The 144179-nt window shown below is 35.4% G+C and overlaps 2 protein-coding genes and 1 long non-coding RNA gene across 5 annotated transcripts; 2 read left to right on the top strand and 1 right to left on the bottom strand.

Moving 5' to 3' along the window:
* The first annotated feature begins 41244 nt into the window (after window positions 1-41244).
* On the top strand, window positions 41245-42637 carry LOC133522790 (succinate dehydrogenase iron-sulfur subunit-like). The gene has a single exon (XM_061858236.1). It carries the CDS (start codon window positions 41498-41500, stop codon window positions 42425-42427), a length of 930 nt encoding a protein of 309 aa, XP_061714220.1. The 5' UTR covers window positions 41245-41497; the 3' UTR covers window positions 42428-42637.
* Window positions 42638-61827: 19190 nt separating this feature from the next.
* LOC133522787 (uncharacterized) lies at window positions 61828-89382 on the bottom strand. 2 transcript variants are annotated; one of them, XM_061858235.1, is made up of 6 exons: window positions 89119-89382; window positions 70470-70609; window positions 69777-69878; window positions 64725-64877; window positions 63925-64098; window positions 61828-63210 (listed from the first exon to the last, which is right to left on the bottom strand). In XM_061858235.1, the coding sequence occupies exons 1-6, from the start codon at window positions 89156-89158 to the stop codon at window positions 63046-63048; spliced, it is 774 nt and encodes a 257-aa protein (XP_061714219.1). In that variant the 5' UTR covers window positions 89159-89382; the 3' UTR covers window positions 61828-63045. The 2 variants fall into 2 exon arrangements, with proteins under 2 accessions (XP_061714219.1, XP_061714218.1); XM_061858234.1 differs by lacking the exon at window positions 89119-89382 and adding an exon at window positions 76289-76640.
* LOC133522789 (uncharacterized) lies at window positions 64921-104203 on the top strand. Of its 2 annotated transcripts, XR_009800127.1 has the most exons (4): window positions 64921-65507; window positions 67508-67681; window positions 93261-93509; window positions 103690-104203. It is a non-coding gene; the product is annotated as an uncharacterized LOC133522789 (long non-coding RNA). The 2 variants fall into 2 exon arrangements; XR_009800126.1 differs by lacking the exon at window positions 103690-104203 and having other exon boundaries at window positions 93261-95159.
* The last annotated feature ends 39976 nt before the right edge of the window (window positions 104204-144179 follow it).

Below are 144179 nucleotides of genomic sequence, written 5' to 3'. Positions count from 1 at the left end.
TACATCACCAAACTTAATTTATTAACCGTGTATTAACTATGTCTGTACTATAGGCTCATTGGATACATATTAGTTATGTATTCCGTAGCATTAGTTTATGAGACTGCTAGCTTAACAGTCTAGGCGTGATTTATTTAGTATAAATTTCATGTTCACACTTCGAGAGACTTTACACCTCCAAATCTTATAAGTATTAGTACTCTGACATTGTGGACCTTTTATATCTATAAATTTATTGACTCCGAAAAAAAAAATATTTTGAATTTTGAAGTACCGTTTATTGTTCTCTAAACCTTTATTATTGTTAAATTAAAAGTAAATCAGATTAATGCTATAATCATTTTTACATGTAGGTAGGTCTAGGTGTTGGTCCATCCGTGCCTGTAGCAGTGTTGATAAAACATAGACTGTCCATGTTTCGCTTAAACGTAGGATAAAGGTGACTGAATTGTTGGTACCCTGAATATTCTAAATAGTCCGGTAATTTAAGCGGAGCATTTCTGAGCTTAAATTAAGTTACTTTCTCCGAGAAACCAGTATTCTAATTAAGTCGATTTTGAATATTATCAAAGATTTATTTTTATCTGATAAGGCCACGCTCGCTCGTAGGAGCGTGTACACTTGCCTTAGGTCCTGTTTACTGTTTAGTATTTAGTATGAGTTTATACATTTGCCACTTAACTCTATTACTATCTCGGACCATTGATATTCGAAATGTCATTGATATGTCATAGTTTTTCATTGTTTGGTGGGTTTAAATATAGTGACAGTCTTACAACAACTCTATTTATTACTTTACATGGAAAAAATTGAAAAAAAAACTATGCTATTCAGTTTCCTTAAATGCACCATACACCATACCCTTAATTTAACGGAATTAGAAATAACACCGTGTACGTTTACCTACACCGACAATTCACCCTATATAATAGTTACGCCCGGAAATTAAAAATTAATTTGTCATTTTCGAAATTAACCCGCTTTTGAATTTACCCAAATGCACTTTACTGTATTACCTACTTATCAATTATTACTGAGGGATCTCAAGCTAAAAAAATCAGACATATGCATAACGGAACTTAAAATGCACATCGCTTCCGCATTCAAGCCTCGCACAGTCGGCATTCAAACATCTCAATTATTTTCGACATTATCATTTACTCCCATAAATGACAAAAGAATCAACGCTCAATGAGATGGAAATGGCACGTTAAGACACCTACGTTGGTGGAATTAGGGCTGCGTAATTAGGACGATTAAGGATCCGCGCATCCTGTCTGCAGGATGTGCGTGGGAGGTGCTCTTCATGACCGTGCGTTAGTTTTAATTTTACTATACTATTTATACCGAAACATAGACTGCATACTTACACTAAAAACAGGTATTGAAAACCAACAATATTTGTGGCAAATTCAATAAAATTAAACAATAGTTTGGCATGGTTCAAACTACCTATATATTTTGAATGTTTTTTTTATAAGGCAACTAAGCTATAAAAAGCCTAAGCCTCTGTTGTATTAACTTTTCATTTCTCATGCTCTGAAACTATAAATAAAAATGATAAAAAATGGCAGAATGTTTTTATTTCCCTGTCAGTCATTTCTGTTCCACCACTCGTAACAGCCGCACTAATTTTAATTTGGAATTTTTTGCGCCAGAATACGGCCAACAATTAAATGACTTGACCCAATTCCCGAATTCCGATTGAGCTGAAAATTTGCATACATATGTAAATCGGGTGATAATGCAATATGATGGTACCATCGAGCGGATCTGATGATGGAGACAGGAAGGTGGCCATGGGAATTTTGAGATGAATCAACGCAACCTAATTGTGTTTGGGGTTTTTAGAATCGTATTGATGAGTATTAGTTGCCTGTGAGAAGAAAAGTACAGTCAGCTATAAAACCTTGTACAATTTTTTTTTTGCCAAAAACTTATGCTTATTAAAGTTTCTTCATTATATCTGTAGCTTAAGACTTACAATCGTTTGTCATTGGCAGTATTTATTCCTGTTAATACTAAAGCTTAAGCTTTCCAATGTGCACGTTAATGTAGAAATAATTGATTCAAATGATAACTGCGACATCGTTTAAAATGCACTAAAGGCTCGTGTTATTGGCGCGCTTATACTGCATAATGCATGTAATAGGTGTGGGTGAGCTCTGGATATGGAGAAGATCTGATTCTATTATTGTTAAAGACCGTTTCCATAGAAGGAAACGTGTTTCTATGGAGTGATCCAGAACTCACCAAACTTCACTACTGAAAAGTTCACAAATACCTTCGGCTAACTACAATCATAGATAGGGTCGCGGTTCAGGCCACTATGGAGTGAGAATAGGTATCCAAAAATTTAAGGTAGGACGCCAGGATACTATCCTCATCAAGCGCATGACATATCCAAATGAAAATCCCAAATTTATTTAATAAACACCTTTTATTCCTTAAATATATATGACCCGCTATGGTCAACACGAGTTATTTATTAGTAAATGAGTAATATTAAATACTTCTTAGTGACACCACTATTTCTTGAAATTTACACTAAATACATCATAGGCATCTCTGTGTCTACGGACAACAATATCAAAATTTGTCTTCCTAACATAACACTGTCTAAAGTAAAAGTTATGCCCCAACCTCCGGGGATGTTTAGCAGTAAGCAATTGCTCACAGGGATTACAGGTTACCTGTTCAGCATAAAGGGTCCATATTTAACTAAAGGTATCTCATAAAAGTCTTAACTTCACGGACACTGCCAAGAAGAACGCTGCCACCGGATGGCACAGCCTTAGAGTAACCAGGGTCCAGGAAAAACCAGGGTCCAGGAAAAAACCAGGGTCCAGAAAAAACCCTAAGAACAAAGAAAATGTTCTAGGTTAAAAAAAAAATTATGTTTTAACGCGTTTAGTTTTATAGAAAAATTATATTTTAAACTGAGGCACAGCGCGATTTAAATTACGGCAATGAAGCGATTAAATGACTTACCGGGGTTTATGCCGGGTCCATTATTTCCTATACCAACGACGGCGCCTGCAGACCGCGTGGCAAGACGAAGAGGTGGTTGACGTTACATTAGGTTTTGCTGGAAAATCCACATAAAACACTATATTAACCCATTTGCGAAAGGACACACTACCTCCGCCTTTCCTTCTTTATATATTTAAAAAGTGTGGAAACTCACCAAGTTATGTTAAATTGAAGAGAAAAGATTAGCAGCCGCCATTTTAGGTAGGCTCTAAGACTCTAAATTATGCACATTTTGGGACGAGCTGTAACAAAATTACATTAACGATTACTAACTTGAATTTACCACAGTTTTAGGAAATAAAACCTTCGAGTAGGTTACATACCCCTAAGATTGATTGCCGAAAGATTTTCTAATATCCTTCACATCTTGAAGATCGATCGAACAATGATTTATCAAAATTCCAATCCGAGAAACCATAGACAAACTGATGAATGAAAACCTACCCATTCAATGGATACGGCGACTGACCGGTTTGACCCTCGGAATAATTCGAAACATCAACAATAAAAAGAGTTACTCATTTTGGGAAGCAAATAATACGGACTTTATTAATAATTGGAAATTATAAAAAGATAAAAGAACCACAAGTATATGTTTATTGTCGTACAACAAGTGTGACCGACCGTCTGTTACGGAACCATGGACAAAAAAAACCAAATGACATTGACAGCCGTCAGTGTCTACCGCTGAAATAAACAACTGCTCGGTTTTATCGAAATCATACTGTTAATACGTGGTATTTCTATGTTTTAAAATGTGTTTCAATTGTGAAATGTATATACCACAACGAAAACAAAGTGCCTGTGTCCTAGCACAACGCAGGAACACGACATGGATGCGCAAAATGCAACGGAGTGAACGCACAGACTGACCTAACGCTCCGGTAAGTTTTGTCCACTCAATATAGCTAAAAGCGTATCTGTAAAGTTGAAAATATCACTACAGGTCTCAGTCCTTGACTGACCCACTATGACATCCGTGTCGAAGACATTTCAACTACCAAATCTTACCAAAACAAACATACCATTTTCTAACCTATAAAGTACCTATATAATATGCTACTCAGCTGTTTATAACACTGGGTGGATACCCCAAAGTGTTACAGTTCATCTTTAGTTGGGTTAAAAAAATTTTTGAAAAAAAAATTTTTTTTAATGCTATACGCCCAATAGGAAGTGAACACCTTAACCTACGAAACGTAAATAAGAAACCATAGATAATCTATAAAGAAAAACAAGTCTTACAACCAAAGTTATACCTATGACTTGGTGAATGATCAGTTCGACCAAGGAAATCTAATGACTAATTTTGGTTCGAACCTTCTTATTCCTAGTGCGCGCTTTCCTAAACCTAAAAGAAAACGTCAAAGACGGCAACGTTAACAACCTTCCCTTTATTAAAGAAATTGCCTATCACCGACAGTAGTGGAAATATGTAACAAGCTGCCTTCTCTAGCTATTACACAATTCCTAAAATTACAAACAAAAGTTCAGTTACAGTACAGAGTTTAGCGAGAACGTAGTCCCTTTTTCAGTAATTAATAATATTTCATGTAATAGGCCCGTTTAGGGTTTATAAGTAAAGTAAGTTTCTGCAGTTTATTCAGATTATTTAAAGTTTTATGTCTTTATAAGGACACATGAAAGATTAATGTTGGTCCGTGTGCACCCGGTACCAATAAAAAACAAAAACATGGAACAAATACCCAGTCTGATGAAAACCAGCTTGTGCCAGGCTGCATTCAGTTTAGTAGGTACGTTCAATATTTAGTATCACATAGGATATTTACAAGTGTAAGTATCCAATTGGTGTTAAGACGAGTACCGCTAGGAAGACGGCTCGGCTTCACCAGGACGTACAATGTCTTTTATATGGAAGTTACCTAGAAGTTTTCCTTCTAAGGATTTTAAAGAGTATACAAGAGGACTCAATTTTTTATGAATGACACATTTGTCATAACGGGGCGCTAATTTAGCAGAAAAATGTTTTGCTGCATTTGACAATGGGAAACATCTTTTATAAACGATTTGTCCTTCTTCCAGTTCTACGTGACGCTTCCTCATGTTATAATACCTAGCGTTACGTTCATGGGAGGCAATCAACGAGTTACGCACCTTTTGAAATACAGTTTTGAGCTCTTTAAGTCTTTCAGAAAAAGCACCACTGGTATCTAATTCGAGCGCGTTTTGATCTATGGGACCTTCGCTATTATAAAGGGAACCATCTAGAATCATTTGACGACCATGTGTTAAGAAATACGGTGTATTTTTAGTTACTTCGTGACGAGCTGTATTCAATGCACATTGTATTTCCGATACGTTCTTATCCCAGTTACGGTGATCAGAACGCACGTATGAGGCAATGGTTCTTACTAGTTCACGGTTCACTCGTTCCGTTTGATTCGTCTGAGGATGATACCTAGGGTTATAGAAAATATGAGGGACATCATATTTGGACATTAAGTCTCGAAAGTCTTTGGAAGTAAATTGAACACCATTGTCGCAGAATATATATTTAGGAACCCCATGTATAAGAAATATCCCTTTTTCCATACACTTAACAATAGCTTTAGCAGTTATGTTGCGTAGTGGAAACAAAGTCACATACTTACTGAAATAATCAGCACATACGAAGAGATACTGATTTCTCAGATAAGATGGAGGAAAGGGACCAAGAATATCACAAGATATTGCTTCGCCTGGCGACGATATACGTCGTGGATTACCCATCAAACCAGGACGAGCTAAGTTAACAGGTTTATAAGTTTTACAAATTTCACAAGAGTCGACGTATTCCTTCACGTCCTGAAATAAAGTAGGCCAATAATATATGTCTGCTATTTTGGAATGAGTTTTACCCACGCCAAAATGACCTGCTGTAGGATCATCATGACACTTATTTAGGACTTCATTACGATGCTCATAAGGAAGTACCAGCTTCCAGTCAAATTGAGCTGTCAGACGATACTTATTCTTAGAGTAACGGAAGAGTTTATCATTTTCAATTTTAAAGTTGGGAAAGAGAGTAGGTTTTTCAGACACCTTTCTATATAGATCAAGATACCAAGGATCTTGAATAGTAGCAGAATTTAAAGAACTAACGTGAATACGAGAAAGACAGTCAGGTATGACATGTTCTTTGCCCTTCCGGTGAATTATTTCAAAATTAAATTGACTCAATCTACACGCCCATCTATTTAATCGTCCTGTAGGGTTTTTTAAGTTTTGAAACCATTTTAAAGATGCATGATCTGTTACAATATAACATTTTCTCCCTTCTACATATGCACGAAATTGCTCAAGACCATAAATCACCGCTAAGAGTTCACGCTCAGTAGCTGAATAGTTCGTCTCTGGTTGGTTAAGTGTGCGGCTGCAGTAGGCAATAGGATGATCGACTCCATTAAAAGGTTGAATCAGAACAGCGCCTACGGCGTAGGAAGATGCATCCGTATGGATATAGAAGCATTCATTAAAGTCGGGACATTTAAGAATAGGAGAAGACACTAAGGCAGATTTAAGTATGTTAAAAGAATCGTTGACTTCATCTGTCCATTCAAATTTTACTTTCTTACTCGTTAAGCGAGATAAGGGACGAGCTATTTTTGCGAAATTATTAATGAAACGTCGGTACCAACCGCACATTCCCAGAAAACGTTTAATATCCTTAGCATCTTTGGGAGTAGGAAAATTTAAAATTACATCAATTTTAGACGGATCGGTTCGCAGACCGTATCGATCAACTAAATACCCAAGATATTTAAGTTCACTCCTACAGAAGGATGATTTTTTCATATTAATAGTTAAGTTTGCCGATTTTAGTTTTTCAAAAACGGCATTGAGCAACCTTATATGTTCATCAAAATCGGAAGTACAAATAATTATGTCATCAATATAACAGAAAACCTTGTGATCAAAATGAGAAGTAAAGAGATTGTCCATGAGACGTTGCATAGCAGCAGAGGCACCTACTAAACCAAAACACATTCTCTTATAATGGAATAATCCCTTCCCTGGTACAGTAAAACTAGTTTTCTCCTTGGAGTCTTCACTAAGAGGGATCTGATGATATGCCGCACTTAAATCAAGAGATGTAAGGAATTTCGCATCGCGTAAGTTGTCCAGTATATATTGAACGTGTGGTACGGGATACGCATCAGATTTTGAAACTGCATTTACTTTTCTACTATCTAAACAAAGTCTTAAATCTCCGTTAGGTTTTTCCACCATAACGACAGGAGAATTCCATGGAGAATGCGAAGGTTCGACAATTCCTTCCCTCAGCATACGATCAACTTCTTTCGCTAAAGCAGCTTGTTTAAAAGGACTAAGTCGATAATATTTTTGTTTTATCGGAGGAGTATCCCCAGTATTTATAACATGTTCAATTAAGTGAGTCTTTCCCAGACCAACCTTATCCGTATCAATTTGATCATAAAGAGATTTAGTAGACTCAAGTTGAGATTTTTGTTCAGAAGATAAAGAATCATATGTAGTAAGTCCTGTCTCTGACGGTAAAACGTCAAGACTAGCAATATAATGAGAATCAGTCTTTTCTATATCAGTAATGAGGCCAGGAGCTAATCCATAGGCTCTCCAAAAGTTTAAACCAAGTACCATTGGAGTAGCAATCTCCGGTTGAATATTAAAATGTATAAGTTTAACTTGACCTTTATAATTTACTGGTATAATCATATATTCAGTGGCTACGATTCGATGATCGTCAGCTACACTCACCATAACCGGTTTAGTATGTTTTTGAATAGGTATCCCACCGGTGGCGAATACTAAATGGCTGTTGTGGCCCAGGAAACTAACACTGGCTCCACAATCTAATAACGCCTTGAAATTCAAGTTAAGTATATTTAAGAGAGCATATACCCTGTCATCTCCCTTCGGAGGATTAAAGAAGATTGTCTTTTCTGCACGACAGGGAGCAGAAGATCTAGAATTGTTATTAGCAGAAAAGACCCTATTTAGTTTTTTGTCTTGGAGTTACATTTAACACATTCTGGAGTTTTCACCCCTTTTTCTCCGCATTTAAAGCAAACGATATCTCGAGAGCTCTTACACTCTTTAGTGTTATGATTGGACCTACCACATCGAAAACATTTCGTGTGAGAAGAGCTTTGTGCCACAGAAGCAACAAAGTTTCTGGAAGAATTAGGGAAACGAGACTGAAACGACTTATTACGAGGTTCTACATTCTTCGACGGATTGTCAGAGGAAGAATCATTAGTCTTGTTTGAGAGAATCGGTTCGCGAAACTGCTTCGCCTTGACTTGCGCCAATTCAATGCGCTTACACAAAGACTTCAATTGCTCTATCGATTCTATGTCGTGTAAGGCTAAATCCTTGGAATACTCTGGGCGAATATTCCGCATCATAGTATCCAGCTTCTCTTGCTCAGGAACCTCCTTCGTCAGACGCTCATACATCCCTAACACGGTTGATACGAAAAAGACAATTGTTTCGGACTTGGCTTGAGTCCTAGCCCGTATTTCCTGCAACAATTGGTGATCCAAATCAGGTATGTCAAACTCCTCTTGTAGAGCCGCGGTGACCTCCTTATATGTAGTAAGTTTCGTACGTTGCGACCGGAACCACGACAACGCCGGACCCTCAAGAATTTCAGGAAATCCCCTATATATACGACTCTCTGAGATTCCTCTGGCATCTCGCAACTCCTCGAGGCGAGACAGAAACGTACGAACGCAGGTGTCACCTTTGAATTTCAAATTCAAGGAATTTATGTTGAAAGTCTTGTCCGTTTTATAAATAATTTCCCTAACAATACGAGATTCGTTAGGAGATTGAAAATCATCATCTGACCCAGACGACGCAGAAGAGCCTTGCTCATTCAACCGATCTAATAAAGAAGTAATTAATGTTTTCAACAGAAGTACCGCTTCGGTCTCCTGAGGTAACCGTGAAACACGACACAAAAGATATTTGCATCGCGAGGATAGTCTATCAATCGCCGACGCCGTCAAGTCTCCTTTCGCTTCTAAATCTATTTCCTCTACCTTACGTTGGCAGAGCTCCAATTCGGCAACTTCGTTACTTATTAACAAGTCCTGGCACTTCAAACTACCCTTTTTAGCTAAATCTGCAGTCTGTTTTAACGCATGACATAAGCTGGACCGACGCGATACAGGATTAACCGGAAGTCTGCGAATCGCCAGTTCATGTGCCATTTCGTCTTTATGTAAATGTATGATTTTACATCCCGCATTTAGGAAATCCATTTTTTAAGATTGATATTTAAATTCAGAAGTAAGTCAGTGTCAAGTTTTGAATTGCAATATTTTAAAGTTAAGTTAAAACTTTATTAGATTTTAACCCTTTTAAAGTATTTTAAAATAGTGAGAAAATTTCTCTTATGTAAGGCTAATTATTTAGCGTAGTATAGTTTTATTTATAAGTTGGTTAAATTTATAAGTTTAACCTCCAACTCAAGCAACAATTTACAACAATAACTTGCAATCCCTTTTACATAAAATAACCTTAATACTAAAATAATGCAAAAATGTTTCACTTGGACATGTCATACTCCATAGGCCATACGTTGGGCATGCCACTGTAATAGGTGTGGGTGAGCTCTGGATATGGAGAAGATCTGATTCTATTATTGTTAAAGACCGTTTCCATAGAAGGAAACGTGTTTCTATGGAGTGATCCAGAACTCACCAAACTTCACTACTGAAAAGTTCACAAATACCTTCGGCTAACTACAATCATAGATAGGGTCGCGGTTCAGGCCACTATGGAGTGAGAATAGGTATCCAAAAATTTAAGGTAGGACGCCAGGATACTATCCTCATCAAGCGCATGACATATCCAAATGAAAATCCCAAATTTATTTAATAAACACCTTTTATTCCTTAAATATATATGACCCGCTATGGTCAACACGAGTTATTTATTAGTAAATGAGTAATATTAAATACTTCTTAGTGACACCACTATTTCTTGAAATTTACACTAAATACATCATAGGCATCTCTGTGTCTACGGACAACAATATCAAAATTTGTCTTCCTAACATAACACTGTCTAAAGTAAAAGTTATGCCCCAACCTCCGGGGATGTTTAGCAGTAAGCAATTGCTCACAGGGATTACAGGTTACCTGTTCAGCATAAAGGGTCCATATTTAACTAAAGGTATCTCATAAAAGTCTTAACTTCACGGACACTGCCAAGAAGAACGCTGCCACCGGATGGCACAGCCTTAGAGTAACCAGGGTCCAGGAAAAACCAGGGTCCAGGAAAAAACCAGGGTCCAGAAAAAACCCTAAGAACAAAGAAAATGTTCTAGGTTAAAAAAAAAATTATGTTTTAACGCGTTTAGTTTTATAGAAAAATTATATTTTAAACTGAGGCACAGCGCGATTTAAATTACGGCAATGAAGCGATTAAATGACTTACCGGGGTTTATGCCGGGTCCATTATTTCCTATACCAACGACGGCGCCTGCAGACCGCGTGGCAAGACGAAGAGGTGGTTGACGTTACATTAGGTTTTGCTGGAAAATCCACATAAAACACTATATTAACCCATTTGCGAAAGGACACACTACCTCCGCCTTTCCTTCTTTATATATTTAAAAAGTGTGGAAACTCACCAAGTTATGTTAAATTGAAGAGAAAAGATTAGCAGCCGCCATTTTAGGTAGGCTCTAAGACTCTAAATTATGCACATTTTGGGACGAGCTGTAACAAAATTACATTAACGATTACTAACTTGAATTTACCACAGTTTTAGGAAATAAAACCTTCGAGTAGGTTACATACCCCTAAGATTGATTGCCGAAAGATTTTCTAATATCCTTCACATCTTGAAGATCGATCGAACAATGATTTATCAAAATTCCAATCCGAGAAACCATAGACAAACTGATGAATGAAAACCTACCCATTCAATGGATACGGCGACTGACCGGTTTGACCCTCGGAATAATTCGAAACATCAACAATAAAAAGAGTTACTCATTTTGGGAAGCAAATAATACGGACTTTATTAATAATTGGAAATTATAAAAAGATAAAAGAACCACAAGTATATGTTTATTGTCGTACAACAAGTGTGACCGACCGTCTGTTACGGAACCATGGACAAAAAAAAACCAAATGACATTGACAGCCGTCAGTGTCTACCGCTGAAATAAACAACTGCTCGGTTTTATCGAAATCATACTGTTAATACGTGGTATTTCTATGTTTTAAAATGTGTTTCAATTGTGAAATGTATATACCACAACGAAAACAAAGTGCCTGTGTCCTAGCACAACGCAGGAACACGACATGGATGCGCAAAATGCAACGGAGTGAACGCACAGACTGACCTAACGCTCCGGTAAGTTTTGTCCACTCAATATAGCTAAAAGCGTATCTGTAAAGTTGAAAATATCACTACAGGTCTCAGTCCTTGACTGACCCACTATGACATCCGTGTCGAAGACATTTCAACTACCAAATCTTACCAAAACAAACATACCATTTTCTAACCTATAAAGTACCTATATAATATGCTACTCAGCTGTTTATAACACTGGGTGGATACCCCAAAGTGTTACATGCAGATAGTAATGATTCTTTAGGGTTCTGCATTCGTATAGTGCCAACTGGAACCCTTACTAAGCTTTCACTGACGGCTTGTTGCGTATTTTTTTACCTGATAGATAGCAAACGAGCAGACAAACTGCCTGATGGGCCACCGCCACATATATGCGTTGCCGATCCTTGAGAATTCTGAATACCCGCTTCTTGAAGAACCCCATATCGTAGCGAAAAGTAAATAATTAACCCAGGACGTAACTCATTCCACATTCTGCACGTTCTGGGAAGAAATGAGCTAGACGCTCGCTTTTTCTTAGCCGCGTATGTCGTCCTGTCTGTCAGCGGGCTATATTTTATAAACTTTATGACTTTAAGTTACACTACACAATTTTCAAATAGTACTTATTTTTATAGCTGCTTATACTGTGACACAACATGTTTTGTATGGAAATTTCAGTTTAACGGTTTTAAATTTTCTTACATTACATTACATTTCATTGTTTCTTACATTACATTGTTTTTTTTTGTGACAAGGAAGTCTTTGAGGCACCAAAAATACCTAATTACGTACAAACAATTGGCCAATACGAGACAGGGGCAGGTGATGGTGTTGCTACTGCAAATTAAATTAAATTACATGGAATGATAATTATTTAAAATTTAAATTAAATACTTAATTTTATGATTTAAAAATGGTTGAAATATGTTTAGAAAAATAGTAGTAATTGTTGCTGCTCTGGTGTTGCAGTTTTAGAACTAGGCATGGAAGTATTTCCATGTATGCGGTAAACTGAATTGATTGGTCTTCTGCTGGATGGAGGAGAAATCACCTACAACCTACAAGCTTAGGCCTTAGTCCGTCTGCGGTGCTCCGTGCTATTGGGTCAGTCGTCTGCCGCTGTAATTGTTTCTGGCGCAAGCGGAGAATAGCGCAACGGGCTTGAACTGGCGGTAACACCTGTGTCGAGGTTGGCGAACGATTTCCTTTTATCCTAGAGGCATAAATTTAAATCTAAGGTATATAGTACCTAAATTAAATATAAATCACATGTGATATCAATCGATAGTTTAGGGACTTACAAATCATAGTTAGGACTGCTTGTAAATCATTAGGAACCACTTTTGGCACAGCTCTACCCACTGACGCTAGATTAATAATTTACCCGCAGTAAGCTAACCTGTAAAGAAGTTAGTAATAAATTTTGTGTCACAAAACTTATATTTTATTTAATATCCTTTAATAGCCCTGAACAGCTGATTGAAATAACTTGGTAGCACCTGTTTGTAGTTCTAAACGTTGTTGTGCTTTTGTGAGAGTTGAATTCTTCAAGGTAATTTTAGTCAAGTTTAGTAAAATTATTGTCCGCGGTTTTCCTCGAGGATTTTCCCCAAGCCGGGCATGGAAAACTAGCGTGACAATATCAACATAAAATACTCTACAAAAACATGATTATTTGACGTTTTCTGTAATATCATAGACGCTATAACAACAAATAATAAAAATTAAGTTTATTTCACATTAGTAATCCATTAAACGACTTATGCATGAGGCAGCAAATTGAGAAAAACATTTTTTTCTATGTTTATATTCTTCAGTTTTATGTATTAAGGAACCTACGGAAATTTACGGAACCCTCTATTCTGCATTTTTCAACACACCCACACATGCGGCCAGTTTTCACATCTATGAATCATGCTCATAATGTTGATGCTGAAATGTCCTTAAGCGTGTGTTAATGAATTAACGTCCTATCTACAACAGTAGGTAGGTTATAAATGTTTAAAAAAAACAAATATCATTCTTACTTTCCTTACGTAGTGTGTCTTTTTATAGCCAACCTTCGGCATTTCACCTTTGATATATATTTAGAAATAATAATATTGTTAGATTATTGCGAATTCTTTTGATAATTAAGTTTGTCAATAATATATATTATTCCATTATGTCATTTGTTCTTTTGCTGACAAAATAGCCCAAAATAAATATTAAATAATCATGGATAATTCTATCTCGTAGGTATATAAACGAAAGTTACATAATAGTAAACAGGATATATCTTAACTAAGGCTGGGCCCCGAAATCTCTTCGACGAAAAAATAAGAACTCTGTCTAGGTATAATATTCCGCAAATAACAGATTTAACAAATACGAGTATGTCATTAAAAAAATGATCGAAATACTTATTTGGGATAGTCCATAAACATGAGCCTGAGCATAAACCTGTTTGTGCGATGAGCGCGGCTTTTTGTTCCTGAGTTACATTTATCAATTTTTGTATTTTATTTATACTTAATAGTATATTACTCACAACATAAACCTTATTGTTGAGATAACTGTGGGATTAGGAAATTTTGGGTAAGATTGTTCCATAATATTTATGTGTCATTCGCAACTGGCACAATACTAATACTTTATGTTAATTTACATGCTCATATCAAACTTAACCCAAAACACGAACCTATCTTTCCATCAGCGGCACTAACCATTAAGCACTCTTGTATTTCATATAATAATTACAGCATCGTCAAATATAGGCGCCGACACCATTATAACGAGCATTCCGCGTGTCTTCACGTCTCGGGCGCAGCCCACAAAGGATCCAGCAGACAAAATATTGTTCAGTTTTGACAGATTATGGGACTGCCCACAAACGAGACGAATAAAAGGCAAAGATACCATCTGCGGTCAGCGTCGGCTTGAATGGACCCTTTAGATTGGAGATAAATCAACGTTAAATGGTAGGTATTTGTAACAGTTGTTCTACGTGAGAATGTTGTTTGTTTTTGGATGCGGTCGGGTATTAGGTTGCGGTTTATGAGAATTGCTGTTTGAAGATAGCGCTGTGGGAATTTTCGTACCTCAGACAGTTTATTAGATTTTCCTTTGTAATAATATGCTGTGGAATGAGTTTCCTGTCATTCTCAAATCGAGGTTTAGGTACATGTTTCAAGAAGCGACAACGCACATCCCTTAAAATGCAATTCAATGACTACTGTACACTTATTTGTCATTGGAAGTATATAAAAAATATTATGCCAATTATTAGAGCAAAGTAGGAATTTAAAATCAAAAACATTATATGAATAATTCAAGTCTCGTAACGATTTTCTTCTACTCCAAAAAAGTTTTAAGATGTAAAACTAAGTCGGTTAATTTATTAAGTACCGACCTATCTACCAGTCCATAGAACTAATTGTTATAATTTTTTTCATTCAATAGAATATGGGTGTACCTATAAGTAAAGCTCCATGTACATATATGAGTCGCTCAGATAAATCCAACTGTAAAATTTACGATTTTGATATTAATAAAATATAATATATCTTTTCCTAAGAGGGTCGAATACGAGTAGAAATATATATCTGAGTTAAGTGACACAATTGCCAAGTCATGCGTTGCGAGACTTGCATTTTATTAAACGTATGTTTTTGATGGAATCTCATTTATTTTTCTAATCCTCACAAAGTGCATGATCGTCATCTTTGAATCCAAAACGGTCATCATTTTCGAAATCCACACCCTCTAGAATCTAGAAAAATCAAATCCGTGATGACGTTTACGCGCCTTTTTTTAAATCCACGCCCCCTAGAACCTGGAAAACTACTTTTACAAAAATGCACCTTAATATCTTTTTCCAACCATCTTGGATTCCAAAGTGGTCACTATTTTCGAAATCACCACCCGGTTCGTAAGTGACTTACTACCTACATACATTGGCAATATTTGTAACAATAATTGTGACGAACTCAGTTGTAACTTTTTAATTTCGTATTATAATTCGTAAAGTTACGTATTGCGACTGCTATACGATATATGAAGTTCAAGCTCTAAGCTCAGAATAGTGCACAAAGCTTACTGTCAAGCTATTAATTAAAGTGCAGCAATAATTGCGCGTCGCTTTATGTGCAGTCGCAATATTAGGGCCTCACGCCGCAGTCAACGCGTATAAATTAGGTGCGCGCGGCGCGGCGCGAGACAACAAAACTACGCCCAATATCGAGCCAATCTGAAGCCCTTTATACCACACGATAACATCGTTGCGGGTCAATATAACAAGCTGACTTACGATCAATATTGCTTTGAGCATGATTTTAATGTGTCTCTCCAGGACATTTACGGACAAATCTTCCGTGCATGACGGATTTATGGTCTTATTTGTTGAGGTTTTGGAAATGGCATGATTTGTGATATGTAATAGTGATGACAAACCAAGCAAAGAAAAAACATTTTATTCTGTGGATGCTTAAAGGTAGAGGTGCCACGGACTAAAACATAACATACCTCTACCAAATCCATTGAGATGTGTTGTTTATGTTCATATTTTCTTTTAGTAACATAAGAAAACACTATGTTATTAACTTACACAATCTCTGAATATCAGTGTTGTCATCTGTTTTCCCTAACATCTATTGATTTAGTTTTATTTTTATCAACTACCTCACAACATTTACGAAGTGACAGAGGATATTTGTTATTCAGAAAAAATACAATTATTTTTAATAATTTAGTGATAGCGACATTACACAAGATTGCCGACTTTCAATCCATTTTAATTTTCGGCATATTTTTACTTGCCATTTATTTATTCGCCCCTGGCACACTCCACATACTGTTTAAAATATGTAGATATAATAAATACCTCTTCTTATTACAGTAGTAGCATACAATATATCCATAAAATAAGAGAAACTGCTAAAAGTATGAAATTACGCGTACATAATAATATATGATGGGTACTGGAGAGTGAAAATTAGCGTGGGTTGACCTCTGTGCCAATGATCTAATTGAACTGACCTCTTCGTTCTAGCTCTACTTATTTACTTATGTTGTGATCAAAGTGAAACTGAGTCACGATAAAAGAAAGTTTCATATATTACTAATCCACGAACTAAATAAAACGTTCCTATGACATACAAATCGCAGGTGACTGAGTATTCATAAAACAGACGCGTGCCAAGTGCCGGTTAACGTCACCCACATGACTTAAAAAAAAACAATAAATAAAGCTAAATCTCTTGTTGTTTTATATATTGTATATTTGTGCATTTAATCTATGTTATTTGTTAGGTATCATTTTTTTTTATTAATATAAAAAAAATACCTTTTATTATCTTTTTACATATTAAGCAGATGATCTAGGCATTCTATTAATTAGAATTAGAAAATATTTTAACATTGCACTTTGCATAACTTCATCGTCACTACTTTGAAAAAATTGCGTATCTTCTACTTCTACTCAAAGTTGAACGCAGTAACTCTGTATGCATCCCATACATATTACCACATTTTCCTTTTCATCGACTGAACAAGATACGAGTTTTTTTTTTATCAATATAATTGTGTCCTGAGTTTGGTTATGAAAACATACTTAATCAATGAATTTGACCTTTCTTGTGATTAAATATAACCTTATTCGCAAAGAGGTATCCTTAGTCTAAATTGCCTGATCGCATGTTCTAAAAGGACCCAAATTCACAGACGCCAGGTCAGGCGCAACCGCTAGGCGCCGCTCGGTAACCAAATGTAGTCTTTTTACAAACTTTTTTCAGTCTTTTGGGGGTCTACGGACGTCGTTTTTTAATGAATCGGTGTTAACCTTCACATGGAACGAGTAACAGGGTGCCGATTGAAGATAAACGGTTTGATTTCTTTTTTTAAAGGTAAAATGGTAGAAATGACAGGATGTTTGGCGCGCTCTTACGGCCTGAGTCCTTAGATAGTCATCGCCGCGACGTGATTCTTATTAGGCCATTTTTAAATTAAGCTTTTAGAACCTTTGATGTTGGTTTTGTGTCGCTGTTCACAATTAATAAGGTGGTTTTAACAAGGGTATAAAAATAAATTTATTTTTATACCATACCATTAGGTATGTTTGCGAAAACGCTGTTAAGAATTTTTTATTCGGGTAGATATCTACTTATTGCAAAATTTTAATGAATAGTTAAAGATAAATCATATAATACATTCATAAACATGTTTATTTGTTTTCTCTAATCAGTACCCAGGCGAATGGTTAATACCGCCATCTATGATGTAACGCGCAAACTAGGTACATTATATTAGTGTAACATAATCAGTAAATATGTTAAACTTAAAGACATTAATAACAACAGAAATACATGAAAAGTATTGTTACATGTACGTTTTTCTTACGTTTAATTTATGTATAACAGAGGATGTGCATATCGATTTATCTAGAGCTTTTGCTACTCAACGCTAGATGGCGCACTGCGTTCAGATCGAGGGAATAGTCGGATTATGGCCAAATTTGTCGAGTAGTTCAATATAATGTATGTAATTAAACAGATGCTAAACGTAAATTAATGCTTAGTTTTTAAATATCTTAAAACATGTATCGACCTGTATCTCTTGTAAAAATGAAGTGAGAATAAAAAGGTTATATTAAATACTCAGCGCATCTGCAGCGCCAGATCCTTCTAGGCACCCTGCCGACCAGCATCTGGAACAGTATACGCTATCATCAATTCACAGATATCTACACACAGCCTATATTATTATTAAGGAGTTAAATTGCATAGGTAGTCAATTCTTTTTGAGTACTTTTTACTCTTGAGCTACAACTGTAGGTAACTATTCCTGAAAACAGTTCATTGGCTACGCTGTGAGCGCCTAGCAAGAGGAAGGTAAACCAGAGGGCCTACCACGTTCGACGTGTTGCCTCCCTGTCACACTTATGTACGAATTTACAAGTGCGACAGAGAGGCAACGTGGTTCGCTGTAGGCCCATGTTTTTTTTAAGAAAAGAGAACGATCTTTTTACTTTTCTAGACGGCAAAAGAGCGTTTCGTATAGTTTATTGGAATAGATGGAAGCCAACCGCAGCAGTTTTCCATTAGAATTATGAGATAGGAAGAAAATAAATATGTATACGCATTAAGCCCAGAACGTTTGAGTCATCGACTAATCGTCAGTTTGGAATCGCCAAAAAGTTTCATTCACAAAAGTCCCGGAGCAAAACAAATCCAGGATTTATAGATAATCTGGGACCGGCGCCTTTCATGAGGATTTCAAACATCATTACTAAATAGGTTGTATTACACCTTTTTGAAAAAGGGCTTATGTTGTAAGGTTTTCCTCATACGTCAGTAATTTATTGCAAAGTTAATTGATGAGAGACTGACCGGATATGGGCGGATTTTGCGGCAGATTGCTTTAAGTTTAGACGATATTTCTAATTTTCCTTTTTTAGTCGATGTTTCTTATAATGGCGTGAGAGTAATGGTTACAATTGGACCACTTTGGACTCCCAGTGTGTCAAGCTAGTGAAATCATAAAGATTATAGAAAGAGCAATAAAAGAAAAATTGAGTTGACTCCAACACCCATGTGAACATAATTATTAAGTAATTATAATGTATCAGCAGTTGGTTTAGGTGATAAATTATTTTTTAAACCTTGGTTAATGAGGGCGTCCTTTTAACCAGTTCATAGAGCCTGCTGCTTCATATAATATAGTTAGATAATTCGAGAAGTTTTCAATTATAAACTCAAAAATCGTAAGACATTAATTTGTTCAACACAAAACGATATTTTTTCACCTTTATTAAGTCATCTGTTTGAATCAAGGACGATACACTCAACCTGCGTCCGTAATCACAGAACCGATGTCTTCACGCCACTTAATCTGATCAAAGCGCCGCCTCCAAACCCCCATACCCCGATAACACACATTAAGCCTGGCGGCCCAAAACACGATCTCGATAAGCCACCGCAGAATCCGCAGTTTGCAAAACTTAGATTGTTTTAAAGATAAACATCTGTGCTCAATGAAGATGGATGTAACTGTACCTGTCCCTCTGACCATTCAATAAATTCGTAGACACAAAAGCGGTAATCCGTTAAAGTAGCCGACCGAGTAATTTTACAATTGTAATACCAAACACTTTGTTTGCTTGGGTTTCCTATTATGTGGACAACACAAAGGGTTCTTGTATAAGATGGTGGGTTATTGTTGGGAATAAATGACTTACACGGTTTTGCACGTTGACGCTTCTGCATTAGGCATATAATGTGCCCAGTGATGCAAATGCACAAGGATTTGATTTGAGTTTATTTGCGAACAATTATGCTTTATTTATCTAGTCGTAAGTATATTTTAAGCAAAGGCTTTTCCGAATCGACGTTGCTTTACTTTTTGATGGGATTTTTTAGGCAAATTGAGATCGATTAAGTACCTAAGACGTCATACATATAACATATTTGAATTATTAGCTTCAATGAGGTGTTTAATAGTGATGCAACGAATAGTAGGTACTTTAGCACCTGCAAATATTACTATACCATAGTAAAAAAATCGTAAAAACCTAACGAAGGGACATAGCTTTAATTAATATACTAGGTCAGTCCATGAGTTCCGTCACAAAGATTTTTACTGATAAAAATGTTCTAGGTGCAGATCCATTACTATTCGAAGAATTACTTGCTCGTAAAATACATATAATTTAACGTAATTTACTCTCTCTGTTTTGCATAATTGTATATACTATTTAGAAAAGTACCTAATTGAAAACATTAATTTGGATGACATTTGTGAATGATTTACTTATCATTGTGATGTGTTTGAGGTCAAGGTGTTTTTTTAATGTTATCCTTTAAAACTTGCTACGTTATGATTTTTATGAATCATAATTTAGTGAATTTCATGAGTACCTACTTTAAAGTCGGACGAAGCTGACTGAACAGACAAAGTGTTGGAATATCATCATTAATGTAAAATATCTATGAAAATATGGCGTTTATAATTGAGGGCTCAATTTTTATATAAAGAGCTCAATTTTATATGGAGCGTTAAATTTTATATGGATGGCTAAATTTTTATATGTTATGTTCAAATTGGTGCAAAGTTAGCTTAGACGGACTCTAGAAATTTTGAAATGAGCACCGGAATAAAATACGAATACCTACCTTTTTAATATTCGGCGAATTCGATTTTTTTTTAAGATCCGTTATTTCAAAGCAACACGACAATGCTGGTTTGCAAATATTACTAATTTATCTAAGGTTTTCAATTGCAACTTTCAAGAGAAAAATGGACTTTTGCTTTTCCACACAAACATATGCAACTCAAGAATAAGCAGGTTAAACTTTACTACAGTACACCTATCTAATTTTTTTGCATGTATTCTTACTAACAGTATTTTTATCTAAGGCAGTGGCCTTAAATAATAAATGTAGAGTATAAAACTGACTGCCATATATATTTGATAGTCATACGTCTGAGGTAAAAATTGCTTAGCAAATTCTATTAATTTCCCAAATACGTTATGTATTGAATAGGCATACCCATCGTTTTGAATTATGATCGTCACCTTATCCACATTTTGCTTGTCGCATTCGGCTAAAAATGAGACTGCCCTGGCACATTCCGCACGCAAAGTAACACCATATCCTTGGGAAGGGCTCGTCTCCCATCGAAATATTTCAAAAGTCGATCACTATCGCGCCGCTATGCGTTATTGAATAAAACGTGAAAAATGATGACCACGGCGCAAAGGCGACGCCGACGATTGCTTTTTAGGGGTACGCAGGTTTTAGCGCGGTTGTACAGAGTATTCTGAAAAATACTGCCTTTTTCAGGTGTATCATGATTATCAGGAATTCATGACTAGAAACAATATTATAATGAACACGTCAAAGTCAAATGAAGAAAAACAATTATTCACCACACCAGCTGGTAAAAGCTCTCTTGATTGTTCAAAAACTGATGAGAAAGTTGCTTTTTATCCACATGTGGGGCAAATTAACCAGATGCACATTTTGAGTTGTTTCCTTATGTTTGCTGGTAGAATTGACTTTTAAAGGATGATTTTGAATAATAAATATTTTTGATTTATGATTTGATTTGGTTTAATATCTTACCGTTATTATTTTCTTCGGGTTGGTGTGGTGAAAAATTTTGTGTTTCAATCGGGCCAAAATTTTGTTTATTTCTCATGCTTAGAGACATTCGCAACCTTCGAGCAACACAGGGAAGGGAGACGGCATTCATATTATTTCCCCTCTGCCAAAGCATTGGCACAACTGTGCCTATGGCGGTGCATGTTGTGACTCGTCCGTACACAAAAAGAGATCGAGGTGTGCAAGATTTGTCTTGGACGTGTGTCATTTTCTATGTATTTGTGTAGTCATTGCAGATTGGATTTTGTATGTAGTGAGTGAGAAGTGCGACTGTGTGCACGTTTACCCCCGCAAAAAATGGCAGAATGATTTGTTCAGTAAGATATCGCTTGGGCTCCTCTCTTCTGACGTGTCGGAGGCCGGTGTTGCTCGAAGCTCGCAACGCTCAAAATTTCACTTTTCGAATCACTCGCTACGCTCGTGGTTTTTATTTTGGAATCTTTCGCTTGCTCGGGTATCAATATTAGCACGAGCGGTTAAACAACAATTTTGCCCCGTTGTAAAACAAATAACTATTGTAAGTACTTAGTTAACATTTGAATTTATTAACGGTGGTGTTTGATTAATTAAATAAACAAATATTTCAATTTATACAATATCTTAATAAAGCTTTACTGAAATTCAGATGTATTAGGGGTCTGGATAATAAGTATAACCAATTGTATTTTTTGCATTAAATGCATAATTTGGTTCAAAAGCAAAGCTCAGACACAATCACATGTCTCACGAAAAGTCAAATTATGAATAACAAAAATATATACGAATAGTGAAACGTCTTCATTTCAATAAAAAAAAGGTACAAAGCATGATAAAAAGTTCGCTAATAAAGGGCCAATTATACGTTTAGTAAGGCAAAGACATGACAGTAAAAATTACACGTCCCATTACAACCAATGACGTTCCAAAGCATCCGTGTCGAATCTACAGAACCGTAACAACTTAATTCAATTTACACCTGACTGAAGCGAAAAGGACGCATTTGGGCGAACAAAAGAGAACTCGCTAGGCCCCGTGAGGTCGCTGCCAGCGGGGGCCCGCCGGGCCACTGGCGATATCGCCCACCGCGCGAACATCTACACTTCTCACAGTTTTGTTGTCACGTAATTAATTTATTGCAACCGTTAATAAGGATGCCATTGGGACGACTTTTTTGTATAAATCATATTCATGCGACTAGATATAACACGTTCAAACATGTATTTTCTTTGTCAGTAAAATGATTCGCCATCCTGAATTGAAAATGGCAGGGGCATAAAAATCAATTGCTTTCTTATTGATTAATGAATGTTAGTTATATATTATATATATTGAGAAATCTGTAATATGTACCATAGACTTGGGCTATGTACTTTGATTCGTGGGGTTACATTGATCAACGATTTTATACTGTAAGGAAAAGTTTTTGAACTCGGATTTTGTACGTGTTCACGTTAGACGAGATTGATGCTAGTTTAATTTCTGATCAAATTTTAAATTTCATTGTCCCGTCTGGACTGACCTTAATAAACGCGATTGAATAAAAAAATAAAAAAAACTAATAGAGCCTATATCACGATTAGCCCGTAAAAATGTATTCTAACTTAATTTCAGAGTTCTTATTCCAGTTTTGTATAATCAAACCAATTGCTTAATTTAAATTTTACTGAACTAACGTTGTAACTTGAGCACAATAGCTTTAAACGATTTGCCATGAAAAGTGTGGCGGCACGATAGTCATAGAAAATTCAATACCTTCCCGAATTAGGCCTACCGCAGGCGCTTCAGGCTTCCTACTGGGTTGCTGTACTTCAAAGAGCCGAGTGCTCGACCGTCACCTGCCTCACAGTAGGACAGTTCAACAAGGCGGTCTGTTTTGCCTCAGAAGTGTTCCGTTCCCGAAATTAAGACATTAGCTTGTCAATACCATGACTACAAAAAAGCTTATCCGTATGGTTTTATTGAGAGTGTTACGTCGTTTTCAAAATCGGAAGCCAACGTTCCTCACGAGGTACTTGTCGGTGCGTTTGTGAGTCAAACCCGGATAATTTAGTGTTGCCAAACAAAATGGTTTAAAATATCGCATCCTGCCATCTCTTGTCAATGATAGTCATAAATTAGAGGGTGATTATATTGTCATGATTTATTTATGTTTACATTTAAGATAGCAGTTAAATAATAATTATACCGTGACAACATTATTATGTTACCCCGATTAATACAGGGGTAGTTGGAAAAATAACATTATACTGAACACGATTTAACATTATGTCAAAACACGGTAGTTTTAGCAGGTGGTGGGGACACGGTAAATGTTGGACAGGCTCGTTCACTGGGGTTGAGGCTGTCAAAGAGGAAGCATCGTAATGAACTGGTTAGGTCAGAGTACCTGCAAGTATCCCGATTGCTGTAGTAGTAATAGTTTAGGGTAACCATGCAATAAGAAGCACTATAAATCAGAAGTGTTAACGTACCACTAACCCACATTGGGATTTTGAGATTTATTTTGATTCCTAAGTTTTATGAAACGTAAGTTATAGAAATAAAAAGTATTTTATTTCATGAGTTTAGGACGATTTACATGCTTCAGATATATGTTTTTGGCGACTGCTTGTAAGTAACTATTATACGTATTAGCAATTTAAAAAAAAAATGCATGATGAAGTTGCAGGTAGCTTTAAAACTCGTGAGTAAAAATAGTCATTAAGAAGTATATCTTACCACTTCTTTGCAAGCAACTGAAAACAATAAATTGGCTGGTAGTTTATTGTGATAGATAATGAATTTATGATAATTTAGACAGATAATATTAAATGATTGTTGTAAATCATATGATGGCCCAAGAAAGTTAATTAAATATATATTGTGATAATAAAAGTTCCTTTAAGACATCAGTATATGAGGCATCATGACCAGAAATAAATTAGTTTTGTCATTTTTACACATGGAATAGGTTATGCTTTCCTATATATTTTATTCTTTGATAAGAATTTTTAAAAGCATTTATGTATTTCATTGTTGTACACGTCATGATTTATGTTCAATGCAGCAGTTTTAGTTAAATCTATACGAAATCAGTGAATTGGTAGTAGTAAAATAGAATACCTCGTTGGACAGCACTAAAATGCGAAATAATAAGTACCTATTTATAGACATATTTTTGTCGAAATAAATACCTACGTTTAATGGTGGCAGTGACAGTGTTATACAGGTGACAGTGTTACACATGTTATCTGTAAATTTTACTCCAATTTAGCTAAAATTGTATGAGACTCATAGTTTATTTATGCTAATGAAAGCCTTACAGTTGAAAGCGGGCTAGCATAAAAATATACCTAAGTAAATACAGATACTTATTTAAAGTAAGCTAGTGTACAACAACGTAAACAAGCGTTTTGTGTAGTATATACTTATGTAGTTTTAATAACATGAGTAATATTAAGAGGGTAATATTAAGAGTTTGGACGTGAAAGATGAGATAAATAGAATAGCAGATTCATAATGTGAGCGTACATTATGGTAAATTTACATGAGCGAATGTAAATTAGATGATAGTACTTCATAATGTGAGCGTACATTATGGTAAATTTACATGAGCGTATGTAAATTAGATGATAGTACTTCATAATGTGAGCGTACATTATGGTAAATTTACATGAGCGTATGTAAATTAGATGATAGTACTTCATAATGTGAGCGTACATTATGGTAAATTTACATGAGCGTATGTAAATTGGATGATGATAGTTTTTCATAATGTGAGCGTACATTATGGTAAATTTACATGAGCGTATGTAAATTAGATGATGATAGTTTTTCATAATGTGAGCGTACATTATGTAAATTTACTTGAGTGTAAGTAAATTAGATGATGATAGTTCTTCATAATGTGAGCGTACATTATGGTAAATTTACATGAGCGTATGTAAATTAGATGATGATAGTTCTTCATAATGTGAGCGTACATTATGGTAAATTTACATGAGCGTATGTAAATTAGAAGATGATAGTTTGACATAACGTTCTGACGTTGCATTATCTTATACCTTTGAACGAGCAATTCTTGTATATATACATAGTTTTCTGTGGTCTCGGAAACGGCTCTGGCGATTTCGCTGAAATTTGGTATATGGGGGTTTTTGGGGGTGTACAGTCGGTCTAGATTAGTCTTGTGTTTGAGAAGGCGCGTGTTTTCGAGTTTTCATGCGGTTTTCTTTCGACGCAGAATGTGGTCGCTGATTTCGTGTTGCTGGCCACTGTCCGTCTGGTCCGGCGGGTTGGGACGCGGACGGCTAGAAACGAGTGTTACGGGTTCGAATCTCGCCCGGTGACTAACCTTTGTTTTTTTTATATGTTCAAGTTTATATATAATTTTTAATTTTTATTGTTTTGGACAGGTTTGGTTTGGTAAAAAAATGAGCTATGTAATAAGAGAAATTGGCAATAGATGGCGTTACTCTGTGACAAGTGCTGTAAGGTTGAATTCGATTGTAAATAATAATAATTGTCAGTTCACATTTTACTTTTTAAGTTTATGTAGATTATCACCTATTATACGCCACCATATTGCAATGGATAGTTGTAGCCGAGCGGAGCTCGGTCGCCCAGGTACTAGTAATTTTAAATGAGCGTATCTAAGAGATCTTAATGAAACATAAAGAGATTTGTTATGGGCTAGAAGCCTGAAATAGACAATCCTTTTTTTATTTTTTATTAATGAGATAATTTAATTGGGTTAAATGACACTATACTTATGTATAATGTGACAATGGATTTTGACAGTGTGTAAATTTAAATGCATTGATTCTAAATCACTTATTTAGTATTAAACGACAATATAGAACTTGGAAAGAAGTTATGATAATTAAACTCATGCAGAGTCTGTGTAAAATTGCTGGTCAATCATATGGTCTACTAGTATGATTTAAAGTTACGCAGGTACACGATATATAATAACAATGTGAGAGAGCATTATGGTAGCTTAACATAAGCGAAGGTAACTTAAGAGAAGTTAACTCAAGTTTTTGTATGACAATAATAAATAATATATTTATTAGCATGAGAGCGAGTATTGAGAGTTTGTTGTATACAGAACTATTCAGTGTCAGTGCCAGATGATAGTTTTGTTAAAGACAACAAAGAGCGAAAGAAATATAATTTATAACGAATTTGTTTGTTTCACTGATGAAAATATTTTATCACGTCAGCAGCTCGACAAGGGTAATTTGCTGCTTAAAAACAGTGAGCAAAATCACATTTTGCTCACCGAGTGAGACAAAATAACATTCAAGTGACCTTTAGAGTCGAATGTCATTTCAACGAGCGGGGCCTAATACAAGTTCGGAATATTTGAACAAAAAAAAAAGTGCATACGTAATTCAACGGTATATTGACGGTTTATAATAGACCCCCGAAATAAGTCAGACCGCATCGTTCCAAAACACCCTACGAGTCTTCATTCGTAATAATTAATTAATGAAATAAAAGATTAAAATTTAATAAAAACACCATATTTTACGTATTTTATTATACAATCAAAACAAGCACTCGAAGAAATATCAAACTTTGCTTTCTTGTTGTACAAATAACTATTGTTCAATCAAGTTATTTAACTTTTGTTGGACGTGAGAGTGCGTCTAAAATTTGATTATCGATTGACGTGAGCATGCGTCATGGAAGTAGGAAATTTTTTGACGTGAGAGTTCGTCTGAAATATGATTTGTGCTTGACGTGAGTGTGCGTCAAGGAAGTTGAAAATTATTTGACGAGAGAGTGCGTCTTAAATTTTGATGTGAGCGTGCGTTTTAAATTTGATTTTTGTTTATCGTGAGAGCACGTCAAGGAAATTGTTTTTTATTTGACATGAGCATACGTCAAGGTAGTTAGAAGTTATTTGACGTGAGAGTACATCTGAAATTCGATTTTTGTGTGAAGTGAGCGTACGGAAAGTAAACATTAAAGTACGTGAGAGTACATCTTAATATTTTATTTTTGTTTGACGTGAGGGTTCGTCACGGATGTTGAGAATTAGATGAAATTGTTTGTTTTTTGACGGAAGTGTACACATTGAAATTGCGAATTATAAAATGCGAATGTGCGAATGGTGAATTCTGTATGACTAGTTGCTAAAGATTTGACTATGGTGGTCGCGAGAACGAGACGGATGTTTTTTTTTAGTCCAAATAAGATGACTAATCTTTTCTTTGATTGTTCATAAATTATATTCTAACGTGACATTGCAAGTAATATTTACAGTATTTAGTACGATGACGAGAATGCAACTGGTTATTGATGGAATGATAATAAAAAAAAAAAGTAATTTGTAGCTTATATTGATTTTTAATTCCAACAAGCATACGTATGTATTGATTAAACGGAGATACAGAATCACAATAGTGACTTGTGAGAGCTGTAAGTGAAATATGAAAAAAACGGAACGTTTGTAGCGAACGTTCGTTCTCTTGAAATGGTTCATACATTTTTTTATTTTATATATGGTTGAAATTAAAATAACCCTGAGCATACGCCTCAAATTTTGGAGAGATGAATCAAACGAAGGATGAATTAGTGAAATTACACTCTTATGAAGATAAGAATTATAGATTTTTATCGACGCTGGCAGTTTCACGACTGTCGTGTGTGGAGATATACTTACGCGATTTTTTTAGATATAGAATTTACAGTGGCCTTGTGAGAAGAGAATATAAAGTATAAGTGGGTAAAATGTAAGACAGCGTCTTGATTACAAGTTAGATCGAAATTAAGTTTGATCTCCGTTAAATTCTATAATACAGAGTATCAAATATTTTATTTTATGAAATGAAGTAAAAAAAAAAGTATAACAAAACCTAATGGTTTACATCTACCTAATGATAGATGGTAAAATGAAAAGAGAGATAAGTTATACATAGAAAACATATTGTATGTGTGTGAGCATTGTCCGATTGAAATGGTTAATACTATTAATAGATGCTAAAATGAAAAGAGAGACAAGTTGTACACAGAGAACAGATACTGTATGTCTGTGACTATTGTTCGATTGAAATGTGTGTTACAATTAATATTTTTTACAAAAAAAAATTCTTTTTTTCTAGGAAAAAACAGTTGTTTGAATTTCGGGTGTTGAGCCAGATGAAGAACGTAATTGAACATGAATGCGTTTAATGCTTGAGCATTGATTAAGGCTCTTGAGTTTGATATAGTGATCCAAAACTGAACTGCAGAAATTTATACCGTCGTGAGTAATGATACAGTAGCAAGTACGTAAAGTGACTGAGTTCTAACACAGATCGAGGTTTTCTTTCTTTCTTTCGAGTAAAGAGATTTGCCTTTAAGCAGGAAATTGAAAAGTATCGAGGTACTTAGGTAGGTAAGCAGAAGCCGGTATACTAGAGAAAAAGATATCGAAAGTTTATACGAGATTGATAAATATAACAGAAATTAATTGTCATTTGACGGGATAAAGAGACTTATAATGGATAGACCAGAGCAGTGTGAGTAATCTTTTTGAGAGGTGGACAAAATGCATAGTTAAAATAGAATAGAAATATTTTATTGACAAACTGTGTACAGGTGATGTCATTACAGACTAAAGTATCAAGTTACCCAGTTTGAACATGAAATTAACTACAAGCTAGTAGTATTTTCATAAATGAATTCTGGGTTTTCTTAATGCAACCAATAATTAAGACACGAAACAGTATTGCAAAAGTTTGCTGTAGTTTGTTAGCTTACTTATAGTAGAACAATTCGTGATCTCTTGTGAGTCGATAGTGAAATGAGAAACAGAAACGTAAATAATGACCCAAACAGTTAAAAAAAAAGAGAGGCGACAAGATAGAGGTATAATAGAAGATTTGAATATATGATGCCTGAAAAAATTTAACGCATATGTTCGAACAATAGGATAACTAATAAATAAGTGTTGAACGTAGTAAAAGAAAGGAATTATTAAAATTATTGAAAAAAGACAAAAACAATAGAGCAGAGAGATTGGGTATGTTATAACATACAGCTGTTTCTTTATAATTGATATCGAGAGGAATATGGAACAAAATAGGAGTATAGAAAGATGATTGTATCCTATCAAATACTTAAAAGACATGACACGATTGACTGATTCGAGTTAGCTGATGATCAGGAGTTTATCAAATGAAGTGGATGCTAATAAACCTATCCATGTTTAGTTGAGCTTTTGTAAATATTATAGTATACACGTCGCTTTATCGATGTAAAAATAAACTTTTGTTCAATTTAATCAACTCAGAACAACATAGTTGACTAAATGACTACTTATACGCAGTCTTGAGGAAAGATACATGTGTTAGAGTTGTAGCTCCTTTTTAGTATCCAACAAGCTAAATATGATAGTATTAAAAATAGTAAAATGAAATTGTGATAACATTTGACATCTTATATTGGCTATGGATGTTTAGTGTTTTTGACTGAATTTTTGAGTCGCAAACTCTTGTGACAGCGAGTTCGTGAAATTGATTAAACTTTTGGGATAATTAACTCGATGTTGTTGATGATCAGTATTAGCAGAAATATCTTTATATATATATGTGAAATTTTAAATAATTGTTAATTATTTTCATGTTTCGATAGATTAGACGATATTCATATTGCATTTTGAGATATTGTACAGACATTAGACAATAGAGACATTGTTGTATGAGTATATTTTATGCACACGAAGTTCTAACTATCATAATTTTGAAGTAACTTTAATTATTATTCGAATAAAAAGGTGTTAAATGTATAGAAATGCATTAAATAAGAGATCAGAGGTAATTATCATGGATTAAACGAGATATTCCGTTAAATAAAACTAATTATTATTAATAAAACTAATGAATGCAGATGGACGCATAATGTTGAAGTGATAAGTGCTAACAAATAAACAGTAACAGGATAGTGCCTATATAAGCATATGTATACCTACCTATGGAGATTACCAAAATACCAAATGTTATAGTATAATAAATATGTTTTACTGTACGACTTAAATATAGAACAAATATAGTATAGAGTAGACTTCAGACAGTACAAGAGTATCTCAGGTAAACAGATTTTGAGTAGTCGAGATTGTAAAGTAAACAACAGATCGGACATATTGCAAACGATTTGTTGTATCCATGGGATTTGTGACAAAGGCTAACAAGTGAAAAAAAGTAGGCACTTGAGTGTAGATGATGATAATTGCCCTAAATATAGATTACGTAGGGAAACAGGGAAGATAAAGGAACAATTATTCAGAAAGATCAATAGAGAGACGAATCTTTTGTTTGCAGATTGAATGGTGATTATCTAGAATTGGTTGGAAGTTATATTTACATAACTAACGTTTGAAACTTAGCAAACGCGGTGTTCAGTTCGAACGATTCAATATAATTTGTACTTGTAGTACCTATGGGAGTATGCGTGGTAACAGCATCAGTTAGTAGCGATGTTAAAGTTAGATAATTACGACGGGACAGATAAGATAATTGAGTTGAACGCAAATGTACATGGTCATATTTCGCAAGTTGAAAGTATAAAAATATGATACAGATATCCAGAAAACGTTTTAAACTGCTACGTAGTTCCTGAAATTCAAAAGTGGAAGTAGTAAAAAACGATGTATAATTTATAAAAAAAAAACGAATGAAAAAGAGATGTGTGAGAAAAGAGTGCATAGACGATAGAGATTTGACGTATCTGTAGAGTTATTAGTAGCGTTACAAGGTAAATACGCTATAAATTGTATGTAATAAGCTTAATGAGGATAGTTAGTTAATATAGTATTTACCTGACGATAATAACAAGTAACGCCCAAATAAGCTATAGATATAGGTTTGACAGAACAGTTATTTATTTAATCTTTATTGCACAAAAGAAAACCTTATTTATTAAAAGGCGGACTTAATGCCATGAGGCACATTTGGGGTTATTGTCCTTTTAGTAAAGATATATCTGTTATGGTTTGCTAATTATCATAATTTATATTGTTTACAAAAGTAATACAAGATATTGGAAGAAAAAAAAAGCTCGTAGAGGTTTAAGGCAAGATAATATTAATAAAAATGTGAACTTCGATCAATGACATGAACAATATATTATGGCATAGATGTAGTCCTAGAAAAAAAAAATATATATAAAGAAAAAAATGGATTTTATTGGATATGACAATAATTTGATTTGGTAGTTTCAATCATTGTTTAAATTAAATGAACTTGAGTTTTTAGTATTGACACTTGTCATTTTACATTGATGTCAAAGGCGTATCTAGCAGTGCTTTAGTCACCTTAAAAGCAGTATACGGGAATCTTATGTTAATGTATAAATACAACCAATTATTGAAACTGAAACTTTTGCAAAATGTTTGGCATCCTTTGAAATTTCAAGACACAAAATTTAATTACCTCAAGGACACTTTAGTATCACCCCTAGCAGAGTTGTATAATAGCCTCTGAAAGCGATGTTATTCAAGGTGGCATTTGAATAAAGAAATTGTCGTGTGTTATTGTCATACGAACACCCATTATGAAATGAGTAGTATTATTAACAATCAGAGCAACCTTTTAAATAAAAAAGTACAAAAACTTGAACATTGTTATAGGTATTGTTCCCTATAACAATCCAATTATACGTTTATATAAGTTTGACACTTCACGTGCAGATATGGATCCAGAGACATAATATTGTAAATGTGTAAAATTTCAACTGAACTTAATAGTTTTGAGCTGAACACAGGACTAATGACTATAAAGATTGTCACGTCGACTTCAGAGTTAAAGCCATTTAGGGGTTAAATATTATCTCTAACCTATTGCTACGTTACGTAACGATTAATACATGAATGGAGTAAGATGAAGTCTACATTAACGCAATGTAGTATAATACAATATTGGGTCAAGAAAGGTTTGATTGTTAAATGTAGAACTGAAACAGATGGTGCTGAAGTCGAACCACTTTTGCCTGTAAAACAACGGGTATTGAATTAAATCAAAGACAAGTTTTAACGGACAGAAGTAATGTTTGGTTTTTTGAGAAAACAAAACAAACTTTATACATAATAAAAACTGAGCTTTGTCTGTTTTTTTTTTAGTTATACGAAATTAACAACAGGTATTAAGATTTTTCATTAACGTAGCAAAATGCTTATGTCACGGCATAGTAGTAAGTTATATGAACAAGGGGAAACAGAAGACCGAATGTCATGATATTATTTTCATGTATCTCATTATAATTTTATTTAACACATTTCCTGATTATGTAAATGTATGAATTGTGATAAGTTAAGTTTCAATTTACTTCATTAGAAACTGTTTTGACGCTTTAAATAATTTTTCACGGTTGGTGTAAGATTTAAATCGATCTAGCTTTTAGTGAGAAGGTTCGTGCGCCGGAGTCATGCACGAAGTTGGATGGCCGAATGTCATGATTTATTTATGTTTACATTTAAGATAGCAGTTAAATAATAATTATACCGTGACAACATTATTATGTTACCCCGATTAATACAGGGGTAGTTGGAAAAATAACATTATACTGAACACGATTTAACATTATGTCAAAACACGGTAGTTTTAGCAGGTGGTGGGGACACGGTAAATGTTGGACAGGCTCGTTCACTGGGGTTGAGGCTGTCAAAGAGGAAGCATCGTAATGAACTGGTTAGGTCAGAGTACCTGCAAGTATCCCGATTGCTGTAGTAGTAATAGTTTAGGGTAACCATGCAATAAGAAGCACTATAAAATATTATAGGTCTGTTGCGATGCTAGAGGTTTTGTTAGCTTAGCTTTGAGGGCTGGTGGGCGATTTAATTAAGGGACATCGGTTTTATGAAATTCTATTTTTAAAGATTAGGTAAAAGTAGTTGTTTAAAAGGAAACCGGTGTAAATAACATTCGTAAGGTATTATAGATTAAAAGAGTGGGTTGCGGTTTATTTTTTATTAATGGTGTTTTTGTAAGGTGGCCGGGGCGGACGCAGATCAAAAAGAAAATGGCGGGACGTTCGTTCTGGATACATACATACCTATAGAAAAGTGCAGGATAGTGCAGGACCAAATTTCGGGAAAGGTACTTAACGAAAATCGTTTACGAGATATCATTTTACAATTATTCGCAATGCTTTGGTAAAACGATATCATATTTTGTTAGATTACCTACATTATGAATCATCTGTTAAATATACGCTCTAAATTACATTTAGCATCCGGCTAGTCATAAAACGCGGTTGAAGCAAAAAACTTCCAATTTTTAGCAGTCCTTGCGCATAGGCCGTCATAAAACCCAAAACAATCCAAAAATATCATGTTACCCAATAAAACCCTTGTCCAAATATTTGGTATCATAAAACCTATTAAGTTATAATATATAGCGCAATCAGCCGCTCGCTTTGTATTCATTCAGTAACTATGTCCGCCACTTAAACGTTTTCAAACATTTTTTGTTCATTGGTGCCATCATAATCATCTTTAGAGCGCGATTGAATCGACCCTCTTAATCGGACCATTATAAAAGTTCTCTTAGATTAAGTTTAGCTGCTATGGATCTCGAGGTCATCTCACAATGGTTAGTCCGTGAACTATACTCGCCTACGCTTGCGCGACAAATGTGAATCCACGGTCTGAATTTAACTCGCGCGCATTAACGCGCGACTCACGTCCCAACACGTTATAAACTATGCATCCAATAAATTAAAAACTATATTTTGCCTTTATGGCCTAAAATTATAGTAATGTTGAGTTTTATGAAATGATGAGTGTGATCTGATTGAAGTTTGGTAAAACTTAAAATGTTTTTTATTTGTCTCAAAACAATTGTTAACAGTGTCAGAAGTTTTAACAATATTTGTATCAAATGACATTTGACAAGTAACCAGCGTCAAATAAAAGCGATCTGTATTATTATTTAAAAAAAAATGAAACATTTTAAATAAATATAATTACCTATAATAAACAGTTTTCCAAAGAGGTATGTAAATAAATTTGTTAGAACGGCCTAAAATGACGCAAAATTATAATTATAACAGTGCTAATATGATTAACATGTAAACAAGTAATGGTTAAAGTTAAAATAACCCACATTTCATTAAAAATTAAGCAAAGCTATAATTAATTTTTTGCGCCTGCATTTATCTTACGTAATAAAACACATAATTCAAAACATTAACATATGAATACCCATCGATATTACCTCCGCATCAAACCTCGATTCAGATACATCATAAAAAAGACATCAAAATCAATTTATGACACAGAGTAATAGTCGATATAACGCGGGTAGAGAAATGCATCATAATCGGGTTGTCAAACGAGCTCCTTATGATACGATAAAAAAGTGCCCATTGAGACAATAGTGGAGTTAGAGACACAATAAATCCTGACGCGGTCCATTTATCACAGAAGATTATCATCGCGGCCCGGATTCCTATTCGTGCTCTAAATTGTCGCATCGTTATGTTATCTAATTATAGGGAACAGTAGGCATTAAAATATCTGATAGTCTACAAAAGCTAGACTTCTTTTTTGAAAATAGAGGATGCTTCATTAAGCAGTGAGGAGAGGAGCAATATGAGGGTTTTAACAAATGAGGGACAATATTCCGCTGTTTTATTAACCAATCAGCGGCTCGGATTCGACTAGGAGCGAGGCGCGCGGCCCCTTTCACACGGGGCGAGCCCTCGCATCCATTTGCGTTTTCCACATTCTTATTTATGGAGCACATATCCTTACCGCGCCCGCTTTTATAGGCAGTAAAGTATGAAATTACGCATTAGTAAACCTTTCACATCTGAGTTTCATATCAGCGTAAACCCGAGATATGTTTTAGCGGCGTTTTGTAAGGCATCTTTGACGCGATGTTTTTATGGTAATATATTGTTGTCTTGATTTCTTCGGTTTTATAGCTTTTTGTCACTTTGTGAGGCGGGCTTATAATATATGCATTGTAAAGGGAGAGTGGTTCATGTTTCTAAATAAAAGGATCTGATTTTTGTTTTGTAAATGCTACAAGTTATTATAAATATGGCTTGATTGATTTTTATAACAAAGATGACCTTTTCTGTATAGTTACATATTTATAAAAGTCAATTATGTACATAAATATTAACTAATAAATAAATCAACTAAATATTTCAGGGACAAACTAATACAAATCTATCTAGCCCTAACTAAAGAAAGCTTGTATTTTGCTTGTACATTCACTATCAGATATATCGGAGCTGCCGAGGTAATCAAAAATATCTGAACACGCACTCTAACGCCTTGACAGTAGAGGCGTGTTCAAATATTTGTGAGCACCTTGGCCGCTCCGATATATCTGATGGCTGCTGTATTAGGCTTTGATATTGGTAGGTACCTATAGGTATCCTTTTACATACGGAGTATTTTTGGACCTTCTCAAAACGAGTATCGGTCGGATTCGAACTTAAAAGTATCACGGTTCATGAGATACAGCTTGGTGACAGACGGACGGACGGACGAACGGACGGACAGCGGAGTCTTAGTAATAGGGTCCCGTTTTACCCTTTGGGTACGGAACCCTAAAAAGAAAATAGGGTTATGAAATTTCACACATGCGTAGATAGTTTTATGTAATTTTGATTTTTCAGACACTTTTTTAAGTATGTATAGGTATATTAGTAATTAATATCAAATTTCGTGTAATTAGTGTTTATCTTTTTGGATTTTATACCTAAATGTGTGCTTCCCACGGTCCAAAATTACGCTAGAAGTGAGTGTTCTTATTAAAAAACTTTGGGAAACCAACAAATATTATTATATTAGAAATAATTAAATTATGTTATGAAAACTTCATTTTTTGGCAGGGCTGAGGGACGAAACCCGGAGTGGGTGTAGTGGGTAGGGATGACGAAGTTTGTTATTGCTGTTGAGCTCGTCTCGTACTTTGACTTTCCGTTTATGGATGTATTTTCAGAGTGCTATTTTTAAGCGTCACATGCTTTTTATTACTAAACGGGTAACATAATACTTCAAACTATGTTTTTATTCTTGTAACAAATATTGTAGGTAGTACAGCGAGGTATAGTAAAATTAACTCTATGATTATTATCATATGCTAGAAAAAAATATTCAAAGTTACGGTTACTGCGTGCTGTAAGACGTGTCATACTCGCAATTTTCTCCAAACAAGTAAAACTTCTTATCTGTTTGCCTTAAATTAAAGATCTAGGAATACGTAATTGTAAAGATAATTAAATTTCGCATTACATAATGCATTACTTAGTGCAAATAATACTTTATTTAAACCCTGGTTGGCCATTATGTCTTTGTGACACGTATAGTCTGAATACGTCTTCTCTCAATATTAATATTTTTAAAATATACAAATATTTGATTAGGCAAAGATACTAACATTATTTTTGAGACATTAAGAATAATTACATGAGTTGTGCTTAATCAGTAGATCTACAAAGTTTTAAGTTGTTTATGAGGCGTGCCATTCACGCGTTATATTTTCGGTCTCTTTCGCCTTCGCTCGAAAAGATGCCGCCATACCTTTGGAGTATTCTCTGGTAGATGGCACCACTAGGAATAAGGAACAAAGTCAAATAGCGTTCTAAAAGCTTTTCCAAACAACAACACATACTTTATAACTTCATCACTTCACCGAAAGCAGCGAGAGCTTTAACTTTCAGCAGTCAAAACGAGTGGATATGATAAAAATATGCTCGAGTTCGGAATTTACCGCAAGCGGATTTAGCAGTATTGACATCACGTAATAATATATTAGTTGACCCACATCACATGACATACATACTACAACTTACCAAATATGCTATGTAGAAAATATATTTCAGTGTTGGTTATGGCGGGAAGCCAAAAATGTCTAAAATCACTCACTAAACACGTATTATACACAAACAATATACAATAAAACTACACCATACAAAAATAAACCACAGAAATTTTAAAAATGTCTTTGTTATGAAAAAATTAACGCTGTTTTAAGTGTTCCAGAAACTTTACAAGAAAATCAAAATCTAATTAAACTTTATAAAACAATCGCAATGTGTGGCTCAAATTATACAATTTTGAAATTCAATTCAATTCAAGCCCTGATACAATGAAACCTTGACACAGCTACTCTATGACATGAAACGTGACAGTACAAAGGTACCTATGTACATAAAAAGTAGTTTAATAGCTACCAAAAAGGATATAGAGTTTATATTTTATGCTGCCCTTACATTTTCTAGATAGCAGACTTTTCTTTACTTCGTTTTTTAGCATTAGAAAAGGGTAACCAATCTAGTTGTGACATATTATTGAAAAACGCCAAATATAGTACTTTACGTATGAAACCAAAATAATGTAAATGATCATATATGCTATATAATTGTTTTACATATTAGCTGCTTCCATAAAAATACACATCAAGATCGCTTTCCTTCTTTCTAATGATAAAACGAAATATAGTGATAAAAATGGTTGGCCAGACTGAAACGGATCGCAGCTATTAGACTCCTAATGGAAGAAATAATATCCGGCTTTACTACCACCAATAGTTCGCAATATTTTACTTATTCCCTCAGGAATCAGAAAGAAAATAATTTTCAGGCAGCCGTATGCTGTATTGCTGTTTGCCTTTCGCCTAGGTTTGCACACGTGCTCTTAGAAATGGTATGCAAGCTGTCATCAAGCTCCGGAGCGTGGAGGTCAAATGCAGCTCCTGTCCGATTGCTAGGTCGTCATCGGGATCATAAGGCCAGAGCACACCGGTTTGAGCCGTATACGCACACGTCACGCACGCGGTGTGTTGTCTCTTGTAAGGATCTGTATATTAGCTTCATTCTCGATAGATCCAGTCCATAGATCCAAAATGGATCTAGTGAGAAATGTTTTTCTTGTTAGATCCAAATATTTATGTTGACAGTTAAAACTGGATCTATAGGGAAAATTCTTTATATCATTAGATTCATTAAATTATACTATTATCAAAATGGATCTAAAGAGAATTTTTTCATCTCAATAGATCCAACATGCAACACACAATATGTTTTTTGATTTACTTAATAGATATGTTTCTAGTATTTTATTTATGTAGTTGGTATTTATGTATATTATTTACTCGTGGACAATATGTTGGTTTATTTTTAAACTGTTAGGTATTGTAGGTACATTCGTTTAGCTTGTGTGTAAGAGAATATTTATTACAATAAATAAATTCAAATATATATATTTGAATTTTTATTTATTGTAAAAGTAACAGATATGCGGTCTGTCAGAGTGCTTAAGGATTTACGTAACCTTTATTTTAACTGTTAGTATTGTCAGCAGATCTATAACTTAGGTAAGCTTTGAGTTGTATAATTTTTTTTTTGTATTTTTTAAACTGTATAAGTCGTGATAGCATCGTGTGAACTTGCGCGCAAAGTTAGTTATATTGTTATTCCATTTCTATCTGTGAGTACCTGTAATTGGCTTGTACCTAAATCTGCATAATGTTTTTATAGCTGTTGGTCCTCCTATAAATGAATAAATAAATAACGCAAATACGGTTGGACCGATAATGTTGAATATAGTTTTCATGGAAAGTATTGATTAAGCTTTTGATTCACGATTTTTTAATTTATGGACCCATGGTTCAAAAGTTGGAGGGTGGAGGCCCATGTTTTTTTCTTTTGGGGCGATTATTTCCGAAAATATTAACTTTATCAAAAATGGTTATTGGAGACCCTTATTCGTTTCGAAAGACCTGTCCAACGATACCACACACCATTGGGTTAAAGCGAAAAATTACGGAGAAAAGCCGAGGATATACCAACGCGCACGTGCAAGTCTACGCACACGCATCCGGTGTGCACAGGCCTTTAATGTGACAGGAGCTTGCCACAGAGCATCGCATACTATATCTATGACCGCATATGAATAGCAGGCCATTTCAGACGTACACTGATATCAGAATGACATATAACTGATGTCATTCAGTTATCGTGCATTTCGCGCGTTCTTGTCCATATATGTATTGGTGCGGGCGAGACGCACGATGATTCAAATATCTTTTTTTTTTTTTATTACGAAAAGGTAAGCATTTTACCATAATCTCACCTGATGGAAAGTGCCGATGCAGTCTAGGATGGAACATGCTTACCTAAAAGATGTCTATTCACTCTCGATTTAAAAATATCCAAATTATAGTGGACTGGGAATAGATTTGCAGGAAGTGAATTCCACTCCTTAGCCGCTCCACTCCTTATCATTTTAATGTTAGTGTACGTTCGAATTGGCTTATTGATGCATCATTGACATTGTTATAACATAAACTAAAACGTGGCAAATGCCCTATGGCACCGGTAATCAGATTGAATATCAGAATTCAATAGGACTTGAATTTACTTTCTTTGAGCCGCCCTAGCTCAAAAAGGATCACATAATTTTTTTCATCAATACAATAATAAAATGACATGTGATCGCCGCACACGCGTGGTCAGCTCAGACGCACAATGATCGCGGAAGATCTAAGGGCGTGCGCACACACCTGTCTACGCAGCTGCGTTTGCGATTTGTTCTTGTACACCAGGCGTTGTACATCTTGCGGATTTCGGTGACCCGTATTACTGATTCGTTCATTATTTTGGGAGATAAAATCAAAAGTGTGGATATAGATCCCCAAAGTCTTCATTTATTCGCGAATGCTTGAAAAACTAAATTCGAAATTTATGAAGCAATCTTTGCTTTCTTCAACTAGTAAAGAACCTAAATTAACAATACAATTTCTTGAGAATATACACCGCTGATCTCGATGAAGTAAAAATGAGATGCGAATCATCGCGATACCAAACATGGCATATGGAATTGCTTGTTGATTATAAGCCTGCAAAAAGTAATATTGACATTGACTAAATTAAATTTGCCGCCGTATTCATACGACGTTAAACTTTCATGAGGGTCGAACACACTCGTTGAAGTCTTTTCTATGCCGCACATAGGATGGATACCTACATTAGGACAACTTTTCAGTTTCATCAGTCACCGACATCCGGTGAGGTGCTCCGCACCATACCGTCATACTCGAAGTGTTTCTTGCACAAAAAATATAATAATAACCGAGATGCCACCAACGAGCTGCCGTCACAGCCGGTGTCAGCATTGTGAGTTCTGCCACGCCATAAATATCCCTGAAACCTTCGCCACGTCACCCTAACAAAAACCAACTATTTGACATCTAAATTATTGTAAGAAGCCAGTTTCAGAAGACGAGTCAACAAATCGCCCCCGAAGCAGATGAACATCCCTGCGAATTTAACAAAAAGAACGGCAAATAATACATCAGATAAAAGAATTTTCAAAACAAACTCAAAATACTAAAGCGTTTGACACGAGCATCCGCTCTGCCACAAAAACGCGGAGCGGGCGTGACGAATCACACTCCAAAATGAATCATATGTCAATATTGTGAGAGGCGAGTTCGTCATGGCAGCGCATTGCTTTGATCCCGCGATAGATCTCAATAGAGGTGATTAAAGGCGCCTCTGATTTTAGTTGAATGCTTTTTTTTCTACCTTCATCGGCCGTACAAAATAAACGGCACACTACTGTAAAAGAATATACAATTATTGGGCTTTGAATGGTTACAGCGGGGGTGAAGTGCTCATAAATTGTTATTTTTTTCGTTTAGGAATCTTTTAAAAATCATAAACGACTTTTGTTGCGCCGGATTTATTGTGTGTCAGGAGGCGTTAGGTGTCGTTTGTGACCGGCCCGCCTATTTATTAATTACACGCTTTGCAGGCGACGGGTTTTTGTGGCAAAAGTGAAACTTACACCCCGGCTATGTCTACAAAACTAACGTGTGAATGAAATCGGAAAAAGGTAAAAAAAAAATCATTGTGGTTTTAGCTTTTGTTTTATTGCAGCATGTAAAAAGTTTATTCAGCCTAGATTTATTTTGACTTTGTTCATTTCAAAATTTTAAATCAATGTGACATTTCTAATGTCATCTTGAAATATAAGCATTTTATGGATTTTATTAAAATTATTTTATTTATTTCATTATTAAATGGCAGCAAAATTCTTACATCGTTGGCGAAGTTCGATTGTGACTGTTTGGTTGCAAATATGTCATTATAGTAAAGGGGCTAAACCTGCGCAAAAACAAGCTGTTGATCCTGCAAACCGACCCCAGGATCGTCGCATTTTCAAAGTGTACCGTTTTGCTGGGATAGCCTCAGGCCAAAAACCTAAGGTACAATCATTCGAATTCGATATCTCAAAAATTGGTGGTATGGTTCTCGATGCCCTCATCAAAATAAAGGAAATGGATCCGACGGTTACTTTCAGAAGATCATGTCGTGAAGGCATTTGCGGCTCTTGCGGCGTCAACCTCCAGGGTGCAAACTGCCTGGCGTGTATAACGCCGATACCAAAAGACAAAGTGATAACTATTATGCCGCTACCACACATGTACGTCCAGAAAGACTTGGTGGTCGATATGACACACTTTTTTCGACAATACAATAGTGTCAGGCCCTATCTTGTGCGTCCAGACCCCCTGCCCATGGGCAGAACGCAGTATGCACAAAGTATCAAGGACAATAGTAAATTAGTTGGTTTGTACGAATGCATTCTATGTGCTTGCTGCTCGACATCGTGCCCCAGCTACTGGTGGAACGGCCGCAGGTTTCTAGGGCCTGCTTCTCTGTTGCATACTTACCGATGGGTGATAGACTCGAGGGACGCAGATACCGATCGGAGGCTGTGGGACGTCAGAGATGACTTTAAAGCATTCAGGTGTCACACGATAATGGTCTGCATGTTGGTTTGTCCGAAAGGTTTGCATCCAGCTCGGCAGATTTCACGTTTGAAGCGGTTAATATCGAAGGTGGAGAAAAAACCGGAACCTGAATTAGATCCTTTGGCATTTGCCAATGTCGGTATAAAATCGGCGTCTTCTTGTGGTCCGTCTGCTGGCGGATCTGGGTGTAAATGAAAGTGAATCTATGTATATTTTTTAGTTAAGCGCTTGCTTATATTCAAATGCTTTTGTAGTTGTAAAAAATGTAATTTATACTATGATACTAAAAGATCCACCAACATTACAAAATGTAGGTAGGTCCATACCTGTTTTTTGGATGTATATAAGTATAATTACATAATTATAAATTTATTTAGTTTATAAAAATAAACTTCATGAGTCTTACTAGAATTTTAATTTATTGCACTAGTACCCCATTAATAGTTTACTTACTTTACGAAGAAAAAAAACATTTTTATGACGTGGATGAATAATTCTGATTCTTCTTTTTGGCACCCTCTGTACCACTTCGTAAACGTTTTATTAATACAATTAAAATCGCTAGATCCCTTTCAGGCAGCTTTGTACAAGCAAGTTTGCAAATTTATGATTGTTTTTAAAAATGAAGGCGACGAAAGCTTGTAACAAAAATAAAGAGAGATTAATGCCTTACATATTGCTTATTAAAACAAAACATTCGTGTTGTCAAGATTTCAGTGACATCTTCATTCAGTCCCTAAGGTGTTAACAGTGGGTCTGACGCTGATTATGTCTAGGTGCGATCGTAAATTTGGTACCAAGGACGAGCAACAAAGCCGAGAGAGCCGAGTCGTTACAAGAGGTCTGCGCGTGTGGGCTAGAGACAGGTTGGAAATCTATGGATACGACTTAATATAGATTCATGATTAAGTCCCATGTTAAGTTTTCATTTTGTTTCCCAAGGCCCTTTAATTCTAAAAACCCCGCCACCTAATACGAACAAGCCTAATACTCTTTATTAAACAGCGCACTCAAAGCATTTATGGAGGTGAAGTGGCTTCTGACGTGATATTTTTTTCCTACACCCGCAATAGTTATGTTCATCAGTTAACTATTTTTTCCTTTTTTATTCGTTATCATGCATAGGGGGACATAGTCACTGCTATTTGATAATCTTTGGAATATCCAATCCATGATAGATACATCTTCATCACTGTGTACCCTCACGGCAATATGGCCAAAATACCCCGACTTGACCTGGCCATTTCTCCTTTTCATCCAAGAGAGAAGACCACGCCTAAAATCAAAGCAAAATGAGACTCGAGCTTAATTCTTATTTACGTTAGAACAAAACTACAACCGTATAATTTGCACTGAAAGCAAATAACACCATATGAATAAGTAAGACACTATTAGTATCACCACCCTGTAAAATAAGAACTCTCTAAAAAATATATTCAGTAGTCAAAACAATCTTCAAGGATTTCACGTATTTCTACAGTTTTTTTTTTCACAAAACTTTGGTCACATCACTCACATCCTTGCTCCTAAGCATGACGCAAACCGTACTAGATAAGAACTAGCGTCATCTAGCCATCAGAACTATGAAATATTTCGATGGACCATCTCGCCCTTATGGTCATCTACCCCGGAATTACCTATGCTTCTCTTTTCCTCGATCTTCCAGTAGTCCAAGTATGATTTCCTCCACTAAATAACAAAATACACACATAATGTGCAAATAGTAACGCATATAATTGTATTATTTACTAGTAATTTGATTATCAACGAATGGTTCAGTATTTTAAGACCTTTTCACGCCTATTATATCCAAAAGAAAGCTTATCCACACTAATCAAAAATATCTCAATAGGTCACCACTGTCCTTATGAATGGGTGGTATAGTCGGATGCTCTTTACAACAGGCGTTTTGTTAGGAATGTCAAAAAAACCCTTAGATACACAACAAGGCAATACAACCACCGATACCCATGCGCTTGCCATTCGAAAATGGACTGTATTATTCAAACATTAAAATTGCAGATCAGACAGGTGGAGTTTAAATTGGTTGCGGTTATAACAAATAAGCTAACACACAAGATCGGTCAGGAGCTGGGTGGAGTTGTAGTGTCCTGCAAGAAGGGAGTAAGTGCCGCAGTATTCTTATGAATAAGTGTTCTTTAGAGTTGAAAGAGTAGTTTTAGTCGCGATATTAATTATGTCCGATTAATTTGGGACGGTTCGTCGGTGTGGTTTTGGCGTTAGCGTTACGGTGGCCTTTGTTCGTTAACGAATTTATTAATGAAATGGAATTCAATATTTTATGATAAATTGGTTTAAGTGTTGCTTTGACATTTTGGAAGCACCCGCGTTTATGTGCTGTAGTTAAAGCGATTTTGAACAAGAATAGGTATAATAAAATTTAAGTAGTATTGCCGGAAATGACCTCATTGATTAAAGATATGTAATGTATATGTAGCATCCATGCGGTTAAATTGTAAAAAAAAAACAATAAATTTTGGGGTTTCCCCATACTTAGAACGGAAACTCAAAAAATCTTTTTTCATCAAACCCATACGTGTGGGGTATCTACATCTATATGGATAGGTCTTCAAAAATGATATTTAGGTTTCTAATATCATTTTTTTCTTAACTGACTAGTTTGCGCGAGAGACACTTCCAAAGTGGAAAAATGTGTGTCCCCCCCCCCCCCCCATCTGTAACTTCTAAAATAACAGAATGAAAAATCTAAAAAAAATATATGATATACATTACCATGCAAACTTCCACCGAAAATTAGTTTGAACGAGATCTAGTAAGTAGTTTTTTTTAATACGTCACAAATGGTACGGAACCCTTCATGGGCGAGTCCGACTCGCAATTGGCCGCTTTTTCTTTACTGAATTTGATAAACGATAATTAATTCCTATTGGCATGTAGTTAGTGTCTTCTTTTCTCTATAGCGTTGGAAGTATGGAGCTGGTCTTGGTGAAGAAGGTTTTGATCGATGTGTCTGTATGGTCTGGGTGGTATAAGCTATAGTTCTCAACAACTTGCAAATACGGCACATCAGTCATCACGCAAAACTCAGAAACATCAGTTTTATGACACATCTACCTATATACGAAAAATTTCCAAAATTAGATACATCAGTTTTACTCAAAATCGATAAAATATAGGTATCCCTAAGCGTAGCATAGCAGATTTTAATTTATAGATGTCACTTACTTTTGGAAAAAACTAGTGCCTGCGCCACATTAGGTTGCCAAAAGCAGACTCCAAACTCCTTTTGAGCGTCTATAAAAGAGCGTAAATATGAATATAAACTTATATTAATGCCACGTTATCTATTCAGTATTTATAGGTACACAATTAAAGCTATCAAACGCATTATCTATACAAAACACCTTTTCATGAATACAAAATACTCGAACTTTTTTTTACTTAACTCAAGCGCAACGGCTCGAACATCGATTTGTTTGTTCTCCCAGTGTCATCCCGATTTCACACATTCATAGATATCTGCTTTATAATATTTCTCCGCGTGACACTCAACTCTTAAAACAGCTTAAGGCACAACCGAGTACAAAGTTCTTAGAAACAAATGCGGGCGTTTTAGACCTTATATCACATTCATGAAAGTCCAAAATCAAGTAGCCGGGGCTGATTTTGGGAATAGAGGTATTATTTTTCGTCTTTTTGGTATAACACGTCGTGTGCTAAGCGGTCGCCTGGTCGGCGCCGGCGCATTGGAATTATGTTATTGTTAAAGGACCCGAATTCTTTTATTTGACCTACACGACGATTTTAAAGAATTCCTGTTTTGCGGCGATCGATTTTTCAAAGTTTATTTGTGTAGTTACACGGATGTTGAGCCTGGAGTATTTGATTTGGGGTGTGAAATAATGGGTCGATTCTATTTTATTTGGGTAATCAAGAACTTTTTTTTCATAACCAAATTGTGCACGAACTGCAACAGTTATTTGATTTGGTGACTCGTGTAATAAACTAATATTTTATGATTTTTCAAATAATTGTTTCTCTACAATATTATGTTGTAAATAATTATCAGGAATAAACTTTGCAGCCTTGAGTTTAAAAATAAATAGGTAAATAATTACAATATTTATTGGGAAACATTTATAGGTAAATAATTGCATTACAGTCTTATATTTTTGTAGCACAAGCACAAGCTCTGTGCATCTGAGGAAGCAGGATGGTGTGTCCTGCGAAAGAGAGACTCCTCTACAATTCCGTAGAGCTCGTGTGCGTACTTTAAGAAGGTAACTTACAATAAGCTTAAATTTTAAAAGAATGTTCATTTGTTTATAATATTTCACTGGTTAAATATACTATCCTACTGCCACTTCCTGTGTTAACTACTTCCACTATATGAATGAATCTATCGGCCCCATTAGGTAAAGAACTAGATTTCTACACATCTAGGGAACAATTTTGATTCGTGTTTGTAAGTAATCACACTTATATATATAAATTATAAACTCAAATAGATGACTTCAAATTATAATTTATATATAGTTTTAATTCATGTCATCTACGATGACGCGCAGATTTGTTACGTCTAGTCTAAAAGTGAATGACATGATCTATAGTAGTTTCTAGATTAACATACGAGGAGGTATAGCCTAATCAGCCGAAAAACACTTCGAAGTTACGGTACAATTTTCTAAACTATCAGTTGAGAAAGTAAACAAAACACAATAGCTCCCTTTTACTAATCTACCTTTTTTCATCGCGGTATCCACATGTCACCATGTGACACAAAGCCTGGACATTCCTGCCGTCAGAACGTTCCCATGTCCCGAGTTTGTTCTGTCCGCGTTAATTGCTACATAATCGGTGCTCGTGTGAATGTCACGGGTTTCAACCGCTTTTGTTTTCTTAGGCTGCCGTTCGCTGTTTTGATTAGGGATTTTTTTTGGCAAACAAATGCAGGCCGCTTAACACTTCGACTCAGTAGGCGTCGAGTTGTTTCAATATGAATAGAAATGTGGTTTAAAATCTATCGGAATCGGATTTGCATCTTTTTTCACCAAATACAAACCTTTATTCATATCACCAGCCAAAAAAAAAAAAAAGTACAATATTTAAAACAAGAATCCCACTTTGTGTGTGAAGAGTGATAATTGTTAAAATAATAGTAGGATCCATTAGTGAATCTCTAATGCTACATAATCAAGGTTCGTGTTAATGTTACAGGATTCGACAATTAAGTGTTGTTAGGCTGCCGTTTGCTGACTGTTAGATTACGGTACAATAATCAGAAACGTTTTAGAAAGATGACCATTGATGATAAATTTATCTTAACATGAAAATTTAAAAACAGGTCATTCAAATGGATAACAACCAAATTAAATATATAATATTACAAAACTGCAAGTGAATTAGTAATAAAACAGGTGAATTAGTTAATGTGTGTTAAACTAACCGTTGAATTTGCGGCCGGAAAGAAATACGATACGATAACTATATTCGTCTATTGTGACGGTAAATGCATTTTGACAATTTAACAAGCGATATTTTGCGCTATCGAGTGACGCTACCATGGTGAGCGCGGTGGGTCTTTGTGAATGAAAGTCGGCGGAAAAATTGTGTTTTTTTTTTGTGGGATGTGTTGTATCATTCTAATATTACCTGATCGGTAATTATTGTTTCTGTGCAAGTCGAGTTTTTATAATGAAGTTGTTTTTTTTTTAAATATTGTTGCAGTTATCTTTACGAAACGTGACATTTTTAATCAAATATTATATAGGTTTAGTTATATACTCATTTGATTTCCCAAAAAATGATCAAAAAATATATGAATTACTTAGGCTCTAGCTGACATATAGAAATGTAAGTCTTGTCAGGTTATTCGTATAAAGATACAAGCAAATCTCATCTTTATGGCAAGCGACAAAGTGGGGCGTTTTGCCGGCCGCAGTCACATATATATTTTAAGTAAATAAATAATATCTTGTATAGCTTTCATTCATTCATTTAAAATATATATTGCAACATAGCATAAAAATGCGAAGTCATCATAGATGCATGATGTCAAAACAAATATAGACCGCATCCACGAAGACACATGCTCTTATTGTCTTGTGAAGTTGTGATTAAAAGTTAGATTTGGTAAATATGCGCGTCAACGTGGATGACTACGCCGCGCATCTTAGCAAAGTATGAATGAAATCGCCTATAGGTCTACAGTGTAACTACGGTCGGTAGGTTAACTTGTTAGTAGTTATTATGGTAAGCCACGGACCAGAAGGCTTGGCTGTATGAAGTTAAAACTAGTTTTAGTTCCCAAACTCAGCCACATTCTACTAAAAAATTGCTGCGTAATTTCTTTACCAACCGCTTGTAGAGAAGTGGTAGGATTATAGTAACGTGGCCGCGGCTGCGCGCCTTATCAGTCACTGCGCAAACATGAATGAAGGCATTGATACCGTGAATCATGCGCACCGTTATTTGCGGATATTTGTTATGATGCACGCCGTAGATTTATAGAAGAGCATATTTAGAGACGGTGAATGTGATGTCATGTAAATATAATGTTACATTACTAATCGCTTGTTAATATTACCCATAGGTAGGTAGTATAGATATCTAATATTTACTCTAGTCTGTTTTAGGCTCATAGTATTATACGCATAGTGAAAACAACAGGGAACTATGGGGAAACATAATACATATGTATATACACATATATGTATGTATTACACAGTATATTACAACCGTTTTGCAGTATTAAAAACAATAAAAAAAAGTTCATTATCAAAAAAACTTCTCGTACCCATGAAATGCCAACTTTAATCTTTTTCAATTATTTTATGTAAAGTATACATATTTTCATTTAGAGTATTTAATTTTATTTCATTTTTATATTTGGTATTGTCATGTGTTAACAAAATGAGTCTAGAACTTGTTTACATCTGGAATAGTTAACAAGAAGAAATGTGTATAATGTATGAAAGTATGGATCGTGGAATAAAAAGAGAAAAATCTCTATGTATGAAAAGTATCCATCAAAAAACATTACATAGGCGACGCCAAATGTCATAGGCCTAGTATTTATATAGATGTGCTATATGCGTGCGCCCGTGAGGGACAGAACATACGCAATGCGACAAAATTAAAAACACATTTTAACACTCCTGACAACATACCACAAACAACCTACGTAATTTGGTCGGGTTATTTGTTGCCCCTCCCCCATTTCATCTCTATATTATTATACCTCTATGGTTCATGTAATCCTAACGCCACCGTGAGAGAGATTAGGATTAATTAATGCTGAAAGCTGGGCACCTTTGCAATAGTTCTGCCATAAGAGATTTTCCTCACACTCCATATATGAAAGGTAAGTTACGTACTATACTCGCGCAAAATATTGATTAATTTGACAATAACCAACCAACACCCGAGTGTGACCTGCTTGCGGGGTGATGGGCGGATGTGTGTAAGGAATGCTTGAGATTTTATGAGATGATGGATAAAGGAGAATCTAGTGTTTTAAAAGTGTTTTAATTTAATCATAGTTGTACAATGTACATACTTATAGTATGGAATTGTCATTTCACAGTGTATTAGTTTTGAACTATAATTCTGTGTAAATATTAAATAAATAATAATGTCAGACTTCAACAAAAAAAAAATCCGGACAAGTGTGAGTCGTACTCGCCTACCGAGGGTTCCGTACTTTTCTTTTCAAATTTATAGCTTTAAGATTTTTCTTTATTATTACTTGCCAAATTTCATAGTTCAAGGTCAATGAGAATTACGCTATCAATTTTGATTCCCTTCAGAATGTCGAAATATATGTTTTTAACTTAGGACCAACACACATACCCACGATACGTCGTCGTCTCACGTTGCGGCGTCGTGCACCGTTGCAGCGTTGTATCGCGGGGTCAACACACATACCCAAGATACGACGTCGTATGATAGATATGTGTGTTGGCCCTTAGAAGTTTGATTTTTTCACAGCTTCAAGGGACTGTTGTAGACCTAAGTATGAATTTAAGTTCAACTCGATGCCTCTACGCGTTCCCAAGATAAAGGGTCTTGACAAACAAACGGACGGACGGATAGTAAAGTGATCCTGTAAGGGTTCCGTTTTTTTTCCTTTTTAGGTTACCCTAAGAACCTACTAATCCCTTCTAATAATAAAAATGCAAATTAATTAGCTTTTCCCTCTGTCTGTCCAGATGAAATTTGGTATGACAAGAGTTAGAGTCCCGGGTAAGTATGTAATCAAATCATCACTAAACTGTAGGCAGACGGCAACCGCGGGCAAAAGCTAGTAAGACATAATTTCGACATTTACATTGTTTAACGACATTCGAAGGTCCAAAATTGACCACGGTTCGCGGTTACTCATTCGCATTCTTTTGCGCCTGAGAACGCAAATCTTACATCCGCAAGGAATTTCCGGACGTGAATCATAATAGTAATCATTATAGTCCTATTGTATTTGGCACGCTCTAATATTCGACAAGATGGCTGACGAATTGACCGATCTAATCCATTTGTTTTAATTCGCTTGAGCGAAATTGATTACGCGGCTAGGAAATAATTTTGAATAGATTTTGATTTCAAAAATTTCTGTATATTAATAGTAACATAATGTTTACATATTTTAAACGCTATTTTTTATTCTTGAATGTTAATATTCTGTAATATTTTAGTGCAAAACAAAGGACATGGTTAAACTATAAGGGTTTCTAGTTGACTACGGAATCGTGTAGGTAATTATAGGGAGCATGGTTCGGTGAGGTATTTTCTGTCGTTACATCCATGTAATAAATAAGGCTGGTTGTATTACTCATCCCGTTTTTGTGGTGTACTGATCTGTAATAGGCTGTGAATCATGATTTGTTTTCGTTCATAAAGAACAGATCCTTCTCAACTAAAAATAAGTTTCATAAATTTCGAATTATCTCTGAGGTATGTTGACAAGTGTTTTAAGAGGGGAGTACCTATAGCAATTAGTCGTCCATACAAAAAGAGAAAATGTTTTTCCACTTCTAAATAATTTCCATTCTTCTTGATTTTTTAGTAAGTATGTCATTGACACAATGGAAAACTCGGTTTATAGATTTTCCTTTATTTATTTATTTACAAGACAATATATTTTTAAAGCGAAACCTAAAAATCTATAATATATTATGCTGAAGCGATCGACATCAAAATCAAAGTGATTTTCTCCCGAAATGGAAAATTACATGCAAAAAGTACCGTTATTTCGTTAGGATCGCAAAGTTATTCCTCCCTTTTACTTAAGTAGTAATGTCTAATAGAGCAAGATCCCAGAGCCGCCAGACATTACTTATTTTCTCATGACTAAAATGCATGGGATAATATAGTGTTAGTATGTACTTTTAATGTCTGCATACTTGCTATATTGGCCCAACGGCCATATGTCCGGTACAAGGTGCTAAAGGTTGGTAAAAAAAAAACTAGATAATGTCTGGTCACGTTACTACAAATATTCAGTATAATTCCTAGAAAATTCTATGAATAATTGGATTTCCCCACACAAGTGACGATTTATAGGGTAATAAACCTTATCAATTTCTTACGTGATACCTAGGTCCACCTTGTAACACATTACCTAGGGCATAGCTAAAATGTGATTCACACTTAGTAACTGATGTCAAGTTATCGGTGAAGTGGTTGTAAACAGTTTACTTACAAAAATATATTTAATGAGCTAGTGACATTGTATATTCATTTCAGTGCTCGAAAGAAAACATGATTGTCGTTTTGATTTCTAGCAGCACCAGCATATCAACTGTACCTGTTTAAAATAATAGGAATTGCAATTTTCTTTCTGTCAATAAATAAACAGTCTTCGGTTAGCATCGACACGTAGGTAGGAGTATTCTAATAATTTTAATATGTGTGTTCGTAAAAAAATAATGCATTTATAAGTATATAATGTACTTGTATTATTTATAATGTATAAAGCAAAGACGAGTAACGTAAATAAAGTAAACTAGAAACCTTTTATGTAAATTAGGTGTGACATATGAAGTGAAAGGGCATGTTGTCAAGATTTCATATATTTTTTTATAATTTTAAGGAAGAGAATTTTGAAGATACTTAAGAAAAACTACAAAAGGCGAAACTTGTCTATTTTCATCTTTCACATTTCTCTACAGAGGTATTAAGAACTTATCAGGTATTAAGAAGTATCTTCAAATTACAAGTTGCACGTATTCAAATCGGTCTTATTAAGCATTTATACGATTACAATTACTATACGATTTCAGTAGTAACAATCCTGGAATATAACACGAACGTTCCCAGAACCAATCTGCGTCCTCTTAGAACACAGATTAGTCGGTGTGAGTAAATTAACTCAAGTGGCTGCACGCAATACCTATATTCTAAATCTACACTACAGCGCACTATGGCCCTTGCTATGACTCAGCTCCTTTTTAGGGTTCCATAGTCATCTAGGAACCATTATAGTTACGCCATGTCCTTATATCTGTTCGTCCGCAGCTTTGCTCGGGTGTCAAGGCATCTAGATCCTGAGCCGGGCCGGGATAGAAGTGAAGATGGCAGCGCCAAAATATGTGCTCAATGGTTGTTGTTCTTCGCCGCACTCGCAGAGGGGAGACTCCTTCCATCCCCACTTATGTTGGAAATAATTACAGCGGTCATGACGTGTTCTCCACCTGTTCAGACTGAGACAGTTCAGACTGCTTGGTGTCAGCAGTCACAAGCTGACGCGTATTATAAGCCTTGGTGACATTCTGCAAGTTGATTATAAGATCATTGTAAGCAAGGAATGCTCCTATAACTGCGCCCAAATCCAGGTTTGTAGCAAAGCACAGGTATCTTATAAGTACAAAAGAAGTAGGTAGGCTCGAAGAATACAATAAGTACCTATTTTGCTAGTTGGGAAATTGTTAAATCTGAGTCAAGATATATATCCTAATTTATAATTAAAATCTATCAAATCTACCTCTGTGTTGCCAGTAAGATGAAACGTTCCATTAATAGTAAGTGGCGAAAGAATACACGTAAGTTAATAATTTACTACTATTTGAAATACCAGATTTAAATAATCAGACTTACAATAAAAACAGTCCCATTAACATGTGGTATTCCGTTTTAATACAATTACATTCTCGTCTTAAGATATGTGTATTATTCATTTATTATATTACTATATTAATTTTGCTAGATTTGGCATTTTAAGATTATAAATTGTATGGAGATGACACCTATCAGCGTACCCAACATGTTTTAAAAATACTCTAGTCCCCAACTGAGCAAGGCTTGTGCTGTATAAATTACAAGTGCTTAAGGGCGATACATTTGAAAGTTATTTTGTACGTATAGTGAATAAATAATTACTTATATATATAACAAACATCTAAGAGTTGAAGTATAGGCGACACATTTAACAAAACCTTGCAGTTATGTAATTGGCAGCGTTTCATTAAAGGAATAGAAAATGGATCTATATGACCGAAACCAGCAAAATGTCCTTCTTTGTCGCTTGCCATAAGGACGAGATTTGCTTGTATCTTTATACGAATAACCTACCAAGGTGTCCTTATGGCAAGCGACAAAGTGGAACGTTTTGCCGGTTTCGGTCGCATATTTTGACGTAACTTCCGTATTCCATACAAAAACGGATTTTATTATGTTTGTCACTTAAGTAAGATGCTTATTTATATTTTTTATTATTACAAAAAGGTTGACTAAATCTGGTCCGTCATACTGACGTTGACAGATGTCATTGTGACAGTGACATTTCTTGGTAGATTTGGTGGAATTTAATTATGAATTAGGGTATAGTAGCGTCGATATGAAAACGCGTCGCCGTTTTGTTGCAAACATCTACTGCGTTAATTCAAATTTACATTCTGACATCAAAATTATATCTAAATCATGTCAGTCGCCCGTGCGTCTCGTTCTCGGCAATACATGTACAGACAAGTCGTCGGGTGTTTTTGTGCCATACGACACTTACAAGGAAGTAAAAAATTTTTTTTCGTAAAGTTCTATATTTAGAAAATATTGGAATATGTACTTCAATGATAAATAAGTTATAGTACAAATATTTTTAATATAATCATGAAAAATATCATGAATAATCATTTTTATTATTGCCATATTCGTTTTTGATGAGTAAATATTAAACGTACAATGTAGGACTTGACAAAATTTTGGCTATGTGTCAATTTTTCTGATTATTTTCTTTTAACAGAGTATAATTATCCTATAGTAAAAAACGAATATGTCACTAAATTTTGGAAAATTTTTTTTTTTATCGTTTGTGTCAATTATAGCATATTTTTTGTTATTTAAGTTATCATTAAAAACTATTTTTCTCAAAAATTTATATGGCACAAACGTACTCTAAGCTGACGATTATTACGAGCGAAATGCACGCGCGCGGATATCATTCTGATGTCACAATACAAGTTCAAATTGGCCTCATAGCTTCAGTATAAGAACTGATCATATTAAATCTTGACGATGCAATTTGAGCTTCAGTGTGGTCGGTCTCTTACATGTCAAATGAAAAAACCAAAATCAATAGAACCTTTAAAAATACCACCTGCATTCATAGACCACGATGACAGTACCAATATAGGTGAATCTTGTAAACAATTACCGCACTGTTTGATCAGATGATACGGACCGCACAAGATCAGGGGTACCAACTGCGGGATACAGTTCTTACGTTGTAATTACTGACAATGATTACTTGTATAACTTTGCATCAGGGGCAGGGGTTGCCAAATAATGGGTAATATTTATGTATAATTTTTGAAAACACTTTTTTATTTAGTTCATTACGTTAAAAAAAAACATTATGTTCATTATTTATACAATTTATTGTCGCTGAGTGTATTTAACTTTATATAATTAGTGTAAGTAGTTACATTCTAAGGAGAAGCCCAAATTCGGTTGTTGTATACAAAGTTTTCATAGCAACTGCCAGCTCTCTCATTAGATCAAATGAATGAAAAATTCAGCTCAATCGGAAAATGAGATTCAGGTCAGATTTAACTTGTAACTTTGATTACTGATTGGCTCTATGAAGTGAAAGTAAATGAGCCTGTAAATAATTTAAAATTTAAAGTGATCATGAAAAAAAAGGTAACACATATTTGTTACAATTCTGTAAGTTCTACGCTAAATGAAAAGTTTTATCATCATATGAGTAAACTAAGTGGCTAATTTGACTAATAAAAAAAGAAACAACAACAACAAATTCACCACGAAGAGAAAGGCAAATAAAACAAAAACCTACTGAAAAATGGACCAACGCTTACCGACACCTGAAGAAAGGTATGCACCTCACTTCCTGTCATAGTTTCGTGAGCGGCAAGACTTCGCAAGAATATAAAGGGACGTAAGTCTAAATGAAATCATATTAGCATAAGTCATTTTATCCGTAATATTTCACGAGGCCGGGTCTCGCAAACGGATCAAGTGTGACCTTAGGAGACGAAATGATAATTGCTGGCAATCGTTTGTCTTCAATCTCGTCTGGCGCTGGTTGACTAAGTCAGTGTTAATGTGAGACTAATTTAGAAAATAAAAGTCCGTGTAAACTGCCTGGTTTATCCAAGATGACTATATAGTTTTGTTTGTCTTTGAATAGGACGGTTAAGTTGCCTATTAGCTGATGACTCATTTGTGAGTACTTACTTAGTTCTAGATTTAAGTGAAAATAACGTCCTAATGTCACTGGTGTCCTAGCGGAACCATAGTAGACAGGCTGAAACAAAGAATTAATTTAATTAGAATTAAATTAAAAAGAAACCAAGGGTTTGGTTGGTTGATCGGTTGGTAGAGCTCTTTTAAGAGCTGACTGCAAAATTTCTTACCGATTTGATACCGCAATGAAATGCAATAGTTTCCCATAAAAGTGATACCAAGTCAGAATTTGATAGTCTGCCTTGAAATAAGGGTTCATATCCACTGACTGGAATTGGTTTCATGGTGGTATCAGATGGCTATATTTTGTGGTCCCCATGACCATCTTCGAGAGCGTCTGCCAAGCACTCCAAGCATACCAATGGAATGCCTGCCTCTCTTAGTGTGCACGGAGTCCCTAGGTATTTGTTCTTGTATACTTCGACCTGTTAATAGGTAGTTAAGTTTAGTTTAAAATATACCTCCCATATAGTATTTAAAATTAATTATACGCGATATAATCCAATAAACTGCTTTAAACATAAATTATTAACTTATTATTATCCTTAGTTACCACGATTAGTACATGCAAATGAATGAATTGGAATGCAGGATTTGTGTAACTACACCAACAACAGTGTGGAACTAGTACCTAAAAAGTGCTTGATCATTCTTGAAATCCATCTGCAAAAGAATGGTGCATCACATACGAATTACACTTAGGTACGTACTACGGACGTACGTATCCCAGAGCTGTAATAAAGTGTTTCACTACGGAAATCCGCATTGATCATTTCACAATCCTCATTAGAAATTCTACTTCACCAATTGTAGCTTATACCTATACCAAGGTGTATTTTAAAATTTTAAGACTTCTGCAAATTCCCCCCTGCAGGATCCCACCATCAGACACTTACCTAATGACAAAAGGGCAAACTGGAAGAAGCCTTTCAAAAGAGAATAGCCAATTTTTTTAGACGTCATCATGAAGAAGCATGGGTATAAGGGTTATACATAAAAAAAAACCAAAAATGTGCCTGTTTTTTAAGTCAGTTAAAAAGTAACCAGAAATATAAGTACTTATGGAACACATAGACCCAGACGTAATTAACAAAGCGGTCAAGTGCCAGCGCTCAATATTTGTGTTTATTCTGAGGGCCTGCAATGCACACAGTGAACTTCAAACAAGACCTGTCCACTATCTTTGTCTTTTTGCTTGTTTGTCGCGGTCAGGGCAGTCCTGTGGTTTTGCAGCGATTAAACAAGCCTATGTATTGAGTGGGAAACATCTCATTGCCGAACACATCATTTTAGAATTAAAATAGGTCACAATGTTCTATTTCTATACTTTCAAACAAGCTATAGCATAAAGGTTATAATGGTCACCTTATTAAACAAACTGTATGATATGATGAGTATTTTTTTTAATATAAAGGCGAAAAATAGATATACTCAACTTACATTTTGGACATTATCTTTCGTGTGCCTTCGCACAGAAAACATTTATCGCCTGTTAAAACCAATTAGCAATTTTTAAAGCATATATAAAGCCTAACTTGGGCTGTCTGAGGATCAGCCGCTGAGCACAGTTCGATACCCAAAAAAAACTGTACCAGTTAGGTACAGTTTTCGTATAATTTGACTAGGCAATATTTTTTTTGCGAGGTCGCGATCGGTGCTAACGTAGCGTAGGTGCGTAACGTACAGTAGTTCACATACATCAGTTTTGCGAGTTGAATCTTGAATCGAACCCTGCATTTAGAGCCCCATAGTGGACAACACGTTATATACATATTATTTAAAACTGTGTCTGTACCACTTCATATAAATAGCTAATTCTCCTTATGACCCTTACTTTTAGTATTGCGCTATCGATTGCAAGGTGAAAATAAACATTGTATTAACATGCCCTTAGTATTTTCCCGGGTCCATCTTAAGCAATCTATACATAAATAAATGAATAAAGGTGAGTTCTAGCATTATTTGCGCATAACGGCACGATTCGAATGATTTAGACACGTTTAAGATCTTCGAAAGATATTTAAAAGATCGATGACTACGACATGTCAAAATTGACGTTTATTTCGATTCCGCTGTGATCCCAGTAAGATCCTTCTACGATATTTCTAACGTCAAAGTGACATTGGTTGCCCGAATCGAGCTGCTTCTGTCAATTATACGACATACAAACGATATCTAAATGAGAACTTATCTAAACCAAAACTTTTCGTTATCGTATCTCATTCTTCGAATCGGGCCGTAAGAGCATAGGCCACGGTCGCTTCTCCATACAAACGTAGACATTTATTCTTTAGTCGGTCCCTCAATGCTGAGGATCGTGAATTCGTGACATCTTGTCCTTCTGTTGAAGTCCGGATTCCTCCATAGGCTTCTATTCCTCGCCAAGCGCATGCCTCGTGCAGTTTTAATTACATATGTGCACTGATTTCAGCACACCATCTAGTAGGGGGAGGGGCTGAGGTCTGGTGCCTTCAACTTTGCCCGTCATAACAACTCTCTCTAGGCTATCTGAGGAGCGGACATGCCGCTATGTTTGACTTTTTTCGATTGTTTTATTTGTGTAAAAATTTGAAGTGAAAAACAGATTTCATAACAATTTTTAAATGCACTTTTAGGTATACTTTTATAATAATTAAAGATGAATATTTTAGGTTTAAGCTATTTTAGGTTTAGATATACAATACTATTACTATAACTATATAGTAATAGTATTGTATATCTGTCCATTAAGTATAATGTTATTGTAAATAACTGTATTTTTATATATTTTAAAAAATAATTTAAGATTCGAAAAGAATCAAACATGGGCATATATGTTGTTAATACTTAAAAAACGGTGTCAATCATTGACATAATCTAAGGATGGGCCTTACGGGCAATAAGAATGGGGCTAGTACAGCGGTGTCACGCACACGAATTCTAGCCAATCGTGCAGTCTAACGCCACAACGCCATTAATGAGTTCGCAACACGCGCGTGATTGGTCGCAACTAGTTGCGTTAGACTGTACATTTGCACAATGGGTTCGAATTCGTGGCTGACACCATTGAAGTAGCACCATTCTTAGTACCCGTAAGGCCCGTTTATATTTTTAATAATGTTAATATCCAGAGAGGAGAATGAGGACTACGTTTGTATGAAAAGGAGATTTCGGAGCGGCCGTGGCCTATCCTCGTAATAATGTAACAAAATATTAACATCGGGTTCAATTGTCACTAAATGAATTTGCAACTTAAGCTTGGTTTCTCATTCAGTGTAACTATTACTACCGATAACAACGAGATGGATAAACACTTTATTCGTCCATAAAAATTACGTATTAAGTTGGCTATCATTTAGTAACCATATATTACCTATACACCACAACGTTCATGATCATGATAACTTTAATGAGATCTTATTGTACTTCTACCTATCATTAAGAAATTACCTAATTAAATGGTTTCGAAGGATAATTAATATCATAAACATTTAAACCACATACTTAATTATTTTAAAATACTAAAATTTTCACTATTTATTCAAAATAATTAATTTCGTTTGTTTTCATTACGCTAGAAGTGGTACTTACGCAAACTTTTTTTACCCAAGTCTACTAAGTCAGCAGTCGGTAGCTAATCTCTTAATCAAAGAAGAACTTAAGAGTAGTTGAATGCTGGGCATCGATTGCCACCCAGGGTCAAAACTCCTTATCTCAAAAAAGTATTTTAAAACTTAAAAAAAGTTTGTCACGTGCGCGGACGAATTACCATAGCCTCGTTTTTTCGTCCCAGATTCGTGACACATCGTGTGCGAGCGAGGTAAATAATAAATCTCTATAATAAATAAAACAAGGGACGTGAGAGGGATAATGCTGGGGTGCCGGCCATGCCATTGTGGACGCCGAAGGATCGTTAAAGTGTAGAAATATTTTGTGCTTAAGGTTCAACAAGTAATTGACATAACATGCTCTGAATGAACAAAAAGTCGTAAGTGACGGGGGCTCGCACATTTGGTTCAGCTACAAATTATAAACAAAACACAATTGTAGTTGGTGTTGAGTACACAGAGGAACTTGACTGGATGTTTTCTGAATGGCAATGTATTATTTTGTGTATAGTATATGAGCCACGGTTATTCAAAAGCGTACACCATTTAACTACTTAGCAACGATAACAAATAATTATCTTTCAAAATACTCAATGGATACCCTCAAACCAGATATCACACAAGCACAAAAATTATCACCTTTGCGCATTGATTGTGGTGACTGGTGGTGGTGGTGAGAGAACCATGCAAGGCGCGTTGTGCGTGGTGGCATATTAGGGGAATGCGCGATTTCATTGAAAAATTGCTACCTACACATTTTTTGTAGCATAAATGACTATTTATTATGTATAATATCACTGAAAGGTAAAATTTTCTATGTAACTCACGGACGAAGAGTTAAAATTTGAAACAAGTTTGGTCAAGTTTGTACAACCACTATCAATTTAATCCTTTACCTTTTCTCAGGCAAATAAAACAAAGCAAGTATCACACAACCATTTTGAGGATAATAGTTTTTAAAGTGGTAAGTACCCGTATTTTAACTTAAGCTGAGTAAGTCCTCAAACAACGCTTACGGTAGTTAAGCAAATATAAGTAATAAGTTGGCTAATACTTTTATCTTAATCCCTCTCATTGTTTACGTTTTACTGGTTATTTTGAAATGTGTCGATCTTTCAAAACGATGAGCAAGAAGTTTGTTCCGTACCTAGTCATTTTGTCTCTCCTTTAATACATATAATATTGCAAAAATTTAATTAATATGTAGAATATAAGAACTCTGTGAAGGGCCTCAGACAAAATGTATGGTTCAGAATTAAGGTATCATAATAACAAGGCCATAAACTCCTTACAGAACCTCTTATTAGAATTTTCGAACTGCGCTCCGGAGGACAAAACAAGCCGCATTTGACCTACCTCAGCGAAATCTTTGATTACACCGTCTGCTCTAATAACCAGTCCTAACATCGCGACCCGGCGACATCGCGACCACCACTAACTTATAAAACAAACATCGGCTACCCTTTTGACATCGTAATCGGTAGCACAACCCGAAGAAGCCAAAACTACCACACTTCATTTCTCAAACGACTTTCAACCATACGCATAAGTTATTAAGACAGTTTGATGTCTTTTTCCTTTTTTGAACTCCCATAGTCCGTCCTAATTCGTTCGAGTCACCAACGCAAATAAGCGCCCGTCGCTTTGTGAATATGTTGTGTAAAGATGTGAAATTGTTTCCAGGCCGAGCCATGGGAACTGGGAGAGCCGGAATGCTCTCTGTAATAATAAGGATTGACATTTGACAACCACAACAAGATATCCTAGCGTGGTGGGCGTTTATGTCGCAGAGCGTAATTACTGTAGTATTTGAGAACATATTGATAAAACTTGATCGACTCCAGCGTCATTTCTCTATGTATTCGCCCTAATTACGATTCTATATAATATTCCGACCTTCTAGCTTAAAATGAATATTCCATGGCATTGTAAGATTTTCCGTTGACAAGTTTTATAAAGGTATATCCAAACCGCGGTTGTGTAGTACAGTCATCACGTGTAAAAATATCGATATGAACAAAGTGTCAAAAATATGTATACACCACCTTATTGTCCTTATATTAAAGTAGTGTATACATATTTTGGCTCTTAGTCCATATCGATATTTTCCGACGTGACCGTACCTATAGAGCAAAAAAAAATGTGCTCGAGAAATATGCATTTTGACTAAAAATGCGGTCAGGATCCTTATCGTACACGGACAAGAGGTTAAAGAAAATGCAAGTCGGAAAAAACTGTGAATAGGTAGATCAGGTAGGAACTTTAAAGTCTTGGATTAATTTGCAACCCTGTGGTTGAATTATAGGATTAAGGTATGGATTAAAACAAATGTTTAAATGTAATAATAATTTAATTTCTCAAACATAATGTTTGAGCTATACAAATAATGATTAAGTCATAAATAGCTCTAGCTATAGCTATAGCCAGCTCTGTTTTTTATAATAATAATATTTAACAGGTGTATTAAAGCTAATCAATATTTCATTGGATTTCTGTAACAGTAATAATAAATAGTAACAAAGTTAAGTAATACTAATGAAAGTAGGAATATAGCGTACGTCTCTAATGACCATAGAACAACAGTCATGAGAACTAGAGTCACTACACGAAATCACGATACAGCATCAGATACATTCATGAATTCATCACCACACCAACAACCAAGTCTGATGGAATGAAGTCTAAACTAAAATCTAAACTATAAAATTACAAGTCGAAATTAAAATGAAGTTAAGCATGTAAAAATAAGTTAAGACCTTGACTAGGATAACGGGAATTTAGGGTGTTATGAATGCCGGTCCAATAATAAATAAGTCATAATTTACAACTATTTACAAAAATAAAGGAACTTATTTGTTCTAGACCAAAATGGCAACGTAATGGCAATGACATTTTCTACTATACATAATGTTAATTTACTAAGCGAAGACGACAACAATTTTATAAACGTTCAAAAACTCTGCAGGTAATACCTTTAATCACAAATTGATAAATTGATAATACTGTACTTTTTACTGATGTTTAGATCTTATTTTATTACATGCAGAGTTTTAAAAGCAATTATTTACGCAACCAGCTATTATAAAAAATACCTAATTTATAGAAATTCGATATAGAAGCCATTGGAGGACTATGGTAAGATAAACTGAACCTGTACCAAATGTTAAGTTACACTCAAAACACAAAGTGCTATGCGAGAAGATCTACAAGTTTTAAGAATATGTTATCAAAAAAAGAGAGGGACGGATGCGTTCGATAGTTGGGCTTTACATAAATAATGTTGCTACAAAATAATATTGTACTTTTACAAGATTAGGGTGATTTTTATACTTCAGCAGATTAAAAACATATTTGTAATTAATGCCTATGTATAATTTAGTGTACATGGGTTTATAATACTTCTATAAATTGATCTAATGGATTTTTTTTCTCCGAGAAATAGCGGTATCACTAGGCTACTGTATGTCACAAAATCGGAACATCTTGAACCTAAAACGCTCCGTTTAGAGAGTCGTAACATTTTGGTTGAGTCCAAAGCACGCTGAAGGTCTAAGGACTACGCGCCCAGTGGTCCATGACTTGCCGAAGGTAGTCGAGGTACAGCATCGTGTCTCTGTATATATGGAACATGGTATCGGTTCTGTTCTCTCCAATGATTGGAATTTCATTGTCTGGTAGGGGAAGAATTTCCATGTTTTTTGACACCATCACTTCCTGCAAAAATGAAAAAGATGTATAAGAGTCTGATATAATATAATTCTCGCTCTGCTCGCTTATGGAGGCTCTCCTTGGATTTCAAAAACTGATAAGAAAGTTGCATTTTATCCACATGGGTGGCAAAGTAATCTGAATCAAATTTTGAGTTATTTGCTCATGTTAGCTGCTAGAATTGACTTTTGTGAGGATTCAGAATGTAAATAGTTAATAATGTTCATTTGAATTTGATTTGTTATGTTTTAGTAGTATTTTTAGCTAGTATTTTTCTTGCGTTAGTGTGGTGAACATTTTTGTTTCACTCGGGAGCAAAGTTAGTTTAATCCTGGTGCTATGGAAACCTCGCAACGCTCAAGATTCCCCTGCTCGCTACGCTCGTGGTTTAATTTTGGAATCTTTCACTTACTCCGATATCAATATTATCACCAGGAGAACAACAACTTTGCCCCTTTGTAAAACAACTACCTACCTAACTATTCATTTTAAAATATTATCGGAAAAGATTTCTTTTTGAAATTAATTTTATCTGCACGTTATTAGATGTAACGGAGTATTAAAGATATACATTACAAAGTATCCGTTGTTATTCTATTTAAATAAAGGTTAAATGATTAACCAATCAGCCAACGAATACATTTAACAAAATCATGATTTGTCTCCTTGTGGTCACCGAACATTTTTAAAAATGACATTATTGTGATTTGTGATACGTACATTAAATTCGCAAAGAACTTGTCTCACGGCGTTGAAGTAGTGGTCGAAGAAAGGCTTGAGATTCTTCTCTTCCCTAACGTCTTGTTTAAGCCCGTTCTCTTTGATTGCGTACAGCCCTGCCGCAACCATTTTAAGCGCCTTGTACATAGCTGGCAAATGGTCATCAATATTAGCCTGTGAACAAAAAAAGTGACAAATTAATATCATAATTTTTAAATATCTATCCAAACAAAAGGACACAAGTATTTTATTCTCAAGAGTGTAAGAGTGCAGTGCAGATAATTTTGCACCTTCGACAAATTACACATATTTACGATATTTAAAATTTAAAATTCTATATACTGATGAAAAAATCGGGCCAATTTTAAATGTTTAAGCTTGCCCAATGAGTATTATCACCGAGCATTTTGTCAATTACCACAGATTGAAACGTCCACATTGCAAAACCATTGTGTTCTCACGTAATCGATAGTCGGTCCACGACAATGAGTGCCACCGACGGAGGTGATTCCTTGAAATCGATTGAAAAACTCATACGGATGCACGTTTTTGGCATCAGCGCATTCGCCGCCCATCGATTATTTTGGAGGACAATTTGGCAACAACTTTCGAAAAACATAAGTTGAGTGCTTAAAAAAAAGTATGATAACTATGATTGGATATCAACATTGCATAATTATTAAGCAAGTGCAATTTTATACAAAGAACCCGATATCGTTTATTTCCGCGAACATTAGGTACATTTGTTTACAAAACTTGTGTCTACTCTATAATAGGAAATTATAACAATAAATACTTACAACAACTTTGCTCAGATCTTCTAGCGGCATTTCCATATCAATTTTGACCTTCGTTTCGGGAAAAGTGTATTGAGTAACAAACGGTTTATTCCGCAGCCAGGGCGTCGTGTCAAACGTCTCGCTGAACGAAGGAAAGCTTTGTATGCTGTCAGACTGAAAAAAAGAAAAAAATCGGTTATTTAATTGTTCCATTATTGACTAAACATCTCTCGAAGAGTAATCCTGCCGCTAGGAAAGTAATTATACAATATACGTAATTATTTTATAACAATGTCTTATATGTGACACGAGATTAAATTCTGATTGATGTAAAATCTCAAACGGGAGAATCCCATCCTCATTTTATCTTTAATTTTTAACGTGAACTTTGCCATGGCACGTATTACTTGCGTGTACACATTGTCAGTTGAAAACAGTTTTATAGCTAAATTATCTCATATTATGTTGTTATACTCGTATCAGACCGAACTCTCGGCACCCGCTTTATCAACTATACGCAGGGAAGCAAGTTACTACAAATTATAAATATTTGCCTATATTATACGGAATTCCCGTAAAAAGTCTGAATCATACGAATAACAGAGCAATCAATGTGATTCCGTATTATGCTGGACAATAAAAATGGTCGCTGATTGACTTTCATGGAAAGACTAGATACGCGGAAGATGAGTTGGTGCCCATATTGCTGTATCCTGCTTATAATCCGGTATATAAAAGGCTAGGGTTTGCTGTCTGGGACAGTTGTCCCGTGGATTTGACATGGACAGGATACCGTCTCCTCATGTAAGTAGTATTTTTTATGTTAAAATTGTATCAACGTGACTATTAATTGTATCTTTTAAGTACTGAAATTGATTTATTGTGGAAACATGAAATACACGTCAAGTAAAGAGGTCATAATAATTATCAATGAAATACTAGTATTTCATGAAAATATCTATAGATTATCAAAATCAATCCCAAGAGCATACACACAGTTCATATGATTTCAATAAACACGGGATGACTTATGCCATCTACATATGTCCGTTTTGTATATTACCACTAATAATAAGTTATTGTCAAAGACATTTTTTTAACTATTAGTTATTGCGATGCGGAAAAAATACACTAATGGGATTAAGTCGTCCACGTACGAGCAACTGTTCCTCGAAATGATATTTATAGATCAAGTGAACATAGGACCAGTTATGTTGAACCATCAACGCGTCAAACCAGTAGTCGGTCGGAGGTCGCTGTTAGTTGGTTCTGTTTGTGGTACTGCAATTGCAATCTGTATGTCACACAGATGATTATCCTCAGTAGTGTTCGAGGTTGACACCGCTCATGTTTGATGATTGGTAGAATCGCTTGCTATCTGTTCGAATTAAAGTACCTCAACCTTATAACCGTTTATGTCTGTGGAGTTTTTTATTGATCATGTGCATCTCGTGATCGGAAGCCAAGAGCCACTCCTTCGCTTACAATCCGACGGCCAAACGAAGGCCGCCTCTGCAAGATGAGTCGAAACAAGACCGGGTTGCGATCTGATATCGTCTGGTTAGCAACAATTGCGACAGACGAATTCGACACTTTAATAGAGCTAACTTATTCTGGTAGCCGATAAAGTTTGACACTAAAATATTTCGTTACTAGACACATAATGTTTCGCATGGTCGTTTAAAATTGTGCTAAACTAGTGGTTTAATGCGAGTACGTGACGCCGTATACGTATACAAAAACAATTTTTATGTTGTACCGTTGAGAGTTCAAAAACCTTTGCCACGTGCTCACCGGTAGTGGCAGATGCAACGGAGGTGATAGAAATGATCTGTCCCTTTGTTAACGAGATGTCGATTATTGGAGAAATATGGTCACTCGACAATGTAGCTAATTAAATGAAAGAGCCCGGCCCGCGGTGACAATATACGACATCAATGCTTGTTATATCAGTAGATCAGTGCAATTAAAACCGCAATAGAAATTTGTGTAAAACGAGGATATCCGAATATTAAGCAGATTTTATCAAGAAAAAATATTTTAGATAAACTTGGTCACAATTTGAAATGTTTTAATATTTTTATTACAACAAACTTTATTTACACAATTTATTTATATGAAGTATAATCAATATGCAAAATAAAAACTCATGAGTTGCATTAAAAGTAGCTATTACAATTATAACTTACTAAGAAACCTAGTTACCGAAACGTACACGCATACAGTCATGTAGGCAATCATACGATCGCGAATTGATTACTCCTGCATATTTGATTACTACTTCTACAATTCATTCTGGGAACGTTAGTGCATTTGTTTATGTTTGGGAGGAGAGAGCATGAATCATGGTAGATTCGGAATGTGCTGACCTGGGCATACTGTGGGCACAGGTGCGCGTCCGGTGTCTCACGCCTCATGCCACCTAACTACGACATGGTCAGATATATACTTGATTCTGAAGTTTTTCTTGTCCCTATACAAAGTTTACTATTGAGGAATAGTATCTTCGTAACCTTTCAACTCAAATATGATCCAAATCTGCGCTACACGAGTTTGTGAAGAAATAAAATCATTTAGATTGAATATGAGAAGTAAATGAATCTAGTAAATAATCAAATAGCAACCTATGCCATGAATTATTATTTATATGTAGGTAAATATATATTAAATTTTAAATTACTTTTAGGAAAAAAGTGTAAAACTATCACTATTTCTACAAATGTTAGAAATTCAAGACTACATAAATTTTATGCAAATATTTTCTCACGCCACGACGTATACAATTCTGTTTATTTGCGCTTTAGGACACAAGTGGGTGGGCTTCCTCCAAGAAATTTGACTACCATCCGAGTGCCTAGCTCGGACCATCGGAAGCTTATCGAGGCACCCACACATCGGTCGTTATATAGTCTACATAGCACACGCGCACAGACCGCAGCAGACAGCCTGTCGCCGTGTGAACAACGGTATCATACTAAGTATGTACATATCGCATATAGTATGTATTCAGTGTTTATGTATCGACGACGCTATGTTAAGATAAATACAGATTCATCGCACATGACGCCCGATCACGATCTCCACTCAGGTTACTTTGCGACTATATGTTGTTCATTCCTATGCTTTTTCTTCTTAAACGTCGAAACAACATCTGCTAATTATTTTATTTAATATTGTCAAAGGGAAGGGTTATTTTATTAAATATATTACTATAAATAAATAAACTCTATTTATAGCAACAAAGTAGCAAATAAATTCTGACTAAGAACAGTATCAAACACACAGTATCAAGTAAACTACTGTATTTTAAGCAAACTTTGTGTGTTGATAATTATAGTTCAGGAATTAACATCACCTTCAGATTCCGTCGAATACATAATCGCATTGCCCGCAGTATGTGTTATCGCGCGATATATTAAAATTTTCAACGGTCACATTAGAGGTATTCCATGCCCGAAATACACGATAACATGACACCGGTAATGTCAAAAGCTGAGTGTTAAAACACATTCACACGGTGGCCGACGGTGGCGAGTCACACAGTACCGGTAGGGTTCGTTGAATTTATTATAGCGTTCTTAGTACGACCAGGGCAGTTATTATTTAAACAAAATGGTCTGACAACACTTCACGCAGCCCGAATTATTAACAACTATCTCTCTATCTCGGCCGTAAAAAGTGTTTTATAACATGAACGATCACAAAGGTGGATTGATGTAATGAGGAGTCAAAAAACGTATCCCGTATAAAACAAAGAGCCGAGCGTCCTTGTCTATCGGCAACAATGGCGGTTCAACGCCTCCCGGGAGTCTAAATCGCAATAAATATGATACATTAGCAACGAATGACCGACATTAAGGGGAGAGACAGAAAAAAAGACACATCGACGGGCAGGTGTGTCGTGAAATACTAATGCGCAATCAGTATTCGAGTCGTTCGCGCACCGTCCTGTACTTCGTTCCGGCTACTGTGAGTCGATATGTCGTTTTACGACAAGGAGGCAGCGGACAGGACGTCGCCGTCGTTATGAGTGCTGAGCCTATTACAATACTACCATACTTCATAAAGGAATAACTCTGCAGACTACTCTACACGCATACTACACGAGCAGCAAGTGTAGCTTATCCATTGACGCTGTGTCACACAGACAAGGAAGAGTGACGTTCGAAAAAGCCGAAATGTACTACAAGCGTGTTTAGAGTCGCCTTGTTAATTACGGACTCTGGTAAGAGGCTTCTATAAGTGATGCGAAGCGCGACAGCGACAACGCATTACTGCTCGTGATCAACCCACCACACTTCCGATTCGGAAATATATTCAGAGGATTGGAATTATAGAAGCGTCATATGAATTGTTTTATTAACATGCCAAACATTTGTGCCATATAAATCGTGAATTATTTATGAATTCTCGAATGTAGGTTGAGGTGCTTGTGTTTCCGCAATCGTTAAGTCTAATATTTGTAATCTGCAAGACTTGCTCCAAATGTCTAATCTACATCTAGATGCTCTATTGAAATAAATCAATTTATGATGTCGTGGTAGAAGCGATGAACAAAATTATAATTAAAAGAGAGGAAGCGAAGAGAACCAGACGTGTAGCGACGAAATTGGCGCCCGCGCCGATGCAATCTCTCCTTCATGCCATTCGCCATGGTGAGAAAAAGGCGCTAACTTGTGTATGCCGGGAATCAGTAATGGGGTCAAAATTCAATGAAAACCTTTCGACACAACACGAAGACTATAGACCTCTGCAAGTAAATATCCTATACGCATATGGACATGTTGTCCGTCTAGTCATTATATTAGACGCAAACAATAAAACTACAAGACAAAGCAACCGACATGGCGACACTTTCGTTCATTCAGATAAAATCGGCAATAATCATGCGCAAACCTGTGCATACGCTATTGACGTCCTCAGCCGGGTTTTATTGGTATTGGCCAGTGGTAGAGTCCGTCCGTTCATTTCGTGCGACGCGTCGGGCATATCGATGCCCTGCGAATACTACACTCGGTGAATGAAAGAGAAAGACTTGCCAACTTGAATTATGAAATGTGAATAGGTACTTACGAAATTATTTTTGAATGATTGTGCATTGTCGAGTGCGGCTTTTGCTTGATTCGCGACTTCTTTGGCTTGGTCTTTTGTGAATGGTTTTGGCGATGATGGTGACTGTAACAAAAAAAAAGTTATTTACAACACAACCTTGGAATTTACGCAGTGACTAATCTCTTGTAATATGTTCAGACAAGTTTTACATGTGATGGTATGGTGCGGCAACAATTATCCAGTACAATGTTTGCATACATGAGTCATACTGAATTCAGATTTTACAATGAAAGGCGTTTTTCATACGTTGGTAACAAATCGCTTTAAAATACTAGTACGTCTAGCATGTTTTGCCGCTTCTAGAGAAACTTCAAACGTCAAGTCGTGCTTAAAGTATGAAATTAAGCGAGCTGCGGCAAGACGTACAGGAGTATGAAAAACGAATTTAGATCTAATTTAACACACTCCTAATTAATTATAAAATGTGTGTATACTTTGTGTAGACTTTAGAAGAAAAAAAGGCATGATATGTATTTGCGACTTATTCTTTTAATTAGGTACTAATTTCTTTGAAACCGTTTATTTCTGGTCGGCTCATTATCCAAATCAGATCTACAGATTCACTATATATTTATAAATGTCTACAAGGATCGGACAGGAATCACAACAATTGATGATCTTTAGTGAAGGAATATTAAAGTAGTAGGTACTTACGCTCCCAGGGGCGTAGTCACAAGGGTTCGCCCACGCTTCGTTCTCCATGCTGTCTCTTCTAGGCCGCGGCGCCGCCGATGTCCGCGGAGTGAATCCGACCAGTAGCAGTAGACACACCGCTGCACAGACGTTGACGTATCCTGCAAGGGAAAAAATATTTAAAACATATCTTGAGGGATTGGACCGACTTATTGCGTCAGTTACGGAGATGCGACGAAAAAATCACCCAGCTCCCTATTTCATCAGAAACTTTAAGTTCATAAAAATATGAAATCATCCCAGGTGTTTTCAGTATATACCCATAATATTTCATTTTATCATTAGGTGCGTACTTGTTGTTGCATAAATTGGAAGCATTATTTATTTTTTGTATTAATTACGTATTTTAATCGACTGATTGTAAATTGTTTTTCTGACAAGTGATGCATAAAATTTCCCGTATAACGTAGTGTTATTAAAACCAAATATTTTCATTTGTAAATAAAAAGGAATTTCTGGATTTGCGCCAATGATCATGTTTGTAACTACTTTACTAGATAAAATTATCGTATGTATAATCGAATCTTCTCATGAATGAGCGATAAGCGATAACGTATCGTATGCGGCACGCGCGGTGCTATCGATTATGGTAATCAATGGACATCCGATGAATCGATGAACACTCGAGAGGTGGACAGCCTTTGCTAATTGTGCAGTGAACCTGCGTGAATAGCTAATGTGGCGCTACTTAACCGTTGCCGGACGGACATTCTTTTAATATCGATAAATCTATACATAAAAAATGGGTTATCAAATGATTGCATAACAAACGGCGGTACTATGATATTTTTCCTTATTATGGTTTTTTGTGTGATAAGTCGTGGTTGTTTAAATATATGCATGCGAATTATTTATCTTAAAATAACTGGGTATTTGTTAACTGATAACAGTTCTTCTCTTGTTGAACATTTTAACGGCTGACATCGTAGGTATATCGCACATCTGTTAAATTGAAACGTCATTACTTATTTGGTTGTTTGTTTTACGTCAGCAATAATATCACGACTATATGTGTATAGTTCCATGTATTTCAAAGATAATATTAATTTCGATATTGGACAACCCTCTTTAACAAAAATTGTACTCTGCATTACGCATCTTACTCACAGTTATTAATTATTATTTTTTTAGTTTTGACTCAAGTCTGAGTCAGTGCATTAATGCTCGGTGACTCAAAACAATCTCACAAGAATTGCTCCCGCCAAACTAATCTAGTTGTTGAAACTCGAATAGAAATAAAAGACGACCACGTAATCTACTTGAACGAGCAAAACATGAGTTCCAAAGGCTTACGTCCTTTAGTAACACTGAAGGACTTAACCTCTTTCTTCAATGAGGGTCTAAAGTTATGCCTTCAATATAAGCCCGAGTGTGGGTAAAGTGTGCGTGCACTTTTTTTCTTCTTCGGTCTCGTTAGCAAGCTCCGCTGTGATTTCGCCCCTTGGCCGGCGGCGGCGGTCAAATAAAGGAAATTATAGTTACAGGGCTCCGCGCCGCTTATTATTTAACTAGACCCCGTGAACTGATTTCGATTATCGCACGCCCCTCGTATTATAAAGAAGGACGGCGCTATAAAACCGTCTCACGGCACGAAGCGTTCGAAAACGCACAGCCATTTGCATAAACAAATTGTGATCATTAAAATCCTGGCTAACTAGACGATCTTTAGACTTTTTATTGGTATATTGCCGTATTATTGACACTATAATAATGTTGTTACAGTTTCGGAGGCCACAAAGGTAGAGCGGTAATAACGATCATGTCAAAAGAAGGTCCGACACCACAACATGCGTTAAACACACGATCATAACATTTTATTAGTGGCGCGGTCAAAAGCATCCGAGACCGCCGGCAAAAGTTCAACCCAAAAAAAAAACAGGTCAACTTGGAAGAGTTGTGGAGCCATTCTACACGTTAAATTTTACTCCTTAGCTTATTTATTTTTCACGGTAGCTATTGTTATTTAATTAAAATAAATTGAAGCAAGTCAGTGTTTTATTACAACTTATCACACACTTAAGTCATTTATTAGTATCCAGATCTTGTACAATAAAATAAAATAAAGTAATGTGTATAAGATGACAATGCTAATTACTTTCTTTTATTCAATAAACTTATTTGTTGATCGGTACTAAGATGAACAATAAGGAGACTCGATCGAATTCCTTAGCCCATTGAAGAACTGACCGGGCAACCATAAAAACCGTAGATACCTACACGTAATACACAGGTTATAAGGGGGCATAAAAAAGTAGGGTCCGCGTCGGAGGTCGGCGCGACTACTCGAGAAACAAAGAGTTCGTTTATTTTTTAACAGCTCGCCCGTGGAGGCTGGCTGCACGAAAAACGACCCAAACGAGAGCACCTTGTTACCTTCTTTAAAGAAATCGCCGCTAACTAGAATTTCGGCTCGAAAACTGAGAAAAGTTTGCGTCGACAGAGCGCCGGACGTGGGCCGGCGCCTGCGAAATCATTATGTAAATCAAACATTATGCTGTTTAAACCGAACTTGCCGCGTCCGTCTGTGACCACCGGCTAATCTTTTGAACGCTGAAAGAACCAAGTCCTGTTATTATTTTGTACGTCATCGGCTCTTTTTTCTCCATATCACGTATGACGCCCACTATTAATCAGAATATATACGCTTATTAAACAATACCAGATGTCATTTCATTATGAGCAGGGAATTTTGTTTCGTCGGTGCCAACGCGTTCCAAGCTCCTTGGTCCAGGTCATTAACGGTACCTACTAATATCCGTTCGTATGACATTACATAGAAAAAGCGTTATGTTTATCCATAATAGAGTTAATTTGAGTCAGATCATCATTTTGTTAGTAGCGGCTAACAACCGATGTGGTCGTAAAATTTGACTGCGCATAATAAGTGCGATTATCGGCGCGACGCCACTACGAGCGCGGTACGCTCTTCATCAACTGAAAATCGCTCTAAATGCTAATAGCCTCCGACAAAATTAACGAAACAACCGTGAATTTTTCACGAATTTAATTTAATAAGGTAACAATTTGATATTATACTTAACGGTAGCGCAATAACTTTTATTAAAACAAAATTAAATGCAAATGTGTATTGCATTTTCGGTAATATTGCAGAATAATTTCGGTCAATCAGAGCTTGACACGCATAAGGCGGTGCGTGTCGAAGATGCGCCTATCAGGATGCAATTTGCTGCAGTTATTTCCTTACTTTCATCTCAATTTCTAGAAAACCAATCTGTATCAGTCATCTGTACCGTTATAACAAAAATCTTATTACCGAAATTACGGGTGTATGCATATCATGAGGGTTATTTAGGGTTGAGATTTTTCATTTTCAGAACAAGTGCGGTTGCGTCGGTATGAAAGCAAGTGATTGCTGTTTAGCCGAGATCGACATGTTGCTAAATGGGTGGGTGACAGTTAAATACTGCAATTATGAGCCGTCTCACTGAAATAACTGTTTATAATTGATGCGGCTGCTTTGCCGCGTAAACGAAGAGCGTTTTATGTGAAAATGTTGCTAATAAGAGTGGATCAACCCTAATGACGCGGACATAGTTCATGTCTGAAATCGAGCGCAGCGGCGTTCTCGAGCCGCGTAGCCTAGGTTCCATTTTATAATGACACATTACCTACCAACCTAATCAAAATGTATGCTTTTAGATGTTTTCTAATTTAAGATTATATTTTATTACATTGTAGGTACCTATCAAGCGTTTGCTTGGTAGTCGAATTTAGAACCGTGTCCGTGTGTTATGTAATAAAAATGCAATAATATTTGACTTATTATCCTTCGAAAACGATTTGTTTTAGATTACCAATTTTGTGTTCCTGCCGGTGAGTAAGGTTGCCAAACCTCAACGAGAGTGCGAAATGTTAGGATCGGCAAGGCGCATTTAACTCCTTTGGAGTTGCTGGCGTACATAGGCTACGGAGAATGCTTACCATCAGATCGTATGCTTGTTTGCCACCGACTTTTTTATTCAAAGAAAATAAACAAAAAATATTATCGTCAATAAAAAAATATCCCTAGTTAGTAAAAAAGATTGAAATCGTTTCAATCAAATTCAATTATCATCCAGCAGCCATTAGCAAAGCGGCAATAGTTTCGATACGTCGACATAAGTTTTCGATCGGATGTATTACCTATCGGACATTGGAGGAGTACTACTATAGTTTGACGTCACGCGGGTGTATTCGCGCTAGGTCAATTACCATAAGTAATGTGTTGTATATACCTTGTGCTTCGATGACTCACTCGCATTGAGATAAGAGTGGTTTTCCGATTTCAAATTTAGCAAGAAAATTGTCGTAACTATTTTCAGAAATTGACGTCTTCGGAAAAGGGTCGGAAATTTACGTAATTGTCGCATAATTTTGTCTTTTCTCATTTGAAATAAGCTTATAGGCAAGACAAATCTAAAATACGCGGTAATATAAACATAAGAGTACACACACAAAATATTAAATATATATTGTATAATGTTGTTATTTTTACATTTTAGTTAAACTCGAAATATACTTAATGAGAGGAATAATTGCGGTTTTGTGGTCAAGTACAATACATAAATTAATAATTTTATGATATCAGTTTTTTTAATGGTGTAATTTTAAATATATAATAATAAGAAGCTTGGTGGGTTGGGATTAAACCCATTGGAAATGCAAATAGACGTATCATTATCCAAAAAAATATTCTATATTAATAGTAAATCCGTAAGTATAAGTAATTATTCCGTATGACCAATAATTATGGATTGAATTAGGTTAAATACCAACAGCTACCGATAAGCAGGTTACCGCGGACTTTTTGTTCGTACTAATGACTCCAATCAATAAGAAAGCAGAGAAGATTCTAATTAATACGGCACGGCAAATTTTCCGGACATTCCCTAGAGCTAATCTACAAGGCACTCGGTATTATTTTTTCTCTCGCTACACTTAAATCATTTCTCGGCCCTATATAGAGAGGTACCTAGCGATACTTGCAATTACGAAACGGCGGGCGGCCAGCGTAACTGTACGGTTCTTTAAAGGATAGAAACATTTAGTTAGACATGTCATTCCGGTAACAGTACTAGGCTAGTTTAATAGCAGTTTAAGCCTAGTTAGTTAGTTCTGATCTTCGTGTTTAACATTGTAGAGGCGAGACCGAGCCAGGTTTTTTTGCGTAATGAAATTGTAAGCTCTATTAACGCGGCCGGCGATTACACCGACATGAGAATCGGCCGGCTGGATACCGGATATTCCGTTTACATTATTATCGTTAGTTAAAGGTTTAGACGCTTCAATTATTATAGCCCTTGGTTGATTAATCATTAATAACATTCGCAGACATAAATCGCAAGCGGCGTTATTATAATGAAGCATGGATTTTAATTGCTGATTTATGTTATTAAACGACGGACGGATTTATGTTATTTAGACGAAAGTCCTGCGTTAATTAGCTACTGATACCGGTATGCCTCAAGACGATTTATGTCGCTTTTTATAAAGCACCTGTTAATTGGTTTGTCATTACGTAATTATAATCGCTGTGATATTTATTAAAACTTTTATTTATTTTCATTCATTAACTAATGTGCATGCTACTGAGTTGGAAAAATAACACATTTTCAATAACATTATAATTAGTAATTATTAATTACGGTAAAATGTTAATTTTTATATTTTGTAATGCTAATTGTACTCAAACTTAAATATCATTTAAGTTTTATACAATCTATATAAACATATATTAATGCATTTTTTTTTAAATATAAATATTAAAATAAAATTCTTACTGCTTCTAGCTGTACTCGATCTGTGAGGTCGACATTTCTTCACTGTTTCACTATCACAGTCACTGTATTGGCTATTCGTTCTAGTCCTACCACATAGTTCACATTTTTCCGGCGTACTTACGAAATTAGTACGACCTGTACATATCCTGTGGCAATCGTCCTTAGGTTTGGTTATAACGGTACCGGACTGCCTCAACTGGGCACAAGCGGGCAAGGTGAAGTCCATGATCGATGTTGATTAATATGACATCCCCTAAACGGTGGTCGCGCGCGCCGAGTGTCGGGTAAACGACTAAATGACTCGGTGCCCGCGCGTAACATAAAGTAAGCACGTGTGCCGACGCTTGAGTGGGGTATCAGCCAGTGAGCGCAGGGACTCCCTTCGCTCGACCAATCGCGGCTCGAGGCGGGCCAGACCCTCTACCTACCCACTGCAGCGCTACCCGAGTAGATAGGGGTTGGTAGGTATTAACATTGTGGATGAGGTTATATGCTATATCCGTGTGCTCCATTTAAATTATTGGTTCCGCTTATATAATTGCGAGTACGTATATAAATAAGTGCCCTATTTTTTTTTACAAAAAATATTTTACGTTATGAATGAATGTTGAAAAAAAAATTGTATTTTAAACAATAACTGTGTACAAGGCTCCAATATCGACATTTTAATAAACTTTAAGTTAGGCTGTATATAATACATAATAAAATACATGCTTCGTGAATAATAATCCGTTTAAATATAGTATACAGTAGTAGGTACAGTTATTGATACCTATTTTTGTAGAAAATTGACTACCTCTACCATACCCTATTTTATGATTTTTATTTTAAAAATGGCATTTCTTTCCACAAGATATTTCAGGTAGTATATACATGCAAAAAGTTTCAGTTTGAGTTACTTGCGTGTTGTTAACCTAATTAACTGATTATATAGTATATTCTGCCGCAAAAATTGTCCCGTTGCACGGTAAATCGTTTTCCTTTTGAAATTTGTTGTGAATAATGTGAATAAGCCATATTTACGATACCTACGTACACAAATTTACGATGAATTTGCTGTACTTTATGAAATAGATGAATTCCCTAGTATTAAAATTAGTTGACTCAATTAAGAATAAATTGCATTTATTTCAGCAAATAATTATTAAATAAGATAATCTAAACTGGAATGATTATCTATTTCCTGTGAATTGATATTTAATTAGGTAACTAAAAACCCAGAAAAAGCTAAAAAATCGTTTCTAGTCCTTAGGTTTCATCCTTATTTCTTAATTAACAATGCCTATTTATCGAAAATATTTCCACTGGTTAATATTGTTTCCTCCAACGTTGATGTACACTCATTCTAGTAAAGGAGCCTACATAAATAGTTTGATTTCGTATTGTATTGAGATTTTATCTACGTAATACTTTTTGGAGACACGTGTTTATTATATTCAAATATCTTCTTCCTCGCGTTGTCCCGGCATTTAGCCACGGCTTATGGGAGCCTGGGGTCCGCTTGACAACTAATCCCAAGATTTGGCGTAGGCACTAATTTTTACGAAAGCGACTGCCATCTGCCCTTCCAACCCAGAGGGTAAACTAGGCCTTGTTGGGATTAGTCCGGTTTCCTCTCGATGTTTTCCTTCACCGAAAAGCGGCTGGTAAATATCAAATGATATTTCGTACATAAGTTCCGAAAAACTTATTGGTACGAGCCGGGGTTTGAACCCGCGACCTCTGGATTGCAAGTCGCACGCTCTTACCACTAGGCCACCAGCGCTTCTTTATTATATTCAAATATATTTAAAAATATATGTATTTTAAGTAAGACTTTAACTATCTAAATTAATTTGGTAGATAGGTAAATACATAATCTACATAAACCGCATAATATACAATCTGTAAAATTTACACATATTGCAGTCCGGACGTAAGTCATTAATGTTAAGGAAATCCTAACGACAATTGTTATCTAACTATGACTTCATGAGTCGACTTCTTCGAACTGATGGTGAACTATGCTGAAACACCTGCACGTAGCCAGTGCATCAGCAGGTCCTGATAACAAATTGATGACTACGGATCGCCTACGCGGTGGAACATATTTGACAGTATAAAGATTCAAACAGTCTTGCAAGGGCTTGACTTACAGATACAAATTCAAAATTGCTTAGGATTCTGCGAATAACGTTCAGGGCCAGGGTGTTTAGTCTAGTGTGTGTAGGTATGAGGGCCTACCTATAGGGAATGATCATTATTTATTTAGATATGCGACAAAAAATTTTTTTTGTAGATATGAGACAGAGTATGACCAAGATGTGTAATATGTGTGTATTATGGAAATGGATTTGTTGATAATTATTTACGCGGAAAAAGTTACGTGGAAAAATTGCTACAGAATAATTATGAATATATTTGGAATAAAAAAGAAAGAATAGGTATGTTCCCAGAATATACCCAGGTATATATTGCTTCCCTTATTAACTTACAGACCTGATCAGCATCTTCATATATTACAACAAAAACAACACCAGGAAACACACATCTTGAAGCTTATATTGATTTGGAAAACGATGCACTCAATTAACTTACTGATGCTATAATATCACTGCGATCAAATGGCATGTGGAACAATTCACCGTCAAGCTGTCTGCGACTTCTTATCAATTACTTAGAAGCTATGAAACTCTAACAATAATTATGTTACTGGTTATCATCATATTATAAACAAAAACATTATGCTACTTGTGAATGACGAAATTCGCAATTATTATTTACATAATTATGTACTTCCAGGTACAGAAGACCACCTACAAACTTAAGGAAAAAAAACAGTGACTTGTTTTTGTAGTTGTTGCAAGTTATAGGGAGAAAATATGAGTATCAGAAAATAGCTAATTTCATATAGGTATAAATTATATAAAGCATTATATCGTGGAGTTAAAACCCAACAGGGCCTAGTTTACCCTCTGGGTTGGAAGGTCAGATGGCAGTTGCTTGTCGCTTTCGTAAAAACTAGTTCCTACGTCAAATCTTTGGATTAGTTGTCAAGCGGACCCCAGGCTTCCATGAGTCGTGGTAAAATGCCGGGACAACGCGAGGAAGAAGAAGAGAAGATTCAGTGGAGTTAAAAGTGTAGGCTGAACTGCGGAACTAGTCATGGCCTCATGACACAGCCGCACAGCCAGAACTCAGTATCAACCAATTGTATTTGTGGATGATAATGTATTGTGTACGATAAATGTACCTACTCCCAAAAATATTTCTCGCTAGAAACATTGACATCATCATAAAAATCAGTGATGTATAAAAATCTGAGAATCGTCTAAAAAGAGTCCATTCATGATTTGCAGTAAACGCGTCACAGTATTGTTAAACTTGAAATATGTCGTCTATGTCACCATCACCACTCCCATATGTACAGCAAATACTCGTCATTCGACATACAACGTCAGTCTCTCTAAACATGGGTCAATCCCGAAATGTATGAGACACGAGACTTTATTGATATAGACTTAAATGGCAGTTCACACGACTGTTTATATTCGTATCTGCGATTTAAAACTACGTCTGAACTATTTTTAAACTTCCTTCCTATATGGGTGCCATTGCAATACAAATAATTTTATTTTATGCACTTTGTACTACAGGGAAATATCGATAATCCAGCACTTCGATGGTCCGGTATGCCCAGTAATCTGGCACTGAAATTGGGGTACATATGATCATTCTATGTTCTAATTTACTATGTAGCCACACATATCACGTTACATTATCGCACTTTAATCCCTTTATAAATGTCTAATTTCTAGACAACAGTAATTATCTTTGAATTTAGTATTATAAAAAAAATATTGTAAAATATTACACATCGTTTTTCCAGAATATAAAATTCAGATCAGCAAGTCTCCATTGCAGTTCAGCGGGGAAACGCAACAGGAATCATGAGGACCTGTGAGCCAGGTTACATACCTGGCTCAAAGGTCTACAGTGGGTTATTAATGTTATTATAGATTTAAATTCATACTATAACTCGTGTATGTGGTTTTAAAAATAAAGACATATCAGATACATCATATTTCACTACAAATCTAGCTGGAGGGCCCTTTACCATATAATTGTCAATGGGTATATATTTTCTTAGCGTTGGTAGCCAAGCGGTAAGAGCGTGCGACTTTCAATCCGGAGGCTTCAAATCCCGGCTCGTACCAATGAGTTTTTCAAAATGAATGTACGATATATCATTTGATATTTATCAGTCGCTTTTCGGTAAAGGAAAACATCGTGAGGAAACCGGACTAATCCCAATAAATTCTAGTTTCCCCTCTGGGTTGAAAGGTCAGATGGCAGTCGCTTTCGTAAAAACTAGTGCCTACGCCAATTCTCGGGATTAGTTGCCAAGCGGACCCCAGGCTCTCATGAGCTGTGGCAATACGCCGGGATAAACGCTACGAAGAAGAAGGGTAAATATTTTCTCGAATACTGTTACTTTTCAAAAATCTAGATTGGCTAAAACATGTGAAGGGAAAAGTTTGATCTTAACACAATTTTTTGATTTCTCAAATGTACCGTTACAGGTGACCAATATATATCTGTTGAGTAACCTTGGATTAGCAGTATGAGTAATCTGGGTAATTTTTGAACATTCGGCGACATCTCAGCTTTAGTAGGCTTTTGACAAGTTCCGGGACAGATGATTGAGCTAATTATTCATGACTTCTTTTCAGACCCGCAACTGATCGTATAAATAGTAATAGAAACTGTTTAAACTGACGGTTTAGGCACTTATACATAGTTTCAACATTTAACTGTATACCTTATATTCACAAAAACAATAGTTAATACCTAAATTAAAAAAAAAAATATATATATATATAATTTATAGACACAAATGTTATGTTACATATAAGCAAAAAATAAGAACTATAGTATAACATATTTAAAAAAGAATCCATTTGCTTGTCCAGTTTAATTACAGTAGATAAATGCCACTTTCGATAAAAAATTACCAAAATATAGTTTATTCCAATACTTCATTGCAAAGTTTTATCTTCCGTATATTTATTGATTTAAACTTTATTGCACACAATATATACCACAATGTACAAATGGCGGATTTAATGCAAATGGCATTCTCTACCAGTCAACCATAGGGCCAAATAGAGACACTTATAATTGGTGCAGAGGCAGAAAAAAAAATCAATGAATTAAAAAGAAAAGCAAACTAATATAATATACTTATAAACTACATGTACTTAATGTTCGTAAATATAAACTTATAATATTGACGTAGGCTTCCTGACTTCCTTAATTCGTTGTTATAGGAATCTAAAGCGTAAATATAATAGGTCAAAAGATATCTCGGCGAGTTTATACCGGATATCGAGTCCCACCTTCCCGGATGCACTGGAAATACGCCTCCAAATGATAATTAGTCGTCGACGTTTAATCTTAGTTTTAGTTCCAAGTGCAAGTAACAGCGTATTTTTTATGGTATAGTTCATGTCATGCACAATGACGTGCAGATTTGTCAAATTTAACCTAATAATATGACAATAAGAGACAAGGCACGTGTCATCGTGAATGACACAATCTATACTTATTTAAATTGGCAGAATATTACAGATTACAATACATTAATACTAAATAAATAACCGGCCAAGAGCATGTCGGGACACGCTCAGTGTAGGGTTCCGTAGTTACTCTTCCGTCACAATAAGCTAAACTGGAGCTTAAAGTATAGTAAATTGTTAACCAAGGGATGAAACGGTACCTTTCACCTGAGTTAAACAAATAGGCAAATATGCATAATCAGTACCTAATTAAAATAAGTCTTTTTACTATGAAGGGCAAACTTTTTGCGATAACTCAAAAACAGCTAAACTGATCATGTCCGCTATAGTTTTCATTTAATGTCTTTCTTAAGCTCTACTTCCACGATTTTTTTCATATTTTTTGGACTTATGGTTCAAAAGTTAGAGGGGGGGGGGACATTTTTTTTTTTCGGAGCGATTATCTCCGAATATATTCACTTTATCAAAAAATGTTTCTTGAAAACCCCTATTAGTTTTGAAAGACCTTTCCAACGATACCCCACACTCTAGGGTTGAACTGAAAAAAAAGTTTCACCCCCACTTTACGTGTAGGGGAGGTACCCTAAAAAAAATTATATTTTTAGATTTTATTGTACGACTTTGTCGGCTTTATTGATTTATATATCCATGCCAAATTTCAGCTTTCTAGCACTAACGACCACGGAGCAAAGCCTCGGACAGACAGACAGACAGACGGACATGGCGAAACTATAAGGGTTCCGTTTTATGCCATTTGGCTACGGAACCCTAAAAAGGCTTGAAAATCGAAGAAACAAACGAAATATTTTGGCATTTAAAACATGTCTCGACTATTTCGTTTCCCATAAATATAAAAGACGTAAAAGTCCCATTAAAATTCGCAAAATGTTTATGGGCGCTTGTAAAATATCCGACTCCTGTACAAGGGCGGCTTCTTTGTGTACCTTGTTTTGTTTACCGTTAACCGATGAATGCTAGAAACAAAGCCTTATTTTAACTTTCACTACTTTATATATGATGCAATAAATTAAAGTATTGTCGGTGTCCGTGCTGGGATAGATCTTCGTTTACAGTCTTTTGTTTACGCTTTAACGGTGAGCAAAACTTGAACCGCTCAGGGAGGCGTAATAAAGCTGTAGCTGTCTACAAAAAATAGCGTGCGACAAGTTTTAAAATTTCACTAGGGCATTGTTTGTTTTTACCGTGCGCAGGCGGCCTTATAAATGGAAGTAAGTAAGTACAATGAGCTGTCTAAGCGCAATACAATTTAAAGGGGAACAAGGGGACACCGTGAAATTTCCTTTAGAAGCGGTATCAATAGTCGCATCATTGGATGTTTGTATGATAAATTGGAAGTCAATAATACGCCTACTTTCCGGTTTGAAGAATGAATATGGACTTCAGTTTTTCTCAAAGACTCGTAACGGCAGACTTAGTGAAGTAATAGTGTCACACCGAGTGTGCATAACTTGATGAATCACCGATACCGTACAATACGATATTGATAATGTTATGAAATCGTTGAATATAGTCGTATTAAAAAAGTGTTTTTTACCATAATTACTTTAGAGTAATATTATAAGAAAAGTATGAAATAATATAATTAGACGTCTTTTCGTTACGTCATTTGATAATTATACGACCCATAGAGTCAATTGTAAAGTAAACAATCCATTTTTTATTTGTGTCATACACAATTCAAAATATTTATCTTATAAAAAATATATCAACCAACTAATTAACAACCGACAAATTAACCAGTTTACATAATGATACGGTTGCATCAAAAACTACGTCAATACTTATCCGTTACCGCGTCATACGTAAGAAAGGGGGCATACGGATCCATGTATCTAGGTTCGACGGATCCACAAGTACTCGGCATTTAATTACAAAAAGGATCTTACGAAATTAAGCGGGTTTGCCGCACAATACTTTGGCATCACACATCGTATGCAGTTTTTCCTCTGCCTCCTCTCTCTTACGGATCATGTATAATAATATATACTTTATTCCGCATAAATCAAAGTCGATTTTAGAACCAATCAATAAGATACTATCTCGAGTAAATGGAAATTCGATACGTTATGTAATACTTTACACCCTTCTATGAGATATTAATTTAAGTATTAAAAGTTGAATAAAAATAGTAATGAAAAATGTTACTTTAATAAATATGTATACGGTAGTAAGTAGTATGCAGACTTGGAGAGGACGCAAGCACGGGGCTAAGTCTAAATAAGAGAAAGTCCCCTCCCCCTCCTTGATGAAAGTTCCTGATTAACATGATAAATAAATTAAGAAACCAAAATGTAATACGTGAAAAATAAAACATGTAGTTCAAAAACCTTGCCAACTATTATAGCAATATAAACACAGCAACAGGTTATGTATGAGTCACAGTCGGGGCTAGTACTGAGGTTAATGTATTTAACTACGTCACGACGCACTCCGACATCGGTTGAGTAATACAATACTTTTCCTATACTTGTTCACCTTAGGAAATCGTTACGGAACCGGTAATGTAAAATGAACAAAACGTATGTTTCCTTAGAATCGTATGACGCTCTTCACCTTGGGTATTGGGAATATTACTGGATATGAGGATTCCATTAACTTTTCATATGGTAGTGTATGTCTTGAGCATGAATGAGACATGGGGCTTTCCTAAGGGCACAGTCTCGTACCTTAGGAAGTGATGAGATGAACTATGTACCATGAGTTTGCATGTTTTGGCTTAGCTTTTTCTCTTCAGTCATAAATTGATGACTAGCAAGAGTTAATTGCTAAGATTCTGGTATATAGAATGATTCTATATACTACTCACATTTCTTCATTTTTGCCTGGGTTTGAAGGAGACACACGTTGAAAACTACAATTTACTTATATAGCGATAATTATATTCCGCCATGATATTTGTACTTATCTGTCAGTAAGTTTTTGTATAACATCCGGCTCTAGTAAATCAATATAAACTTTGTATGTATAAAAATGGACGAAATTGAAATGATACCTAAAGAAAATTACTCAAAGGAGAAATCTCACTTGGAGATATCCATGTTGGTATGTAAGAAACAAATAATCGTCCCGCTATTAAACAAGATATAACAGCATAATTTCGTTTGATTTGACATGCCGAAACAATTTAATCATTATCTCTGTCGGAAAATTAAAGGAGACAGCGGCACTCAATTTTGCATTTAATAATTATGTGTATAAAGTAATAAATTGCAAGCAATGAATGTGGTCTTTAAGTCCTGTGCTCTGGGGAGGGGCTCAGGAAAGGAATTGGCGGTATTTGCAAAACACTGCTGAGGAGCCGCATAGCGAGCGGCCGGTCGCCAACTGGGTGGGCACTCTGGCCGCTCTTGGCCTTTTTGTATTCCATTTTTGAATTTAAATTTCTGAATTCACTGCGAAACCATCGCGATTGCATTTTGGGGTCTATCTGTGCACGCGATGGCGCCATCATGGAAACGTCACGCGATCCTCAGTCTTCTAGAAGTCACCGCCTTTAAAATTAAACCATTTTGATTTTCATTTCTCTCATGATGTAATAATTAAATCACTTCACCTAATTAGCAAGAAATACAAAGAGAAGGGTGTACAATTAAAACATTACTCCGCCGTCGTCAAATTATGTCGTAATTAGCTGGACAATTAAAATCGAAGGTCATTATGGTGATAAAAAGTTGAGTGGGAAGCGATCCTCTTTTTGTTGGCGTCCCAGATTTGTAAGGATACAGAAGCGACTAATCACTTGTAACATAAATTATAGTATTTTATATTCATTTATTGTACATACATACGCAATTTTGAGAGATTCTACCTAAACTAATAAGATTAGAAATTATCTAATACCGCCTATTATTCATACCGCATAACATAAATTTTAATTTCAAATCCTGAACTAATGAAGGAGGCTTGGTTCCTAGTTGTGCTGGACATTATTTCATTAAATTTGCACATGAGAAGACAAATGTAGCAGCCTGATATTAAGAAAAGGGCTTGAAGCAAAATGAACCAAAGATGACTTGTCTGCAAGCATGACTATAGATAATAATAAGTAAGTATTTTTGTCAAAAATCTCATTATTGATACAAGCTTTTATCGTTGCTGTACTTAAACAAGCAACGAATACTCATCGAAACAATTATAACAAACCCAAACACAAATAGATTGAGTTCTTTGGATCATCAGATCAGCTCGATGGTGCGATAATATTGCAATGTCGCCGAACGTAAAATAATTGTATGTGAAGTTTTAGCTCAATCGAATAATGGGAGGTGGGTCTAATTGAGCTTGCAAGATTTGACCCGAACATACATCCATATAAACATTTCAAGTTAAATAAAAGCTTGTAAAAAACATATGTCAATACTTCGGAATTAAAATTAAACAAATTAATTCGCAATCGACCCATGGCAATATATTAAATTATACATGTGGACGTGCAGTAAGACAAGAAAGTATTAAAATTAAGAAAAATACAGGAATATCACAGTCAGAAATGTGAACATTAGGGCCCTCAGCACACGGCGCGTAAGCGTAAGAGACGCGTACGCGTATCGTAATACGCGCGTACAACGAGAGCACTACGAGCACGTACAACTTCAAACAAGTCCGCACACGAAGCGTCGTCGTAGCGTAGCGAATGAGATTTGTGTCGCGTAATACACGCGTAAAAAAACAAAACTTCTGAGTTAATCAAACAATAAAAAAATCTTCATCTCACGAGAAAGTAAGATCGTAGATACATCCGCCGAAGACATCTGATGCCAGGGACTACATGATTTCAAATAATGAGATTTCACTTATAAAACGATTACGCTTACACGACGCCTACGCGACGCTTACATACGCGACGCTAGGTGCCGCTTGCTGACGCTTACGCTTACGCTCCGTGTGCTGAGGGCCTTATACGGAAGTGGACGACCGCGCGAAAACGCCTTTTCATATAAACGTAGTCCCAATTTTTATGCTCAATTCATAAATAAAATTACAAGCTCTCTACGATAAATATTAATCTATGGCGAAGGAAGGAAGGCTGCGTGAAAATATCCATCGCAAGACGGCGTTTGTTCACATGTGATTAAAGTAACGGTAGCGGGAGGAAAATGCAAGCTATGACCTAAAATGAGTTTTAAAAACTCATGTTTCGTGTGATCGGATGATTTCGATGAGGATATGTTTTTAATTGTTAAGATCTGGAGCTTGTAATATAAAACAGATTTGCAAGTCTTTTCAATAAAAAAGTTTTATTTCGAAAATGTGTATTTGTACCTCGTCACAGAGACAATAGTATGTGGTCTATAGTGACTTTCATGTTGTTTGTCACTGTGACAAGGTACGAAATGGGTCACTAATTAAAACTTCTGACTTTACTTATCGAAGAAAGGACGAACACTTAAGAGCCCATCAACGTGCTCACTAGCGCCATTGCTAATTTTTTTTTTTTGTAATTTGTTTATTTCAGTTTTTTTTTGTTCAGGTACAGTCAGCACTCAGTTATAATCTCTATATTTGGAGATTGTGTTAACTAAGTTTAGCCTTAACTAAGTATATAATTAGTCCGTGTAGTTAAAACGGCCGTTTTTGTTTTGAGTTCATAGAGAATCCAGCAACACAGAAACTAGTTTGATGTATTCAAAAGGCAATTAAATACAAAATACAGTACGTAGCGCCCCCCTTTTTTAGGGTTCCGTAGCCAAATGGCATAAAACGGAACCCTTATAGTTTCGCCATGTCCGTCTGTCTGTCTGTCTGTCTGTCTGTCTGTCTGTCTGTCCGAGGCTTTGCTCCGTGGTCGTTAGTGCTAGAAAGCTGAAATTTGGCATGGATATATAAATCAATAAAGCCGACAAAGTCGTACAATAAAATCTAAAAATTTAGTTTTTTTAGGGTACCTCCCCTACACGTAAAGTGGGGGTGAAATTTTTTTTTTCGCTTCAATCATAGAGTGTGGGGTATCGTTGGAAAGATCTTTCAAAATTAATAGGGGTTATCGAGAATTTTTTTTTTGATAAAGTGAATATATTCGGAGATAATCGCTCCGAAAGAAAAAAAAAATGTGTCCCCCCCTCTAACTTTTGAACCATAGGTCCAAAAAGTATGAAAAAAATCGTGAAAGTAGAGCTTAAGAAAGACATTAAATGAAAACTATAGCAGACATAATCAGTTTAGCTGTTTTTGAGTTATCGCAAAAAGTTTTCCCTTCATAGTAAAAAGACTTACTGTAATTAGGTACTGATTATGCAAATTTGCCTATTTGTTTAACTCGGGTGAAAGGTACCGTTTCATCCCTTGGTTAACAATTTATTATACTTTAAGCTCCAGTTTAGCTTATTGTGACGGAAGAGTAACTACGGAACCCTACACTGAGCGTGGCCCGACATGCTCTTGGCCGGTTTTTAAATATCTATCGTTAAATTTAAACAATCACAATTATTTTCCAGTGGCGCTAGTGAGCACGTTGATGGGCTCTTAAGAAATGATTGTTTTCAGAAAATGATTTCCAAATTCCTATACTTTTAAATTCTCCATATTTTTTCATTTATGTTAAATAACCTCATATCATATACAATCACCTACTCAATAGTATTTTTTTTTTCACGTCATATAAGATAAATTTTAACCACTTCCCGGTGTTTAATCTTCTGCCTGATTTGCAATTATATTATATTTTAATGCGAAAGAATACCATAATATGCTAACACTGAGCTGATGATCTGATGATCTTCTGACGATGCAGTCGGATGGTACAGGATACCACGGAAAACGATATTCTCGTGAAACAATGGCCCCAGTAATAGACCATTGATTGGGATGGATTTAGAATGGCGCATAATCAGATCAAAAACATAAATATATATAAAGACAAAATTAAAGCACTTATATTTACTGGCGCTAGTAATTAAACTTAATTAAGTTAAACAATGTAAATTGTCTTTCTCGCGTTGTACTACTTGCTTATCCGCTTGGAAACTATAATCCCAAAAATTGGCGTAGGCGCTACTTTTTATGAAAGTGAATGCGATCTGACCTATTGGGATTAGTCCGGTTCCCTCGCGATGTTTTCCTTCACCGAAAAGCGACTGGTAAATATCAAATGATATATAAGTTCCAAAAAACTTATGGGTATGTAAGAATCGGTGATTGAACCGATTACAAGTAATACATTGTCGATACAAATACGAGTATGATAGGAATCTTTAGAGAATATTCATCGCTATAATTTAATTACTTACGACTTAAGGAGATTATCACATATACCTGGAATTTTCTTTGTATTTCTTCTGTCCGATGGCACCATTCGTTCAGCATGTTGACAACACTAGTACTTCCTTCGCGCTCCTAACGAATAATCCGCTGCCTAATGTTTTCGCAAACAATTTACAACACATGATATTTTACCATGTCCGCGCGTAAATAAACAATTTCTTCTAAAATAGATAACACGAAAAATATTCCAAAATCAATTTAAAAAAATCACATTTACACCGTAACATGTGAATGCACTGAAGTCAGCGTAAATTGTCAAAGTCATCAGTCGACTGTCCATAGACAATATCAGAAACTTATCAAGTAAAAAACAGCTAATGAGAAAATTTATTAACGGCCAGTTGCAAGCCGATGAGTCGAAGGTTTTATAGTAATTTTTATTTCATTTATTTCAATAAGTTTTTTTCGTAAAATAATAGTATAATTTCGGTGTGCCTTAATACCTTTCACCTGCGATTAATATGACTATCCGCACAAAACATTTTACCTATCTTTTTTACTTAACTTTAAATTATTTTCTAAAATTCAAGGGTCCTATACAACATTTTCGTTAGGAATTCATGATCTATGGTTTTTGTTTCAGGTTTGAGTTATATTTATCTATGAGTAAAATAATCAAAACGATTTCTTAAAATGAAGTTAGTCTGAGAAACGCACATAACGTCGGTAACATTAACAACCTTCATTTATAATTATATTTTATTGATAATAAGTGTATATTTTAGTGTCGGTAAATTTAATTTGATCTATTTTAAACTATGTTATTGTTTGAAACGTGACATTTTTTTAGATATTTATTAAACGTAAATAATGGATTCACAAACCTTAAATTGCTTTCAGTTGCCGGCTGAATGCGCCAACACCTGAAAATAAAAAAGTAAAAAATTAAAACAGCGATTAAATTAAACCGCCAATTTAATATTCGCAATTTTTGGTTTCGCAACCGATTATTAGTCCGTATTTAATAATAATTTGCTTATTGATTAGGGTTCGAGTTGTAAGTTTGAGAGCCTGGAAGCAATAGCTTACGTGACCTAGATTTTTGAAATAAAAAACCATATTGAACAGAACTCTCTTCCCTTGCATCTTAAATCATACCGCAAATCTACTAAGAACCGTATAGTCGTGAACATAGAGCGTATGATTGCACTAAATACGGTTATTAACAGCAGTTCTGTTAATAATGGACAATTGTTGGTAAAATTACCACCTGTCATATCGCATCGCAGACATGATTATGAGTACGAGAAGGTCAAAATAAATCGTTGTCGGATAAACGTTCAAACAAATATATTGTGAGTATGTTTTCATTGAATAACTTAGTTCAACTTCAAAACAATACAGTAATAACTTGACTTTTTTAAATTACTTTTGACGATGCGTGTTGCAGATGACATGTTAATGCACGTTCTAATTTGACGAAACCTAAGGTGATGAGCTTTCTGTGGATCTTTTTTGGTTAATAAAGTTAATTTTTATTCAATATTTAGATGAAGAGTTTATTGAATGTATGTAGTCGCATTTTGAAATTTGTAATCTATATTGTAAATAGATTTCGGCTATTTTAATAGAAAAATATACTAGGAGGAAAAATATACTAATATATTTTAATAGATAAATATAAATATAATAAAAATAATAAATAATTCGCCGTCTAATACCAACTGTTAACACGTCTACGGTCCAAATCTAATACGTTCTTAAAGTCTTCGAGAATAAACGAATAAACCCAACAGTCAACGGCCTGAACAAATCCAGTAGCGACATCCGGATATTCCAAACATCCGGGTCCGGATGTTTGAACCCGGATCACCTTAGCAATTACAGATATGTTCAGAAATATCTATACACTTTTACAGCTTACGGTAATTGAATAAGGTGAAAATTTGTTTACTTGCTTATGACCAAAGGTATCTCTATCTCGAGCGCTCCAGTGCGTAAAGCCGCTTTCTGCGTTACATTGTTGCGAAGATATTGAATTATTTTAATGGAAATACTAGTAGGAGGTACTGAGAAATTAATTAAGGGTTCCGCCAAAAGAAACGGATTTATTTCAGATACGTTACCAATACGAGTATGCACAAGAATATGGGTACATAACAAGAAAAAAAAAAGCTTTGACATAAAGACTGGCTACACGATAAAAAGTGGTATTATATATATTTTAATAATATCTTTCAATAAACACATCTTTTGCAAAATTTCTAACGTTTTTATAAATTTGCATCCATAATACACCGTGTTTTTTTTATTTCCGTTAATTTCAAGGGTGCATTCCCGAGCTTAAATTAAGTTTCTCAAACTTTCTCAAAGACACCGGTATTCTAATGAACTCTATTTCGGAGATAATCAATAATTTATTTTTATCTTATAGGGCCCTTACGAGCGTATACACTTGCTTTATGGCCTGTTTACATATTGATTAGTGTTTAGTACGAGTGTGTACATTTGCTACTAAACGCAAGCACTATCTCGGACGACCGATGTTCGAAATTACATTTGATATGTCACAGTTTTCAATTGTTTGGTTGAATTAAATGTAATGCCCGTTACAACAATGCTACCTGTATAACATTGAATTACTTTTTATAAGTAAAAAAAAAAAATATATTAACTATGCCATTTAGTTTCCTTAAACGTACTTACCCCAAACCCCGGACTTAACGGAATTCAATAAAAACACGGTATAGAATTGGACTAAGCAGATTCTGCACTGACTTGGCAAGTGTCAGAGTGCGGGGGTGGCACTATAATGTCAAATAACTAGAAAAGTATTATCCCATCAAAAACATTTTCATGTAAAATGTTGCCAAGACGAGACTATAAGGCTCGCACTGTCAAAAAGTTATCAGATCTCTACAAGAGTAGAGCCAAGCTTCAAACTCTACAAGTCCTAACTTCACAAACTCTATACCTTAGTCAACATATATGGCTTGGCCGTTTCCCTACCGTCACATAGGCGTAAAGTGAAAAATTTATTCACTATTCATTATTATTATCATACAATACTTCTTGTAGTAACTGTTTTTTTTACTGATTCCCCATAAAAACTTCAACCCCTTTTTCCCCTAACGCCCTTTTCCTTCCCCTTTTCACCCTTACGGGAATTTTTTGGGGTTGTGAATTCTATATCCTTCCCCATAACAAGGAACAAGGGAGAGTAATTTTTTTTTTTGCGATTTCGGGGTTGATCCAATAGGAAAAGTTGCTCAGTATGACCTATATATTCAGCCCGTAAATTTTTGGAGGTGACTAAACAACCTGTATAAAGGACTGCCAAGCCCCTTCGTTTGACTTTATTCGATTTTTAAATTATTATAAATGTTAAAAATAGAAAAAATGCGTGCTACTGGAGTAGGGGAGTACGTTTGTATGAATTAGCGGTCGTCCACTTTCCTCTTAACACATTTTTATATTCACGTGGCCCTTATGGATCCCTGACGTAGCGAAGCTTACGGATCCGTCTGTGGGCCGGTCTCATCGCTTCCTATTCCGGCCTTTGTCGTGCATCCTGTGGCATCGCACACCCGCTAACGCTGCTTTAGATAAGGCTGTGTACGCACTTATGGTTTTGTTTAAAAGGTAGTTATATACCTACAGCCGTAAAATGTTCGTTCGTTCGAAGTGATTTAAAATAAATTTATATAATTGTAACATAACATAGCTAAATAGAATTGAAAATTACAACTGCCATATAGGGCTGCGCATGCGGTAAAAAGTTAAAAAGATAAAGTTTTAAGTTACATATAATCTACCTAGCTTACATAAACTTATAGGAGCCTCGTCTGCCAACAAATCAGTCCGTGGTTTGTCAGAAGAATATATATATGTAATTAGTTGTAAGCATGATTCATGAATATTTTTTTTTTATGTCATTATATCACAGGTTTAAAAAAAAAAAATCGACAAGTTTAAAAATATATAGTTACACTCTCAACTAGTAATATGCAGTTATTGGACAAACATACTGCCAATTTATTTTTCTTTTAAAATAATAATTCAAAAATGTAAAAAAAAATAACATCGAGTTTTCATTGCAAACGCAACGGACGTAAAGAAAATTAAAGTCAACCAAACCAAACCTTTAAAAAGAAAAATTATAGGTCCAGGAACATTATGTTTTTATTTTTCAGAAATACAGAAGAGGTGCAGGCAGAACCTAAAGATGGCAGTTTGCCAATCATGCCATGGACGGACCTAAAACCAGCACTGAGGATTGCACACAAGGAAAGTTGAAGAATATTATCTCAACAGTGAATCTGCATGCAAAAACATGATCGACGGTGATGATAAACAGGTTACTACCTGCATCAACTTTATCAACAGCTTAAGTTAGGACGCCATGGAAATCATCATATCAGGACTTTGAGTAATCATAGAAGGTAGTTTAATATCACTTGTTTTATAATAATAATAAAGTATGATCGCAGCGCCGGACCGTGCTTGTCGACCTCACCAACCCCCATGATGAGAATCTCGTGAAAGCCGAAAGGAACAAGTACAACAAGCACCTGATACATATTATAAAAAACCTAAACAAAGACTCTAAATAAATAAAGATTGAAAAGATAAGTCAATAAAGTTGACACAAAAAACGGGAAACTGGAAATTATATGATGATTTTTTCCTTTCTTTAAATTCCGTAAATATTCCGAAGTTATGGAAATCCATAAAGAATTCAAAACAAACCTGTTGTCTAATCGCAAGTACGCTTCAACACTAGTAGTACTATGCTACATATCGCCAACAAACGCACACAACCACACTACATGTGTACAGTGCCGTCAGTACCACACACGTACGGAGCATGAATGGAATCGTATCGAGGACCTTGGGACCGATTCTCGCGCTAATGTCGAACGCTCGATAAATTTACTATCGGAACGGTGCAATGAACTTGGCCGAGAAAATGGTCATTGTAATGAATGGTGTTTTGTTTTCCTTTCGACACGTAGAATAGATAAACAGGTAGTTATGGTTCATTTAAGTGTTTGTAAGTTTGTTTGTTTTGTTATAAAAATTAATGAATACTTTTGGAGTTGATACGAACACAAGTATATAGGTAACTCGTTTTAAATTGAAATAGAATACATGTCGATTCAAAATGCGCTATCTTTCTATCGATCTATTACGCCGTAAACTTATTTATCACAATAATCATTTACCATAAGGCCCATATGCCACATATGTATTTATTTATTTAAACTTTAATAATACTTAATATGATTTATCGTATATTTTTCTACATTCTCATTGAAAAGCTCATTCAAACTAAGACTCATGCAACCTGGACTGACTCATCAAAACAAAACTCAGATGAAAAACAAAATAACTTTCATTCTCTGCATTTTTCACTCGCTACTAATATATTGGAAATAGCCGGGAGATACCATGATTCATTCTTGATCTTGGCACGTAAAATATTGATTTCGTAATCGGGAAAATATTCAAAAGATCGGAAATGAAAATGAACACAAACATATACAGTAAACGACCTTGACTAAGTGCCGTTAGATGGTTAAAATAAAAAATATTGTAGTAGTGGTGCGGCTATTTTCTGTTTGCATAATTATTTAGTTGCACATTTGCATATTTATATAGAGATACTGCATACGAGACGATGGACATGAGAATGCAGAAATCTTTGCGTAATAAATTGCTTAACAGAATTTGTAGCGGTGTATTGGGTGTAGAAGCTTGGATATGCAGGTTTATTTTAATGCAATTTATACTTGTAAACATATAACTGCAAATAAACTATTTGTACTTGTATTTTTTACTTGTCTAAGTTAGGTAGACGAGACGAGACGAGTAAAAGGACTGCTTGTCTCTTAGTATACAGCAACTTCTATTAGGAAGATTAAAATAAATGTTAGGCAGATAAAAATGATAACGTTTATGTAATACCACCCTAGTTACTTGACTTTGTTTACATTAAGAATTTGTTTATACTTCGTAACCCATCACCTTATCGACACATTTGCAGTCACCCATGACTTAGCTAAAGCATTATTCATATCAATTTTAAGGTTACACTGTAGGATATGACGCAAATCAGTATCACTAGGTCCGGCGTACTTTACACTGTTTGTCGATACAACTGGACTGAAATCAGAAGTCGCAAAAAATGGACATTCGTGTTTAACGAACGACTTTTCTGTTAAGTAGGGCTATACTCTTCTTCAAACCCATATAAAGTATTTCAAACAAAATGCTTGGACGCAGTTTGATGTGTTTACAAACAATGATTTCAGATGAGTGATGTCAGAGGAAACGGTAAATTTAGCTTGAGGTGTTAATCTTGTCTATACTTGGCGTTATGTCTGGTCATACTTTAAGTAAAAAAATGCGCTATTTTTAGCATTCACATTTTTGTTAATACTTATAACAATTAGAACAGCCTAGTAGATAAGTTAATTCATCAAATACCATTTTTTATGTATTTAATGGAATTGAGACTAATATGTAGGTAAGTAAATCTATTTTCAGTACTTCAGCTTATATGCATGTGTGGAGTATTGTTGGAAAAGTCTTTCAAAACTAATAGGGGTCTTCAACAAACATTTTTTGATAAAGTGAATATATTCGGAGATAATCGCTCCGAAAAAAAAATGTGTCCCCCCCCCCCCCTCTAGCTTTTGAACCATAGGACCAAAAAATATGAAAAAAATCGTGGAAGTAGAGCTTAAGAAAGAAATTAAATGAAAACTATAGCGGATATGATCAGTTTAGCTGTTTTTGAGTTATCGTAAAAAGTTTACCCTTCACAGTAAAAAAACTTACTTTAATTAGGTACTGATTATGCAAATTTGCCTATTTGTTTAACCCGCGTGAAAGGTACCGTTTCATCCCTTGGTTAACAATTTACTATACTTTGAGCTCCAGTTTAGCTTATTGTGACGGAAGAGTAACTACGGAACCCTACACTGAGCGTGGCCCGACATGCTCTTGGCCGTTTTTTTTTATATATTTGGTCAGCAGGTTACTAAGCTTTCGTATTCTAAACTATACATTCGAGTTATGATGAGCAATTACGCAAAAACGACGTTTTCTTAAGTCGTAACCAAACTTTCAGACCCCCCCCCCCCACATACATACACACCCGCAGCATACAGTCATTTTCGCAAAAGCCATTATCTAGACATGGAACCGTGACGTTCAATTTATGAGCTCATAGATCCATTCAAGATAGTGATGAAGTATTGAAATCCCCTTACTCGAGTTTGTGGCCGGATTTAAGTCTATTACATAGGTAATTATATTGGACAATTTATTACATATATGTATTAAGTAAAGATATTCATGAAATCCTCAGCTAGCTTAGAATCATTTGGGATCTTTCAACAGCTCAATTCCCCTGAGCTTAAAATTAAGCTTCTCTAGGCCCATTAGCAATAAGAGGACAATGATTAGCGTAATGCATCTACTTGTTATACATTATATTAATTGGATGTGACCTGTAATTAAATAAAATATATAAATTGTGGAGTATTTATAATAATAATTTCTCATGAACAAGTTTCATGAGTATTTATTTTTATATAAACAATAAGCAAGCAGGTAGTTAAATATACTCGTTGCTTGCCCGAGATAATTTGTTTTAGTTTATTGTTTGTATTTTCTTTTTACAACAAATAAATACTTCAACAAATTAAAATTAGTAAAAATCCCAAAAAGCAAACAAAGACAGAATGGTATCATAGTGGTATGAAAAACTGTAATCTATTTGGAAAATAAAATATTATGATTCACTTTTCATTCCTAAACCAGTAACAGTGTGTTACCCACTTAGTTACACCGAGCAATAGAATAACTAAATAACTTCATAGCTACAGTCCAAAACGCAGACATATTCTCAGACAAGTGGCCGTCCCTACAACGTAGTATCAGGATTTTTTTAAATTCTACCTATGTTACTTTTTTATTTTATTAAATCTCTATGTAACTTAATAATACATTATATTTATGTTTAATTCCAAAGATAGTTCTAAAAGTGTATAATGTGAATAATACAAATTTACTAACTTTATGATAATGACTACATATGTATTAACAGTATAAGTGTCTTGGCTGTAGCTGTAAACTTATACTCATGAATAAAGAATAAGGAATCACATTTTTGTGCATGTGTAAAGCGGATAAAAAGGTTTTTATATACGTTATTGTAAACCACAAATACCTCACAACCCAAAATCAACAATCGCGCACAAATCGGTGACGTCGGATAAGTAGAATACGTGAGCTCACCAATCCGCCATACCAGATAATGACGCAAACTGAAAACCCCCTGCCCCGGTTATGCTCGGATATGGTTGATGATCAGATAAATACTAACATCCGGATATGACTGATAAATTGATAATGAACATGAACTTGAACGATTTTTGAGTGTAAAACAAGAACATTTGTCATGGCAATTAAGACAAATGCAATTACCTATGTGTATTTAAAAGGCGAGGGCAGAAACATTTCTAACGTGAGCTACCAAACCCTTCTTGCCGCCTTCGTCTTCTTCTTGTCTAGGCCAGGTAACAAATGCTAAAAATAGTTATAGAGAGAAAAGCTGGGAACACAATTTTTGACTTTGTAACTTTGTTTAGATTAGTTAAGAGTTGAAAATATCAAAAGTCCCCGGCCGGCCGTAGCCCTTAAGCCGGGGGGAGAGGGGGTTTAAAGTTCCCATCTTTTGATTTTCGGTTATCTCTCGGAAACTATGCGTTTTAGCGATATGGCCTCAATAAACTATCAAGAGCGGATATCTCAAAAACTACTTATATACAAGATATCGTAAAACTTGTAGCAAATTTAATCAACTTTCGTTTTGTGTAAGTAGTCATGTCGCTAAGCCACAAAGTTTCCAATATATAAGTGAAAAGCCGAAAAATGGGATCTTCATACCCCCTATTCCCCCCGGCTTAAGGGCTACAGCCGGGGACTTTTGATATGTTCATCTCCTAACTTGTCCAAAGAAAGTAACCTGTTCCTTCGCGAGAGTGACTTTTATTACGGTAAAAGAGCTTTGCCTCTTATACTCTTACGGTGTATCACGACACAAGGAACCCCAAAGATTTTAGGTTAAAAACATGTTATATGAGTTACGGACAATTTCGTAAAAAAAAAAAAATTATGATCTTTTTCCCCCTTTAATTGTATTTGTACGTAAGAATCAAATGTAGTAAACCTAACCTGTCAGTTAAAATGAATTTTTTACTTTTTTTTTCATAAAACCTAGTGTTTGCAAAGTGTTATCTGCCACTTTTTTAGATCTATCAATGTGGATAGTTAGACTACGTCGCCATCAACAAGGCATTTAGCACTAAGTATTTTTTTTATGATTGAGGAGGCAAACGAGCTGACAGATCACCGCCGCGCGCGCGCGCGGGCGGAGCGGACGGGTAAGCGATTACCGCCGCCCATGGACACCTGCAAAACCAGAAGGGTTGTAAGTGCGTTGCCGGCCTTTAAGATGGGAGTACGCTCTTTTCTTGAAGGTTTGAAGTAACAATTTTTTTTTTTTTTCAATTGGCATTAACTTTTGAACTAGGTGAATTCCAGAAAAGTTAATTGGACATTTTAGTCATTAAATATGATCATTGATCAGAAATACACTATTAAAATCTTTCAGGGTCCTCATGAAATACCGAGTTTTAGTGTCAATTGATTTCAAATAGATACCTACATACATATTTCAATATTCAATCTGTTTACAGCATTTTGTTCGGAAATTTTGTGACGCACATTTTAAATCCGGATTACAATCTAAACATAGTCTAAATTCAACAATTGCAAAGTCATTATTGTTTGAAGAACGGATCTCTCGGATGGAACGGAGTTAATAGACCTACCTATGAGTAATACTCTTGTCCACATTCAAATTCTTTTATTTTGTTTGCTTCTTTTAAACCTTGCTTGCTTAGTGACTTTTAGTATTTATTCCACAAGTTTTTATTTATTTATATCAAGCTATTCGTACTGCCTTAAGCTGCATTACTGCTGCGATACTTACGCGGCCGCTGTCACTGTCAATTTTCTTTTCCTTTTAACCGCCGTAGACTCATATATAATACATATACCCCCTTATTCATAAACGTGTACTAAAGTTACGATGCCGCTGATCACCGTTTGTCCCTTTCCGACGTATTGTTATGATGGAAAGGGACAAACGATGATCAGCGGCATCGTAACTTTAGTACACGTTTATGAATAAGGGGGATAATATCTAGCTCATTTCGCCGTAGTCTGATAAATAAGACAAAACTTCGTGTAACTTCGTACCGGCAGCGACACGGGCACGATCGATGAAAAATTCTAAGCGGTTAAAAGGTTAATAAATTAAGTGACGTTGCCGTATTACTGCCGCGATTTGAACGTTTAATCCGACACTCATTTTATCAAGAGAATTGAAAGCAACAGCGCCGCGTCAACTTCACAGCAGTAAAGGTGCGACCAGACCGCAGCTTCAAAAACGGTCACGATACGGAATCGCAGTGACGCGTCGTATGCGTACCGTTTTTGACGCATGCTCCCCACACCGCTGCTTAAAATACGCTGACGCACCGTAAATTGAACTGCGTAAAAATCGCAAAAAATATTACACGGAGATCTTATGGCAGACACCACACCGGTGACGTAAAAGACGCAAAGATTTGCGAACACAAAAGATTCGCGTGAAGCACGTCACAGCGATTCCGTACCGTCACCGTTTTTTAAGCAGCGGTGTGGGGAGCATGCGTCAAAAACGGTACGCATACGACGCGTCACTGCGATTCCGTATCGTGACCGTTTTTTAAGCTGCGGTCTGGTCGCACCTTAACGTCGCAACATTAATGAAGCTGCAGTTGTCATCCCAATGTCACCTTTAAATAAACGAAAAAAAAAAACGATCGGTGCTGTTAGCAGTGGCTACAGCAACTAATGTTATAAAGCTCATTCCCCAATCTTGTAGTCAAGTTAGTAATTAATAATTTAGCTAGTACTTATTTAAATAGGTGTGAAGACCCTTATTGTGAAGAAATATGTAAACAGAACTTACCAATCTTGGTTGTTTAATTTTGGCTACGATATTTCAAATAAATATTATAACTGTTCTAAATATCTGACATTCGACAGTGAATGAATGAATAATGCTGTAACTTTACGTTTATATAGACCTTCATTTAACACCTACGAAATTGTGTGAGCATGACGGCGGGTAACTGGACGTTGCTGTTCTATTATAAAGAATCCATCATAGTATGATACCTACAGGATTTTAGTTTGATGAGAACCAATGTTAATGTTGAATCATCATGGTCACTGGAATAAATATATCGGGTTAAAGATATTTTTATTTATCTCAAAAAAAAATATTACATTTCACTTAACGAGATAAATCGATACATATAAAAAATGTACCTATAGGGTATAAAAATGTATAGGGTATATAGGAGCGTTAATAGTAACGCAAAATAGATATAATTTTTATTTCCATTACGGATCAGTAAAAACAAAATGAACACAATTAAATACCACTGCTGACATAAACTACGCGATTCTAAAACATGTGATTTACAAAATGGTAATCTATAAAAAGCTACATCCAAGACGGCTCGTGAAAATGCAACATCAGTGTATTAAGGTTTGCGAGGTAATCTGTCAGTAAATAAATATAAATAAATAAATATTATAGGACATTACTACACAAATTGACTAAGTCCCTCAGCAAGCTCAATAAGGCTTGTCAGTGTTTAAATAAACAGCCAACTTGCTACTTATCTTCCACCTCTACCCTCGACAATGGCTCAACTTTGTTTGGATATTATGGTCGTATTTATCTATCTATGTGATAACGTGATTAAAAAAGGAGTCTCTTCCAATCCCGTAGTGCTAAAGCCATCCATAATTTGCCTGCTGAACGGTCTTGTTATAGTTGAGCTCATATCAGGTGAACTTTCCATCACTCCACCAGCCCAAGCCGAAAAGTTGCACCAATATTTGTGGAATGATACGTATGTCTATCATATTATGATGAGAATCAATGTCAATGCTGAGTCATGGTTACGCACAGTGTGTTTTGTCTGGCCGCGGTATTCGCGGTGTGAAGGTCACTTTCACTCTGACTCACGGCGGTCCATTGCGATGAGATGTGTAAGTTGATCTGCATTATCTCAATTGGGGACAGCTTTCGGAATGTATCGTTGTGCAATATAAGATGTACAGCTACTAATTTGACACAAAAAGTGATTAAATACATAAATAATAATAATAAATATATTTATTTCGATGAACAGACTTCATAGTTGTCAGTAACAAGTAAGAACAAAACAAATAAATCAAACTTAAAGCTAAATGTTGGAATACAATATTAGGTAACTAAATTTTAATTTGAACATTTCTTACTTTTAAATAAGGGCTAATTGCTACTCCTATAATTTGCCTAATCCATTGAGCGAGAATTGGGCTATCATATTTATCAGCAATTACATTCAGAATACTGTTGAGACTGCTTCTTACTCATCTAGTAGAGATACTATTTCCTTGCCGGAAAACCGACTGTTCTAGCTTCGCAAAATGTGCCATGCAAAACTAGGTAAGCCCAAGAGCATTCTATTCAGAATTTGTTGTACTGGAGTTTTAATGCATTGGAGGCTTGCTTGGTATAATTAATCTACATGCTGCTCGCGTAAAAGGATTGGCAATATGCTCTAAAGAGCGTAACCTTGACTTTACTGGAGCATCGAGATAGGTATTTAGTACTAGCGTACAATTAATGTTAGTACTTTTTCATGCCACGTGTCACTCTCGTTTGTAAGTGATGAAAAACGATAAAAGCATTGAGCATCTTAGGTCATACGTAGGACTCAATATATCGCAGAATACATTTTTAAGTCAGTATTTTCCTCGCAGTTCAATAATTTGCTGCATAACTCCGCATTTTACGAGAGTAAAGATATCTGAGTAATGGGTTGGTTTCATAATTGTATGATTTACAAAACTAAGTCTACATTTTTTATGGAATATAAATATCCCACCAACACCATTTTTATGTTAAAAATTGCCAATATGAAACCATAAGGCTCGCACTGTCAAAAAGTTATCTCTACGAGCCCTAACTTCACAAACTCTACAAGTCTACACCTTAGTCAAAATATGCGGCTTGGCCGTTTTGTTACATGAACTAATGTAGGAACGTATAACAAAAAAGTAATGAATAGTGAATAAATTTTAAACCTTATACCCATGTGACTAAGTAGCTTGTAGAGATAGAAGTTTGACTCTACATGCAATTTGATAACTTTTTGACAGTTCAAGCCTTTTTGTAAGTTGCTTATGACAATCTTCCATCCCACATTTGAGGGGGGGGGGGGGGGGTGATTTATCCTGAAATACGTATTTTATTATTTTATGACAAGATTTAAGGCATTTTCAGACCTCTAGTATGAACTTTCATCCCCTAGTTTGAGGGATTGAGGGATACAAGTTAATTTTTTTGGATAATACTAAATAGCTTACATACCAAAGAGTTTTGATGATCATCAGAGTGACGAAATCGCGGTTTTTTAGATATCAATAAAATCTAAAGTATAAGAGTAATGTCATTGAAAATTTCTATGTTTTATAAGTTCACTATTAACATCATATTCTGAGTATTTTGTTTATTTGGTACAATCCAAAACCAAGTTTCGAGCGACCGAAGCACTTCGAGAAGAGGTAGGCCCTTGCGCTTCGCTTTACTCGTCTTGGCGGGAGCACTACCGTTCCCCGAGATAATATTCTGAAAAACCGTAAGCATAGGTTGGCGAATTTTTCACGCACAAAACTGAATTTTAGACATTAAAAAAATGACTGACTAAGCATAATTGAAAGAATTGAAAAAAAAACCTGAATAGAGAAAACAATAGATGGCACGGATCAAGGAAAACGGCTATTTACAATAAAATGGAATTACCCTATTGAATAATTTTTAATAGTCAACCAGTGTACAAGGTATCTTACAAGCTTTAGCGAGTTATTTACTATTTATACATTATATTTTGTTAAGCCAATATCAAACGGTTCAGTATGGTATTCAGTATAGTATCAAACGGTTCTTATGATGAAGACTTTGATGGAAGATCTGTTTGTGAAAATGTAAAGCAAAAGCGTCGCGTCATTTTCGATGTTTTGCTATGCAAACGGATAAAAACTGCGTATGTCATCGTAAACTTGTGGCTAAGTAAAGTACCGTTTCTGCATGCTTATCTTACGTGGCCTCCCCAAGGTGACCGTGAGTGGAAGCTGGGCGAACGCGCCGAAATGCATGTGTCAATCGAGATGATAAGTCATTGGAAACCTTCAAACAAATTTGTATTTTATTGAATTGGAATAAGATTGAAATTTATGAACTTTACTATGGACAGAAACGTGCTTAACGTGGGTGTGGGCTTTTCCACTTTTCGCAACAGTTTAACCTTGTGTCCTCTAGTTCGCGATAGACCCGTTACAGATTATATAAAATATGTGTTCAAAACGTGAAAGTCTTAAATAGGTTATGGTACAAAACTTAATGTCAAAGGATAGACATTATGGGCTTTCTTGTTGCAGAAGCGCCTACCGCATACCCCGACACGCCATCATCAACGATGTCATCCGAAGGGCCTTTGTCAGCGTCAAAGTCCGTCCGACCATACTCGAGCCCGTTGGTCTGGCTAGGGATGATGGCAAGATGCCCGACGGTATGACTCTGGTGCCTTATAAGTTATAAGATGGGACGGCCTAGTCTGGGATGCCACATGCATTAACACTCTCGCGCTGCTCGACCTTCCGGGCACCGGCAGTGATGCTGGCCATGCCGCGTCTGCGGCGGAAGACCTCAAACGCCGCAAATACGCCACCCTCGGAGTAGTTACATTTTTGAGTCGTTTGAGGTCGAAACGCTGCGGCTTTGATGGCCGACTCTACAAAGACCTAGCGACGCGCCTTATTGATGCCATAGGGGACCACAAGGCTGGCCAGAATTTTTTTCAAAGGATAAGTATTGCCATCTAACGTGGCAATGCGGCCAGCCTGGGCACACTGCTCACTGGCAGTGACTTGAGGGGCATTTTATTTATTTATGAAGCCTAAAGATTTTATTAAAATTTTTAAGTTTATTTATAATTAACTTAATTGTGTAATCTTGTATGAAAATAAATAAATACTTCAATAAAATAAATATCGAAATAGTGTTAGGTTTAAGTCAATTTTTTTAAAAATTCGAAAACTAAGGTTAACTGGTTACTCAAAGGTTAACTGGAAGAGATCCCTTAAAGGGATAAGTTCGTCTTTGTACTTAACTTTTCCTAATTATAAGTTACTTTTGTTATGTGTTTTTGTACAATAAAGTGTTTACTACTACTACTAAGTAAAGTCAGGTAAGAGAACCGTAAGAGGAAAAAATATTGCCTAGTATTTTAGCGGGACGCGAGCAGGGCGGACGTGTCACGTAATGTTAGTGTTGGTGAACCGTTGGAAATACATTAAATCGTATGGTATATTAAGGTAAGAAGTACATTATGGGGGGACGAAGAAAAATAACTAAAAATAAAAAAAAGAGGAAATTGAAGACACGTTAGTTGATCCCGATTAATAAGCAAGTTCAGGCAGTGTGCAAAATTGGCTTAAAATCCACTGTTTGAAACAAAAGATAAATAGGGGTGGAATAATTTGTACCAAACTACAGCATATTTTTTTTAAAACTAACATAGATAATGTATTTGTTGCATTTATTGAGTAGCGCCATCCAGTAGCAATCCTTAGCGGTATTGAAATTGAAAACACAAAAAAGTGTCTTTGAAGTATTACAGTTGTAAGTTTTTAAGTCGAATGTGTGACTAGCAATAATAAGTAGAATCTACTTACAAATAAAATAGTCGTTCCAGAGACAATCATTGTTAACTACACTGTTATGTACCCCGCCAGACATCAACAGAGCAAATAACTGCGCGTTGGGTTGCACTTTTAAATGTAGGTAGGTATGTAGTGTTATTGTTGACATGTTAACCGGAGATTTATTGGCGCAACTTAGTTCCACCGGAACGCAATTGACTGTGATGCAATTATATTCATTGGTTTGCTTAAAGATTATTGTAGTTAGATAGAAATAGTTATTTGTTATACATGGGGGCAAAGTTGTTGTTTAACTGGAATTTTGAGCGTTGCGAGGGTTTCATGGCACGAGGGTTAAATAAATTTTACCATCAAGAAAGACAAAAATTTTCACTATCCCATTACAAAGAAAATACAAAAAAATAATGTTATTAAATATTTATCATTCCAAATCATTATTCAAAAGGGATCATGGAATCCTACCAGCCAACCAGGAAACAAGTCAAAATTTTCATCAATATTATATGTATGTATGTGTGTGTGTCTTATATTTACAGTGTGTATGTATGTTTGTAATTATGTAGTATATGTAGTTTATAAGTATATTAGTTTGCTTTTCTTTTAAATCATTGATATTGTTTTCTCTCTCTGCATCAATTGTGTCTCTGTTTGGCCCTATGGTTGGTAGAGAATGCCATTTGGCATTAGGTCCGCCATTTGTACATTCTTGTATATATTTTGTACAATAAAGTTTAAATAAACTAATAAATAAAATTTTCATTTTATTACTTTGCACCACATGTGCATGAAATGCAACTTTTCTCATAAGTTATTGAACTAAGTCCGCCATTTGTACATTCTAAAACTTTTAATTTATTGAAATAATAATTGTGTGTAGTTTTCGCAAGTTTTTATTTAAATTTAAAAATTACTTATAACGAATGCATGAATTTTTAATGTAATGTATTCAAAAAAAAAAAAAAAAATTCAAAAATTTATTCTGCAAGTAAGCCTCCAGGGCTCTTTTACAAGTCAATACAACATTTATAGTAACATCATATAGTGACATGAAAAATACATAACAACATTTATAAATACAACATCCAATACCTGGGTAAACATTACATTATAATAATCTTAAAATAATTAAAATAAAATAAAATAAATAATTTAATTTAATTTTAGTTTTTATGACAGTATATTCTTTTTGTGGATTGTTTCTATCTAAATGTATATATAATGAATTGTTCTAGTATATAAGCGCCATAATATTGGTTATTGTTGACTGTATTGCTTATATATTTTGTAATAAATAATAATAATAATTTTAGTATGTATTTTGTGCAATAAAGTTTAAATAAATTAATAAATTAAATTTTCATTTTATTACTTTGTACCAGATGTGGATAAAATGCAATTTTTCTCATCAGTTTTTGAACAATCAAGAGAGCCTTTATCGGCTAGTGTCGTGAAATAGTTATTTGTGTCCCAAGGGAGGAAAAGTAGGACATTGCATGCCGCGTGTAAAATTGTCACCCGAGCCGAAGCGATGGCGAGGGTGGCAAACACGCGGGATGGAATGTCCTACGATTCCTCCCGTGATGCGCATACTATTTTTCTACTCGACGGAGGCGGAAAGCGGCAACTTCGTTTAGCGCAGGGGAGCAAAGTTGGAGCTTTCCGCCCGGTGGGCAGAAAAAATATTTACCATGCTTTAGCAAGCATATCAGGTTAGAAGCCAAATTGATGTGATTAATTAGAGATAGTCTGGTTATTGCATACAAATGTCGATAGCTCTTGTACTTAATCCCTTATCCTTTCCCTTTTTCATATTTTTCATCGACAATAGTAGTACAATCAGTATCAAAATGGCAAGTATAAATGATACAAAGTATGAACAACACATGTACTCGTAATGTTACAACAATAATGTTATTTTCATGTCAAGAGATTGGTACTTAAGTTTTCTCTAAATGAAAGGCTGTATTTGTTTATTGAAACGTTCACGACCAATTTAATAATTGCCGGACACAGTATTCTACTCGTATAGGTAATTTTAATTACTATTAGTTTGCTAAATAATCAATATTTCACGCTGACACTATCATCTCTTACTTTTCAATTGAATGCAATGTGTAAAGTTTTGCGAATTACGTTAACTGCTTCTTCGCTATGTTAGCTGGATAATATGTACGCCGCAAAGTGTTTTCATGTAACCGTTTATGTTTATCTATTTATGTATGTCGGTGTATTAAAGTATCTGTAATCAATATCTACCAGCTTATGAAATAAGTTTAATTAACTCCTTGTTGAGAGCTCCTTGTATTATTAATTTAATTATGTCTGTTTTCATATTTAAAATTACTTTTTTATTCCATACTAACTTTGATTTTGTAAGTACCTTAATCTATTTTTATTTAACCTAACCTATTTATTAATTAGTTTTTAATTTAAGTGTTTTTTATATAAAATTAAAATGCTAATAATGATAAATATGGAAAATATTTGAACTTATTTGAATTTAAGTTTTAATCAAGAGCTACCCATAAATGACATGGAAATCGATGGCATATTTCTTATATATGGACGGATGGCATATTATATCATGAAATAATAACATTATAGTAACATAGCAACTCCACATATTAATTGAAGAACATGTCTTTGTACATGTACAATTATACGTAGACAGTTTTTAGTATAAAATAATAAATATTATAACGAAATTGTATACAGATGGACCGTACCATAGTGAGCTCTATAAGGCTTGTGCTTTTGTGTGGGTACTAGACGACGATAGATATATAATATATAGTTATATATCGTCAGGTGACAAGCAAAACTCACTCATTACAAAACATAATTAAACAAAAATTAACCTTATTCCAGTAGCAATATGGTTCACTATGGCTATGAACTTGTAGTGGTAATTAGTGAGTTTTGCTTGTCACCTGACTATATAAATATATACCTACCTACATAGAAAACATCCATAAGTCAGGAACAAATATTTGTGATAAACACAAATAAATGCCCTTACCAGGATTCGAACCCTGGACCTCCTGCATCGTAGGAATGTATATTAACTTGTCATTGTAATAAATTTCTGAAAAAGCTTTACAGGGCCTTTACGAACTGTGCTGAAATTTACAAGTCAGCGTCCACAATATGTCCAAATATGGATGTTAGGAACTTCATTCATGAAACGAGATGAATGATTCACAGACTGATTCACAGTAGGATGCGGCTTGTGGTGACTGACCGTAACCGTAACCACACGTTTGTAATAGACCGAAGTTCAGTTTAGGTGGGCAAGTGAAGAAAATACAACCTGTTGATCTGTTCATTCAGTTTAGGCGGAAAAGTGAAGATAATACAACCTGCGGTGGCAGTATGGTTCCATTTTTATCACTTGTCACTATGTCCGTCACTTTCGCGCTTACTTACTTATTAGAACGTGACAGGCATGGTGACAAGTGATAAAGAGCCGACCATCTTAGCCCTACTGTGGTGCTCATGCAAAGATTAGACTTGCATGAACTGATTCTTCTTTCAAAATTTAAACAATGATAAGACACACTTATTCAGGATAGATCCCGGGGCCGTAGCCGATATAAAAGTAAAAATGTGTCGGGATAACAGTTTTTTTTATGATATACGAGGCAAACGAGCAGACGGATCACCTGATGGTAAGCGATTACCGCCGCCCATGGACACCCCCAACACCACAGGGATTATAAGTTCGTTGCCGGTTTTAAGAGCCCGGTAACGATTTTAGAGCAAAAATTTTAAATTGATAAATTTAGTCGTTGGAATTGTACACCTTTTGTTACGTAATATCTAAATAACAAGTATTGGTTTCTATTAGCACGTTTTTTCATCTTGCCTTTTAATAATGAGGTCGCAAGCGTGCGTCCCCGTTAATAGGTGACGAGAAGGGATAGTTTTTAGAAATTCATCAAAAAATTATGGTAGTAAATTATACAAAATGATGTATAAGAACAGTTTCAGCAAATGTTGTAGATTGTTTAAGTATCAAAATTACGTTGAAATTACGTCAATTTTTAGAGAAATTGTTACTTGTTTTGAAGTAATTTCTGGAGAAAATTGATTTCGTCTAAATTTCATTTACACTACTTCAAAATAATAACAAAAATGTAGTTTATTAAAGTTGAAGGGATAAATGAAATGACAGGATATTTGTAATACGAGTACAAAATTACTATTTTTACCAGTCCAAACTTTACGAAATTTACAAATAAGATCGACAAAATCACTGCTTTACGCGCGTTTACCTAAACGTCCATCAGAAAAAAAATCATTACTAATGAAGTGAGTCTGTTTAAAAAAAAATATATTATAATGAAAGATAACAAGACGTGCTAATAGAAACCAGTACTTGTTATTTTTATTAGTTAACAAAAGGTGTACAATTTCATGCGCTAAATCTATCAATTTGACATTTTTGCGACTAAAATCGATAACGGCCTCTTTTGATGGGAGTACGTTCTTTTCTTGTTGAAGTGAAGTAGGTAATCTAATGTAATCTAGTTACTGGGGCGGGAAAGTAGCATCATATGTACTATAAATATTTGTAAGTACGGCGAAAGATCTTACAGGTTTATCAAAAATGACAATTTGACCTAGGTATATGTGCCGTCAAACGCCAATCGAAAAGTAAAAACGATGGTAACTTGGCTAGCTCCCTTAGATCTTACGCCGTATCAAACATGACCGTCATACATGTCATTCCTGCATGGTAGCATGTTCCACCCAACTTGTAAAGGGGCCCACTGATTAACAGTCCGCCGGACGGTAGCGGTCTGTCAGTTAGAACAAAAAGTTGACAGTTCCGAACAACTGACAGACCGATACCGTCCGGCGGACTGTTAATCAGTGGGCCGCTTTAGTGTCGGACGTCTAGCAACTTATTGTAGGCAACAAATGTATGAACAGGTGAAAATCGTATCGTATGTTACAAGATTGCGTTAAATGAGTCAAATGCATTGTTCATCAATTTTATGGAGTTTACGTAAAGTGTAAATAGTAGGTGTCATGTGTGACTCAGATTAGAATCATAGTTTTAAACTTCTGTTCAAAAGTAAAACGTTGTAACGTGTGTAGTATTACATATGTTTGAATAATTAATACTACATTTTAGTGAATATGAAAGTAGGTATATTGATTATTTATTTATTTAGACATTATTGTACAATATGACAAATAAAGTACAAATGGCGAACTTAATGCCTAAAGGCATTCTCTACCAGTCAACCATCAGGCTAAACAGAAACAGTAGTACATGTAGGCATTAAACAAAAAAAAAAAAAAACAGAATAAGTAACCTAAAACAAGCAAAATAGCGATAAATAATATAAACAAACGGTAATAAACTTACATAAATATACTATAATTAAATATTCATACATATGTATTAATTTATGTACCCAGTGCAAAAAATACTATGACTACGATGAACAATTAACCAGTGAGCTTGTCGAAAAAGTGCTTGCGTAACATGCGCCTAAAGGAGCCTATCTAATGTGAGTGGGAGATCATTCCAAAGCCAGATCGCCTGAACGGTGAAGGAGTTAGAGACAAAACCAGTACGATGACAAGGAACAGTAAGCTTGATACTACGGGACTCGCGAAGGGTGCAACCTGTTCGGGCAGTTATAAAATGAAATTTGGATCTGAGATAGTCGGGTTCTGTCGGATCGTATAAAACAGAGTATAGTGTGCACAGAATTTGCAACGATCTACGTTCACGAACAGGGAGCCAGTTAAGTCGACGGCGATATGCAGATATGTAGTCATATTTACGGAGTCCGAAAATAAATCTGATGCTATTATTAAGAAGTTGATCTAGTTTGCTCAGAGAAACTTATGTGATATTCGTGTAACATACATCAGCATAATCTACAATAGGTAATATAAGAGCATAACAAGGGGAACCTTAGTGCCAATCGGAAGGAAGTGCTTAAGCCGGTATAAGGCTCTAAGTGACCCGGCGACATACGTCAGACACCTGCGGCTTCCACGTCAGGCCGCTGTCAAAAATCAACCCCAAGTTCCTCACCTGCGATGCCAGTGGTACAGGAGTATTCTCGTACACAACAGTAGGCAAGTGAGTTAGATCGGCCATGGAGAGTAAGCGGGGACTTCCTAGCACAATAGCCTGGCAGTTGGAGATGCGATTCAAGTCCTCGTTGATTTTCGCTATAGCACAATCTAGATCGGTAATACTACTATGGGTGTACAACTGCAAGTCATCGGCGTAACGATGGTAAGAGCATGCAATGAGAGACGCAATCAAGTTAATAAAAATGGAAAAAGAATTGGAAATAGTATGCCGCCCTGCGGAGCACCAGAAGTGAGGTCACACCAGTCGGAAAATGAATAACTGTCAACGCGAACCATCTGACGTCGATCTTGAAGATTGTCTTATCAGGCAAGTTGGCTCACTGTTTAATTTGAAATTTGCGATGCGGTTGAAACTGTTGAAAGGTGCATTTTTACGGGACATTTACACTAGATGCGTACGAAACTTGACAGCACAATGTTAAAAGTGTGATGCAACACTTATGACAGGCAGATATCCCAGTACAAATTCTCATTTAGTAGCAACAATACTTTCATAAGTTTTAAAGTTGTCACTTGGCATCAATCACATAAGGCTAGTTCGGACTACGTTAGTAATTTAGTCGCGTGGCGAATATTTGTGACTTTGCATGCCTAAAGGGTCCTTAAGCTCCATGTGCAGCATAGACCCTTTTGGCATTTTAAGGTTAGAAATTGTATTGAGATGATAGCTGTCACCGAACCCAAGCTATGTGAAAAATATTATAACGTGGTCCGAACCCGAACTAGCCTAGCCGAGAGTTAGTTTCGCGTATTTCCTTTATGCCATGGTCAAGGGGCCCCAACTCCCAATTTTTTATATGCAGCGCCTCCTCTTACATAAATCTATGCTAAAGCTAAAACACATAACACATGCACATAAGCATTAAGTATGGTAGAAAATACGTGTTTTCTTTATGTTTTCTAGGTTTGTAATATCAATTGATGTGACTTTAATAATTGGTGTAATTTAATAATAAACATACCAATTTAAATTGACCTTTTGGTACATTTTCAGTGTTACAATACTTCCTAAACATTTCTAGATAAATTACATTTAAAGCCATCTATAGTAGGTAAGTAGCCTTTGAAACAACCTCTATATTATTATATCAATATTCGCATATAATTTTCCTACGATATAAAAATATTCCATTTAAGGAATGCAATTAATCACATTACCATCATGACAAACCCTTTAATAAGTAAGTTATAAAAACTAGAAACGAGTTGTTTTCCGATCAATTACAATGCATCGTCATACCATGGAAAAAGTATGAAATGAATAAGCTCTAAATTTCCATGCTATGGAAATTAAAGGTTGTGAAGTTTAATTCATTTTAATTATTGCTAAATGTGTTCTTTCCCACGCCCATTCAATTAAAGGAAAACCGCAAAGCATAAGTGTAAGCTTATTTGCATTTAATGACGTTTATATGTACAGATTACTTGCCTACTAGACGGAGCATTCAAAACGACTTGCGGACCCAAAACATATTGGAACTTACAAAATAATTTCGTAGAAGCGCGACAGTCTTTTAAGTAGGGTAGCGTCCACTTTTACGGCTAGTACCCATAAATGCTTAATTCGGCACAAAACACGGAAGAAAAACACATAGTTCAATTCTCCTCTGCCCTCAATAGTTGCAATGATTCTAGGTTAGGGCAAAGAGAGTTTGAATTAGAGGTGGATAGTGAAGAAAATTTATAGCCACAGTAAATTTACTGCCATCTTTCGACATATGATTAAAACTTATAGAACGCCATTTGATTTTAAACCTTATTATTTCACTAATATGTGTTAAATTTGTTAAATATCTAAATTTGGCGGCATCTAATAGATCATAGGCCAAAGGTATGGGGGCATCGTTTCGAGCGATGGTGCCATAACCTTTGGCCTATTCCCGGTAAGATGGCACTTTAACACATATCAGTGAAAGAATAAGGATCAAAATCAAATGGCGTTCTAAAAGTTGACTGTAAATTGCAGTAAATTTACTATGGTTATAAAATTTTCTTTAACAATCCACCTTTATTTCAAATTCTCTTTGGTTAGGGTGTCTCTTATTTTGCAATTTGAAAAAATATTCCCCCTGAAATCCGACTTTCATTTAAAATGTTCATACAAATTACCATGAAGGAATTTAGTCAGACAGCAAGTCGATATTTTTTTATTCGATTGTATTTCGCATCAAGATTTTTTTGTGAAATAATATTTATACAGCAATAGAATTATATGCGGTTGATGTATAAAAATCATACTTAGACTTGAGATGCAGTTACAAGACTGACCTGAAATATATTTTCAGAGTATTTTGGGGTAATATAAACCTATTTAAGGGGTATGGGTTATTAATTTTAGAAAACCATAAAATTAGAGAAACCCTATTCTATTTTGGTACAACAAAAATTGAGTTCTAGGGGTCAACATGAGTTCTTATTATACTTAAAATTAAGTATATATAGTGCATCTGATGAGTATTTTAAAATTAAAATAATTTCTACGTCCGTCGACCTGCGGTCTTTGAAAACTTTTTTGTAATGAGGGTTCTATAGATGGTAGTCTATGCTTATTATAAGTGATTCAAACCGTGCGTTATGATCGGTTGTGTTGTATATACGCCGGTGAGGCAAGGCGAATTTTTGAGCGGAATAGCGAGGCATCCTCGAGATCCGTAACAATTATATATGCAAACGGAGAGCGCTTCTATACTGGTATGACGAAACGATCAGCTTGTCTTCGATTATCTAGCTAATAGAGTAACAGCCTTGTTATCATGTTGACCTAGGACCTAGGTATAAGACTACTTACAAGTACTACTACAAACAGTAAGGAAGTAGTGAAAATTGAATAAATGTCACGGTGACTTGAGCTCCAAATTAACAATGGTTATAGGTTGCATATGTTTGAGAAAACCTAGACTCGCAAATAGTTTCACCGATTGGTAGGACCTGTTAGTACTGTAAGATACTACTAAGCTATGTAAAACCAAAATATCCAGGTATGCTTGTCACGCAACTTGTCACCACGACCACTCGCTTTATCGCATAACCCGTGTAAGAAAATATTAATATAATATTTAAGCGGAGGTCAGAGTTATCGGCCTAGCCAATTATTGGTTATTGATTGGGAACAACAGGTCAGTAGATCCAATGTCATAATCTTAATTAATGATACCGTTTACTCGTAGCATACTTCCTGACATTAATAAACAATATGTCCATACATTTTCCGTGCCTATTTGTGTTTTCCTTATAGAGATCATTCACACCTATGCTATAACACTGACCTATATCAGATATTATTAGGAAGGAAAAAAAAACTAAATGTAAATAGTTTTTTCATCACAAAAAATCTGCAAAAGCCTTCGAAAGTGGAAAGGAGTCACAACACGCACCGCGATATGCCCAGTTGGGCATGTGCTTCGGCAGAGGGGAAATAGTGCGAATGCCGACTCCCGTCCCGATGTTGCTCGAAGGCAGAAGCTTTCCACAGCAGGAATTTCTTAGAAACAGAAAAGCCTCAAGTGGCTCAAGCATTGGACACTTTTTCAGCTAGTTAGAGAAAACTTGGAGTGGACTTTTCTACCCGACAACGGCAAAGCAAAATGATAACTTTGACCCGTATGTAGTTATGTTAAACAATTATTATTCACATACAATAATAATATCTTGTATAGTTTTTACATGCTTTATATTGATTTTTTTATTTTTCAAAATATGCTTAATGGTCAATTCAATACTTCGATCTTAATAAAATCGTGGTTAGTATTACCTTCTAAGAGCGCTCACCTTCAAGTAAGGTTTCGTTTAAGGTTGATATCGGGAAAGACCACTTACGTCTGATAACTAGAAACGCTGAACTCGTCATCAGGATGATCATGACATCTTCAAATACAGCGAATACCGTCTGGTGCTCTTCATGGGTGGTTAATATTAATTACATGAATTAAAGCAATGACGACGAGGATATGTCACGCACAAAATTCTAAAAATAGATAGATAGAATAGAAATACGAGTACCTACATGTTTAACGATTTTCACCCCCTTAGGGCCACTTGCACAATCCCGCTAACCTGGGGTTAACCGGTTAAACCGTTACCCCAGAGTCAAATGCTACTGGTAACCATGGTAACTCCAGGTTTAATCGGTTAACCCAAGGTCAGTGATTGGTGCAAGTGGCCCTTAGGCATTGACATATATCTAAAGACGGGCCTTACGGGCACTAAGAATGGTGCTAGTTCAGTGGTGTCACGACTGGCCCGAATTCGTATGCGTGACATCGCTGTACTGACCCTATTCTTATTGCCCGTAAGAATATAGACCCCACTTCGTCCTTATGTCTGTTCTGCCCTCAGGGGTTGAACTGAAATAATCCTTACTTAGTGAAAAGATGTGCTAAAATTACAAGGTTCTACCGTCGGTTTATTTTGCCCGTTCTCTATCACATGAACATTTGTGGATTTCCATCAGAGAGGGGTCCTGATGCTCCATGTTCATGTTCTGATGAAAACGTCTTTATCCATGTGAAGCATAAGGGCCTTATCTAATGGAAAGCCACATTTATTTATGAAACATTATTATATCGATGTTATATCGCAGTCCACGCGATGAACGCCATGGGCAACACATATTAGCCTAATAAAACATGCAAATAGAATCAGTCATCATAATAAAACCTGTTACCAAAATAAACAGCTAAAAATAAAGGTGAAACGATTACATAAACGACATAATCTACGATTATCGGACTATAACCGTTTACCGCGTGCTGACCTTGTAGTGGCGTACGTCATACAAATACAACGTAACGCGGTCGCGTCATTCGTTCATAAAACGTGACGCCGCACTTGCAACGTCACCGCGCGCGGGTTTTTGAATTTCGAAACAGTTCAGTTAAACTGATTGCAACGGAGATTGGTAAAGGGAAGTTATTTAACTGTGAATGACTCATATGATATGCTCTCATTTGTAGTTCCGTCTGAGTGAGAGTATTGGATCGCATTGCGCGATAAAATAGCAGGTAGGTACGGTCCCGTCTGAAAATATCGATACGACAGTAGGGCCAAAAATATGTATACACAACTTTATTGCCCAATATTAAAGTAGTGTATACATATTTTTTGTACATTTTTCGTATCGATATTTTCAGGCGTGACTGTTCACCACTACCGACATACAAATACAAATCCTCTTTATCGCACAACCTCTGACTTACTTACATGGAAACACATATAATAAAATGAAGATAGAGGTAAACAACATACAGAGACATTTGTTGTTAAAATATAGCATTACTACATTTTTACACTTCACATTAGCTAACGCATACGTAAATACGCCTATGAAAATACTGTAAATAAAATAAAATTCAATGCATCTATTGAAAATATGTCACATGGCACATATTATATGTGCCGCATTATCAAGTTCACTTTTACATTTTGTTAACTGGCTAAGTACCTTGATAATTACAGCATCTATAGGTTTGTTTCCATAATTCTTCTACGAACTCAAACATGAATATTAAAGACATTAAAAACATAATCCTCCTCTTTTTTGCTGCAGTCGGGTGAACATAACAGTCACAATCAGATCACTTATCAGTATTGCGACCGGAGGCGCCCTCTCGTAACAGTATTGCAAAACGCCACAAGAATGAGACACTAAAACAATGAAGCTGATATTTAAGGCAGCTGTAAACGGATTGTGCTTCGCAACGCCATCTATCGCTGAGTAGCTACACAATAGTTAGTATTGCAAAAACTGTAACATAAAATTGGAAGTAGCACTTCTGACATCTATGGAGGAGTAGTAAAACTAAAATTCGGTAGAATTTAACCTTGCAACGTCACGGCCACTCACAGCAGACTGTACGCAGCCAGCTGAATAAATACTTGTCTGAAACAATAACAATTTTACCGCAGGAGTAATAAAATATTTTTTATATTTAAAATAGGTAACAAAACTGATGTATGGAGTAAGCACTCCATGCTTATTACTTATTTCTCTATGGCCATACCCCGAAGTTAACGGACCTTAAAAAATATTAAAAATACCGTGTACTTAGTTGAAAAAATAATAATTTAGGAACGGTTATCAACACAACCTTCGTTAAAATGAGTTATTAAAGACATTTTGATGTGTTATTGTTATTACATTTATACTGGTTTAAGAGACTATAAAGACACATCTTACCTACCTTTAAGAGGCATGGTAAAATTTAATTACAAATAAGCTTACCTAATCCACCTGAAACACATTTAAACTGTTGAAAGCGGAAACTCGACTAGGATTTTTTTACAACCCGCATTTTTCGGAAGTGGGTGAGTAATATTTATAGTACCTACCTATACCGGTTAATAATACTTATAATGAGTACTTGTATAATGAGTTTGGCCTATATAGTTAAACACACGAGATGCGGCCATATCAGTTGCGGGAATTCCGTGCACGAGTGCATTTTTCAAACAACAAAAAGTGCAATATTGTTAGTGACATCTGTAAGCAGCGAAAGTTCTTAGTTACGTACGGCAGTCAAATGCATGTAGCTGTAGTTGAAAAAAAATACGATCATATAATTTCCCACAGACGGATTTTGGTCGCATTGACCTTACCGATATTTACGCATAGGCAAATACATACTCGTACAGTCAAGGTATTAAACCTCGATACGGACAAAGTGACAAAAATATGTACACGCTACCTTAATATATAGGCAATAAGGTCGTTTATACATATTCTGGCACTTTGTTCTTATCGATATTTAATACCTTGACTGTACACTGTCCTTCTGGTTATGCTGTAGTTAGTATACAGGGCCGACGAGGTCAATACGACACTGGTTGAAATCGATCGAACACCACACCAAACTACGGCCTTGACTGGAGGGAACTAAAAACTAACAGCCCGCCACATAATTGATAGCCCGCTATTAACAAGGACATTAATAATGTACGAGGGCACAGGCTACCCATGACTTAGTTGTCATTAAGCTTTTTACAGTCACCATCAGTTATATCGGAGCGACTAAGGTACTCACAAATATCTAAACACTCCTCTATTGTTAAGGCGCTAGAGTGAGTGTTCAGATATTTTTAGCACCTTGGCCGCTTTGATATAGCTGATGGCGACTGTAAAACCTACGTTTCGCAGTCCTATACCTTACGAGTGAATACTCGTACTTTTTAAGGTTGTATTTAAAAGAGGTTTGAGAGGAGTTTTGAAGTTTCTGATTGGTGGTGGTAAATTGTTCCAACACTTCGCTGCAACATATTGGAAGCTACTACGAGTTGCGTACTGTTGAATCTGAGAGCACCACGTAGATATTACCCTTCGAAAACTTAAGTTATTAAAATAGATAAGGCGATTGTTAATCGCGAATGACTCCAAAAACAATGAAGCAAAGTACAAGCCATGTGTTTAAAATCGAGCGATGAGGGTGGTTGTTATACCGCTTTACGAAATGCATTCATTTATTAATCGGCGCGCAATTACAAAACAAAAAACCAATGGACTAAGCTTAGCAAATTAGTCACAATAGAAGTTTAGTCCACCTGGTATGGTCAAGTGAAGTGAAATATTTCGACAGCGTGGTAGGAACTGAGTAGGCGCGTATTTTTGGCGCAGTCTTTATTACACCCATTATTATTGAGTGAGCCTTTGTTCACACATGCATAGATTTTGTTCTGAAGTTTAGTTATAATATAACTCACGTAACTTTGGTATGGTGACAGCTGTCATCTCAATACATATTTTGCATATTTTGCGTTCTGAGTTTTTTTTTTTTTTTTTGTTTTTCCATAAATGGCTTTTACTCCTCGCTAATTTAGCAAGGTGGATTCTGCCAATGTCGAGGTGTGGACTTTTGACTTATGTGAGCAGAGAATGTTCGGTTTAATTTTGATTTTTGTGGAAGGATAGACTGGGAACCTAAAACAAACAAATATTATGGACAACACAGACAAACACATGACATGACACATTTCACATAATACCAACATTAGTAAAAAGAGCGGAAAGCGGATGACAGATTGTTAAGGCAAGCAACATAGCGGATGAAATGGAGGAAAAAACATAGAAATTAAAATATATAGATAGATAGAAATATAGTAAGAGTAAAAATTAAAGTTTTATATCATGCTCCTGTACATACTTAATAAGAATAGAAGTTAGAGGCGGGTCCATTAGAGTGAGAAGTGAGTAGAAATTTATAGGTCGTGGAATATTTTCAGGTAGCACATCATACAAAGAGTAATTAAATCTCGGACAAGAAAAGAAAATGTGATCTACGGTGCCTTCATCGAACCCGCATTCGCACAGTGAGGTATCCCGGACCCGTATCTTACCAAGAAATACTGGCGTACAAACTGGCCCTAAGCGTAAACGACAGATTGTAGACGTGGCCCATTTAGGATAAGCTCGGAATTTAAAAAACCATGGTTTACGGGGGATGTTGGGTTGAATGTGGCCATAATGCTTTCCTACCTCCAATCTGGAAGAATCCCAGAGATTTTGCCACGTGTTAAACAGATCAGTCTGTGCATGGCTCAGAAGGTCAGAGCTGTATATCTTATCGTGACCTGGTGATCCCATCTCAATAGCTTGCCTTGCCCATAAGTCTGCAGACTCATTTCCAGCAATACCACAATGGCCTGGGATCCACCCGAGTACTATTTTTAACCCCTTTAAGTCACATTTTCTTAATAAGGTTTTGATCTGAAGTATTAAGGGAAATTTTGTCTTCATTTTAAACTGATTGCCCATAATAGCTTGCAGACAACTCCTGCTATCTGTAAATATTATCATTTTTGTTATATTGTGAGAGTCAGCATACGTTACAGCTTCTAAGATGGCAGCAGCCTCGCCTGTAAAAATTGATGATTCTGGAGGGCACTTAAACATCAAGACAATGTTATATTTTGGAATCACCACTGCGGCTCCAACACACTTTGTGGGATCACTTTTTGATGCGTCAGTAAACACTGGTAAGTAGCCTGCCCACTTTTCTAAAAGTTTTTTAAATTTGCTATTAGCTCCCGGATCATTTTTAAATATTCCTAGGTCTAGAATAATCCTAGGAGAGTAAATTAAAGTTTCAAATTTTGTTTCAAATATGGGGTTTGTTCCTGATTTATATAATATAGGGTTTATACGATTTAATTTAGAATAAGTAATAATATTTTTTGGGAACTCCTTATGCATCCAATATGGGTTTTCAGTGACCAGTGAAGCAAGAGCCTGCAAGCGTGGAATCAGCAAGTGATTGGAATTGGAGATAGCTCTTATGAGGAACCTGTTGGCAAGATATTGCCTGCGCAGTGCCAGTGGAGGCTCCACACATTCTACTTGCATTGCGTTTTTTGGAGAAGACCTCATGGCACCAAGTACGATTCTTAAGCATTTAGCCTGTATTAAATCCAACCTTTCTAAGGCTTCCTTATTACATGGTTCTAATATGAAGGATCCATAGTCCATGTGGGTGCGAATAATAGCATTATAAAGTAGCTTTTGACAATATGGATGAGATCCCCACCAAACTCCTGATAGTGCTCGCAAAATGTTGATTCCTTTTTCACACTTGTCTTGTATGTATTTCAGATGCTGTTTTCCACACATTTTCCAGTCCAAGACAACACCCAGGAATTTGGTTGATTCTGCATTGGGAATGTTTTCCTCACCAAAATGAACATCTGCGATGGGCATGTTCCTTCTGCGACTGAAAGTCACGGCACAGCTCTTGGAAGGTGACAAAGACAAACCATGCTCCTCAAGCCAATCCTTGAGGTAACTAAGGCCCATGTTCAACCTGGTAGCCGCTGTATCAATGGATTTTGCAGAAGCATAGAGGACTAGATCGTCTGCATACTGTAGAATATTACAAAAGGGTAACACGGACTGCTCTAGGTCATATGTATAAATGCTATAGAGTATTGGACTCAAAACGGATCCTTGAGGGAGGCCCTGCCACAATGTACGAGGAGGAAGATATGAGTTACCATCACGGATTTTGATGGATCTTCCTATGAATAGTTTGGAGACAATTTGTACAATCTTCACGGCAATGCTCAGATGTAGCATTTTTGCTCTGAGCACCGGAAGAAGGACATTGTCATAGGCTGCCGAAATATCAAGAAAACATCCTAGTAGCTCCTCATTTTTAGAGAGTGATAGTCTGATATCCGTGGTTAGTATGTTTAAGCTGTCCATTGTGCTCCTACCTTTACGGAATCCGAATTGAGTGTTTGCTAACAGTCCCCTGCTCTCAACGTACCATTCCAGCCTATTCTTTATTAAATGCTCAAGAATCTTGCCCATTGTAGCGGAGAGCGCAATTGGTCGGTACGAGCTGGCCTCTTCTGGATTTTTAGCCGGTTTCAAGATTGGGATGACAATTTGGGTTTTCCAATCTTCTGGGACCTCTCCTGTGTCAAACACGCGATTCAAAATGCCAAGGAAATATTCTTGTGAGAAGGAGCTAAGGTTTGCTATAAAACAATAAGGAATACCATCTTCCCCTGGTGAAGTGTTGCGTAGTCCATCCAAAGCTATTTTGAGCTCCGCAAACGAGAATGGTTCGTCAAGGGTGGTTGACGGACGAGGGAGTGGTGGTAATACTACACAGGATAATTCTGGGGCAGTTGGGGGTGCCAGTAAGTAAAAACGCGTAGCTTTGATGTTTTTCTACCAGTATCTTTTAGCTCAAAAGGCCGTTTACCAAAATATTATATTAGTATATACTGCCTAGCAGTAGCGGCGCGTGAAAATTCTGGCTAGGCAACTCGGAACAAAAAAAAACACCTTACCATTATGTACTTTTTTTCATGATAAAAGTGAAGCGTGCGCTAGGTGTGTCCTTGGGCGCGACCTTTTGCAGTTAGTGTATACCTTACCATACCTTTGTCATACTATTATACGCACAAAATATCACTGGTTTAGTAACTTTATATATTTGTGCACAAAACTAAGTAAAATCACATAAAAACATAATTTAAAACTCTAATAATAACAACGGGTCGGGAGTGTTCACAAACACACAAATTTTAAAACCTATTACTCAGCTATTACTACAAACCTACAAACAGTACTTTCTTTGAAGAAACGTTCTTTATCAAATTATTAAACTTGAGACTACATAAGATTCTTAGATTTTTCAAAAACAAACATTTTTGGAAAAAACATCTTTTTTTAAAGGTTTTTACAAATTAATCGGTATTAATGATAGCAAAATACTGTACAATTTTACCCATTTATTCAATTCAATGTTTTTGTATGGCAATACTAAGCATTCGCGCGGCAAACGCCACTAGATTCAAAATTGTGAAACATTACACTCCAATATAAATCTTACCAATTTGTATTTAAGGTTTAAATTCAAATGAAGCGGCATGTTAATATAATTCACGTTATCGCGGCCGTGTACAGAGGGCCTACCGCGTACCCCGAAGTTCGCAAATTGTGAGCATCTTTCTCTGGTTACCCTAGTTACGCCATTGGAGTAAAAGAGAAAGTTGCCCGCAATTTGCGTACTACGGTGTTCGCGGTAGGCCCCTCAGTACTCGCGGACTTTATGAATATGTGCGTGCATTTTTCCAATATAAACCTTATACTGTTACATTTAAGGTTTTTATTCAAATGAATAACCCGATACAAGACCGAGTTGCTTTGAAGCTCATTCGCGTGGACTCTCTATAGAAAACTTTATGAGCGTGTGCGTGAGTTTTCGTATCTGTGTAGTGGCGCATGAATGAATAGTCAAGCTTAGCTTCACTTCGCGCGCCTGCTATGATTAGTGCTTTAGTAAATCGTGTTATCAATTCCAAGGTAATGTAATACGACTAATACGTAGTGTTTTCATTATGGATATATTTTTAATTTTAATGATGATATATAAGTCTGGTTTATGTAGCAATAAATTTTAGGCAAGCCGGTGGGAATCGAGTTGTATGGAGCCGCCGCCCCTGCTGCCTAGTTTCATACGAGAAGCCGCGAAATCGAAAAATTGGGGCAGCTGCAGCAATTCGCTAATTCGCAAGCTTGTTTTTATATCTTGCTTTTTACTCAAAGTCATGTGAAACGACGGTCTGTCATTGCCGTATTACGGTGAAGTACAAAGAATGCGTAAGGAGACATTTATTTAAAATAACATTGAAACGAAATAAGTTTCCTAAATAATAGTTATTGAGAAACCTTGTGCTTGCATCACCCATGCATAGAACCTGCATAGGTACCCGGATTTGGTAACAAAAAAAATGCCAAAAAAAACACTGGAAGAAATTAACTTTTTTTTTTATATTAAAAAAAAATTAAATTTTTTTTTTTTATTTTTTTTACTGACACCTCCGCAGCGCCGCCCCCGGCAAAATGCCGCCCGGTGCGGACCGCACCCTCCGCCCCCCCCATGCTACGCCACTGCTTCTTGTTAATCAATAATTATATTTATGATGTCCCCAAAAAGACTAATAGCGATGTTATTAAGATTACTGCTTGAGGTACAGTTCGTGCCACTTCTATCTATCGGCCCGATTCGAAGAATGATTGAGACACGTTTAAGATCTTGGAAAGATCTTTAAAATATCTATAACTAAACGACATGTCAAAATTGACGTTTATTTCGATTCCGCTGTGATCCCAATAAGATATATCTACGATATTTCTAACGTCAAAGTGACATTGGTTGCCCGAATCGAGCTTCTTCTGTCAATTATACGACATACAAACGATATCTAAATGAGAACTTATCTAAACCAGAACTTATCGTTATCGTATGTCATTCTTCCCGATGCCGATACGGCCCGATTCATGTCAATGTTATATGTCAATGTTTTTTGGTTCCTTCAACCCTGCCAAATCAAAGGAAGGCATAAAAAAATAAATACGAAGCGATTGTCAGTCTCATGGCGACTCAATTAAACAGTGACTTCGATCAACATTTCTATCATCGCCCTCAATCACATAACTCTGCTTGACAATTGCTGCAACCAGAGTTGTAAATGGTCCATCTCGATCGTCGATCTTACATGATTGACAAGGTCCTCGCGCTTGTTTGTATCCGTAAATTTATGTAAGCGTTATTTTACCTAGACCTGTGATTGTATCGGAGCCACTTACTATACGCGTGTGTGGCTTGACAGATAATTGGTCATTCAATTTGAATTCATCTTGTTGCTAATTGATTAACAGTTTTGCTCTGACGCTAATGTTTACATAATACAAATAAGAGCAATATACCAATTTCAATCTTATTCCTCGGACATAAGTACTAAGTATTTAATTTGTTTTGAAAACATGACTACATACCTATTAAGACAGGCCAGATACCGTCGTTTCGTAGAAATTAATGTTAACAACAGTTCAAGGACATTATTTGGCTCGTGTAACGTCTACCTATGTAATATTCTTAAATTTGTCGTCATATACATTACTAACGTCATGTACTGGAGGCCGTTTTCAACGTTTGTGACCTGCAACACACGCGAAAATCTTTTTTCAGCACAGCAGCTCGTAAAGTCTCTCTTTATTCTTCAAAAACTGATGAGAAAGTTGCATTTTAAGCTCAAAAGTGGCAAATTCAGGTTGTTTCATCATGTTGGCTGGTCACATTGACTTTTATGTGATGATTTTGAAAAATAAAACCGGGTGTTTCCTGTAACACGAGCAAATAATTAAACCATATATTGTACTCCTAAAACGATACAACTTTTTATTAACAACTTTTAAAAATTATGAAATCTTTAGATTTTATATATTATTTTATATAATATTATTTTCAATGTACGCCGACATCAGTGTGTTTGACGTTGCTTGTCACTTTTAAACATAACAAAATTCGCAATACATTGCGTGTTAAATAGAATTAACTTCAATGTGTAATAAAAATCAAAACATAAGTTATTTTTCAAAGTTGTTGAACAAATGTTGGTTAGTTTGAGGAGTACAGCCTACAGTTTAATTAATGCTCCTAGTTACAGGAAACACCCTGTATATTTGGATACATGCTTTTGGATATGATTTGTAATGTTTTACCTACCTACTTAGTATTTTAACTCGGCAGCAAAGTTTGTTTAACTCTCGTACCTTGACACTCTTGGAACCCTCATTATTCCACTATGCTTGTGGTTCAATTTTAGAATTTTTCGCTCTCTCGGGTATCAATATTACCACGAGGAGTTAAACAACAACTTTGCCCCCTTGTAGGTAGGTAATACAAATAAGTAACTATTAAAAATCGATTTGTTAGAAAAAAGACTAGTGCTGTATTAGGTGTTAAAGGCGTTCTGCCCAAAGACCTATTCAGAAGGCCTCCGACTGAGTAGCGTTACCGGCCGAAGCGCAATGCCACTTTTAAGTTATAGGGCGACTATAAAAGGCATCCTTTTAAAAGGTCTCCAACGTCAACCTGTCAGATAACTTAAATTTACTAGGGTATTGAAATCAGATGGTTTCTTAACGAATATCAATTGAGATGTCAATTTGTAGAACATTGTCTGTTGGTTTTGATGTAAACGCCAAAGCAATAGCAAGGTGTTAGTGATGTGGTAAGTACTCGTAAATCTGTAATTATCTCTGCTACTTTGATAGACAAATTATAAATTATTTTATTGTGAGTAATACCTAATATATTATGTTCATCTTTGTTTAAATAATATATTTTCTACATTTACTCAATAATATTGTAAACACAACAGTTTAAAATCGGAAGACCTATAAGAAGGCATGCGGGTGGCAAGGTATACTGTGATTTTAATAGGTCTACGGGCTTTAGCCGCTATGTTAATTTGGTTTGCATTATTATTATTATTTTTATTAAATTTGTTGTTTGTTTAACGATTCAAATTTTAATTTAATTATACGTGTAATTTTTATGTCCTTTTTAAAAGCTTTATAGTTGATTTTGGCAAAAATATTTAAAAAATCATAAATTCAAACAAGTGGGTAGTAATTATGTATGTATGTATCTATATACTTTATTGTACATAGAAATAAAAACACGAAAAACACAGATCATAATTGTGTGTCATTGTTGTGTTTTGATCATAATTGTAATTAGTAGCTAAAGGATTTTAATTTGTATTATTTATAAAGGAATTTAATTTTTCCAATGGCCAAGTCATTCTGTTTACTTAAAACAATAAATATTTTTAATATTGATATGGTCACTATAAGATGTTGATAAGTTGGCTAATTACGTAATAAATTAAGACAGAAGGGTCCTTTCTGTAGGGACTGAATAAATTGACCTACTTGGTATTACATGGAACTCACAACAAACTGGACCGAAATTGCAAAATATTAGTGTTTCCTTGATTCATACACTAAACACTAATTGTATTCTAAATTTGAAGCTTATATGTCTGCTAGAGTTTTGATGATCGGTCAGTCAGTGAGTGAGTGACAAAATTAAGAAACTTTGACTAGTTATAATTCTTAAACTACTGATACAATGCCTGCTTGGTTACTGAAAATTCAGGCTTCTAGTTTTATCCACAACGAAGTTATAGGGGGGTCAAAAATGGCCTCAACTGCTTCGAGAAAAGGATGGTACGGCCGTGTCGCTTATTGCGCGACTTGGCGGGGGCACTACTGTGCCCCCAGATAATTGAAATTGTATATACCTGTTGACATAATTTATTGTACATATTTAATTTTGATCATAATTGTAATTTTTAATCAATGTTGACATTGTATGATTAGTACCAATAAATAAATCTATCTATCTATATAAGAAAGAAACTGAGTACCTAGTAAGATTTTTTTTCTCGTTTGTATTGTATTTAACATAATCACTTATTTAGCACTTCGTGCTTTACATTTACATAGGTATATCAGCACAATGAACATTTATCCAGCGGGAAATGTTCTCAGTACTATGTGATTCTGTTCATCAGAACTTCGAACTTAGCAAAGTGATAATGATAAATCACTTTAATAAATACACCGTGTTTTTATTGAATTCCGTTAACTCCAGGGTATGGGGAAGTACGTTTAAGGAAACTAAATGGCATAGTTAATTTTCAAGAAAAATATTTGTTTTTTTTTTTTTTTTTATAAAAAGTAATTCAATGTTACATGTAGCGTTGTTGTAACACGTTAAAGGTTAGATTTGACAAATCTGCGCGTCATCGTGGATGACACGAACCATACTTATGATAGCTCTATGCCCGTCCCGTGCTGCGTTAGGTAAGCATCGCAAACACAATTGTCAATCTAACGGTAGAACCAATTATCACCTCAGCAGACTGACATTACGTATTGACGCCGATGATTTATACCATTTTTCCGTTGCGTTACGTTTCCCGCCTTTTTATGGTAAGTGTGACTTTTATAGGCACAGGGAATAGCGGTAATAAAGGATGTCCTCGAATGCGTATATTGGTGCAACGATTGAAAAAAGAGTTCCACAATTGTTTGAAATAAATATAAAAGGTACCTACAGAATTGTTACTTTAAGCACAAGAATGTAAGAAAAAAAAAGTAAAAAAAATATGCCTGCCTATTACATACTTTTTTTTAAATGCAATTAAAATCAAAGAGATATTTGTAGAATTTTAAAAATATAAAATGGAAATATATAAGTATTATTTAACTTTAAATAACACTTACATATTGAAATTATAAAGGGCTAGTATTGTAAAATAGGTATAAATAATATAGACAAGACCACATCAAAAGTCAAAAACTTACACAAAAATATTCAGTTAAGTTCCAAACACTTCCTCACACTACGAAGACTCGGTCAAGAATGGCCGCAATAAACCATCACTTCTATTTAAACCACATGTGCTTACTGAAAACCCATATTCCCAAATTATTTTGTTTCCATAATATTCACATCAACCCGTTGGAGTCGGGTGCTTCTTATTACCATCATAGATATTTCTTTTTTAAATGGCAACCTCAATGGTCACGGGCAATCACGGGCACGCGGCACGGTACTGGGGGCCTACCGCGAAAATCGAAATTGCGGGGATCTTTCTCTTTTACTCTCACTAAGACGTAATTAGAGTGACAGAGAAAAATGACCGAAATTAACAAACTTCGATTTTCGCGGTTATAGCCCTACACTTGTAATCTCAGGCGTAATGTACGGCCAACATGTGTTTGGCCCGATATAACAATATTATAGTTTATTGTAATATATTTTTAATGTTTTTAACTTATTACTAATCTGTGTATTATTATTATTAATAAATTTGTTGTTATTCTTGTTACCTGTCTTGATTGTTTTACCGGATGGTCTTATCGCAAGATCAACGCTGGAAGTCGCCAGCAACATGCTGAGATGAGACCATTTCGTGGCACTTTCTCCGTTTTATGTTTTTCTGTTTTGTTTATTTTTATATTTTAAGTTTGAGCTTATTCTATTATTACCTATAAATCACATTATACTTATATTGTATATTATATATATATATATACTGGAAATTTAAATTCCGAAATAAATGATTATTTAATTTAATTAATACCTACTTGGAGTGTAACTACTGTACTGTAAGCCTCAAATTTAGTAGGAAACAGTCTTTAGCAGGACCCAGCTCGACTCCACTCCGTTTGATCTGAATCGCACATCGTACATAAACATTGTAATGCCAGTTCTTTGAAATATTCCAGCCGCCGCGGGAAACCCAGGAAAATGGAAATGTAAAAATATTTCCACGCATAGACCCAACCCTAAACTTTTATAGGAACTGACGTTAATGATGTTTATGTGAACGTAATGAAGCGGCGCGGTGAAATCTATATCAGTTGGGTGAATTGGAGTGGATTATATACTGTGGTTCTGTACCCAAGTGTGTATCCGTCCGTCTGTCAGTCAATTAGCTCAAACAAAAGGAGAGTGACACAGACTAGAATGTGTATGCAACTTGAAAATCGAAGGGGCCGCTCCCCCATTAAACATTGCGTTTTTACCTACCTGATAATTGTTTTTTTTTTATATACAACGGAAATTATATAAGTTTCTCTTGCCTTTTTATAAAGGAATAAAAACATGTAGCTAAGCATGTAGGTACCTACCTACTTAGTTAAGGAAACAATATACCTAAAAAAACAGAATCTCTTCCGCGCGGGACCCTCAGAAAGACCCCCCCCCCCCCTTTCAAAAATGTTTAAAACTATCTAGTTTTTGAATAAGTAATAGAACAAGGGTAAGAAACATATAATAATATATTATAAATCAATTATGTTTCTGTTCAAAGCAAAAGATTTCAAATAACTATAGAAACACAATTATTGGTAACATTAATTTGATTTTCCTTTTCCTCGTTTTACGCCTACAAATTTAGTAATGTTTCTAGGTATAGATTATTGTTTCTTGAAACGTATTTATATATTATAACGTAAAGCTAAATTGAAACAATTGAAACCATCCGAGTGTTCTCAACGTCAGTCTGTAATTACTCGTATTAGCATCACCAAGTTCTCCAACTAATGTAAATAGTTACTCATCGATCAATCGGACTGTTAAACTATTACTACTACCGCGGTATTCACCAATGTGTATTTCCGTATAAAAAGGGAAGCATTCGGTGCTTATGGTAGGGGAGTAGGAGATGTTAAATTTTGAGTTACTCGAGCGTCGTAAAACCTATTAGAATCGTTAGATCAGACGAATACAACTAAGGTGTTTTGTTAAATCGGCATATTCATCCCTCACAGTATTGGTCAGTCATAAATAAATAAATATTAGGGGATATCTAACACAGATCATCTTAGCCCAAACTAAGCAAAGCTTTTACTATGGGTACTAGGTGACAATATACATATACTTATATATGATAGATAAAAAATACACTACCTAATACTTATATACATAGAAAACACCCATGACTTAGTAACGGATATCTGTGTTCATCACACAAATAAATTCCCTTACCGGGATTCGAAAACAGGGCCATCGGCTTCATAGGCAAGGTAACTACCCACTAGGCCAGATAGGTCGTAACATAAACAAAACACCTGTACCCCTAGTGTAACTTTGATCGACATCATAACGTGACGAACGCGTTTGCGTTAAGTCTCATTTTGTATAGGATTTTGAGTTTCCAAAACGTCCCGCTTGGCGCGCTCTTTCGAAATCCAATACAAAATGAGACTAAACGCAAACGCGTACGTCACGTTTGGAAATCGATTTATTTACACTAGGGGTACTGGTATAGAAACTTAAACCCCACCTAACTAATTGCTTTTATTAAAACCTTCATCACGCCTTGTCAATATCTAAACATAAAAGGAACGAGTATAAACCGCAAGAGCACACATTCATCGAAGATCAAGGTCAAAGTATACCTACCGACCACCTGTAGGTCCTTACATAAGTACAACGTTATACTCATAACCACGTTCTTGCAAATGTATGTATGGAGAAGATATTAGCTACGTAACCGTCACTTACTATTATCTATAATATACTAGCTTCTGCCCACCACTTCGTCTACGTGGAATGATGATGAAATAATTGATAGGACAATGTTATCACAATCAACTCAAATATACTTTATATATTTGACACATAGACACTTAGGTACAGTCAGAATCAAAAGTAGCGGATGAAACAACGCGCCAAAAGTATATATATGACATTCCGGATATATAACTTTTGGAAATATAGATACATTTCTAAAATTCGCGCTCAAACGTATATCTTTTACAGTTTTAGTGTTCTATATTGAAGATATCACTTTTTGTTAAGCTGTTACAGAATGGTAGACACTTATGAAACGTTATTTGATCCGCTACTTTTGAGGCTGACTCTACTTTACAAACGAACATACACAAAACAATAAAATTTGTATTATGATCAATCTGACTTTAATACATTTTTACAGCAATCGTACTTCACGCTAATTTCTCGAAAGCTTACATAACGTACGTCTGCCTATTCTATTTAATAATATAATATGGTTTTCATATTTTTCGGATACGACCATGAGTCGTATCATCAGGCATCTCACGCGCAGAGTAAGTGCAACTCCTGATTATATTCCTTGAACATCAATCAGGGTTAGCGGCTGATTGGTGCTTACAGTCGTATCAAAATAAAGTGAAACTTTATCAAATTGTCAAAACAGATCCGGCCTCTTGGGTCATCGTGTTGGGATGACTTTATATGAAATTAGTAGGCAAGTGCCGTTTGATTAGGCTCGTATTTTTGATAATGCCTGCTGAAGTGGAGGACAAACTGTATTGTTTCCGGATGATGGGGATGACATTTTGTGAAAATGGTATCGTTTAGCTACCCCAGATAAATGCAATTTTAATAATGTTAAAATAAATACTATATTCGAAATACAATGGAGTGGGAGGACTTTTTATTGGTCTCTGGGTGGCTAGAATGTACGAACTACGAACGTACCGAGGATATACTACCTACTAAACCGCGCTGGTGCAGAATATACGGCGCAACATTTGTAAACAACAAGGTGAAGTGCTCCGAGAAACAACCGGAATCGGAAAGGGGAGAAAATTAGATCTTACTCTTTACTAGTTACTGCCGTTACTGGGCCCGAGTCGAACTTTAAGTTACGTCAAACATTTGCTAAAGATACTCTATGGATTAGATATGTCAGTGTCAAAAGTGACGTTTCATATATTTAGGAATTGTTTGACGTATTTTAAAGTCCGGATCGGGCAGATAGACTAATGATTATGATGATGTTTTGTGGTGTTGTTGTTTTTTGTTGATCCGTTTAGGGTCCTAGCTAAATTGTTTGGTATGTACTTACGCTATGGTATGTCCAATTTAGCTAGAACCCTAAATGTCTCACCAATCACGGAGCGTAGTTATCTGTAATTACTTACATCGGTTATTTATTTTATTTGTGATGAACAATAAAAAATATGAGAAATCGAAGGTGAAGCGGGTATATAAATATCTGTATGCGTCTTAAGTAACTTTTAAATAGGTATTATTTTTAAAATCTTAATTTTCCTTTACGTGTCGTATCGTTAGTCATTGCCAAATCGGTAAACGTGGCCGAAATAGTACGAAATGTTTTTTGTATGTACTTAGAGTTTGTTAGCGCAGTTAAACCGAACGTATGTATTTAGTATGGCAAATCTCAACGATTCCACGAAATACAAAAAAATAAATAAAATTAAAAATCACGCCATACACATTTTCGATAAAATAAATAAAGGTTGCGTAATCTAGGGGCTTAAAATGTTGAACATCATTTTCACGAAGTTAACAGTAAATATATCCCCAAAACATTCTTTCAACATATACCTAATAAAATGTTTATTAATATGTAGTAGGTACATACTTACTAGGGGATTTTTTGAAATGGCACGTTTTGTTATTGCAATTTGCGGTAAAAATACCTACTTACATCGTAAAACTAATAACACAGTTCATCTCAGAAGGATACCTAATACGGATAAGGATATAAGGATACGTAATGCGATTGATATGTAATAAGTACATAGCAAAATCACAATATATAGCACAATAGCATTGAGTTTATTTCTACATAATGTTTGTATTTTTGTACATTAAAATGTTAATAAATAAATTTAAGAAATGCTAAAGCAAGGCAAACTCTTAACGTCGTTTGGTCCCATAGTCTTGGGACGTTTTTTATGATAAGTGCGCGCCTCTGTAAAAAAGTATTAATTTTGCTTGTTTTGTGTTCGTATTGTCTATCTAGTTATCTAACATTACTTTAGACGTGAGCGTTAATTATGGTCAGGGGCGTCTGCTTTATATTCAAATGAACCCTATTGTTACTATGCTATGTACAAGAAATAGTCTGCAATTTATTAGTGTAAATGGGTGAATCAATTTTTTTTGTCACTCGTTAGTTGTTACCTGGGTCACTCTTATAACCCTGGTTCTATGGTAGGTATTACCTATTTAAAATAAGCAAGCATATTTTTTTACGAGTGCGGCGGTTATATAACCGTATCTGCAATGGGTTTTCTAAATAGCATATTATTAGAAGGTAGTATAATTCTATGAACATTCATAAGAAAGGAGGTACATGATATTAACACAAAATAATCTCTGTACTACGAGTATATAGGGATGAAAGATGGTTGAGTTGAAAATTGATAACTCCATTTTGCAATCTTAAGAAATAACTGTGATAATTGTTTATACTGTACTGTAACACAAACCCACTGTCAACCAACTTATCCTACTTGCTATGATTACCTCTACGACAGTCAAAATTTTAAATGCAATGTTTACGCTCACTCATCACTTATTCCTTCCTAGAACATCGAAGTCACTCATTGGGCAAAATTATTATTACGGTTTATAATCATTATTATTGTATATTTGTTACAGGCTAATTTATATACATTGTGCAACGAGGGGGGTAAGTGAAATTTTGGATACGAATTTGCAATATTCTTACCTCCGGAGTTACACACAATGTTTTTCATCACACTTGCGAAGAAAAAACTAAATTTTAAGCGAAATAATTCTTAAATACGGTAACATATCAAACATTCAACCGCCATTTTGTAATTTCTTGACAGGTTAGGAATCGAAGGCACAGGCCTATTCGGCATTCAGCCACTATTGAAAATTATGTTAAAATACTTCAAACGGCTTTTAAATTAATCAAATTAAATAATATTAAACAAAAATTAAATTATAAACGTCAGTATTTTAAAAGTAAAAGTCATTTATACTACTTGGTTTGTATGAATACGTGACATAAAATAAAAAAAATATAACTCCCTGGGGATTTATAGCTTTTTATTCACAATCCATAACTCCTGCGGGAACTAAATAAGCCTTTGTCCTACAGTACCCCTGCATGAAATAAGATCTTTTTCGAGCAAGTGTGATGAAATAGTACATTTCGATGCTAGTGCGGAAAGTATGACATTTCCGCACGTGTAGCGAACGACGTTTTTTGATACAGTTGCGAAAAAATAAGAAAAACAAGAAGTACTTTTTTATGCATGTTCTATAAGACACAAACAATTGTAAATATAAAATATTATACTATTATTACCTAAGTATCGTTATTTACGATTATTTGTGTATCGTATATTTAAATTGGATGAAAACAATATCGAATGTTGCCTTTGGATACTTAAAACATTCTTGCGGTAAGAAAAAACGCCTCTGCTTTGACAGGCGTTTCGGGAGCTAATCCGTTTTATTCAGACAACTTATTAAGAACGGTTTTTCAATAATCAATATTAAAAAACAAACGTGTTATAATGATGAAGAGGTAAGAAATAAAATATGAAATATGCTTATATTTATTATTTTTAAATTAACAGAAGGTTTTATATTGATTATGACTTCATCAATAAGTAGTCATGAATTGGAACAAGTGGAAAAGTAAAAAGCACTAGTTCTCGAAATACAACTTTCCGCACGCTAAACAGCTACGTAAAGTAGCACTTTTTGAGCAACTGTATTAAAAATATGTATTTTATTGTCGATTCAGATTTTGGATTTTTTTTACTTAAAGATTTTTAAGGTATTCTCGTGTGGTTAACAGCTCATACAACCAATTGTTAGTTAAGATACCTGTCAGTGTAACAGACTGGCCATGATCTTTCTGACCGATACGCGTAGATTATAAATAAAACGGGAGACAAGTACCTACTCTGGAATAATGCCAATCCGGAAAGTCAGACTATTCTCGTTGAATGACCGATTACTAAATCTCATTCGAGAAAATCTAATTCAAGTCGACCAATAGGATTACCTTAAGCAAGAGCTTCTATAGGTCTACCGTTTAACGAAGGTAGTTGGTAAGAAGGTATTAAGGTCGGATACGGACTGGTGGAAAACTCGGTCCCATGAAGCTGATTTGTCTTATTTAAAAATTGAAAAAAATGCATTACCGGGTGGGTCCTGTGTCACGAGCAAATAAATAAAATATGTATATACTTCTCAAATAATAAAACTTTCGTTTAACAACTTTTAAACATTATGAAGTCTTCCTATTTTTATTATAAATTAATTATTATCAATATGATAATAATTGTGATTGACGTTGCTTGTCAAGCTTTAACCTTTTCGCCGCCATTGACTTGATATAAAGTCAGTACATTTTGTTCCCCACACCCCACGACTTCATATCAAGTCGTGGTTTTGGTCCGGTTTGCAGTTAGACGTGCAATTTTTGACGTAGCGTTGATGACACTATTACTTCATTCACGTGGCGGCGTAGGTAAAGGTTAAGGACTAAATTCGCAATAAATTGCGTTTTAGAATAAACTTTAAAGTTTAAATCAAAAAAGAAGTTTTTTTTTAAAGTCGCTCAACAAATGTTGGTCAGTTTGAGGAGTACACAGGCTATAGTTTAATTTATTGCGCCTGTTACAGATTTTTTTTGATTAATTTTCGAATTCCATCTTTATCTTACTCGTTGTTAAACATAAGCTAAATAAGCTTGTCTCTTTCGCTTTTGGGGTGCACTTTGGTTAGCAAGTGCACATTTCTCGCTTGCCTAGGCCTGTACTTTTGTAATTTTGTAATGCCTATAACCTAACTAATCTTGAGTTATAATGCCATTGGGTTAAGTTAGACATGCTTGTTTAGGTAGATGTTTGAGTTTTTCTTCTTCTTTATATCGTTGGTAGATAATAAAAATAAAAAAAAAATAACGCAACTACCTAATGCACTCAATAAATACGGTAAATGTAAGCACGTAAACCTAATGAGGAAAATAGACTTAATAAAATATGAACAAAATTAGATTTTTTAAGGAAAAGTTAACGTATATGTATGTAATAAATAATAATAATAAATAACAATAACGGACAACCTATATCTTTTTATTTATATGAAAACTATCGGTCATTAGTCTGTACCTACCCATACCCTTTGACTTCTTGACCTTTGACCCATTCTCTTGCGTTACTTCTACCGTAACTTTATCTGATAATTTTTTCCCCTTTAAAGTAACTCTCTAGATAAAAAAAAAAACAATTCGTTATTCTCGGCCTTTATAACTATCTATTACCTAAGAGAATTGATTGTAATAGAGAGGTCTAAGAAAAAAACGTGGCATTTAGTTTAACATCCAATACAGATGACACTGTACTGCGCCATATGTTTTGCGGTCACTGAATTGTCAAACGTCAACTTTTGACAGTCAGAGCTGCCGCAAAATGTATGGTCCTGAAAACGATCGACGAACGAAATTGTCTTAGTTTTTACACATCTTGCTCAATCAATTTACTTTTGCTATTACTTAAGTAGTAATGTAAAATCATTAAGGAACAACTATTTGAGCATCCAAAACTACCTACAAACATAGATAGGTAGTACCTACCTACCTAAACAATTAAGTACCTAGTAGGTACTTAATTGTTTATAATACAGGTTACCAGTAAAAACGTACACCGAGCTGCAAATAATCCAGTAACTTTGTCCCTCTTGTAATGGGGTTCTTTGGCGTCAAATCCGGTAGTTCAGATTTTTTGCAAACTTGTTTATGATGATGCCTCAATGAATAATCGAAGTATGTGACCTCGAGCGCCGAATGAAACTTTGTCAAAAATTTATAAAACCGCGAGAACTTCGTTTGTTTTTTTTTACATTTGGGCGATTATAACCCTAAAAGGCTAGTTTATGATTTTATTACCTTCTCACAGCGTTTTAAATACGTATAAAAGACTAAATTTTCTACAATACGAGATGAGACTTGTCTCTGTAGAGCTAATAGCTTCCGATAAAGCCTTTCAAAGTTTGTAATTTTTTCGATCATGAATTAGTAGGGTAAGCAAGTATGCACTTTTGTCTCAGGCCATACCGCTTGGCACAATTGTTCTTTAGGTCAAACAAAGCTGATCTAGTCTTGTATTGTAGCAAATCTAGTCTACTTTAAAAACGCCCTGAAAATGTATTATCAGAAACTAGTCCTTTAGTGTTATAATAGAGCAAATCTAAAAAAAAAGGAAATTCTCGCGATTTTCTTGATTTTTGACAAAGTTGCGTTCGGCGCTCGAGGTCACAAACTTGGATTATTCATTGGGCCAAACATCATAAACAAGTCTGCAAAAAATCAGAACTACCAGATTTGACGCCAACGCTAATGTATAAAGTTACTGTATTAAAATTTTTATGGAAATATTATGTATCATATTTTAAAATTATTGTACGCGAAATATTCCGTTATAAGTTTTATTATAGTATGAATGAATTCCTCCATAAATTAAATAGTTGCCATGCAATTTAGTGGTTAGGGTTAGGTACTTTTAAGTATCAGACAGTAAGTTTAGTTATGCACATAAGTGACCTATGTGTATAAGCTTAGCCGGTGGAGATACTAATCAAACTAAATTACACCCTCAATACTAACTCTTACTAATAACCTTGAATACGTAGTAGGTAAGTAAAAAGCAAGTAGGTAGTTACTGAGTTATATCCATATTGTTTCATTCATTACACAGACATGTCGCTTGTAAACATGTGAACAAATTAAGTTTTCCATGAATGTAGATTAATTGGCAAGGTTATTTCTTAGTTTAAGTATATTTTCCAATTAAAAAAAAAACTAAGAAATGCCTACTCTTATGTAATCAAACGCATTGTTGCCTATGCAATTCACTTAGATCAAAATGTCAATATGGAACGTAGTAGAACACTTCTGTTCTTAAACAGACAATTTATTTCTTCATAAACTATAGGCATATCTTAAATACACGAATAATCAATTGTAAGGCCAACTTACCGCTCCGAAGTGTGTGTTACAATTGTAACAGGCAAAAACTGTTCAGTTCAGCGATCACTAAATTACACCAACGTTTTAAAACGAAAAAACGTTAATCACTTAAACACTTAAAGAAGGCGTGTATTTCCTTCATGAATAATTCATCAAATAACTGATATTGATTGCAGAACTGTGGTACTGTTACTTAATCCCGCGTCTCACACTCACTTTCACTGATAACACAACCGTGACCTGATAACAGATTCTTCACCTCGCGCACAAGCCAAATTGAAATCACTGCTGACCGCTTAAAGTTGATTTTCCAATAAATCGTATTTAAACGGAGGGAATTAAAAAAAAAGCGAGTTGAATGTTGAACGTCCGAAGAACGTGTGTCATTATCGCGGGCGTTAGGGCGGCGGCACACTTCGGTAATGACACGAGTTGGTCGTAACTACAATAGGTTTGTAGTCACTTGTTTAGTTGCGTAATGTGGCGTTGGAGGCGCCTCGCCGAAGAGTATTTCTGGTTTGCCATTATAGACAGGGAACGCATTCCGAGATTGTGAAGTGTGCTAGGATAGTTTTGATACTTTTTTAATTTTGAATTTTAAAACAGTGTGATATTGAAAGTTATTATAATTTTTTTTTTAATTTCATGGGCCTATAAATCCCGGTCTTTTGTCGCTTGATTGGGGATATAGATCCAACATGTAGAGGCCCATTGTAGAGCTTTAATGTCATGTAGATAGATACATATACTTATTCTTATCTTTAATCGATTTTTTTAGATAAACTATGGTAATAACTGAAAAAGTCATCTGTATAAGTATAAAAATACTACCTAATCATATTTTAACTTAAATAAAATGATGACAAATAACAACAAAATTTTACTACATAGAATTAACTTAGCAAAACATAACACGCAGACGATATGTAGATATTACATCAAATAGGGGCTTTACTTTTTTACATTGTATTAGATACTAAATCTACAATTATTTTATTATGTATTAATATGTATTTTTAAAATGTTAGTTTACGGATATCTTTGTCCTTCTATATAATTGAGGGAAAAATTAAAAAAATATTTAGTATAATAAACTAGCTTCAGGTCGCGCTTAGAATCTGAATTAGCAAGACACACAGGTTAACTCATCATGTCAATACCTAACTGATTGCACAACCAATTGTCTTCTGGTAATTATGACATACAGTTATCATTAAAAAAACGTTTTGTATTGCATTACGCCGCAAATATTCATTGGATAATAACTGTAATTGACAACATTAGGTACAAACAAAAGAAGATATTAAGGAAGGCAAAATGTAAGGTATATGTTGAAAGACTATATTTGAAATATCAAATGAGTAAATACGTCTTCATTGATTTGCATTTACAATATACATTTTACAACAATATCTTGAACCTTAATTGAATCTTGAATAAAATTATTCATGTACCGGAAGCAAAAGAAGCAAAAGAAGAATGAAGCGCTGGTGGCCTAGCGGTAAGAGCGTGCAACTTGCAATCCGGAGGTCGCGGGTTCAAACCCCGGCTCGTACCAATGAGTTTTTTGGAACTTATGTACGAAATATCATTTGATATTTACTAGTCGCTTTTCGGTGAAGGAAAACATCGTGAGGAAACCGGACTAATCCTAACAAGGCCTAGTTTACCTCTGGTTTGGAAGGTCAGATGGCAGTCGCTTTCGTAAAAACTAGTGCCTACACCAAATCTTGGGATTAGTTATCAAGCGGACCCCAGGCTCCTATGAGCCGTGGCAAAATGCCGGGACAACGCGAGGAAGAAGAGAAAGAGATGTACCGGAAGCAAAACACTGATATCAGACTAACATCTAACTAATGCATTTAACTAAATATTGCATTTCTCTTCTATTTGTCCGTATATACATAAGCGCGGGCGAGACGCACGATAATAAAATAATATGATTAAAATATCATTCTAATGTCCACGTTTATTCGAATTGGCCTGCTTAACTTATTTCATGTTTGATATAATTAAACTTACATGGATGATTACGCAAACTAATATTTATCAATGTAAATTGTGTAAATATATTGCTGGTTGAAGTCATTTTCAAGATTTATTATAATTGATTTTTTTAAATATCCGAGACGTTTTTGGACTCCCTATCAGAAATAATAATATTGATCAAGGATCAAAAATTATTTACTTATACCACATTTGCGTTCTATTTTCAGGAACGCTTCTAAATTTTTAGTATCTAATTCGTCTGCTTATTTTTAGAAGAGGAGTTATGTTCTACCGGTTTTGTAAGAATTAAAACGAGACCTAACCTTGAGGCAAGCTAGTTTTTATAGTATTTGTGCATCTATATTTTCACACCTCTGTGCTAAGTAGGATGCAAATATAATGCATATACGTAATACATCGATTTGCCCGTTAATTAATCTACACAGATGTCTCACATTCATCATAATGTTATGATGAATGTTTGTAACACATTCAATTTAGCAGATTTATCACCTATTACGAGTATTTACAAATAATTGCGCATCAAAAATCACAACACCACAGACTAACTACTACTACTACAACTACTACTAACTACTTTTATCTGTTTAATAAATATAATAAGTATATCGCCAAAGATATAATATACCCGTAGTTGCAATGGTGTACGTTTATACTCGTAGTGTTATCTCGTGATGTTTACGTTATGCAAGGTTATGGAAAACAAATGATAGGTACATATGTTCACTACGATATTATTAGAAACAACTGCTTCCTCACAATAATGTATCCCAATTACAAAGTAAAGCATAATGATATTTATAATTTTTCTTGTAAAAATTAACCTTATATTTGGTTATTTATTTATTTTATAGCACTATAAAAACACCTTGCAACACATACATAAATTGACATAGGTACATATATCTAAGGACGGGCCTTACGGGCACTAATAATAGTGCAAGTTTAGCGGTATCACTCACGAATTCGAGCCAATCGTGCAGTCTAATGCAACTAGTTGCGATGCGACCAATCACGCGCGTGATGCGAACTCATCAGCCAATTGCATTGTGGCGTTAGACTGCACTATTGGCTCAAATTCATGTGCGTGACACCGCTGTACTGCCCGCGTAGCCAACGTGCATATCGTTCACGCTCCGTGGCGAACGAAACGCAACTGTTACAGTCGCACTAATATGGAAGAGTGATAGAGAGAGATGACTACGCTACGCTACGGGGCGTTAACGATTGTAACGTTGGCTACGCGGCCTGGCCCCATTCTTATTGCCCGTAAGGCCCGTCTTTAGATATCTCAATGCATACATACAATAAATAAATTCGGTAGGTAAGAAAAAATCGGAAAGTATATTGCTAAAACATTGTTGTAGAATAATGTACATACAATAATGAAATTTGCAGTTACAAGACAGTTTTTATTTTAAATAATCTACCTAAGAAATAAAACGACAAACGTATGTAGCTCCACAGTAATATAAATGAAGATGAGTCATATCGATCGACAAATTTGGAAAAGTATACGATGTTCATTGTGGTATGTATAGTTTCTGGGTAGCTATTATAGCAACATGTTTATACTTTGCTACTATGCCAGTTGTTCTTTGTTTCTAAACTGTGAGAAACATTTGATTATTAAACGGTTATAATTATAATTCAGGACTTAGTCGCGTTTCAGTAAGCTTTAAAATTAACTTCGACGTTTTGAAACCGACATTGCCTTGATGGTCCCTGACAAAGACGGACTTAGGTTGACATGAACCAAAGCCCCAACAACGTTATCTGTCCCTTTTACGGTGCAGGAAACTAGTATCACTTCGCTCTCCTCGCTCTTGTAAAAATGGCATTTGTCAAAAAAGAACAACCATACTGCTGACAAAATGAACTTCAATTCAGTTCGTAGTGATTTTGAAGTTGATCGGCTGTGTGCGTAAATGTTTATCTATGAGTATGACATTAACACCTTCTCTTCTATCTTTGCGAATTTTTCGAACTACCCGAATTTTACATAACTTGAGCATTTTACATACAACATTTGTTACTGGATCGGTACACAACAATCTTAACACTCACTATGTCCGGTTTTCGACCAGTAATATTCGGAATATTTGAAAAAAAAAAAACAATCGTTTGCGGCACGATTAACAGGTCAATTCGAACGTGCACTGACATCAAACCGATATTAGAATCATATCAGTTAGTTGTCTTTCGCGCGAGCGCCTAGCTCGCACTAATACGGACAAGTCTGCGAAATGAACGCCATAAATCCTAATTCAGTTAATAATAATCTGAAAACGGTTGTAAAGTTATAAATCAGAATAATTTAGGTTTTTTTTCTTATATTGGCGTATCTCCTTCACTTAAATGTAAGTATATATTCTTAGTGCATGTTTTTACAAAGTAGAAGTACATTACAAATTAAAACGTCCAGTGTTTTAGTAGCCAAGTATCAAGTAATGGCGTGTGACCGATTGTAACACAAGAGGCCGTACAAGGCTGGATGCAAGGTTACAGGCAACGTGTTGTCGACTGAAAAGCTTAAACAAAAAACCCGCTTTAATTGATATAGAATACAAAATTGAGTTTGATAGAACTTCACTTTTAAACAAACATCACTCTGTAAAATTAAAATTAATCTTCGGCAGATTTATTAGGTTGTGAATGCACTAGATAGTAAATACCTAATCGATCTTATCTTTATAATTAATTATTAAGTGTGTTTTAAAATTTGCGAGTTTTCTTTAAAACTTTAATATAGTAGGTATGTCTAAACCAAGCGGCAGCGGAGCCAAAAAGGCGTTTTTCACCGAGTTATTACAGAAATTTTTTTTCACGGGAATAGTGACTATCGCTTAAACAAGATCGATTTCAGAAAACTTTGTAGGTATGACATTTTAGTCTCTAAATGCGGTAAATATCACACTTTTCAAATCTGTCGAGTTATTTGAGCCTACGGTGTATAAATATTGTCGCAAGAAAATTAATATCTTCTTGATTGTAATATACTCGTAATACAGGTATTTATTTAATATCCGTGTATAATCAAACGTTATAAGTCCTACATTTAAATTACACTCTCTATTCATTTGATGTAGTAGTTCTAATATTTAATGCTTTTAATACTATACAGCTATTTTAAAAACTTAATTATTAGTTCTTATATTTTTTTAATTAGCTTAATAGACTTATAGAAGCCTAAGGGTGTTCGCTGATTCGCTCTAGTAAGTAATGCATGTAGCTCTGGCGGAGAATGCTGAGTAAACGTGTAAAGGGCAGAACGTATTGTCCTTCGATCAACGGGTGTGTCACAGACATAGAAAAAGAAAAGGGCTTTTGATTTAATTTTCTTAATATATTACCACATATCAAATAAGCGTTATTTACTTACGAATTTAAGATCTTATTTCCCCAACCATCCGGTGTCACCCCCATTCACCCAATATAAGTACGTATACATATCGATTTTTTGGATTAATAAGTTAATAATCACCATTAAAATACACTGCACAAATCGGAAGGAAAGGAAATTCCTTCGACTAAGTTAAGCTGTTGCACGCGTTGCATGCTTAACGTTCAATTAGAACAGTCATTGACCGCATGGAGATGTAAACGCATTTATCCTCATGTCTTCGCATGTTTGAACCATTCATACGCTAGCATTCAGTGAACTATAAGTAAACATTGCTTACCTCGTATCCTAATTAAGCGACTCCCCGTGGTTTTCATCGATTTTTGACTAGTTTTGAGTCGTTACTCCTACATTTGCACTATAGACAGAATTATAAGGCAAACGGCTATCGGTTCTTCTATCTTTTATCTCCATTCTGGTCCACCGGATTTTGAAAGACATAAACACTTATTTTTTTATATATTTTCGAAACATTGTCTAAAAAACACTTTTTTCGTTGCTAGATTGGTGTGAAGGATGGACATGTACAAATTCTACGCATTTCTTTTACATTACATTCTACGCTGTCTTTGACGTCTCTAAAAATTAGTCAGAGATTTTAATTCTAAACTAATTAACACAAAAGTTATGGTCAATAAACCAGTTTTTTGGCCTAAAATTGTTCAACTTTGATGCCAAATATCTCGAAATGTGACGGTGCGTAGTGACCCATGCTGAACAAAATTCGTCATTACTTGGTTATATAATATTATACACCAATTAATCTTATGTTTTTGGAAAGCTAATGAAATTAACCGCATATTTTATACTAAAATTATTTACGGTAAAGTTATAATTTATTGAGTTAGAAGCATGTTTTATCAGTACTTATGCCATCCATGCACAGTAAAAAAAACATATATTGTCATTTTTTTTGTAAACAACTAAGGTTATGAATACGGTTGTTAGAAAATAATAATAGTACGTTTAATGTTCTTTCAAACAACACATCACTAAAATGATCAGTAAAATAGTACATAAGAAATAACGAAATACCGACGACGGTCGGCCG

Source organism: Cydia pomonella, chromosome 11, assembly GCF_033807575.1.
Source record: "Cydia pomonella isolate Wapato2018A chromosome 11, ilCydPomo1, whole genome shotgun sequence".
NCBI lineage: Eukaryota > Metazoa > Arthropoda > Insecta > Lepidoptera > Tortricidae > Cydia > Cydia pomonella.
The sequence above is the reverse complement of the archived record's forward strand: the minus strand, read 5'-3'. Positions and strand labels throughout refer to the sequence as shown.

Excerpts from the sequence above, each read along its gene's own strand:
- LOC133522787 (XM_061858234.1), bottom strand. The coding sequence starts at position 76,514 with ATGGACTTCACCTTGCCCGCTTGTGCCCAGTTGAGGCAGTCCGGTACC. Across the intron at positions 70,610-76,288 it reads ATCGAGTACAGCTAGAAGCA|GATACGTCAACGTCTGTGCA; the intron begins GTAAGAATTTTA and ends TTTCCCTTGCAG. Across the intron at positions 63,211-63,924 it reads AAGTTCTTTGCGAATTTAAT|GAAGTGATGGTGTCAAAAAA; the intron begins GTACGTATCACA and ends TCATTTTTGCAG.
- LOC133522790 (XM_061858236.1), top strand. The coding sequence starts at position 41,498 with ATGGCAGCAAAATTCTTACATCGTTGGCGAAGTTCGATTGTGACTGTT.